The sequence below is a fragment of the Neoarius graeffei genome, chromosome 17 (assembly GCF_027579695.1).
Source record: "Neoarius graeffei isolate fNeoGra1 chromosome 17, fNeoGra1.pri, whole genome shotgun sequence".
Taxonomy (NCBI): domain Eukaryota; kingdom Metazoa; phylum Chordata; class Actinopteri; order Siluriformes; family Ariidae; genus Neoarius; species Neoarius graeffei.
This window is the reverse complement of record NC_083585.1, coordinates 24,371,485-24,515,663: the sequence shown is the minus strand read 5'-3', so window position 1 is coordinate 24,515,663 and position 144,179 is coordinate 24,371,485. Positions and strand designations below refer to the sequence as shown.

Genomic DNA, 144,179 nt, shown 5'->3' with positions numbered 1-144,179 from the left:
ATGCAGGAACATGTCGACCTGGGCGCTCTCATTCCAACCGCACAATGCTGCCAATGTCTGGAACGCGATGACGTAGTCCGAGGTAGACCGGAACCCCTGCCACAGCTCCATGAGTTCCCTAGCTGCCTCCCGGCTGGACAGAAAACGGTCAAAAGTTCGCCCATCTCCTTGGAGAAATCTTTGAAACTGGAGCAACAGGGAGCATCGGTGTCCCAGACCACTGTTCCCCACTCCCTGGCCTTGCCGGTGAGGAGTGTGATGATATACGCCACCTGGGAGCGTTCTGTGGGGAAGGTCAGAGGTTGCAGCTCCATGATCAATAAGCATTGAGACAGGAACGATCTGAAGGTACCTGGCTCTCCATCGTAGGGCTGAAGCACTGGGAGTCTTGGCTCGAGGAGAAAAGCAGTGGCAGGAGCTGAAGTAGGAGATGGCTGGGCAGGGGTAGGCACGGTTTGATAGCGCTGCATCTGTGTGGTGACGAGGTTGAGTGAGTTGGACAAGGTGGCGAGGTTCTGGGTGATCTGCTGGAGGTCTTGTTGATGGGTCCCGAGGAGAGTCCCTTGCTGCTGGATGGCCATTCTCAGACAGGTGAGTTCCGCTGGATCCATGTAGGCCAGAACGTACTGTTAGAGGTGGTGGAGGTGTGGTGAGATAAGGATTCAAAAGCAGAACACAGACAGTAATCCAATAAATAAGGTGATTTAATCCAGGAAAAAAGGGCATGGCAAAAAGGTAAACAAACAGGACAAAAACACAAATGGCAAAAATAGTCCGGGTAAAAAAGCGTCAAAAAACTTGACAAAAACACAAGACAGGTAAGGACAAAAACGTTAGAGCAAAAAACCATGAACAAGAAAAAGCACTAGTGCAAAAAACCATGAACAAGAAAAAACCCTTAGTGCAAAAAACCATGAACTAGAAAAATAAGCTAGAGTGAAAAACCATGAAACGCAATGAGGCACAGAAACAGCTAGAGAAGCAAAACGAGACGTTCTGGCGAAGAACAGAGTCTGAGAATGACATATTTATAAGCGGCGGTAAAAACCAGGGAGTGAATACAGGTGAGATGGAATTCCTGTCCCAGGACCTTCTTGCTGTGAGGCGACAGTGCTAACCACTACACCACCGTGCCACCCAGCTTGTACTGTGTTTAGCATTTTTTGGACCACATGGAAATAAGTGCTTGCACGTTATTGTGTTATCCATTTATTATGTTATTGTATCATTTTTATACAATGTCATTTTAATAATGAATAAATCAATAAAAATTTTGATATAACCCCCCAGCGTCAAATGTTAAGCATGTATTTTTGTACTTGTTCTATTACTGTTTTACATTTGCATGGTAATAGTTAATGCAGGGTGACACGGTGGTGTAGTGGTTAGCACTGTTGCCTCACAGCAAGAAGGTCCTGGGTTCGAGCCCAGCGGCCGGCGAGGGCCTTTCTGTGTGGAGTTTGCATGTTCTCCCTGTGTCTGTGTGGGTTTCCTCCGGGTGCTCCAGTTTCCCCCACAGTCCACAGACATGCAGGTTAGGCTAATTGGTGGGTCTAAATTGAGTGTAGGTGTGAATGTGAGTGTGAATGGTTGTTTGTCTCTGTGTCAGCCCTGTGATGACCTGGCGACTTGTCCAGGGTGAACCCCGCCTCTCACCCATAGTCAGTGGGGATAGGCTCCAGCTTGCCTGAAACCCTGTAGAACAGAATAAGCAGCTACAGATAATGGATGGGCAATTTAATAACACACACAAAGTTACAGTGGTGCTTGAAAGTTTGTGAACCCTTTAGAATTTTCTATATTTTTGCATAACTATGACCTAAAACAACATCAGATTTTCACACAAGTCCTAAAAGTAGATAAAGAGAACCCAGTTAAACAAATGAGACAAAAATATTATACTTGGTCATTTATTTATTGAGGAAAATGATCCAATATTACATATCTGTGAGTGGCAAAAGTATGTGAACCTTTGCTTTCAGTATCTGGTGTGACCCCCTTGTGCAGCAATAACTGCAACTAAATGTTTCCGGTAACTGTTGATCAGTCCTGCACACCGGCTTGGAGGAATTTTAGCCCATTCCTCCGTACAGAACAGCTTCAACTCTGGGATGTCGGTGGGTTTCGTCACATGAACTGCTCACTTCAGGTCCTTCCACAACATTTTGATTGGATTAAGGTCAGGACTTTGACTTGGCCATTCCAAAACATTAACTTTATTCTTCTTTAACCATTCTTTGGTAGAACGACTTGTGTGCTTAGGGTCGTTGTCTTGCTGCATGACCCACCTTCTCTTGAGATTCAGTTCATGGACAGATGTCCTGACATTTTCCTTTAGAATTCGCTGGTATAATTCACAATTCATTGTTCCATCAATGATGCAAGCCGTCCTGGCCCAGATGCAGCAAAACAGGCCCAAACCATGACACTACCACCACCATGTTTCACAGATGGGATAAGGTTCTTATGCTGGAATGCAGTGTTTTCCTGTCTCCAAACATAATGCTTCTCATTTAAACCAAAAAGTTCTATTTTGGTCTCATCCATCCACAAAACATTTTTCCAATAGCCTTCTGGCTTGTCCACGTGATCTTTTGCAAACTGCAGATGAGCAGCAATGTTCTTTTTAGAGAGCAGTGGCTTTCTCCTTGCAACCCTGCCATGCACACCATTGTTGTTCAGTGTTCTCCTGATGGTGGACTCATGAACATTAACATTAGCCAATGTGAGAAAGGCCTTCAGTTGCTTAGAAGTTACCCTGGGGTCCTTTGTGACCTTGCTGACTATTACACGCCTTGCTCTTGGAGTGATCTTTGTTGGTCAACCACTCCTGGGGAGGGTAACAATGGTCTTGAATTTCCTCCATTTGTACACAATCTGTCTGACTGTGGATTGGTGGAGTCCAAACTCTTTAGAGATGGTTTTGTAACCTTTTCCAGCCTGATGAGCATCAACAATGCTTTTTCTGAGGTCCTCAGAAATCTCCTTTGTTCGTGCCATGATACACTTCCACAAACATGTGTTGTGAAGATCAGATTTTGATAGATCCCTGTTCTTTAAATAAAACAGGGTACCCACTCACACCTGATCGTCATCCCATTGATTCAAAACACCTGACTCTAATTTCACCTTCAAATTAACTGCTAATCCTAGAGGTTCACATACTTTTGCCACTCACAGATATGTAATATTGGCTCGTTTTCCTCAATAAATAAATGACCAAGTATAATAACTTTGTCTCATTTGTTTAACTGGGTTCTCTTTATCTACTTTTCGGACTTGTGTGAAAATCTGATGATGTTTTAGGTCATATTTATGCAGAAATATAGAAAATTCTAAAGGGTTCACAAACTTTCAAGCACCACTGTATTTTTTTTAATTGAAACAAAAGGATATATGCAATGACAAACTCTCTACAATACATTTAACAATTCTATCAAAAACCAAAATCCCACCTCCTCTAATGAGTGGATTAAAGGTATGTAAGACAAGGAAAATAAATAAAAGAAAACAAATATAACAAGGGGTTAGCACAACTGATATGACAATATAAGTGAGCATAAGTTCTTAGCCTGGGCATTGTTAATTTTCTTGAGACATTTGTGAAATAAAGATAATTCCTGTTTAAGTACAGACCATGATGGAGAGCATTTTCTAGATTGACATTTGTGTCTGTAATATTTTGTAACTATAATGAAATTATTCACTAGAAATTCAATGTTCTTATTTTTTAGAATCACACCCATCTGAATAGTTTGGAAGGAAAAGAAATCTATACTTATGGATTTGGAAGATATCCAGTTGTGAAAGGATTTCCATAAGTTCTGAACTGCATCACAGGCATAAAACAGGTGTTCTGTCGTTTCTATGTTTGTGGTACAAATATAGCAATTTTCTATGTCTAATTGAAATCTTATATACAGTGCCCTCCACAATTATTGGCACCCATCGTTAAGATATGTTCTTAGGCTTCTAATAAATTAATTTTTTTAAATAATATAGGACAACAATGCAAAAAAAGAGAAAATCCAACCTTTAATTCAGGTGCATTTATTCAGTGGGAAAAAAAATCCCACATTAAGAAATAATTCTTTTACATGAAATCATGTGTGCCACAATTATTGGCACTCCTGATGTTAATACTTTGTATAACCCCCTTTTGCCAACAAGACAGCACTTAATATTCTCCTATAACATTTCACAAGATGGGAGAATACAGAGAGAGGGATCTTCGACCATTCCTCTTTGCACAATCTCTCTAAATCGTACAGAGTCCTGGGTCCTCTCCCATGCACTCTTCTCTTCAGCTCACCCCACAGGTTTTCAATTGGGTTAAGGTCTGGGAACTGAGATGGCCATGGGAGGAGCTTGATTTTGTGTCTGGTGAACCATTTTTGTGTAGATTTGGCCACATGTTTAGGGTCATTATCTTGCTGAAAGACCCAGTGACGGCCCATCTTCAGCTTTCGGGCAGAGGCCACCAGATTTTGATTTAAAATGCCCTGGTATTTCAAAGAGTTCATGATGCCATGCACCCAAACAAGATTCCCGGGGCCTTTGGAAGAGAAACAGGCCCACAGCATCACCGATCCTCCCCCATACTTCACAGTGGGCATGAGGTGCTTTTCCGCATACTCATATTTTGTGTTATGCCAGACCCACTTAGAGTGTTTGTTGCCAAAAAGCTCTGTCTTAGTCTCATCTGACCAAAGCACACGGTCCCAGTTGAAGTCCCAGTACCACTTAGCGAACTCCAGACGTTTACTTGTAAGTGAGAAAAGGCTTTTTCCGTGCATGCCCCCCAAACAGCTTGTTGGCATGTAGATAGCGCCTGATGGTTGTTATGGAGACTTTGTGACCCCAAGATGCTACTCTTTGATGCAATTTTCTAACAGTGAACTTTGGAGAGCTTTTTACTTCTCTCACCATCCTCCTCACTGTGCGTGGTGGCAAGATAAACTTGCATCCTCGTCCAGGCTTGTTTGCCACTGTTCCAGTTGTTTTAAACTTCTTGATGATTCCTCTGGCTGTAGATATGGGCAGGTGTAGGCGAGTGGCTATTTTCTTGTAGCCATCGGCTGACTTATGAAGGTCGACACACATCTGCCTTACTTGAATGGTATGTTCTCTTGTCTTTCCCATGTTGAAGAGTGGATAAGAGAAATAGGCCTCTGTGTCACATCATATTTATACCCCAGGGAAACAGGATGTGATGAATTACTAATTAAAGGTTCCGAGATACTCTGATCAACTTTATAAACAACAGTAGAAATGACAGAAATACTTCAATTACATTAATTTTCTAAGAATTGTTATGGGTGCCAATAATTGTGGAACAGGTGATTTTCATCTCATCTCATTATCTCTAGCCGCTTTATCCTGTTCTACAGGGTCGCAGGCAAGCTGGAGCCTATCCCAGCTGACTATGGGCAAAAGGCGGGGTACACCCTGGACAAGTTGCCAGGTCATCACAGGGCTGACACATAGACACAGACAACCATTCACACTCACACCTACGCTCAATTTAGAGTCACCAGTTAACCTAACCTGCATGTCTTTGGACTGTGGGGGAAACCGGAGCACCCGGAGGAAACCCACGCGGACACGGGGAGAACATGCAAACTCCACACAGAAAGGCCCTCGTCGGCCACGGGGCTCGAACCCGGACCTTCATGCTGTGAGGCGACAGCGCTAACCACTACACCACCGTGCCGCCACAGGTGATTTTATGAAAAATAATTATTTCTTAGTCAGGGATTTTTTTTATCTCATCTCATTATCTCTAGCCTCTTTATCCTGTCCTACAGGGTCGCAGGGAAGCTGGAGCCTATCCCAGCTGACGACAGGGTACACCCTGGACAAGTCGCCAGGTCATCACAGGGCTGACACATAGACAACCATTCACACCTACAGTCAATTTAGAGTCACCAGTTAACCTAACCTGCATGTCTTTGGATTGTGGGGGAAACCGGAGCACCCGGAGGAAACCCACGCGGACAACATGCAAACCCCACACCGAAAGGCCCTCGTCAGCCACGGGGCTCGAACCCGGACCTTCTTGCTGTGAGGTGACCGCGCTAACCACTACACCACCATGCCACCCCACAGGTGATTTTATGAAAAATAATTATTTCTTAGTCAGGGATTTTTTTTTTTTTTTATCTCATCATCTCTAGACGCTTTATCCTGTCCTACAGGGTCACAGGAGCCTATCCCAGCTGACGACAAGTCACCAGGTCATGACAGGGCTGACACATAGACACAGACAACCATTCACACCTAGGTCAATGTAGAGTCACCAGTTAACCTAACCTGCACGTCTTCGGACTGTGGGGGAAACCGGAGCAAACCCACGTGGACAACATGCAAACTCTGCACAGAAAGGCCCTCGTCAGCCACGGGGCTCGAACCCGGATCTTCTTGCTGTGAGGCAACAGCATTAACCACTACACCACCCCACAGGTGATTTTATGAAAAATAATTATTTCTTACTCAGGGATTTTTTTTATTATTTTTTAAATTCACTTGAGTTAAAGGTTACATAATTCTACGATTTTCAGTGTGAGATTATGCTTCTGCAATAAAAATGGAATTTATTTTAAGGCTTTTAACACATCTTAACCAGGGGTGCCTATATATATATATATATATATATATATATATATATATATATATATATATATATATGTGTGTGTGTGTGTGTATATATATATATATATATATAAAATGTGTGTGTTTAAAAAATGTATTTCTTTAGATTTGGGGGGGATTGGAAACACACAAAGTTCATTTTCAGTGACAAACGAGAGCAAGCTCGTGATTGGTGACTGCAGCACGACTGTCGCATCCTGATGACGTTTCACACATTCGTGTTTATTCAGGAAAAGCAGTGCTCTAACAGAGCAAGCAACATAGCATTGTAAGTAACCTAAATCAGGTATGGCTTTTGTTTTGTTTGCTATGTTTATGTTATATTATAAATAGATTATAACTATTTTCGACGCTGTTTTTTTTGGTTAATGCTTCTTTTTGCACCTGAGTGATAAATGTAAGTGTGTTCACTGACGTGCTGCTATGCTAGTTAGCAAGTAAGTCAGTTAGCCGCTAACTGTCCCGATAACTCACTTGACAGCTAACATCTGTTCTGAGTGACACGAACTGTCGGCTTTATCTTTCGCTCCTTTGACGAGGACAAACATAAAAGTCACATAACATGTCGTTTATTGTATCAGTAAACTCTGTGCGACATCATGACACGTCAGTTTTCTGAGCTGCACCACATTAAAGTTCATATGAAGTCAAAACGGATGCTTCAGTGCTTTTATACCCGTCTGGTAGTGTTTTGAACGATGCTGTAAGCTTGTAACTAGAAAAGTTACTTGATCTAGACTACTACACCTGTATAATTTGAGGCATGTGTAAATAAATGTTCCCACTCTTCCTCATGCAGGCTGGTGTTCAGCACATGTTGATGGAGTAGATGCTCCACTGAAATGACAGACCAGGGCAACAATAATCAGAACATCTCTCGAAACCCATTTGCTGCCCTTTTCAGTTCGCTTGCTGATGCGAAGCAGTTTGCATCAGGCCAAAAACTACAGCAGCAGGCTGAACCACCATGTAAGTTTCTGGGTTACAGTTTCACAATACAGTCTGCTCAGGAATTATCGGCGCCCTTGATACAGATAGGTAAAAACATTACGAAAGAATGTCTTTGTGCTTCATTAGCTTATCTCACACTGAAAATCAAGAGAAATCTTTTTTTTTTTTTTGGTGCATTTTGAATCATTGTACTGCTCAAAGACCCAACCATGACACACTTAGCTTTTTGGCAGAGACAGCAAGATGTTCATTTAAACTCTCCCTTGGTTTTCGTAAAGCCCATGATGCCGCATATCCTGACACGATAACCAGGGTCTTTGAAAGAACTTTGAAAGATCGTCCACCATACCTAATAGTGGGACTTGTTTTCTTTTCTGTATAACCGTCTTTCTTTTTATGCCAAACCAACCCTAAATGTCAAAAAGCTTTCTTTTAAATCTCAACTGACTATAAAACAAAAAGAAATTCCAGTCATGTCTTGACGAACTAAGAAAATAAGTACCCTATGGGTAAATAAATAAAATTGTTTTCTGATACCATGTCCATACAAGAAATATAGCATATCCTGTGACCCTGTCCAGGATAAGCGGCTACAGATAATGGATGGACGGGAATAAACAACTTCCCGTCTCGAGGAATCAGGTGGACTGGGGGGAACTCGAGGTCACAGGTGATATTTACTAGTTGTTGAGGACTGAAAGAGAATTTTTGTGATTCTGCAAACTCGGACACCACGTTGCCGCCTTTGGCCTTCACAAAGAAGTGGTTGTACGCCTATCTGTGACGCAGTAGCCACAAAAATGAACAATTTAAAAATCACAGAAGTAAAATATACCAAGTGTCTATAATTTATATTATTCTACTCTTACCGCTTACAGTTTTTGAAACTGAAACCTCCGAACCGAGGCTGACATACACACGCTGTCGCCATGACCCAAATTCTTATTTCCCGGAAAAGGCCCGGCGCTAGAGCTCAGTGGTCTCAATACTCTTTTTGACAACTTCCCGTACCAACTCGGAAGTGCGTCACATCTACATCAGACATGGGACCACTGGCTGAAGAAGGCAAGGAAAGGGGGACGACCTGGAGTATATTTTAAAATAGGAATGCACTTTCCCTCCGTAATAAGCATAAACATGTCTGAACGCGATTTCTTTAGTCTAGTCCATTTATTTTGAATGGTGAACTGAATTGTATACACTCGCCGGCCATTTTAATAGGAACACCTGTATGCACATGCGCAGTGCGCTATTGTTACACTCATTCTTACATTCTTACAACACGATGACATCGTGGCTACTGCCTCTATATGAGGCGGTAGCCACAAAAAAAGATGGTTACTTTTTATAGGAGAGGAAAGATAAGGATTTTTTTCTTGCATATCTTCCAAATAGCTTAATTGCCTTGAGGTGATGTCTGATTGTAGACTTGGTGATTTGGATACATGGTGACTGCAACAATGCCTGCAAATCTTCAACTGTGATCCTTGAAGAAACGTATACAGTACACTTGCTATTCTTGCAGGAAGCTACAGCAACAACTTTGGTTGTTTTAAACTTCTTAATAATTGCCAGTTGATATGAGCATTTACCGCGAGCTGGCCTAGTGGTTAGCGTGTTCGCCTCTTCTTGATCGGGAGATCGCAAGTTCTACTTATGGTTGTGTCATGCCAAAGAGCATCATAAAAATGGTACCTGCTGCCATCTGGCAAGGCACGCTGCAATACTCTCACAGTTACCAAAGGACTAGCCCTCCATTGTAACCCTAGCTGTATAGGAGAGAGGCAGAGGGCTGTAGAAGTGGAGATCGGCACCGGCCATTGCGCCTTAAGGGCCTGGTTAGTACTGGGATGGGAGACTGCCTGGGAAAGGACTTTGACTTTGCTATGAACATTTCAAGTTATTTTGTAGCCGTAGTCAGATTTATGAAAGTGATAAATTTTGTATCTTACTGCAGCATTTGCTTATTCCCTAATCATCCCCATGTTGTTGAATCTGGCCTCTGTGTTACCTCAAATGTCCAGTGGCAGGACAAGTCCTGAAAGACTGCTTAAGAAGTCATAAACATCCAGAGGAACTTAGTAAAATGTGAATTAGAATCAAGTTTATTGCCAAGTGCGTTTCACCTACAAGGAATTTGCTTTGGTGATTTGGTGCTTGAACAGTTAAAATAGAAGAATTTAGCAAACACAAAAGTAACTATGGGCGGCACGGTGGTGTAGTGGTTAGCGCTGTCGCCTCACAGCAAGAAGGTCCGGGTTCGAGCCCCGTGTCTGGCGAGGGCCTTTCTGTGTGGAGTTTGCATGTTCTCCCCGTGTCCGCGTGGGTTTCCTCCGGGTGCTCCGGTTTCCCCCACAGTCCAAAGACATGCAGGTTAGGTTAACTGGTGACTCTAAATTGAGCGTAGGTGTGAATGTGAGTGTGAATGGTTGTCTGTGTCTATGTGTCAGCCCTGTGATGACCTGGCGACTTGTCCAGGGTGTACCCCGCCTTTCGCCCGTAGTCAGCTGGGATAGGCTCCAGCTTGCCTGCGACCCTGTAGAACAGGATAAAGCGGCTAGAGATGGGAATGAGAAAAGTAACTATATACATGTAATAAAAAATAGAAGAATCTGAAATACACAAATTTGAAAAGTGGACATATTTAAGGGATGTGTGCGTGAGTTGTTGAAGTCCAAGCTGTACAGTATGTCCAGAATGTGCAAAAATAGGTCACATGATGAAGATGGAGGAGTCATGACATGAATGTGTGAGAGGAAGAGAATACGTGTAACGAGCCAAGTCAATAACCAAGCTGTACAGTGTGCCGAATGTGCAATAAAAGTTCACAGAATAGAGATGTATGACATGACCTTGAAATGTGCAAAATCGCAAATGAGAGACGAAGTGCATTAATGTCACAGATTGAAAGTGTGAGGTTAGAGTCAGTGGGCGTCTCTGACGTTACTGATGAGGCCAGCTGCAGTGGGGAAAAAGCTGGCCTTATGACGTGAGGTTTTGGTTCTAATGGACCGCAACCTCCTACCAGAGGGAAGTGACCCAAAAATGTTGTGTGCGGGGTCGGCCACAATCCTTTCAGCTCTCTTCAGGGTCCTGGACTTTGTACAGATCCTGAAGAGATGGAAGGTTGCAGCCAATCATCCTCTCAGCAGAGCGGATGATGCGCTGCAATCTGCCCTTGTCCCTGTCAGTGGCAGCAGCGTGATGGAGGAGGTGAGGATGGACTCAGTGATGGTGGTGTAAAAGTGCACAATCATTGTCTTTGGCAAATTGAACTTATTCATCTGCCACAGGAAGTACATCCTCTGCTGTGCTTTCTTGGTGAGAGAGCAGGTATACGTCTCCCGCTTGAGGTCATGGGTGATTGTAGTGCTCAGGAAGCAAAAATCCTCCACAGAAGTTACTGGGGAGTCAAACAGGGTGATGGGGGAGGAAAGGGTGTGGCAGAGCTCCTGCTGAAGTCTACAATCATCTCCACTGTCTTTAGAGCATTAAGCTCCAAGTTGTTCTGCCTGCACCAGATGGTTAATCTCCCACCTGTAGGCAGACTCATCCTCATCAGAGATGAGTCCAATGAGGGTAGTGCCGAGCTTGACAGACTGATGACTAGAGGTGCAGCTGTTGGTGTACAGGGATAAGAGTAGAGGAGAAAGGACGCAGCCTTGGGGGGGGGATCCGGTGCTGATGGTTCGGAACTCAGAGACATGTTTCCGCAGCTTCACATGCTGCTTTACGTGCTGCTTCCTGTTAGACAGAAAGTCAGTGATCCACCTGCAGGTGGAGTCAGGCACGCTCAGCTGGGAGAACTTGTCCTGCAGAAGAGCCGGGATGATAGGCAGAACTGAAATGCACAAACAGGATCCTAGCATAGGTTCCTGGGGAGCGCAAGTGCTGGAGGACGAAACGAAGAGCCGTGTTGACCGCATTGTCTACAGATCTGTAGGCAAACTGCATGGGGTCCAGGAGTGGGTCAGTGATGGCTTTAAAGGAACAGTCCACCGTACTTCCATAATGAAATATGCCCTTATCTGAATTGAGACGAGCTGCTCCGTACCTATCCGAGCTTTGCGCGACCTCCCAGTCAGTCAGACGCAGTCAGACGCGCTGTCACTCCTGTTAGCAATGTAGCTAGGCTCAGCATGGCCAATGGTATTTTTTGGGGCTGTAGTTAGATGCGACCAAACTCTTCCACGTTTTTCCTGTTTACATAGGTTTATATGAGCAGTGATATGAAACAAGTTCAGTTACACAAATTGAAACGTGGCGATTTTCTATGCTATGGAAAGTCCGCACTATAATGACAGGCGTACTAACACCTTCTGCGCGCTTCGGCAGCGCATTGATATCTGAGCTCCGTATCAATGCGCTGCCGAAGCGCGCAGAAGGTGTTAGTACGCCTGTCATTATAGTGCGGACTTTCCATAGCATAGAAAATCGCTACGTTTCAATTTTTTTAACTGAACTTGTTTCATATCACTGGTCATATAAACCTATGTAAACAGGAAAAACGCGGAAGAGTTTGGTCGCATCTAACTACAGCCCCAAAAAATACCGTTGGCCATACTGAGCCTAGCTACATTGCTAACAGGAGTGACACTGCGTCTGACTGACTGGGAGGTCGCGCAAAGCTCGGAGAGGTACGGAGCAGCTCGTCTCAATTCAGATAAGAGCATATTTCATTATGGAAGTACGGTGGACTGTTCCTTTAAGGTGGTAAAGCACAAGGCACTCAAAGGATTTCATGACCATAGAAGTCAGGACGATGGGTCTGTCGTCATTTAATCCTGTGATCCTTGGCTTTTTGGGGACAGGAATAATGGTGGAGGCCTTGAAGCAGGCTGGCACATGGCATGTCTCCGGTGAGGTGTTGAAGATGTCTGTGAACACTGGAGACAGCTGATCTGCACAGTGCTTCAGGGTAAATGGTGAGGGTGAGTCAGGACCTGCTGCTTTGCGGGGGTTCAGCTTCTTAAAATGGGAGCTTACTTCAGTTACATTCCTGATAAAAGGGGTATAATTGTAACATGATTGTGAACATTTTTTTTTTAGTATTCTTTTTTTCTTAGAATACATTTACGTCCAATTAAATTTCCTTCATATTTTCAGTGTAAAATTAAGCTAATTATTTAAATGCAAAGACATCCCCCCCCCAATATCCATTTTTCCAGATCTTTACCAAGGGTGCCAATAATTATGGAGCTGACTATACGCCAATCAGTCATAACATGATGACCACTGACAGGTGAAGTGAAGAATGTTGATTATATCATTACAATGGTTCCTGTCAAGGGGTGGGATATATTAGGCAGCAAGAGAACAGTCAGTTTTTGAAGTTGATGTGCTGGAAGCAGGAAAAATGGGCAAGCGTAAGGATCTGAGTGACTTTGACAAGGGCTAAGTCGTGATGGCGAGAAGACTGGGTCTGAGCATCTCCAAAGTGGTACATCTTGTGGGGTGTTCCTGGTATGCAGTGGTTAGTAGCGACCAAAAGTGGTCCAAGGAAGGATAACCGGTGAACCGGCGACAGGGTTATGGATGTCGAAGGCTCATTGATTCGCATGGGACATGAAGGCTCGCCCATATGGTCCAATCCCACAGAAGAGCGACTGTAGCACAAACTGCTGAAAAAGTTAATGCTGGCTAAAACAGAAAAGTGTCAGCATTAACTTTTTCCAACACGTCAACTTCATAACCCATATGTTATGGCTGATCGGTGTTGATCAGTCAATGGTGAATAACATGTACGCATACAGTGGGGTGCGTTCAAATGTTTGAGCTCAAACTCAATATCTGGGATTATATTTTTCATTAAAACTCAAAATAAACAATGTTTTGAATTTTGGAAAAAATAATACAAAGAAAGGAAATGTTCAATATCATGAATTTTCAGGATTTTGCACTATTTGTAGGTCTGTTTTAAATTTGTATTGACCATATTAACTCCTTTTTACAGAAGTCAGATTTTCCTTGAGTCTAATCCCTTTCAGTGAAGCATGTGTTGACTCTCAGGAATGCAGGCGACAGATGGATGTAAAAACGGCCCAGAGTTTAATGAAGGTATTCAGACAGAAATTTGAAGTATGGCCAAGAGATGTAAAACCGATAAATTATTAATTTTTGAAATATGCTGATTAATTTTTAAAAAATCAGGCAAATCGGTCCAGTGGTTCAGTTGTTATGGACGTTTTTAGGTCTCGGATATTGCTCTTTTCAGAGAAATGGGCCGGTATAAAACAATAGGCAATTAGCAAGGAACAATGGAGGTTTTTGGGTTTTTTGGTTTTTTTTTTTAAGAAAAATAAATGCTAATCCTGGGAATAAAACTGTATTTTGTTACTGAATTACCAAATTTGACAATTTTCTGTGCTATGTTGTTTTCTCCTGCAGAATACAGGCATTCAAATTTTTTAAAATATTATGCATAATTAATTAGGCTAATTAGCATAACATTATCTAATTTATATACGCTTTATGAGGATAAATGGTAATATCAATAGGTTTTCTTTTTATTTTATCGTTTGAATAATATCTGGAAGTTTCTGTTGGCCATGAACATCTTTAAAGTATTTCAAACTGTAAATTTGCATATTTCATAATTTGCATATGGATGCTAATTTGCATACATGCATTAATTAGGCCTAAATAATGTAAAAAAAACAACAACAAACTTTTATTCTGTCAGCAAGTTCAGCTGAAAATGCTTTCAGCAGCCAAATCATGCTTCTGGCAGTCATTTAAAACGTGGTTATAAACACCATGACGGAAATATGCTTATTAGCATATTTTAACCTCATATGCACATAAATGACGATTCTGAAATGAGGGGTGCTGGTGTTCAGAAGCAGCAAAACACTTGTTCCTCAGCTTAAATAATCAAAATGAAGGCACCGTATTAGGCACAAGAGATCAGTCTGTCTCGATACGTATGCTTTTTTTTTTGTGCGGATCGCACAACTTGCCTGGAAAATTTGTGACAAATTTGCAAGACTCGCTCAACTGTATGGTTTGAGTATTGAACAAACTGTAGTATGCATGGTTTGAAATCTGCATGCACGCATCCCACAACACACTAAGGTATCCCCAGTCACATGCCGAAATTTCTTTTTCCTAGCCAGTGAGGAAGCAGTGTTTTGGAGGAAGCCCTTGAGATATCAAAACAAAACGAATGCACGCTCCAGACACAGTGCCATGGGTGCACCTGTCTGGAGCATGTGTAAGCTGAATATATCCATATTTAAACCAGAGATTAAGCATTAAGCTATGTGCGTTAATTTATGTTTGGAGCATGTTTAGACATGGGAAATTAATATTATCAAAACAGATTATGAGCAGCGTCAATAAAGAGTATTCAAAAATCCCACTTAAAAAGGCATGAAATTTGAAAAAACTTGGTGCATTCATTGATTGATTACGCAACCACCATATTGACCGCTGTCTGAACTCACTGAAGGCTGGCAGACAAATCCGAATCATAGATCAAAGACTGTAAATAAACAGGCAGTGGTCAGGCGAGGCACAAAGAGGATCTCACCGGGGAGGACAGAGAGCATAAACCAAACTACAAAACTGTCAGTAACCAAATAAACAGCACGAGTACTAAGGCTTGGTAAAGTCAGGCAAGGGAACACTGAGCTTTTACTTCGCCTTGAGCTTGTGAACTGAGAGTCCTTAAATACACTCCAGTGATGAGGTTGTGATTTGGCACAGGTGTGAGTATTGATTAGTACTCTGGAGACCGGGTGCGGTGCGGTCTGGTTGTTGTCGGCCGCATCGAACTCTGCGCAAGTGCAGACATGACAGTGACACCCAGATGGATTTGCCCTTACATGGATCGTAAGGTTTTACACAAAATTGTGAGCGTATTCTTTTTAAAAAGTTTGTATTTTTCACTCAAATTCTAAAATAATTTGCCATGAGAATGTTCATATTAATCAGAAAAGAATGCAAAATAATTGAAGCATTTTCACTAATGTCCTCAGACTTTTGGACCCCACTCTGTGTTTCTGTATCGGTCTATAAACACGCAATTGTTCTCCTTATGATTTGCGTGATGTTATGTGTTGATGGTTTACAGCGGAAGAGTCTGGGGAGAGCCAGTCGGAGTCTGACAACTCGGTGTCAGACAGTATCGGGGACAATGATGACTCAGTGGCTGAGATCAGCCGCTCCTTCCGCTCGCGACAGGAGCTCTGTGAGCAGCTCAATATCAATCACATGATCCAGAGAATCTTCCTCATCACTTTGGACAACAGTGAGTGCTGTAATGGCTCATCCATGTCCTCTTCTCAGTTAATGATATCACTTCCACATGTTGCCTTTTATTTTAAGGTATTTGCTGACTCTTCAGAAATGAGTCATAGACGGTAAGCAAAATGACTTGACTTCTTTTAACTCCTTTGATGAGGTCAGTCAGAATGTTTCTGAGTAATGCTGCTTTCCAGAAGTAAGAGATATGGCAGCACCACTTTCTGTTAATCATCTCACTCAATGAGATGGACAAGTCACAATGGACTTTCCCAATATTTGGACTTACCTTTTGTCCTAACTTTGAATACCAGTCTCACTCTTTAGTCAAGTCCATTTCAATTCCTGCACAGGCTTGTTCCTCACCACTACAAACCAGCTGGTTGTTACTCACTTCTCATTTTTATGGCCTTCAGGTGACCCTAGTCTTAGAAGCGGTAATGGCATCCCTCTGCGCTGTGTCTACCTTGAAGAGATGGCAGCTGACCTTGATGGCCAAGACTGGCTGGACATGGACACGATAGAGCAGGTGACGAGCACAACGTGAACAGTGTTGGGGAAAAAAAAATTGAGCATTTCCAAATATGGACTTTCTTGCTCGTGTTTTTGGACAAGAGGCTAATATGTGTCCACATGACCTCTCAGGCCATTTTCAGCAGACTTCTTTTACTGGAGCCGGGTAACCACCTGATCTACATGACTTCTTGCAGTGTCGTGAACCTGTCAGCTGACCGTGATGCTGGGGAGAAACTAGCCATACCGTACCTTTACGCCTGCTACCAGAGAGCTAAGGAAGAGGTGGGTTACGTTGAGATATCAGATGCCAATTCTGATCAGTCACAAGTGAAAATGTTCATAAAAGTCTACTTTAAAATGTCTCAAGCCATTATGAGGTCCCATATTATCCAACAGTGATCCTCCACTGCAAAAATCTGCACTTGAGCATGTTTTCAAAGTCCATGTTTGTCACTTTCCTCTGATCATATGTTCAAGTAGTGATCTATGATGCCATGAGCTTTTCCATCTTTTTTTTTTTTTTTTTGACGAACTGCCTGCTCGTGTTTTATTTCTCCCACCACATTTTGAAAGTACAAAAAAGCCATGCTCGATGTGGCGGTGTTCTGACATCATTTACCGTAGGGATTTTATTTGACAGAGATAACACTATACAGAAAACTCGTACCGCAGTCTAGATGTGAACACAGCAAAGTATTTCAGTCAACTGTGGGTGGTAGAAATGGGCAACTGGACTTGCTTGAAAATTCTTGAAAACGTTTCACCTCTCGTCCAAAAGGCTTCCTCAGTTCTGTCTGACTAATAGGGAGTATCAGATATTTATCTTCTCCTGAATCAGAATTCTGATGACCAGCTCATCTAAGGCAGGGGTGTCCAAACTGATCCACAAAGGGCCGCGTGGCTGCAGGCCCCCACGCAGCAGCACACCCCCACCCCACCCCAGCCACGCAGCAGCACGCCCCCACCCCACCCCACCCCAGCCACGCCCCACCCGAGCCACGCAGCAGCACACCCCCACCCCACCCCACCCCAGCCCAGCCACGCAGCAGCACACCCCCACCCCACCCCACCCCACCCCAGCCACGCAGCAGCACACCCCCACCCCACCCCACCCCACCCCACCCCACCCCAGCCACGCAGCAGCACACCCCCACCCCACCCCACCCCACCCCACCCCAGCCACGCAGCAGCACACCCCCACCCCACCCCACCCCACCCCACCCCACCCCAGCCCAGCCACGCAGCAGCACACCCGACTCGGCTCACTCAATCAACTGAACTGTCTTCACACAGTCAAATACTTGCAGCCACACCCACCCTTGACTGACACACCCACCCTTTAATCAAGGGTGGGTGTGGCTGCAAGTATTTGACTGTGTGAAGACAGTTCAGTTGATTGAGTGAGCCGAGTCGGGTGTGCTGCTGCGTGGCTGGGGTGGGGGCCTGCAGCCACGCGGCCCTTTGTGGATCAGTTTGGACACCCCTGCCTTAGATGAGCTGGTCATCAGAATTCTGATTCTGATCCAGGAGAAGATAAATATCTGATACTCCCTATTAGTCAGACAGAACTGAGGAAGCCTTTTGGACGAGAGGTGAAACGTTTTCAAGAATTTTCAAGCAAGTCCAGTTGCCCATTTCTACCACCCACAGTTTACTATGACCTGGATGATTGAGAATCTTCACAGACATTTCAGTCAACTTGAAGCAAGTATATGAAAGGATACTCCAGCAAAGCAGATAAGCACACACTAAGACCAAAAGTATGTGTGGACACCTGACTATTACACACACACATCAGTCTTCCTCAAAGTTGGAAGCGTACAATTGTACAGGATGTCCTTTTATGTTGTAGCATTACAATTTCCCTTCTCTGGAACTAAAGGACCCAAACCTGTTCCAGCATACTGTAACTTCAAGAGTCAAGAAAGCTGTGTCAGTACATTCATATACAAGTATCAAGTGCACTGAAATACTGTTTCCCTCATGGTGCATTTATAGAGAAAATGGATTACAAAACAAGGTCTATAAATAACTATTTACAGCTATCTAAATGACCTTTAAGCTATCTAAACATCTCACTATCTAAGTATGATAACATAAATGACAAGACAAAGACAGGTGCAAAGTAACAGTGCCCCTGTGTACAAAGTAAGCTCCATGGTTTGCCAAGGTTGGAGTAGAAGACCCTGAGTGCTCATCTCAACCTCCCTGAACACTTTTTGGGATAAACTAGAACTTCAAATTTGCACCAGGCGTCCTTGCCCAACATCAGTCCACAACCTCTTTCACTCTTTAGCTGAATTCCCAACAGCCACACTCCAAAATCTAGTGGAACACCTTTCCAGGAGAGTGGCGGTTACTATAATAGAAAAAAGGAAGACTAAATCTCAAATAGGATGTTCATCATATGTGTCAGTCCATCAGATTTTCATACCAGATGCTCAGATTACGGATTTTGAGTTATACCTGCTGCATTAAACTACCAGGTCTCCGTATGCAGGAAATACAAAGTGAAATTGGACCAAGGAAAGTTACTATAAATCTGACATGAAGTCATGTGCACGCAACCCAAAATGGTCCATTTTCCAGGCAATTATGCCAGATGATGAAGAAGAAGAAACCTTTATTTGTCACATGCACACTTCAAATACAGTGAGATTCATCCTCTGCATTTAACCCATCTGAAGCCGTGAACACATGCACCCAGAGCAGTGGGCAGCCACACTACAGCGCCCGGGGAGCAGTCAGGGGTTCGGTACCTTGCTCAAGGGCACTTCAGCCCAAGGCCGCCCCATGTTAACCTAACTGCATGTCTTTGGGGAAAACGGAGCACCTGGAGGAAACCCACGCAGACACGGGGAGAACATGCAAACTCCGCACAGAAAGGCCCTCGCCGGCCACCGGGCTCAAACCCAGAACCTTCTTGCTGTGAGGCGACAGTGCTAACCACTACACCACCATGCCGATGGTACAGAACCTTGTGAATCCATCAGGAGACAATCTCGACTGTAGATTATTGGTGAATTTCCCAGATTTGTTGAGCAGCAGACCATAAAATGCTGCTTGGAAGGTCAAGAAAACACGTGGTGAACTATTAGTGCTGCCAAGCGAATGTTGCTCGAAAACTGTGCCTGCATGATCAATGCATTTTCACTACTAATCAAAATGTCATTCGCCAATTTTTATGGCGGAAGGAAGATCTATACTTGTCTCAGTCATGGATGATGTTAAAAATGGTAAATGTATCCCGTAGGTGCGCTATTAAGGTGATTTATTTGTTGACAGTTACTGAATCAGTCAGCGAAAATGGTGCAAAATATTGCGTGCTTTTCAACACTGTTTCTACACATTCTGTAAACACAGCATCTGGTACAAAAATCCTGTGGCGCGACACGTATATGGTGTCACATATGGACATCTATGGTTGTAGATTAGGGTGCATCAGTTGCCCCCTAAAAATTAAACGTTCCTTTTGGTAAGAAAACATGCTGGGTGAAATATTTTGACAAAGTTCAAAAGTTTAATGGTGGCACCAGGAGCTCAAAGTTATGGAAAAAGCTGCTATTTTATGACAAAATTTCAATCACTTTTCATGAAACATTATGGCACCTTATAGAGTATACCAAATATCTTAGATACACATTTTTAGTCCATATTCTAAATCAAGCACAGTTTGAGTTTTAGCTGTTCATTGAATCATTGTTCAACTACTTTTAAACAATACAAATGTATTATGAATCACATTAATGCTTCTCGATCCCTTACAAAGGTTCTTAACATGATCTCTGGCTCACAAGAAATCAATAAATGGAGTCCGACATTGTGATTTCAAACCTTACGCGAAAACATAAAATAAGCGTTTTTTGGCAAAAAATGAACCTCATGGTGCCACCATTAGACTTTTGAATATGGTCAAAAAATTTTTACAGGATGTCTTTATTGGTGAAAAGGAACACCCAAACAAAAATGCATCAGATTTTATGAAAGTGAGGGCAACTGATGCACCCTGTTGTAGATGTTCACAAACTTTAGACTATGAAAAACTGTCTGTAGTTTAGCGACTGTATGGTAGCAGATCCTCTGTTGCGCAGTATCCAGTCTCATTCTTCTTCTTTTGGCTGCTCTTGGTAGGGGCAACCACAGCGGATCTGTTCCGCATATTTGATTTGGCATAGGTTTTACACCACATTCCCTTCCTGACGCAAGCCTCCCCAGTCTATCTGGGCTTGAGACCAGCACCAAGTATGCACTGGCTTGTGCAACCCCAGTGGCTGGGTATTTTACCTAATCTGCATTTCTTTGAACTGTGGGGGAAACCCACGCAGACACAAGGAGAATATGCAAGCTCCACACAGAAAAGACCCCGTCAGCCGTGAGGTTCGAACACAGAACCTTCTTGCTATGACACGACAGTGCTAACCACTACACCACAGTGCTGCCACATTATCCAATCACATGCATTTACCGTATGTAAATTATTTAACTGAAGGCTAAAGATCACCGGACCAGAGAATAGCTACAGGGCTAGAGACATTAGGCCAGAAAAGGAGATTTCCACAGTTTCCATACATTTTTATTTTATTTACCCTCTCTGGTTTGATGAGCAGACTGATAACATGGCTTATAGAGAATAGAGAAGTTGTTAATTGACCCACGTCAAACTCAAAACAGTGTCTCATGATGCAGTCGAAAGGGTTCGTGTGAATCGCCACAAAGCAAAGCTACTTCAGATTGATGAGTCTTATTTATAGCCATAAACTTATCACTAATGGTTAAGCATTAAAGGAAAAATCCCACCCTGAAACACGTTCAGTATTTTTCAGGGCTTTGAACCAGAATTTTTTTCCTATTGGTTCGTTCCGAACAGAAACGGAATTTTAACGTTTCCGGTTTTGGGTTCCACCATTAAATAGACGTTCCCGAACCGGTTAGAACAAATAAATTTCGTTCCCGGAACGGTTAATTACGTTCCCTGTCAGCTGTTTAACAAATGGCTATAAAATTATGTCTCTGTCTCATCCAGCTTAAGCCAAATGTAGGCTAATTCTATTACAACCTTCATTAAATAAGACAAGAAATAATTCAAAACAATTATTATTTAAAATGTTGGCGATTTGGATTCTCAGTATGCCTTCCCATCTACACAAACAGAAAAAGTGCCAAAAATGAAAGATAATTCGTTTAGTGTGTTACCAAAGGCTAGTCAGGCCCTATGCATTGATAGGCCAACAGAGGTTAACGACATTTAATGTTCGCGAGCCTCTCATTAACGTGGACAAATATATTGATATCGTGTTTGAAATTGACGTTTTTGAATAACGATAGACTGCAATATTTACCTCTTATTTAAGACGTGGAGACGTGATAGTAGTCCACCCTCCCGCTCTCTCCATTCAGTCAGCGAACGTCACACAGGAAGTGAACCCCAGCGGGTCATAGAAACTTGCGCAGGAGAAGAATTACTTTTTTATTTGTAGGCTACGGAAACTTTGAGGAACGAAATAAAAACCGGTATTAACCGGTTACCATTATTTTTAATAAGCGTTTCTGTTCTGGAACATAAAAAATAATAAAGTTTCTGGTTTCGTTTCTGTTCCATGTGAAATAGAAAAAGTTCCCGGTTTTCGTTTTCGTTCCTTGAACCGGTTCAAAGCCCTGGTATTTTTATATTGAAATATCTGTGTTTAAATGTGTGTTTAGCAACTCCAACAATGTTCATTTGTGTAGTACATATCCAGACCTTTTGTAAGCAATACATTTTATGGAACGGGATCTTTTAAAATTTTAGTTGAATATCCCTGAACTAGAGCTTGCATTGATTTCCCAGTGCAATTGTGTTGTTAAAAAAAGAAAAAATCTAATTTGTTTACAAAAAATTGCAACAGGTCACTAAAGTGCCAGAGAAGCTGCTGCCATACGCTGTACGCTGTAAGAACCTGACCGTGTCCAATGCTCGCACAGTATTGCTTACTCCAGAGATCTACATCAGCCAGAATGTGTATGAACAGCTACTGGACCTGCTGCTGGAGGCGGTTAACAGAGCCCGTATGTCATCGCTATTATGTAATCACTTCTGAGACGGGGAATTATATATGTATTTTATTTTCTGCAAAAAAAAAATATATATATCAAATAACTGTTTTTGTCGGCATTCCTGTTTTTGCTTGTGTTTCAACATTTGCAGAAATTGAGGACGTGGTGGAATTTTTAGAAGAAGTTATTGCTGGCCTTTTGGCTGACCAGGAAGTGCGCACTTTTGGGGAGGTTATGGTGCCAGTATTTGATATTTTCCAGGGTCGTGTGAAAGACTTGGACCTCTGCCATGTGCTGCTTTATTCCTACTTGGAAATTCTAGTATACTTTAGCCGGCAAAAAGACATCGCAAAGGTTTGAGCTTTGTTTCACTTAATCTAATTCTGTAATAGAAAAAAAAACCCAAGGATTTGTAATAACGGGCACAGATTTTTTTTTACCATTGTGAAAAATAGTCTAATTTGTCTTTTCTGTAGGTTTTGGTGGAACACATTCAACCCAAAGATCCTAATAATGGACTTCAGTATCAAAAGACACTTCTGGGCACTATCTTAAATATATCGTGTCTGCTGAAAACCCCAGGCGTGGTGGAAAGCCATGGCTTTTTCCTCAATCCCTCTCGCTCCAGCCCACAGGAAATGAAGATTCAGGAATCTAATATCCATCAGGTGACACATTGTTGCTTGTGTGTGTTTGAGTATAGAAATCAGGACCATTTTATACATGCGCTTTGTCTATTTCTCTTGTATTAGTTTATGGGCCAGTTTCATGAAAAATTGCATCAGATCCTGAAGAATCTGCTACAGCAGTCAACAGAGACTCGTCACCTTCTGCTCTCGTGGCTGGGCAACTGCCTGCAGGCCAACATGGGTCGTGCCAAAATCTGGGCTAATCAGATGCCCGAGATATTCTTCCAGATGTACTCTTCGGATGCAGTCTTCCTAAATCTAGGTGCTGCACTCCTTAAACTCTGCCAGCCCTTCTGTCGACCTCACTCTCCGAAACTCCTAACTTTTAACCCTACGTATTGTGCTCTTAAAGACTTGAGTGAGGAAGAGAGACGCAATAGGAATGTGCATGCCAGAGGTAGGATACCTGCCTTCCTTTTTGAACATCACCCATTCATTTTCTTCTCAATTTTTAAATGTTTAAACAAATTGCACGCTTCCCTCTTCAGGGCTCGACAAAGAGACATGCCTGATTCCTGTTCCGCCTCAGCAAACAGTTGACTTTTCCCAATCGTACAGCCTCCTCACAGAGAACCTGATCCTCACTCAGCTCACCCTGCATCTGGGCTTCCACAGGTCATTTCTGCTCTGTTATCTACGCTCTCATCTACAGAAAAAAGTTATTTAGGGATGAATTCAGAGTTAACCTTAGTATAAATGTTCCGTCAGCATTTATGCGAGGAAAGTTCCACGTGTTCAGAGTCAGGTTACTCACATGCGCAAGTTAATTTTCTGGGTGGCTCGTTCAAATTATGCAATTCAGCTGCTGTTAGACGTGACACAGTGCAAGACACAATTTAAAAATGGAAAAATAATATGATGATAGACTATAAAGTCCATACGTGAGAAAGTGGTAAGCACTGGAATAAACATCTAATCGACCCTTATTGCTGCATGAATAGTTGTAATTATTACATTAGTTGCTGGTGTCATTTAACAGTTAAGCAGTAACGCACACGTAAAGGCCAATTTATGCTGACAACGCAGTCCTCGCAGACGGTGTCGCAGATAGCGTCTGCGTAGCCCCCCCACCTTCGCAGACGCTCTGCGCGCACCTCCCAAAAATTGTGACCACCGCAGAAGCCTCGCAGACAGCGTCGCAGACAAGAGGGCTCTGATTGGTCCACTCTACATCCGCTGTACACGCACTTCCGCTTCCCTACTTTCCCGGTTTGTTTTGTTTTCACGACCGCCATTTTTAAAAACACGAGCGAAGATGGAGCAGCACGAAGAGCGGTTGATCGAGGAAGTGAGGAAGTACGGACATCTATACGACTCCAGTTCTAGTCATTATAAGTAACCGGAGGATAAACACTCCACTAACCACACCCACCAACTACTCCTAGCGATTTCGCGACTTCGCGCCCCCTTGCGTTGTGGCGGTGAATAACATCGCGCACGCCTATTACTCCCCGCTCAACGATAAATTACAACTGTCTGCGAAAAGCTATCTGCGAAAGCCTTGTCGCAAGAGCATGCAGAGGCCTTAAGAGTGAGGTCATGCTGAATAACCACACAGTTGCGAGTGAAATATTCCTTTAATACATCAGGCTTGAGTTTCCCAAAAGCATCGCAGCACAAAGATAATTGTTCAGTGGTCGAGCGAGTAGCACAATGAACACTCTCTCTTCTAGTTAAGATGCTCTTAGCGTTAAGAGGCTTTTGGGAAACGCACCCCGGTCCTATAAACAAGAAATTAACATTGAGTAAGTTCTAGGGCTGTAACAATATGCGTATCGAAATCGCGATACGCAGAGCCACAATCCGTGTCGCGATACAAGAAGGCAGAATCGCGGTACACCCTTTCAAACTTCTCAGCCCAAAAACAGAGGCGGTTCCAAACTTCAATTTATGAATACTTTTTATTTAAATTACATTTTAAACTTACTTAAATTACTTTTATTTTTTTATATCTATTAGTAAGTCGTTTTTTCGCTGACCTGCGACAATCTTCTGCGAGTCACGCAACGTCCACACTCGCCACTGGCAGAGCATTCATTTCTTTTAAGCGGTCGCCATTCTGGTTGCGACGCGGGGAGCGAATCTGTAAACAAGCAGCTCATTGGCTGGCTAGGTGTGCCACAAGCCAATCACAATCACTTGACCGGAAAGGCATGCAGTGTTGCCAGATTGGGCGGGTTTAGGTGCTTTTTGGCTGGTTTTGAACATATGTTGGGGTGGAAAACGTTAGCAATATCTGGCAACACTGAAGGCATGTCTGCTTGGGCGGAAGCCTTCTGTGGCAGTTACATTTTGACACGCGAGCAATGTTTCACCATAAAAATTCTGTAATTTCCATCTGTTTTCCGCGATCACAGAAAATCATTGGCCCTATGAGAGTGAGACAGTGAGAGAGCCACCCCCCCAAAAAAAATCTTAATGGATTTACACGATTTGGAAAAATGACTTTTTCAGAACCGAAAAAAACAGAGCTTCCAGCTCAACAGTATTATTTTGAGAAATAAAACAGTCTTTGGATATACATTTGTTCATTTTTGCATACATATTACTCATTCTCTGCAGTGGTCTGAATTATTTGTTATTAAATAGTTAATGTAAGTAAGTAAATGTTAATAAGTCAAATTTACTACTTTAAAAAAACATAAAAAAAAAAATCGTGGGTGTATCGAATCGTGGGTCAAAAATCGCGATACGAATCGAATCATGAGTTGGGTGTATCGTTACAGCCCAAGTAAGTTCTATTTTGGACACCATATGGCCATTTGTTCTGTTTATTTTTGCTCCACTTGAGGAAATGGATCCCGAAGAAGCTACACTCATTTTATAGCATGTCGGCTAGCTGGGTAGCTAGTTCACGTTGATTTGTACATTCCTGTTAAGGCTGGTGAGCTTTCATAGATTAAGTAAAAAAAAAAAAATTGTGAAAAGTATCATTTGCCATACCTGGCGACTTGTCCAGGGTGTACCCCGCCTTTCGCCCGTAGTCAGCTGGGATAGGCTCCAGCTTGCTTGCGACCCTGTAGAACAGGATAAAGCGGCTAGAGATGATGAGATCATTTGCCATGTCTGCTGATGAGACCACTACTGTACTGTACTGTAGTAACCATTTCGAACTAGGAAGCGGAAATTTACATGGCTAACACAAACAGGCGGTTTGATAGACACAGTGAAACATCCCAGTGCCGCTAGAGTAAATACAGGATGGGCCAAAGTATAGAAATCAGGACCATTTTATACATGTATAAAATGTATACATGTAAATAAATACAGTATTTATTTATGATGTCTTTTTTTTGGTATTGAATAGGTATACAGTACTGATCAAGTCATGTTTAGTCTCTTAGGTGCTCGAAATGTCCTCCATCAACGTTGCAACGTTCCTGGAACCTGTCCCCAACACGTAAATTGCGGTTAGCATCACTGTCCATAAGTGTTTGCAAGATGAACTCCTTCAGTTTATCCACTGTGTCGGGCCTCCTCTCAAAAGCCCTCTCCTTTACTACACCCCCCAAAAAAAGGTGTCAGGTTGGGTGAACATGGTGGCCAGTCAATTCTGCCACGTGGCCTAATCCAGTGCCATGGGAAGGTAGCGCCGTACTGTTAAAGCACGGTGGCGGCACGGTATTGTAATTATTAGCACTGTCGCCTCACAGCAAGTACTGTATGTTCCGGGTTTGAGCCTTTCTGTGTGGCGTTTGTACGCACTGCCCGTGTTTGCATGGGTTTTCTCCAGGTGCTCCAGTTTCCCCCTACAGTTCAAAGACATGCAGATTAGGTAAAATACCCAGCCACTGGGGTTGCACAAGCCAGTGCATACAATGACGCCAGTCCCAAGCCCAGAAAGATTAAGGAGGGTTGCGTCAGGAAGGGCATCCGGTGCAGAAAAATTCTATGCCAAAGCAAAGGGGGTTGAAAATCAATTGCCTTGTATTCTTCGCCTGTCACAAACCATGCGATCAAAATCAAAATTTGACAGAGAAATAATGAATAAATACTGTATGCCTACTTTTGGCCAACCCTGTCTAAGCAATCTTGGAATGCTGCTCCATAAATCAAATTAGTGGACCGGAACTAGCTGTTGTATAATATGGCTTACACCCTTATTATTTGTCAGTGTAATTAGCTGGCTAAGCATTTACACTTACAGTGCACTTTAATTTAATTAATTTAAGTTAATTCATAAGGAAAAATTATAATAAAAATCAGTATGCAACATTTCTGATTAAGATACTGTCTCCTCCGATGTGCAAAAAGCTTCAGCCTGAATACTGACTTGTACATGTTGGCTTTAACTTCTCACTAGACACCTGCAGCGCTACTCTAAGTGCGGCCCATAGTCCGTTATTGTAATGCTTCAGAAAGCAGCATAAACATCTTTTTTTTTCTTCTTCATAGCTTTCTTTAGTGATCCAAAAGAAATACTTATGTAAATTTCTCTGTACAGACTGCACGATCAGATGGTAAAAATGAACCAGTCGCTACATCGGCTGCAGGGCACATGGCGGGAGGCGCAGCTCAGCGGAGGCCCAATGGCAGAGCAGCTGAAGGAACAATTTGAGCGCCTCATGACCGTTTACCTGTCCACCAAGGCTGCTGCCACTCAGCCTGCCATGCTTCAGAACTGCCTCAATCTGCAGGCCTCCTGTGCCTCTCTGCTCGTACAACTCAGTCTGGGAAACCAGGGCCCTGAGCATGTTCCCCTGTCCTTCCCTCTGCCTCCACTACAGAACAGCCTGCTCTGCTACGTGCCAGGTGATCCAGCCTTTTACTAACACTACGTTCAGACTGCAACCTGAAACGACCCATATCCGATTTGTTGTGAAATCCGATTTTTTTGTTAGGCCGTTCACATTACCAATTATATGAGACTTGTATGCGATCTCCAATATGAACGGAAAACGACCCAAAAGTGTCCCGCATGCGCAAATTGACACGTAATAAGCACATCTACGTAATACGTAAACAAAAAAAAAAGCGCACTCAAGTTTCCACCAAAGAGGCGGGATTAGCCAACGCAGAATAGTGACGTTTGTCTCTTGTTGATGACGTGTAGGTCGCATGAATGCGACCTGTCCGGTCAGACTGCAGTCGCATGTGAAAATAACGGATATGCATCGGAATTAGGACCACATATCCAAGCGGCCTGGGTCGCATGTGAAAAAAATCGGATCTGTGTCGTTCAGATTGTCAATAACAAATCGGATACAGGTCACATATGGGCAAAAAAATCGGATATGGGTCGTTTCAGGGTGCAGTCTGAACATAGTCTAATAAATCCTCTGTGTGTTCTCAAATATACTAAGTAACTTTAAAAACGCACAATAGAATTCAACACGATATCACTTTAGATCCATGCATATATTTGAAATTTATGATATTGTATGTAATGCACACACATCTTGAAACATCGATAAAGGACATTTATTGTCAAACTCAAGAATTAATTCACAATAAAAAAATTCAAAGTGACAGTTGGTCCATGTTCGGCCTGTCATGCTGGAGATTCTGGGTCTGTGTCGTCCAGGGGTCTCAGCAGCAGTGACTGAGGGTGTCAGGAATCTGTCACGGAGGTGAGCTAGCCTGATGTGCTGATCCTGAACTGGCGTCGTGACTCGAGGCTGACCAGGGCGTGGACGATCCCTGGTGCTCCCTGTCTGTCTGTAACGCTGACTCAAACGGGAAATGGTCGAATGATGAACACCGAAGTGCCGGGCGACCTCTGTCTGTGTACTTCCGGCACGCAACATCCCGATGGCCTGTTCACGTTGATTTTGGCTTAGGCGTGGCATCTTCAATAATGACAATTTTCCCATCATTTCCCCCGGGTATTTATAGGCAAGATTGTGTGTGTACAGTGTATGCAAAATTTGTTTGAAAATTAAAGCCTGTCCATGTCATTGACTACCCGAGTCGTATTGTACGTTATTGAGTACAACTCCCTTAAATTCTGATTTGAGCACAGATTTGGAACTTATTCGGGCGGAACGAAGTTATTTTTCCATTGTGATATATTTCTTTTCTTCTTGAGATAAACTCAGCACGAATTCAGCAAGTTTTATCAATGTGCGTTTTTAAAGTTACTTAGTGTATGTTAGAGGTACACTACCGTTCAAAAGTTTGGGGTCACCCAGACAATGTTGTGTTTTCCATGAAAAGTCACACTTTTATTTCCCACCATAAGATGTAAAATGAATAGAAAATCTAGTCAAGACATTTTTCTGGCCATTTTGAGCATTTAATCGACCCCACAAATGTGATGCTCCAGAAACTCAATCTGCTCAAAGGAAGGTCAGTTTTATAGCTTCTCTAAAGAGCTCAACTGTTTTCAGCTGTGCTAACATGATTGTACAAGGGTTTTCTAATCATCCATTAGCCTTCTGAGGCAATGAGCAAACACATTGTACCATTAGAACACTGGAGTGAGAGTTGCTGGAAATGGGCCTCTATACACCTATGGAGATATTGCACCAAAAACCAGACATTTGCAGCTAGAATAGTCATTTACCACATTAGCAATGTATAGAGTGGATTTCTGATTAGTTTAAAGTGATCTTCATTGAAAAGAACAGTGCTTTTCTTTCAAAAATAAGGATATTTCAAAGTGACCCCAAACTTTTGAACGGTAGTGTAATTCGATTTTTTAAAATATGATTTATTGTATTTCAGCATTCACCAAAGTGTTTTGGGCACATGTGGTTTTGCAGAGTTTTTTGCAGACAACATGGGGGATTTCTTCATATTCCTTCGGCGCTTTGCGGACGACGTGCTGGAGTCGTCTACAGAAAACTTGGAACAAGTCCTCAACTTCATCACCGTGTACATGGGAAATGTCGAGAGGTGGAGAAACCGTTTGCTTTTACATTCTCTGTGTGTGCTCATGTGTTACGTGCCTGTTATAACGTGTAAACTCTTCAAATGTTGCTGTTGACAGAATGAAAAACCCGCATTTGCGGGCAAAGCTGGCAGAGGTTTTGGAGGCTGTGATGCCACATATGGATACCGTGTCACCGGGCGCTCCGCAGAGCATTATGTTCCAGCGGCAGAGGGCATTCTGCAACTACTGCCATGCACCTCGTCTAGCTGAGGCTCTCATCACTGTGTTTGTAGACATTGAATTTACTGGTGAGTTGCAGGTTTTGCGCAATTGTATTGGTCTACATGTGGTTCCTGATCATTGTTACTTGTAATGTGTTCTGTCTCTGCGTATTTTCAGGCGATCCTCACCAGTTTGAACAGAAGTTTAATTACAGACGGCCCATGTACCCCATTCTGAAGTACATGTGGGGAGAGAAGAGCTATAGAGAGAGCGTTAAGGTGAAACATCTAAATAATGGATTCATTTTTGTGCAGGGTAGCAAAATTCAGTACTTTTAATTTCGTGATTAACTGTACGTTGAAAAATCCCATGTTTAAAAAAAAAAAGAAAATCCTGCTTTGTGTTATTTTAGCATTTGGCAGATTTTGCATCTGAAAATCTCGAGGCCATGAATCCGCCCCTCTTCTTGAGGTTTTTGAATCTGCTTATGAACGATGCCATTTTCTTACTCGATGAGGCCATACAGGTATGTGCTTGTAATATATGTATTGCTGCTCAGATGTCAGATATTGATATTAATATAACGATTTGAAACGACTGTGTGATAAATAAATTGGAGATTTATTTGAACCTCTGGGCTTTATCGCTTTAGTACCTCAGTAAGATCAAGCTCCTCCAGATAGAGCGGGACCGTGGTGAATGGGAGGGTCTGACCCCTGATGCCCGTCGAGAGAAAGAGTCAAGTCTGCAGATGTTCGGACAGCTGGCTCGCTTCCACAATATCATGTCAAATGAGACAATTGGCACACTGGCATTTCTGACATCTGGTAAGAGATACGGTGGTGTTTTGAGTCTAAAGACTCTGTGGTGATCTTTTCATAGACCTGAATTTTTTTTTTTCCTCTCTTACTCAGAAATCAAAGGCATCTTTGTTCACCCTTTCCTTGCTGAAAGAATCATCTCCATGCTCAATTACTTTTTGCAACACTTGGTGGGACCCAAGATGGGTGCTCTGAAAGTGAAGGACTTCAGCGAATTTGACTTCAAGCCTCAGCAGCTAGTATCGGACATCTGCACTATTTACTTAAACCTGGGGTAGGCTCATTTACGCCTGTTTAACATGTGCACGTTTCCAGCAACATCATCAAGGGCTTCATCTAAACTAAAGGTTTCTTCGGTACAGAGATGAAGAAAACTTCTGTGCCACGGTCCCAAAGGACGGGAGGTCGTATTCCCCCACCCTTTTCTGTCAAACTGTTCGGGTCCTGAAGAAGATCAACAAACCTGGGGATATTATAGTGGCTTTCAGCCTCCTAGCAGATAAAATAAAGGTTTGAAACATTATTTATTAGTCGCCCAGCTCTATTATTAATAATGTTGTTGTTTTGTTTAATGTTTTTGTATTATAAAGTCTCTGGCAGATCGACATCAGCAGGAAGAGGAGACCTACTCAGATGCTCCAGATGAGTTTTTAGATCCCATCATGTCAACCTTGATGCTTGATCCTGTGCTTCTTCCTTCTTCCAATGTCACAGTCGACCGCTCAACAATAGCACGGCACTTGCTTAGGTGTGTGACACGACATTCTGTTTACAACATACGAACCCACACAGTCATGCACGTTCACGTGTTAGCGTCTCGGTCTGATTTCATTCTTGATCTCGTTTTTGTTCCTGTAGTGATCAGACAGACCCTTTCAACCGCAGTCCACTCACCATGGACCAGATCAGACCCAATGAGGAGCTCAAGCAGAAGATCATGCAGTGGCTAGCTGAACATAAACAGGGGGGCGTACTGATGGGACCCAGTGGTTAACACACATGCGTGCGCACACAAAAATCTCCTGTCCATACACGTCTATGCCACATAACACACACGACACATTCATTACAGGAGCAACACACACACACACACACACACATCTACCGACATGGTGTAATATTCTCTGTTAATGTCGGATTTATTCAAATAACATACATCTGTCTAAAGGTCTACTTTAGATCTGCTCAAAACCATTGTCAGTAGTGATATTAAGCTGCGTAGCAAGCTTTTATATTGCTGCAATAAAAGGTTCGTAATACTTGCTATCTTGCTTTCTGCCTTGTAAAGATTTTATTTCCTGCAAAAAATTTATTAGAATTTGTGTGTACAGACAATATAAAGATCACCGAAAATAAAAACAGACAAACAGTTACACAGATTTGTTCTCTATCTTTAAGGAAAACAAGTTTAATAAATGGACACATTTTGGTTATGATAATTGTATTGAAAAGAATTGCCATGTTATCCTTTTTCCCCACAGAAGTATATACAGTAATTTGCATAAACTGGCTGTTTTCAGTGTTTTGTTTTAATGTTTGTGTAATCCTAATTATACCACACATAGCTTAAGTATCGTTACACTTTTTAAATGTTAAATTTTAGCTTTTTTTGCAAGTCAGAATGAAATTACAATTAAGTCATTGCATCTTTTCTCCCTTGCTGCGTTTGCATTGCTCGTTTAACCTTTTCTTTTTTCTCGTTACAAATTAAGTAGTGTTTTGTTTTGTTTTTCCACCTCATGGTACATCATTGTAATTTTCTGTTACGTTCTAATGACACTGTAGTGATTTGTAAACTATCATCTCTGTGTATACTACAGGAATCCATTATGGTTACAGCATTACTTCTGAGTCAGACTGCACATTTTCAGTTACTGTGGTTCATCATGTTCTGAACACAGAATGACCTCAGTGTGAAACTGAGAAACTGTAGATGTCCCCAATGGTTTGACCTTGTCCTCTAAAGAGATCTTTAAAACTGACGCCAAGTACTGTTCACTTTTCTTTTAATAGATGGAGCTCTTGAGAAAACTGGTTTGGAGTAGATTTGAATGTCGTCTGTGATTATTATTAGGTTTGTTTGTTTTTTATTTTATTTTTTATGCCAGCATAGAAAGTGTGCTTAAAATTCCTTATGTTCATCTGTTTTGCAGAACCTCACAAATTATTTGATCCCCAAAAATTGTGTTAAATAAACCAAAAACAATACACTACCGTTCAAAAGTTTGGGGTCACTTTGAAATGTCCTTATTTTTGAAAGAAAAGCACTGTTCTTTTCAATGAAGATCACTTTAAACTAATCAGAAATCCACTCTATACATTGCTAATGTGGTAAATGACTATTCTAGCTGCAAATGTGTGGTTTTTGGTGCAATATCTCCATAGGTGTATAGAGGCCCATTTCCAGCAACTCTCACTCCAGTGTTCTAATGGTACAATGTGTTTGCTCATTGCCTCAGAAGGCTAATGGATGATTAGAAAACCCTTGTACAATCATGTTAGCACAGCTGAAAACAGTTGAGCTCTTTAGAGAAGCTATAAAACTGACCTTCCTTTGAGCAGATTGAGTTTCTGGAGCATCACATTTGTGGGGTCGATTAAATGCTCAAAATGGCCAGAAAAATGTCTTGACTAGATTTTCTATTCATTTTACAACTTATGGTGGGAAATAAAAGTGTGACTTTTCATGGAAAACACAACATTGTCTGGGTGACCCTAAACTTTTGAACGGTAGTGTATAATAATCACTTGTATTATTATAATAATAATAATGTTTAGCTTTTTAAACAGTTTGGCTGCATTATGGTTATGAAAACTTTTTTCTTTTTGACAGGAATATTCTGAAGTCTGATAACATGATTTCCTTGGGATGAAACCTTATTGCACACAGTGGTTTTTTTCTCCTTTTTGTTTTTCTCACGTTGCTAATATTTTCAGTGAAATCGTAACAGGAACTTGGTGTATTATTAACATGCTATTATTAGTTCGTAATTGGGTTTTAAGTGTTTACTAACCATTTCCAAAACATTTCACTCTGCTGACTGTATCAGTGCTGTCTGTTGCCATGGCAATGTGATGAAGCGTAAGCACTTCTCCGGACTCTAATGCGCATGTGTTAAAGTCGGATTTTAAGTATTTATTTATTTATTTATTTATTTGGAAATTAGATTTTCCAAAAAAAAAAACTATCCAACTTTTTTTTTTTTAATGAAGTATTAAAAAGTGCAAAAAAACCCCGCCTTTATTTTTATGAATAGTCTGTATTAATGTACATTCTTGATTTATTGGATGCGTGTTTTATCAGGACAGAACCTGCGTAAGACATCACTGAGCGTTTTTCTCGTCTGAAGTCGGGGTCCATGTTTACCGGCACCCCGGAACCTGCATACTCAAGTCTCGCCGCTTGACGAAAGTGGCAGTTGGTTGAAATCGCTGGTTTGGGGCCACGCCCACACCGAGCTCCCTGATCCGAGGGCAGGCAGGCAGAGTGTTAAAATGGCGCACAGCTGTCGGTGGCGGTTCCCTGCTCGGCCCGGAGGGAGCAGCAACTCGGGCACTGGGAGAAAAGCGGGCCGGATCCGGGTCACAGCTTCGCTCCGAAATAGCGCCGGGAATCATCCGACCGCGAGCGGGCTCGGGCCCGGGTTCGACGCGGCGCTGCAAGTGTACACCGCGATCGGCACCAACCTGCGTAAATTTCGGGATGTTTTGGGCGAGTCGAGCGGCTCCAGCAGCGCAGAGGTAAGCGGCACCTTCCATCGGCTGGACCAGTCGTTCACGATCCGGATTTCCTTTCTTTCTGGAGCGGGATCTTTCTCGAATAAGTTGAATTTGAGTGAGTGAGTGAGTGAGTGGTGTTCCCCTGCTGCCCCTCAGCCTCCGGAACAGTTATTTTGCTGCGCAGCAGCGGCACATGCCTCCCATCCATGTGCTGTTTTCCTCTAACCGACCTAGCTAGCGCGCTAATCGCGCATCTTACTCACAGATTGACAGCGTCAAATAGTAAACAAAATAAACCCGTGGCTCACGTTCCCCGTTAGCTTCTTTAATGCATTTAATGGCGGTTTGTGCACCTATTAATGCCCACCGAGGGGAATTGGCCCGTCGCGTCCCGCACATCCTCCTTAATGTTTTGACAGAATAGACTTTAAGATATCGCGATAGTTATGTGTTAGCTCAACGCCTGACCTCGTTCCTCACTATCTAACCACACTTTTATCCCAAGCCACGTTCTGAATCCTTAGTCTTGAGCAGCTTTAAAGTGCCGAGCAGACTTTATATAGTGTGCAAGTCTCAATGTGAGCTGCATGACAGAGTGAATGAGTAGCAAGAGGGCAGGAAAACAACAAGAGTTCTAACAGCGCTTTTAAAAGAAAACATGGATGCCAAATCCAGTTTATATATATATATATTTATATATCCTTTTTTTTTTCTCTCGGCTAAGAAATATTTTCCCTCCTCCATACTGTACAAGTAGCTAAGTAGTTAGCTTACTACAGCTCTCAGCTTCATGAACTCAAAGTGGCTGAGCTTTGCGTTTAAAATAAAAACTAACTTATCCAGGTAACATTTATAATATTAAACGATATATTTATTTATTTTCTTCTCGTGAGGTAAAAAAAAAAAACCCACACCGCACTTGTACTCGTCCCTGACAGCTAGTCGTCATCTATTGAAACCTGGCTTTTATTTATTTATTTATTTAATTTTTTTTTTTAAATTAAAAATTTTATTCCGATTTATTTCCTTTCAGTATTGAACTGAAGCTTTCTCCTGAGGATTTCTGAGCAAAACATTTAGCAAAGTAAAGAGACTAGCTCGTTATTGAAGGCTCATCCGGGCCCTGATGCTAACTAGCTACACAGCTGCCATTATTTTGCTACTGGGCTCTCAGTTAGCAGGTTGCACTTAGCAGCAAGTCCAAACACGACTGTTCGGTTGGACTTGTTTATTCATCCGACGTTTATTTAAACACTCTTGTACTGTTTAACAAGATTTGTTTGATTTACTTCACATCACATCTATTTCTGGAAAAAAAAAAAAAAGGTTGCCTGTTTATGCTAACGTTAGCCTGTTAGCTCAGGCTGATGATGCGCAGGAAAATGGGAGGTGGACATTTTTTTTTTTTTTCCCTCGTAGCACATATTGCGTAGTAAGAATATAAATTCGGAGTGATGTGAAATTGTTAATTATATTAGCAGGGATGTCGGAAGTGGCGCTGTGGCGTCTTATAAGGCGCTTAAGATGCGCTATTGAGGTAAACGCAGTTATTTTGCAGAGTGAGCGGACTCCAATAACAGCGTGCCTTTGCTCGGAGCGCGTGCGTGTTGGGGGTGTGTACTGTTACGAAGCGGCTCCCATCTTCCTCCTCAGCGCGCGCGCGCTCTACATCACTCTCACACCGGAAGCGTGCAGCAGCTTCCTCAGCAGAGCCGGTGTTGCCAGATGCACGATAATTGTCGTATTTGTACGATAATTTTGCCCTCTGTACGATATACAATCAATAATGGGGAAAAAAATCTGAAATGTACGATAATTTCAAAGTTTTCAGTTGGTTGTCCAAACACGCATCCCTTTCTCTCTCTCTCTCTCTCTCTCTCTCTCTCTGACCCCCAAGAATCATTTCGCAGGCTTTCCACTCAGGCGCCATCAAAAGACATGCACAGAACGCACCCACGTAGCCATAGAAATGTATGCATAGTTACCACACACAACTTTTGAGCCTAGCAGCTGAGGTGGGGTTTACATTAGACCGCATCAGCGGATCATCAGATTAACGTTTTTAAAACGATTAGTGTGCACACAGCAACACCAATGGAGCACTTGCATGTGACGTCACAGCCGATCCAGATTGTAACAGACGCCATCGTGTCGGTCAAACGCCATATTCCACCTTCTGCTTTTACTTCTACCTTTTCTTCTGGAAAACCCTACTATATACAATTCTACTACAACGGCTGTGGCTACAAGCTCTCCCTACCTGTGCACGTTTTTTATGTGTATTTTTGCGTGTTGTTTGTCTGTACCGGACTTCAATATCCACTACAACCGTATGGACTTACCGGACATTGGTTTCCAGCAGAAAATGACGGTTTGTAGCGATTTCCATCGCATGCACAACATTCCGGATGAGAAAAAAAAAATAATAATAACATTCCGGGCGAGACCAGTGGGGTCTCCGTGGATTGTTATTGGAAGCAAAGCGAAGGAGGCGGCGCCGGGAGCAGAAGCAAAAGCGAGGCTACAGGCAGAGCCGGCCTGTTGACTAAGCTCAGAAAACAGCTACTCAAACCTCCACTGCCAAGCCTCTACCTCTGCAACGCCAGATCCAAGACGGACGATTTGGAATTACCTTATTCTATTCTATAATCGGCTGGTCAGTGCTATACTCAATACTTAAGTGACTTACCCATCCAGTGAGGATTATTTTCTTGTTTACAAGATGCCACATCTGAGTCGCTGACAAATCCTGAATTTCTGTAGAGATAACTGTCCAGAGATTTATAAGCACGCAGTGCTTCACCACTGAACAGCGAGAGAAAGTTGATGAGGTAATCTTACCCGTCAGGGTATTCCGCTGGCAGTTCAAAATCCGGTCGTGAAAACTCCGTCCGGAAAGCCATAAGGGTCACAAATCTGTAGATTGTTTTAGACATATATCTAGTTATCTGTTCATTAGAAAAATGAGCCGTGTAGTCCGTCGGTTGAAATTGATCCATTCTGTACACGAGTGCAGCAGTATTCAGCGGTGTTTTTGACCGACAAGATGGGGGTTGTGTACTTTCCGGTCACGTGACTGCAAGATCTCTATAGACGATTCGCGTGCACACAGCAACACCAATACACGGATACGCTTGGCTCCGCAGGCATCCTGCGCTCCAAATCACTCCGCCCTGAACAGCGAGTGCCCTCTGGAGGGTGCGCACTCTGGCCCTGCGCAGCTCACAGAGCGCGCGAGTATAGCGCACGAGCAGTGATTCGGGACTGAGCCGCTGTGTGTGTGATCCCAGCGCATATCACTTACCACTTGCAAGTGGAAGGATGGCAAGCCTAAAGACAATCATAACTACACAATGGGCAGTATTTGCATCAGTATTTGCAGTATTTTCATACTTTTATACTCTTTAATGAAAGGTGATACAAGGCGGAAGTCCGCGCCGTTTTTCAGCAGTCGCGTCACATGACTAACGCCAGCGAATCAGGAAGGTGGATGTCACAGTGACGTTGTCCAATGACGATGCCAGCTAGAGCTCAGCACAGCATATCCGCGTATTCTCAATGTTTACACAGCACCGGACCAGACATGATCTGGATTGAATACGTGGACCCTGGCGGATTCCCGTTTCCCGGCGTTTCCAGGCGGTTTAATGTAAACGGACAGTGCATCCGCGAAGAAAACGAGACCGATACGGTCTAATGTAAACTTGGCCTGAGAGAAACTGTCGACAAATGCTGTGTTCACACTTATACCGGTACGAAAGTGGTATAACTGTATCGATACAAAGCATAGACCCCTTTCACATGACGTCACCGAGCCGCGAGATTTTGTTAGGCGCCATATTGGAAGACCAAGTACATACACTCACAATATAAAACAAAGTACGAGCAAGAGTAAAGTGACACGATGGATGATAATTCTGGTTATGTGAGTACATTACCAGCTGCAGAAAGGGCACGGTATGTGGAGAAACTGGCTGTGATTGATGGGTTTGACCCATATGATAAGACTCGTGGCAAGGGAGAATGGAAACATAAGGAGGACCGGACACCAATTCTGCCATCTGTTTGCTACCCAGACATTATAAACTATTTGTTGTTTACACCCAGTGCCTACACTCAGTGTTCGAACTATCCCGATATTTTCGGGGGGTCCCTTTTTTTCCCTTGGGGGTGTGTGTGCTTGCGCTTGTCTCGGAGCGCGGATCTCCAAACACATGAGAAGCCTATCTTACGCACATATCACGCGGACTCCACACCTCCACACACGCATCGCGTCTGAAGTCATAACTCATCAGGGGAAATCGTGTCTGCATTGGCATGTTCAAAAAACAACCTCGCGTCAACAATGATACCACACGCAAGAACAAAAAAAAAAACAGTCAGGCTACTCAACAACCAACCTGGCAGCAGCGAGCAAGCCCCAAACCATCCTTTATTATTATTATTATTATTATTATTAATAAATTGTAGAAGTCTGGGAGGCTTGCTCCTCATACAGTTATCAACTTGGGGCCACTTTAGCATGTTTTAAATCTGAATTTCTTGCGTTTGCTTACCTCAAAGTGTCCGCAGATCATGCACAGACTTATCTATTATATCCACTGTTCTTTGCCAAGTCTCACACAGGTTTCTTTAAAGTCTACTGTTGGGCCAATAAATCATAAATAAAACAGCTCAGATTTGTTTAAGTCGTTTGCCACTCCACTTTATTCTCGTGGGTTCACATACCGCTGCTGTTATTATCCCCTTATCACGAGTTTGTTGGTCTTCCAAAATGGCGCAGGGTCTGTTTACTTCCGGTTTCGGGTGACGTCAGTGAAAGGGGTCTATACCGGTACAGTTTAGTGCATCTGTCCACACTAGCGAGAAATGTTTGCGGTTTTCTTTGAAATGCGCGTACGTGAAATGTTTCCGTGGTTACCAAGTAACTTCCTTCCGAGAATATATGGCATCCGTTATTTCGAGATCTTGAGAAAACAAAACAGTTATTCCGTGATCTCGAGAAAATGAAGCAATTATTTCATGATCTCAGCTGGATCACTGTATCTCCGTCGGTAGAGACGAAGCCGGGCCAGTCTTCTGCGGAGGTGCCGCGGACTAATTTTGAAATTATCCCTTATTAAAAGACTTAATGCAATCTCTCCCTGTGTCAACCCCTGATCAAAATATTGCCTTATTAGGTGATCGATTATTCCAGACATTCTAATGACCAAAGTTGTGTCTATACAGAATGAGAAATAGCCCCAAAATCAGCATATCACAAGTCTCTTGGCGCACCTGAATGAACCATTTCTCAGCTGTTTACTCGATCATGAAATAATTTTGTTTTCTCGAGATCTCGAATTAATTATGTCGTTATCTCGGGATAACAAGGTGAATTAAAAAAAAAAAAAAAAAAGGATTATATGAAGGGCCTCTCTCGGCTTCCGTACGGATGAAACAACGTGTGTGCGCTTTATGTTAATGTACAGTCTGTATTTCTGGTGGTCATTTATTCAGTCGAATCGTATAAAACGCGCAAGGCAGTTGAGAGAGAGAAAGAAAGAAAGAAATGAATCTCCGTTCTTCACTATTTTATTCAGCAAAGACATCGATTGAGGTGTGTGACTTTGCGCATGCGCATTATATTTGTATCGATACAGAACCGCTTCATCTGTCCACACTACAGCGAAGTGCTACAGTACCGATACCGTACCGGTGCGAAACCCATACATTTGTGGGTTTCGTACCGATACAGTTATACCGCTACAGTACCGGTATAGTTGCTAATGTGGACAGGTGTTGCGGTACAAAAGTAGTTTCGTATCAGTACAAAATCCCTAGTGTGGACAGGGTAAAAGAGACGTAAAAAGAAAAGTGCCTAAATGAGTTCAGAAAACGAAGGGGAGGATGAAGGCAGCATCCGAAGAGCAATGGAAAATTAAGCACAGGCCACAGACTTACCGGACAGAGTGGGAGGAATACAGCTAAAATAACTATATTGTATGCGTTTTGTTTGTGTACAATAATTTCTCACAAAAAAACGATAATTTTGAGGTTTTGGTACAATACTTGCATATTTCCTATCTGGCAACACTGACCAGAGCTCACCCTTCTGCTTCTCTCACCCTTCCTTTATTTTCAGATTGTTTGATCTGTTTTCCTCCTGCACGAGTTTGCTAAAGCACTGAGCAGACAAGCAAGAAATGAAACCCCTGGGTGCATGCGGTTACAGGAAAATAACACTGGGGAACACACAATTTTTGTTGAGTTAGGTCTGACAGCTGTTTTTAACTCATTTTTGGGTACAGAATCCAAAACTCATCTCAGTTTTTCTCCATCACGTCAAGTTTTTGAACTATAGAATCCCCGTTTTCTTAAAAAAATATGAAAAATACTGTACTTAACAGATATGTGCTTGTTTTATAAAAATTTACAAATATTGACAGGCGGCACGGTGGTGTAGTGGTTAGCGCTGTCCGGCGAGGGCCTTTCTGTGTGGAGTTTGCATGTTCTCCCCGTGTCCGCGTGGGTTTCCTCCGGGTGCTCCGGTTTCCCCCACAGTCCAAAGACATGCAGGTTAGGTTAACTGGTGACTCTAAATTGACCGTAGGTGTGAATGTGAGTGTGAATGGTTGTCTGTGTCTATGTGTCAGCCCTGTGATGACCTGGCGACTTGTCCAGGGTGTACCCCGCCTTTCGCCCGTAGTCAGCTGGGATAGGCTCCAGCTCGCCTGCGACCCTGTAGAACAGGGTAAAGCGGCTAGAGATGATATGAGATGTTTTTACGAAGGATATGGCTACTGTGATTATAATTGTGTGCAAGAAGAAGAAGAAACCTTTATTCGTCACATGCACACTTCAAGCACAGTGAAATTCATCCTGTGCATTTAACCCATCTGAAGCAGTGAACACATGCACACACACTCAGAGCAGTGGGCAGCCACACCAGAGCACCCAGGGAGCAGTCAGGGGTTCGGTACCTTACTCAAGGGCACCTCAGCCCAAGGTTAACCTAACCTGCATGTCTTTGGACTGTGGGGGAAACCGGAGCACCCGGAGGAAACCCACGCAGACACGGGGAGAACATGCAAACTCCGCACAGAAAGGCCCTCGCCGGCCGCTAGGTTCAAACCCAGAACCTTCTTGCTGTGAGGCGACCGTGTTAACCACTACACCACCGTGCCGCCTGTGCAAGTAGTTAAGGTAAAAATTTGATGCTCCAACAATAGTCAGCCATCCTATGTACATCCCATCTACCCTGATAACGTTCTTCCATAACCTTCAAATAGTCTTACTACAGTGGAATTTTGCTTATCTGGAGGGTAAGCTGTGGAGAAAAAACTTGACGTGCTAGAAAAAAACTGACTGCAATTTTGGAATCAGCATGCCAATTTTAGTTTTAATCAGCATAAAAATCTAACTCAACAGAATTTTTTTCAAATTGTTCCCCAGTGTAATCAATGCATGGTGAACTTAAAGTGCATGTCACAGGTCAATTCAGGAGCAAGATCAGTGTCATTCTCCTATTTTATGGGTTGTTTTACAATCAGGGTACGCAAGCTAAAAATCACATTTAGCACTTATTATCTTCAATATCAAAAGGCTTGACTAAATAAACTTGGTTGTTTATTGTAGCCCTGTGATAGCTCTATTTACCATGCAAAAAAAAAAAATTTGGTGATAACGTTATTTTTGGTGAATGTATGGCAATATATGTCATATTTAGCAAAATTACTCGTGTCATTTAGAAAAAGTGCTTTTTTGACCACAGGTAGCTCCAAAAGGGATGCACTTACATCATTCTTTATACCATAAAACACATATTTGGTTCCATATCATTGGAAACATAGTTAAGTTTTAATGTTGAATGCCAGTAAGTTTTCAGACTATTTTGATCAAATTAGTATGGAATTGTGTCAAAAAAATGTCCTCTCCGAGACAGCTAATTTTTCAATATAAAATAACATATCTAAAATTATGATTTTCATCCTAAAATGTGGTCAAGATATTGGGACATAAATATTAGAGACAACTAACACAAAGCTTACAGCCTTATATTTAAAAGCACTATGGAAGTAGTGAATTCTGAATTGTCAAAAAAAAAAAGTCCTCTCCGAGAATCACTTCATTTGTTTCTCCCATCTTATAGCAGATTACACACAACTACCATACACACGTGTCAAAAAATTACCTGAAATCTGTTCTTTAACTTGTCCTTCACTTAAAAACTGGTACAAGAACCAGTTTGAATCAATTTGAATTTTGGACCCCTGTGACACAAACTTTGTACCCTGATTGTAAAACAGCCCTTATATTAAACTTTGCTCAAATGTCTGTCACATTTTGCATTTTGCGCAATTTTTTTTTTTTTTACCTTGCGCAATATCAGAAAATTTCAGTTGAAATCAAGCCATCTGAGTTGAATTGGTCCGCCTCTGAAAAAACTTGGCGTTTGGATTTCCTGGCAAACACTGATTTTTCGTGACGTCGCGTGCGGGACGCCTCCCTCTGAATCCTACGTCAGCGCTGGTTTGTTTATGAGAAAACGACCTGGTGGTTTTCTGCAAATTTCTTCAACGTTATCGCGTAATTATTAAAATGGTTAACAGATGTATCGTAGGAGGGTGTAGCAACACCAATCTTGATGGGATTAGTACTCATCGTTTCCCAAAAGACCGGACAATGAGAGAGAAATGGGAGCGCTTGGTCTACACAGGCTGTGCACTGAAACCGTGCAAAGCTCGCGCAGCCTGCTGGCGCTTCCGCAGGTGACGTCACGAATCTGGGTCCAGACTCCCTTGGGATTTTTCCAGACGCTTTTTGTTGTTTATTTTTTTCTGCTGTAGACAGATGGCCTTGTGCAAAATTGCCCTTCTGGATGAGTGTGTAAAGGGACATACTTTCATATAAAAAAAAATGAATTTGGTCCAGGATATGCACTTTAAAGCAGAGTTACTTTTCTAAGGCCCCCGTTACACTTATTCAGAATTAGCAGGAATCGAGCAGAACCAGACAGAATGAAGAAATTTTTTTTTTTTTTCAAAATTTGTGCCACGTTCAGGTGGGAATTTCAAACTGACCAACATTCTTAAAGCTTTGTAAGACTGCCATTTGAATACTTGGAATGCGCTTCGAACCCACCTTGAATGATTTTTGCACATTCCGCGTGTATTAGCTTTCAAATGTAGTTGGAACACAGTAGGAATATCTAGAATGCAGTAAGGATGCACTTCGGATGCCGTACAAGTGCGGTTCGATTGCTGCCCGAATACCACCAATTCTGGTCAGAAGGTGCCTCGAAGGTTGTACGAATTCACCTCAAATGTAGTCAGAACGCTCCTGGAATAGCCGCCGAATGTATTTCGAACGTCTAAGAAGTCAAAGAGAATGCAGCTCAAATACTTAATGTACTTCTTCGAATATCCCGGAATATACGAAGAATTTTCATTCCGACGCCATTCAGGACATTCTGGCAGGATTTTAAGTGGCTTGCCATTTCGATTTTTCCCTCCAACGCGATCAGAATGTTTCGAATGCTGTTGGAATGCCGTAAGAATATTTAGAATGCAGTGAGAATACGCTTCGAATGCCGTTCGATATTTCTCCTCTTCGAACGCACCTCGAATGTTTTGAGCGTGAGCACAACATTTGGGCCGGCCACAAGAACGGGTCCGAATGTTTGGAATGCAGTCAGAATTTTTAGAATGCACTTCGAATATCCTGGAAAATACGAAGAATTTTCATTCCGACAGCATTCCGCCTCTAGTGCGACTACCCTATAACCCATACTGCTCTTTTCCACCAGGACGGTGCAGAGCCAGGTCTGCCTTGGCGCCTTTTGAGAACCAAAGTTTACTTGGTGGAATCCATCCATTATCTGTAGCCGCTTTATCCTGTTCTACAGGGTCGCAGGCAAGCTGGAGCCTATCCCAGCTGACTACGGGCGAAGGGCGGGGTACACCCTGGACAAGTCGCCAGGTCATCACAGGGCTGACACATAGACACAGACAACCATTCACACTCACATTCACACCTACGGTCAATTTAGAGTCACCAGTTAACCTAACCTGCATGTCTTTGGACTGTGGGGGAAACCGGAGCACCCGGAGGAAACCCACGCGGACACGGGGAGAACATGCAAACTCCACACAGAAAGGCCCTCGCCGGCCCCGGGGCTCGAACCCAGACCTTCTTGCTGTGAGGTAACCGTGCTAACCACTACACCACCTTGCCGCCTACTTAATGGAGGTTGGGGTTACGGGGTAACGTTTGTTCCAAGTAATCCTGGTAGACAGAACACATCTGCTTTGCTTGCTTTTTATAAATTTACTTTCATGGTCATTTCATCTTGCATTTGAAGGTTGTGCAGAGCGATTTCTGATTTTGCTCATGTTATCCAAACAGTGGCGAATTTCTTGCCATAGCCCAGTGTCTGTCTTAGGGGGGGTTTAAATGTAAAAACATGATTTTTTTTTTTTTTTCCAAATGTTAATATTATTATCCATGTATGATGTTATTTATTCTGGTCATAATTGTGTTTTGTTATATTTGAATAATATTAGCTGGCGCTGAGTGGTATATCAGGTATATTCCATGATACTGAAGGAGTTGAAGATGAGTTCGATATCATGCTAGCTGAATGGGATATATTTTGATATTCCATGAAAACAAGCCTAATAATAATAATGCACGTTCCTTTCAGGTGTTCAGCTCATGTTTCTCTTTCAAAATTTTCTCAAAATCTTTCATATTTAACAAAGCAAACCTGGCAACCATGTTTGTTTAGAAATTGTCAGTCGCTCGCTAGCGCAGAAGTTTTGCGTCTCTGACGTGTGACGTCATGTCTTGACAACCATGTAATATTGTAAACCATATTCAGCGCTCATTCTCCATTGGCTAGAGTGCTGTAATACATGTAGGATAAGCGATAGCATGCAATATTGTTAGCATCTCATCTCATTATCTCTAGCCGCTTTATCCTGTTCTACAGGGTCGCAGGCAAGCTGGAGCCTATCCCAGCTGACTACGGGCGAAAGGCGGGGTACACCCTGGACAAGTCGCCAGGTCATCACAGGGCTGACACATAGACACAGACAACCATTCACACTCACATTCACACCTACGGTCAATTTAGAGTCACCAGTTAACCTAACCTGCATGTCTTTGGACTGTGGGGGAAACCGGAGCACCCGGAGGAAACCCACGCGGACACGGGGAGAACATGCAAACTCCACACAGAAAGGCCCTCGCCGGCCACGGGGCTCGAACCCGGACCTTCTTGCTGTGAGGCGACAGCGCTAACCACTACACCACCGTATTGTTAGTATATCAAATCAAAGCAATGAAACCTGCTAGAACGCAATAGAATACATGTTTTTATTCCATTGAAAATGCGTCCTGTATGTATAATATCATATTTTTGCTATGGCATGAGCAGCGTTGAATAGGATTTTCAAAAAGGGAATCTGCTGTTTCATTTGATCGTTGTTTGCTCTGAGTATTTGGGTATCTTTGGGAGATTTGTGGCTATCGGTGTTATGATGGTCTTGGAGTGTTGAATGGTGAAGATTTGTACTTCCCAGAACAAATGATCCATTCCGGTATTTCTGCACCTGTTCTGGAAGTGAAGCTACCCCGACCCGACTGCCCGTGACTCATGCACAGATCGACAAGTGCAGCAGTAAGACTTCTTGGTGTTTGGGTCTTGGATGGCCCAGTCAGACTCTTTCTGCTAGCTGTCCTGGAAGGTTCCTAAAATTGCATGTAAATTATACCGTTTGACCATAATACATAATTTCACTTTTTGAAAATATCAATCATGGTGGTATCGTCAGCACAGCGGACTCTTTTAACTTAGTCATTTAATTTGCTTTGGTGCAGTTGCCATTTAACACTTAATAAACGTTTATATTATATATTGCATACTAAGAAAATGTAAAAAAAAAAAAGTACAACTAACTTTGTTGTTTTTGTTTGTCAGGAGAGCTTGAGTGCTTTTTGGATGCTGATGATAACGTGAATCCAAATCTCTCGAGAAACATCATGCAGAAATTGTCAAAAAAGGTGGCATCGTCAGCATAGCAGAAGACGGAGCAGATGATTTCCTGCCAAATCAGACTGACGGTGACGTGCGAAATCGGTTCATAGGTTGAAAATAATAAGGCTCTATGATTAAGTACCTGCCTCGGCGAAAAAAAAAAAAATCAATGCGTGGGATGACAATAATAAGGCGACGCGATCGGGGATTCATCCAGTAATGGCGGCGAATCAAAACAAGACCATGATTTGATATGAAGACAACTTTTGCTCCATTTCTGTTCAGTTTATTCATTATTTGAAACAGGGACACAACCCGACTGATCGGATCTTTTTTCCCGGTCCGTGCTTGTTTTTATTCGATCGTGGACCGAGTGTCCAGCGCTAAAATCGTTCACTGCCGTAGCCCCTTCCATAGCCACTCGCGTCAGTGGATCCAACTTTGGGATCAGCAATTTTCAGTCGAAATGCGTGGAACTGGTTCTAGATTAGGCACCGACTCTGTCGGTGGAAAAGGGCTAAGAGCATGAAGGTTTATTCCTCTTGTACCACAGCAGTTGGCTAATGTTTTTACTATACTATTTTTATTTATTAATGAGCTACATGTCGTGGGTTGTTTTTTTTTTTTTTTTAAACATTGGCAGCTAGTCGAATCCTCACCAGCCTCTCTCTGATGGAAAAAACGCATCTTGTTCTATTCCAGAGAAACCAAAAGTCTTCTATCCTGAAGACTCTCGCTCGTCAGAAAACTGATGCAACTTTGACTGTTACAAAGCGCTGACACAGGAGACTCCCTTACATAAAACGTCTCCTTCGGAATGATTCAGATTAACTCGATTTTATTTGTATAGCGCTTTTTTTTTTTTAACAGTTGACATCGTCACACAACTGCTTTACAGAAATGCATCAATTCCAGATAGAAAACATGCAGATAATATAATTATTGACCACAAACCCTTAGAAATAGTTGTTACTATAGAAACGATAACGTATTAGAATGAATCCACTAACATAAGCCTTTGCTTTGTGGGTAGCACTACTGTCTATTGTAGAAAATATTAATCAACGCCTTCTGACCAGTCAGATTGAAGAATTCAACAGTGCTGTGGTACAAGTATGAATGAATGAATTAAAAAATTTTTTTCCGATGTTAAAGAAGCTGCTCAAATGTCTAACGTCAACACGGTCGATTTTCAAACCGTTCAGAATTAGATCGGTTTATAACATGATGTTGATGTTTCTCAGTATGCTGCCAGACAGAACAGGTGTGTTTGTGCGCCATGCTAAGTGTAATTGCAGTGCAGTTGTAATGAGTCTTATGCTGTGTTCACACTTATACCGGTATGAAAGTGGTATAACTGTATCGATACAAAGTATACCGGTACAGTTTAGTGCATCTGTCCACACTAGCGAGAAATGTTTGCGGTTTTCTTTCACGGAAGTTGAAATGCGCGTGCGCGAAATGTTTCCGTGGTTACCGAGTAACTTTCTTCCGAAAATATGGCGGATGAAACAGCGTGTGTGTGCTTTTTGTTGTCCGTGTACAGTCTGTATTTCTGGTGGTCATTTATTCAGTCGAATCGTATAAAACGCGCGAGGCAGTTGCAGTTGAGAAAGAAACAAAGAAAACGAATCTCCCTTTCTCCCCCCTCACTTTCTCCCTCTACCCCTCCCTTTTCCCCTCTTCCTCCTTTCTTCCTCCCTCTTTTCCCCTCCCTCCTTTCTTTGCTCCATGTAGCTCCACAGTCGTTTTGAGCCATTTTGACGTTTTATTTACAGCTGGAAAGCACGTGCGTATTGCCGGAAGAAGTAGGAATGGTTCATTGTGCATGCGCATTATATTTGTATCGATACAGAGCCGCTTCATCTGTCCACACTACAGCGAAGCGCTACAGTACCGATACTGTACCGGTACGAAACCCATACATTTGTGGGTTTCGTACCGATACAGTTATACCGCAACAGTACCGGTATAGTTGCTAGTGTGGACAGGTGTTGCGGTACGAAAGTAGTTTCGTATCGGTACAAAATCCGTAGTGTGGACAGGGTATTAGTCGTTTACCAACGTATCTGTTGGTATTCTTGACGTTTTTTTGTTTCCAGTTTCATTCTTTACATTGCTCATATTAAAGTTGTGCTAGCTGGTTGCATTGTTCGTCTGTCGTTACGATTAGTTGGCATATGCTCAATGTCCATATTACCCAGTTGCCAAGCAACAACGTTTTTCAACCAAGTGAATAGCAAACCTGACATGTTTGAAAAAAGTCGCACTTGCACGCACTACAGTTCTCCTGAAATTATTATTATTAAACAGAAATACTGAACAAATCCTTGTTCTAAACAGAAAAAAAATCTTCATTTTGCACTTAAACAACTCTCTGGAGATTCTTCAGTTTTTCTGCCACTTTGTCAATTTGAACCGAGGATCTCCGAGCATCTGCTCGAGTCAGACCCTGAAACTCCATACGAGTTGAATAAGAATAGGAGATCCCAGTGGAACTCGCAGCTTATGGAAGTTGTGTCCACAGTGTTGTAGTTTCATTCAGAGGGGGATGTTGCGCCCGGACAGGATTGTTCAGGATCATCACGGCCTGCTGAGCGCACACAGCGGCTTGAGGCCAGCATAAACAGACGGACACAGAGTCCCAGATTCACATTCTGTTTCTTGCGTCTGCCGAGTTTTAATAGGAAAACACGTGAACGCTTCTTAAACAGAAGACTGACGGTACCTCCCAACCCAACCATAATGTGATTTTTGTTCTTCTTGGATGGCTGTTTCTGCTTAAAATTATGCAAAAGTCACCAATTTCTGATCTGGGTTATCTGCCAGATAGAAAAGAGAACTTGATGTGTCGTTTCTTGGTCTTTAAAGCTTTTTAGTCATCCAGATGAGTTAAAATGCCGTGACTAACTCCACAAGTATGTAAGGTTGTCACCTACTCGGCTACAAGGCAGTATTTTCTTGTGAGCACAAAAACAAAACCCGCTTTCAAATTTGTCTTTTGGGGAGTCATTAAGGAAATTTTTATTTTTTAAATAAATGTAAATGGAAAGAGTCCACGTTTGGCTTCCGTCTGAGGATCCAGACGAAGTATTGCTTCCCAAAGTAGAATGTAGATCACTATCGAGGCCTTGTACAAAAGTCGACTTGAATAGATACAACAAATGAACGCTTTGCTCCACTGGTTTCAAACGAACGACGTAGCTTTATGCAGAGGGGGAAAGGGAAAAGGTCCAGCAGGTGTTTGGCCTATTTATGTGGAGAGGGTCTGTCTCCCCCAGACAGCGTGTGGATCATAGCAGGAAGCTTTGTGTCTGCTTTCATTCCAGCCTTTAAGAAGCGCAGGCGGCTGAAAGAGCACAGGCGTGGATATCAAAGGGTGAAGAGCAAGCCCTCCTCCTTCCCTAGGGACAGCACTGGGACACATGCACTCCTCCCCATCTTTTTTTTTTTTTTTGTAGGCAGGCAGTCGGAGGAGTTTAACTCCACCGTTTGTAGAGCGGGTGGGGGTCAGCCGGTTGATTGTCTAGAGCGCTTGTCTTTATTTTTTATGTCCCATGTTACACCTAGCATGTGGTACGGCTTTGTTGTTGTGTATTTTTGTTAGCTGCGCCTCTCTCTTAAAGCCGCGCTGTTTCAGTAGTGTGGGTGTTAGGTGCTGGAACATGCTGCCTGTGCAGACTTTATGCTATGTGGTAAATGGGCAGTGAGAAGCAGAATGCATGCATTTTCAGTTGCATAATGCAAAGGGAAATTTCTCCAGGTGCTTTTGAAGTCGTATGAAAGTGTAAGATGATGGCAAATTAAAGTTGTCAGGAATTCCCCTTCTTTGGGGGTGGTGGAAGTTTTCTTCTGCGAGTAACTCGACCCTTTTACCCTTCCTCCATTTACAGTTTTATCTTCCTAGTAATAATTTGTCTCGTTATAAACTATTTTATTAGTGCTTGTGCTTCCTGATTATGCGTATCGACAGGGATGTATAAATTATTTTTTTTTTTTAAAAAGTGCTTTTCTTTAAGGTGTATATTAAGAGAATCTGATCCAAATGCATTTGCTGAAACTCCGAATCTTTTTGAAAATAGTTGCCGTTTATTTGTAGGTTTTATTATATTCTGTCAGCTCTCCAGGCGTTTAAAGTTAAGTCAGTTCGGCTGTTTGCTGTCGGCTCGTGCGGTGATTATAGGGGTTTTTATACGTTTAGTATCATTGCTCACACACGGTAGTATAATTATGCCCTATTTCCAGGAGTATAGCTTCCGTGCGCTTCCCAGTTTATGCCTTGTTCTTGAGTTAACTGCCATGTTGAACTTTCCTGGGTTTGTGACCATCTGCTCACGATGGGATACGTCACGACCCTGCGTAAACAAATAGCCTGCTTGTTAACCTTTTGTTAACTAAAGCTGACAGATGGCCCAAAAGTTACATGTATGAATGAAGAGCGTCTTGCTCAGTTTAAGCATAATGAGTAGAATAAAGAGCAGAACGGTCCGGTTTCTTTAAAAATGCTTTCGGATTTTAATTCTTTAAAAGTTTAAATTGAGAATGGGGACCGATTTTTAGTATAATCTCAATTCTAGTGTGAACGGTGTTGCGTGAATTTATTTTTTTTTTGGTGCAGTCTGGTGATTTTCTAGAGCTGCAATTGGGCCTTAAAAAGAAAGGAAAGAAAGCGTTCATTTTAAGTGTGAAATTATTATTTTATTAAGCATTTAACGCACATTTTATTTATTAACTTAATAAAATGTTATAACAAAGTTTAAATTTAATTTCTTATTCATTAACCAGAACTTTTACAAATCGCCGTGATTATCAGTAAACTCTTCTACAAATAACTGCAATAAAAGCAGAAACCTTAAAGTGCATATTCTGGACCAGTTTTTTTTGTTTGTTTGTTTTATATGAAAGTATATCCCTTTACACACTCATCCAGACGGGTAATTTTGCACAAGGCCATCTGTCTACAGCAGAAAAAAATAAAAACACGTCTGGAAAAATCCCAAGGGCGTCTGGAGCCAGAATTGTGACGTCACCTGCGGAAGCGCCAGCAGGCTGCACGAGCTTTGCACGGTTTCAGTGCACAGCCTGTGTAGACCAAGCGCTCCCATTTCTCTCTCATTGTCCGGTCTTTTGAAAACGATGAGTACTAATCCCATCATGATTGGTGTTGCTACACCCTCCTACGATACATCTGTTAACCGTTTTAATAATTACGCGATAACGTTGAAGAAATTTGCAGAAAACCACCAGGTCGTTTTCTCATAAACAAACCAGCGCTGACGTAGGATTCAGAGGGAGGCGTCCCGCACGCGACGTCACGAAAATCAATCAGTGCGTTTACGTGCACATCCAAATCGAGCTAAGGGTCCCAGCAGGGGTGCCAGAGAAATCCAATCCTACATGCACACAAGGAAATCGAGCTATTGTGTGAGGTACATTGTGCACCCGAGCCACAGGTGGCGCTACACGCCCCATCGTGTTGGTACACGTCCAGTTGTCGTCATGAAGAAGAGCTATTCAAGAGTATAAACAAAGTTATCAGTTCCGTGTTCACAAGAAGAACAACGACGAGGACAGCAACATCAAGATATATTCAACTCCTTAAGCTAAATAAGCATGAACTCTATCTCCTCATTGCTCCGGAAGTGCACGTTTCTACTACTGTTGTCATGCCGACCGAGGCTGTTGTGTTTCCCGCTTGTGGTCTCGTCACTTCCGGAAGGGGCAGTGCTGAAGTAAGTAGCTCGACTACGTAGCTCGATAGGGTTTACATGCACTAAGTAGCTCGGCTACAATCGCATAATCTAGGTCGTGTAGCTCGATTACGAGAAATCCAGTTCGGTTCGATTTCAGCCGAGCTAAGGTGTTTCCATGGCATTTAGAACTTCGATTTCAGTCGAGCAACGGCAGAAATTCGATTTTCTCTATGTGCATGTAAACGCACTGAATGTTTACCGGGAAATCCAAATGGCAAGTTTTTTCAGAGGCGGACCAGTTCGCCTCAAATGGCTTGATTTCAACTGAATTTTTTTGGTATTGCGCAAGGTAAAAAAAAATTGCAGAGAATGCAGAATGTTACAGATATTTGATCAAAGTTTAATATAAAATAGGAGAATTACATTGATCTTGCTCCTGAATTTACCCGTGATATGCACTTGAAATTCTAGTGCGCTTAAGACAAAAAATACAAATTGCTGCAATCGAGTCCTTTTACACAGAAACCATCTTTATACGACAAAGATAACGAATGCGATTCAGCCGACTCTGAAGATTAATATTATGAAATGTATACAACTGAAAATAATAGATACCTTTAACAAGTTTTGATTTTACAAAATGTACCTAATGTAAACGTTACATCACAGAAAACATTGTGATGTAACGTTTACATTAGGTACATTTTGTAAAATCAAAACTTGTTAAAGGTATCTATTATTCATTTTGATTTTGAGTGCAATAAACAGGAGTTAAAAATAAGTGAAATTAAGTTACAAGTGAAAGGAAATTTTCCTGTAGTTACTTGAAATGTAAATACTGTAAACAATACAAAAAATTCAATAATAATGGTAGTTTATGAAAGTACTATTTAAGGTAATGTAAATCTTGGCAAAAGAGAAACCGAAAGAGTGAAAGTGATGATCATGCCGTTACCATGGGAACAGTCTCTTTTATGAATGTGGAAGTGGGCTCTCAGCGCGGTGGGACTGAGGAAGGGGACGTTTTATGTTTCATCTAATTTAGGTAATTTTAGAAACGATATATTATTTGGCGGGCAGCACGGTGGTGTAGTGGTTAGCACTGTCGCCTCACAGCAAGAAGGTCCGGGTTCGAGCCCCGTGGCCGGCGAGGGCCTTTTTGTGCAGAGTTTGCATGTCCTCCCCGTGTCCGCGTGGGTTTCCTCCGGGTGCTCCGGTTTCCCCCACAGTCCAAAGACATGCAGGTTAGGTTAACTGGTGACTCTAAATTGAGCGTAGGTGTGAATGTGAGTGTGAATGGTTGTCTGTGTCTATGTGTCAGCCCTGTGATGACCTGGCGACTTGTCCAGGGTGTACCCCGCCTTTCGCCCGTAGTCAGCTGGGATAGGCTCCAGCTTGCCTGCAACCCTGTAGAACAGGATAAAGCAGCTAGAGATAATGAGATGAGATATTATTTGGCAGTGGGCACATAGGAAAGTGTAAAGTTTGTCAGTATGTTTATCATGCTTGCGTGATAAACTCGCAAATGTATTTATCTAAATCCATGGCTTACACATTCTAAACCTGCCAAGCTTCGCCGGCGAAGCTCTCAAAACTCGTAGTATTTTCAAGCCTCGTTTCGAAGTCTGACCAATAAGAGCGCTACGTTTTTGGCGGTAGATTTTGATTTTCTCGATTTAACTTTCATATATGGAAAGCACACGCGCCAGGCACGCCCCAGGAAACCGCTGACCATCGACAGAAATGTCCACAGAAATGCACAATTACTTGACAAAACAACAAAATTAGTATAGTTAGTATAGTTAATATCGTTAGTATAAAGTTTATAGGCCGTGTTTGGGGATTTATGGCCGTGTTTTTTGAGAATTGGCTGCACATGCTCGCTAGCTAAGCCCATGTCAATGCGTCTTTCTCTTTCCTGGTGAACAAAGAAATGTCTCTGCGCATGTGCAGCAGAAAACTTTCTCGTTGAATATTTGCATCAGCTCCGACGTGTGACGCCATGTTGTCTTGACAACCACGCAATATCGTAAACCATATTCAACGCTCATTCTCCATTGGGTAGAGTGCCATAATACACATAGGACAAGCGATATGCTAACAATATTGCATGCTATCAAATCAAATGAATGAAACCCGCTAGAAGGGAATAGAACACGTTTTTATTCCATTGAAAAAGTGGCCTGTATGTATCTCATCTCATTATCTCTAGCCGCTTTATCCTTCTACAAGGCCGCAGGCAAGCTGGAGCCTATCCCAGCTGACTACGGGTGAAAGGCGGGGTACACCCTGGACAAGTCGCCAGGTCATCACAGGGCTGACACATAGACACAGACAACCATTCACACTCACATTCACACCTACGCTCAATTTAGAGTCACCAGTTAACCTAACCTGCATGTCTTTGGACTGTGGGGGAAACCGGAGCACCCGGAGGAAACCCACGCAGACACGGGGAGAACATGCAAACTCCACACAGAAAGGCCCTCGCCGGCCCCGGGGCTCGAACCCGGACCTTCTTGCTGTGAGGCAACAGCGCTAACCACTACACCACCGTGCCGGCCTGTATGTATAATAATATAAAATAGTTGGCAGTGATTTTTCATTATCGTTTCTTGGACTGCGCGAAGCACACTGTGGCATTTGATGGAAGTTTGTTTGGAAATGGCAGTGCGAGTTTTAGAGGAGATAATCCGGTCACTTCGAAAACACGGAAATTCTTTGCGATCTGTTACACGGTTTGCCTCATGACATATAACTTTGAGTGGGAAGCCTTGCTGCCTCATTCACACAGCTGAAAGCCAAGCACACGTCACATCATGCACTCTAATGAACAGTTTAGATGTTGAAAAGAGATTTCCATGGTGGTATATCGATTAAATTACGCTGCAAGAGTAATGGTACATCAACAAACGCAAACAAAAGCCAGACACTGCGAACCGGGACCAGGATCCCCTGGGAAATGACGGTGGTAAGAAATGAAAATTATGCAGCAAATGGAAACAAACACACAGCCAGTGTGACCGCTGTTGAGTGAGTAACCGAATTTCCTCTTTTTTTTTTTTTTTTTTTAAAGTTATTTATTCCACAAAACAGAGAATATGGCTCAAACTCCTTTCAAAGGTTCAGCTGAAGTTCAACTGAGCTTGGCGCAAAGCACTTTTTTTCCTTCTTCCATGTTTGGTCCCTTTTTTTTTTTTGGGCCCTTTTCCACTACCCTTTTTCAGCTCGCTTCAGCTCACTTCAGCCCGACACGGCTCGCGTTTCGACTATCTAAGAACAGCACGACTCGTCTCGCTTCAGCCCTGCTTAGCACCCAAAACTCACACGGTTTTGGAGTGGGGCTGAAGCGAGCCAAACCGAGCCGAGTGGGGCTAGGGGCGTGAGCAGACACTCCCCTGTGCACTGATTGGTGAGGAGGAGTGTCCTCACACGCCCACACACACCCCGCGAGCGCGCTGGGATCTGTAAACACCGTAAACCCGGAAGAATTACGAGAATTCTGAAGCCTTATGCGCCTCGCCTCATCTATACGCTCTTGCCAGTATCTGTTGGCGTTGTCGGTGACAACAAGCCACAGCACCAAGACCAGCAACACTAACGACTCCATGTCCTCCATGTTTATTGTTTACTATTCTGGTCGTGAGACTACCGCTTAAAAGGTCACTGATGTCACTGTTTGCGCCGCCTAACGACATCACGTGACGTCCCCCCACTTTCGCTAACTCCACCCAATGTGTCCACCCACTTCCAGCCAGCACGGTTCAGCGCGGTTGTAGTCGAAATGCAACTCCAACAGCCCCACTCAGCTCGACTCAGCACGGCACGGCTCGGCACGGCTCAGCCACGTTGGTAGTGGAAAAGCGGCATAAGAGGGTTATTTTTATGTTCTTTTTTTAACTGTCTTAGGAGTTTTTAAATGACTTGTCTGTTCACAGTTGGACTCGGCGTTCACACCGTCCTGCAAACACCCATCCCTCTGTAATCACTTCCTCAGGTACCTTTAGTTAAACTGCGTAATAAGGTAAATAATTAGGTCGGATCATGCTCGGTTGATTTCCATGCACTTGCACTACGTTCACACTGCAGGCTGAAGTGACTCAAATCCGATTTTTTTCGCCCATATGTGACCTGTATCCGATCTTTTATTGACAATATGAACGACACAGATCCGATTTTTTTTTTTTCAAATCCGACCCAGGCCGTTTGGATATGTGGTCCTAATTCCGATTCCTATCCGATCTTTTCATATGCGACTTCAGTCTGAACCGCCAGGTCGCATTCATCCGACTTACACGTCATCAACAAGCCACAAACGTCACTATTCTGCGCTGAAGTAGGCGGTGGGTCTCTCAAAAAAAGTTACAACAACATGGCTTTGATGTTCCTTTGAACGGAGGTTGCAGTCACTACCCCGCAGAACGCCTGAGCCAAAACCCTTGCCCTCTTCCTTCTCAACCTCCTCCTTAACATCAGGCTATTGTGCATGTTCTGGCTCCGTCGCAACAACAACTGCATCATCGCCAGGTACTCCATGCTGGCTACTGTCATACACAGGAAACTTTAGGTTACTTCCATAAACACTGGCCATGCTCACTGCGTGTGACGTCGTCGTATCCTGCAATGCGCATGCGGAACGCTTTTAGGTCGCTTTTCGTTCATACTGAGGATCACATACAAGTCGCATATATTTGTTAATGTGAACGACCTCACAAAAAAATCGGATTTCACAAAAAAATCGGAATTGAGCATTAAGCCTTGCAGTGTGAACGTAGTGTTAGTGAGGAATTATTCCTGAAGTTGCACACATCAGTATTCAGATTTCAGACATGGCTCCAGACGTATGATACTCATATTTTCATAGACCGAGTCGAAAGTGGAACTTTTTGGAAAACGGGTCCCGTTAGATCTGGCCTAAAGGTAAAACAGCATTCCGCAATAAGAATATCATGCCGTGGTGTGATGGTGTGGGGATGCTTTGCTTAACCAGGGCCTGGATGACTTGATTGGCCATGAATTCTGTCCTGTATTAGAAAATCCTGAAGGAAAATATCTGTAGATCAGCCTGCAATGTCAAACCCAAGCACAGTTGGATTATGCAGCAAGACAACGATCTGTAGCAAGTCCGCCTCTGATTGGCTCAAAAGAAACAAGAAAAGACAACTTTATCCATCACACGCACAGACGTGAGCACAGTGAGATTCCTCTTCTGCATTTAACCCACCTGAAGCAGTGAAAACACACATTCACACCTACGGTCAATTTAGAGTCACCAGTTAACCTAACCTGCATGTCTTTGGACTGTGGGGGAAACCGGAGCACCCGGAGGAAACCCACGCGGACACGGGGACAACATGCAAACTCCACACAGAAAGGCCCTCGCCGGCTACTGGGCTTGAACCCAGACCTTCTTGCTGTGAGGCGACAGCGCTAACCACTACATCACCACGCCGCCCACTTCAAACATCAGAATGGGAAATTGTGATCTCAAAGTGTGACTTGTTTTCACTGTAGCATGGGTGTTGGTCTGAGCCGGATGGACTGGTTTGAGTGTTTCGGAAACTGCTGATCTCCTGGGGGTTTCACACACGACGTTCTCTCGAGTTTATACAGAATAGTGTGAAAAACAAAAAATGTTGAGCAGGGGGCGTCGTGGCTCAGGTGGATAAGGCGCCATACCATAAATCTGGGGACCCGGGTTCGATTCTGACCCGAGGTCATTTCCCGATCCCTCCCTGTCTCTCTCTCTCCTGCTCATTTCCTGTCTCTACACTGTCCTATCCAATAAAGGTGAAAAAAGCCCCAAAAAAAAATTATAAAAAAACAAAAAACGTTGAGCAAGCAAAAGTCAGTTCTGTGGATGGAAACAAACACCTTGTTGATAAGAGAGGTCGGAGGAAAATTTCCAGATTGGTTCGAGCTGCCAGGAAGGATATAGCAACTCTTTACAACCGTGGTGAGCAGAAAAGCGCATTGGGTTCCGAAAGTAGCATTGTACAAAAACGCACGTTTGTTGTCATTGGTTTGGTTTATTTGTGGATTTTTATTTAACTTTTGTGAAATAGCCTACTCTGTGTGTATCTCTTATTTTCAGTATTTGCAAGTTATGCAATAAAAATCCCCCTGTACTCAAGTGTTGCAAGGATTTTTTCTCGATGCATGCTGGTAGGTGGGTTGGCGCACCAGGAAAGATGAAGGAAATGATGGCAAAATCATTGTTTGTTTTTTTTCCTCTGACCCATTTGCTACAGTGTCCTTTCCTTTACACTTGGAGCAGGTGTCTGCATGCTAGCCATGCTGTGTGGCGATTTATTGTGTCCAGTATTTCCGAGCTCGTTTGTTCCAGCCCCTGGGCACTGATTCAGCAGCTCAGCCTGCGGTGAAGAGTTGGGAAGTTGGAGCGTGTGGGCAGTATTGTTTAGATTAGCGTTTCATGCGCGCGCTAAGCTTCTTTATCTTGGCAGCTGCGGACGTGCACGTCGTCCTTCCTCCTCCTTTTGCTGGGTGGTGTTTACATCTTGCATTGTGTGACACATACTGGGTGTCCTGAGAGTGTGCACTCGCAAGGCGACGTTACACTGTCGTTTAGTGCTGCTCATGCTGTCATAGTGGCTCAGAGCTGCAGTAAAACACTGCAGTCCTTCTTCAAACACGATTCTACACACGCATTTCAGTTCAGAGGAGGTTACTAGGATAATTGTTTATGAATGCTAACCCATTTGTAATTAATTATGGAATAAATATATACTAATAAAACATTTTTCAGGCAGATTATTGTGGCAGAAGTTATTCATTATGTCTGCTCGTTAATATTCAGGTTCAACGTTGTTTCTGAGGTGTTTGACATTTAATACCACCTACTGGGCTAATATGCTCCTAGGGGGGTGTTTTTTTTTCTTTTTTTTTTTTTCCCCTGTGGGTGGAGGTATTTTTGAAAATCATCACAGCAGATCTGTTCTGCATATTTGATTTGGCATAGGTTTTTACACCAGATGCCCTTCCTGACGCAGCCCTCAGGGACGGATCCAGACTGATGCATGTGCATCGGTCAGAAATATGTGCGTCACGGGGCGTTTGTTTACTTTACGGCTAACCGGCTACATGGGGTATAGCCACGCTCGACCAGTGGTTTGGGATCCGACCACCTGTGGTAAGTGGTGATGCTTACCTGACCTAATTACCTATAATCTGACGATGCTTTTTATCCCCCGCTGTCCGAAAGGCCTGAAGGGGGATTGTCGTCGTGGTGTCGATCTGTCCATCCCAGGAAGCGTACTCGCTTTCTGAAATCAACCCCTCTTACAATTTTTGGAGGAATTTCATGAAACTTGATTTGATTCTTTGTTGTATATCGGTAATATGCATATTGCAATTTTATTCAATTCAGTCATGTTTTGCCAGAATGATGGCCTTGTAGCATGGATGCAGTTGCCAGCGAGGAATATTGTGCTCTCTGAGCACTCTTGTTATAGCATGACCTGAGATGATAAATCGAGGTCAAACCAATAAAATGCTCTTGAAAGAGGTCGAAATTCATCACGAATAACAGGCTGAGCCACAGTCATAGTGGGCCATGCACGGGCTGTTTCAAAAGGTCTCGGGGAGAGGGAAGTGCCTGTAAGGTTTGGCAGGACTAGGACTTTCGATGGTGGGGTTATGAAAGTGATTTTTTTTTTTTTTTCCTTAATTCTCCGCATGAGCGGCTGGAGCCAGGACTCGTATTATTAAAGTTTTCGGCAAGCTGCTTCAGGGGCAAATGGCGGGCCGATCCGTGGTCGTAGCAGGCTGTGGTTGCCATCTTCGGAAATGGAGCAGCGTGCTCTACGCCCTTGTGAAAATCCATAGCAATCTGGTAAAATCAGCGAAAATATATTTCTGCAAATATACACCTGTCAGATTCTTGGGCTGGATCCGTCCCTGACCCTCTCCAATCTATTCAGGCTTGGGACCAGCACGAAGTATGCACTGGCTTGTACAACCCTGGTATTTTACCTAATGTGCAAGCTGTGGGGGAACCTGGAGGAAACCCACGCTGACAACATGCAAACTCTACACAGAAAGGTGGAGGCGATGTCAGCCGTGAGGTTCGAACCCGGAACATTCTTGTTGTGAGGTGACCGGGCTAACCACTATGCCACCTGAGAAATATTTGAGAACACGAGGGTAAATACATGCAGATGGTGCCTCGGGTACATTTGTTAATACTACAGCAGTCATATTTCATGTGCTCCAGTTGCATCACAAGCATCGACTAGTATTATAAATGACCGAGTTTTACAGAGCCACGCCTATCCGAGATACTCGGATTAAAAGAGAAAATGGCCATCGTTTTACTTAATGTTCCTGTGCCCTGGTGCATTTATATATGCAGTGTTTAGTTAATTTGCACCTAGTGCTGGTCTGTTTGCCTCTCCCGGTGTGGTTCATTTAGGCAGGTGAGAAAACTGCAGTCTCACTCGGGCGCTGGCTAGTTTCTGGGTATCGGTTCAAAATGTTCAATACTGATACCAAAAAAGACCTTTTATTACAGGTATATTTGCTATAATTGTGACAATCAATAAGGCACATATTATTGTCACTACTACTTCTGATCATGTCTCAGAGCTTTGAGTTTAAAAGCACTGTAATCCTTGAACAATAAGTCTGTTTACTGTTCTGTGACCGTCATCTGAACTGACATCCTTGACCTTTCCTGCTGTAGCGAAAGGTGCGGTTTCCCAATGGATGACCACATTAGCTGTGTAAGGCACTGAAAACGTTTTGTTTTTCAGCATCTCTGGCCACGACACAGCAGTGGTGTTCTTCATGCAGTCAAAAACTCTGCAACTTATCGACCTGATCCTATGTTTACTCGGCTTTGGTGTACTACTTGATTCATTTATTGTACTAGGAAGTGTCCTCATCAACAAGTGCTACCAGACGGTATCCTCTGTGACGTACATTATATGGCCAGACGTACGTGAACACCACCTTAGGAACATTCCATTCTGAAACCTTGGGTATTAATAACTGCTAATTAACTGAGTGTGAGGTCTTTTATGGGAAAATATCAGACCGAGGTCTTGACAGCACGGACCAAGCCGTAAGGCCATCCTTAAAACAAAATCCGTTTCCTGTCCACCGGGTGAGCAAAAAAAAAATTTTCAGTCGGGAGGGAGGGATTTTTTTTTTTTTAATGGATGGATAAATCGCAATGCTGTGTTTGCTTTTTCTTTCAGTACTTTTTTTATTACAAAAGCAGACACATTTAATAAAATGACAGTTTAATCAACTGAAACTTGTACAAAAACTTTAAGTTAGCATTTTAAATGCTGACTGCAACATTTGCAAAACTTTTACAAAGGTACTTAAAATGTCCGACACACGGACTTTCTGTAGTTCTAAATCGAGCGTTAGGCCGAGTTCGGATGAAATTACACTATTAAAATGATCACTGAATGATTTGTTTTTCTGAATCTTGACTATTTTGTTGTTCGCTAGAATACCATTTTGCGATTTCACACTTAAGCAAATGTTTGAAAACTCCGGATCTCCTTCCTTCATGGTGGCTGCCATTTTTTTGTGCCGCACGGCGCATGCGCAGAGCTGATTCAGTTCAGAGTGCGCGCGCACTCGGCGGAGGCAGTAGTGTGTCGGAGGGAACAGAAGCAGAGATAACACTTATTTTGTCTCCGGTAAACCAGTCTTCTCTCGTTCAATTCCGTGCTGGCATCAAAAGACACCGTTGGTTGTAAATGAACCCAAACTGAGTGGTTGGAGTGTATTTTCATACACAAATGGAGAAATGTTCGCTGAGTGTGTAATTGTGTAGCCCCACTGCAGACCGCGGTCATTGTTAATTCATAGCATGCTCAGCTGCGTGAATGTGTCATGCACCGAAAATAAGAGCCAGGAACAAGCCAGGAACGCCTCATGATGCAATACGCAAGAAAAGAAAGATGATTTACTGCCATTTTACTTTGTATTTGAGTAAAGTGAATAAATAAATGGTCTGTGGAAAATACATTTAATCCTGGGAACTGCGTGCACAGGAGTTTATTTTGTTCCCCCCCCGGCTGGCTACTTATTTGTCATGGCTGGCTAGTATGAGCCTTAGTGGAAAGCCCAGGGAATACGTAAATGTCAAGTTCGATTTTAGATTTACGAACCCGAAAAAAAAATGTCGAAAAACCAGCGTTAAAAAAAAAAAAATTTTCAAACGCACAAACAGCACTCACCCGGCCAGTGGACCGGAAACAGAATATTTTTTAATAATGGCCTAGGTGAGGTGCGTACAAAAGGACCAAGGTCTGACTGAAGACCAAGCAATCGAGGTTAATGAGTTGTTTATTATATGCCTTTTTTTTTTTTTTTTTTTTAATTTCTAAGATTAAAATAGACGGTCATTATAACGAGGCGTGACAGTGCTTTCCGTCGCGTCTTATTTGTAACATAGTTGAGTCATGCATGCAGAATAAACGACTAGTGGTTTCTGTGAACGCGCTTCGTTGCGTATCTCTCGAATAATTCTGTGACTCTGTCTTTTTGTGTTTCGGCTGTTTTGATTTCAATTCATCTTGTTTTTTGCAACGTTGAAAGCTGGCGCCTTGAAAGTCCATGATCATCCACGGGCATTACATGAAAATACTACCCGCCAAGGAACCAATCAGAGCGTGCCATTTTACCATAAGTAGCTTGGACATATTAATACTGACTTGTGCCATCTTTGCTGCTGCTATAACCTCCACTCTTCTGGGAAGGTTGTCTCCTAGATTTTGGAGTGTGGCTGTAGGGACTTCAGCTACAAGACCACAAGAGGTTGTGCACAGACATTGTGTGTGAAGGTGTTCCATTTCATCCCAAAAGGCGTTCAGTGGGGTTGATCAGGGCTCTGTGCAGGCCACTTGGTGTCTTCCACTCCAACCTTGGCAAACTTTGTCATGGAGCTTGTTTTGTGTATGGAGCGCTGTCATGGTGAAACAGGTTTGGGCCCTTTAGTTCCAGCGAAAGGAAATTGTAATACTACAGCAGCGATGTCCATAAGCACCGGCGACTGGCGGTTTTCTCTGCCTACGCAGACGGTCTGTGCCGGCTATTCAATCCCAGAAGAAATAAAAACTTGCCTTTCAATGCTCAAGCGGGTTTTTGTGTGTCTCCACTGCCCATAATTTTGCTGCAAATCCAATTATTCCACCACAAAATTGTCTTTGGGTCTAGCATGACAGGAAGCAGCACCATATTTGATCAATTCTCACACTTTGAGCTGGACCACGTGACCATGCTGTAGGGTATGTAGTTATGTTACAGAGCCAGGCAGCGTACTACAGAGGGTAACTGAGAAAGCCAAGCACACATCTGTATGAGCTTTCCTTCCAGGTTTTGCAAGTATTTTACAGGGAAATGGTTACTAATTTGTTAGCTGAGAATGCACCAGATGCCAACGGACTAGGGCTGTAACGATACACCCAACTCACGATTCTATTCGTATCGCGATTTTTGACCCACGATTCGATACACCCACGATTTTTTTTAAATGCATTTTTAAAGTAGTAAATTTGACTTATTAACATTTACTTACTTACATTAACTATTTAATAACAAATAATTCAGACCACTGCAGAGAATGAGTAATATGTATGCAAAAATGAACAAATGTATATCCAAAGACTGTTTTATTTCTCAAAATAATACTGTTGAGCCGGAAGCTCTGTTTTTTTCGGTTCTGAAAGTCATTTTTCTAAATCGTGTAAATCCGTTAAGATTTTTTTTGGGGGGGTGGCTCTCTCACTGTCTCACTCTCATAGGGCCAATGATTTTCTGTGATCGCGGAAAACAGATGGAAATTACGGAATTTTTATGGTGAAACATTGCTCGCGTGTCAAAATGTAACTGCCGCAGAAGGCTTCCGCCCAAGCAGACATGCCTTCAGTGTTGCCAGATATTGCTAACGTTTTCCACCCCAAAATATGTTCAAAACCAGCCAAAAAGCACCTAAACCCGCCCAATCTGGCAACACTGCATGCCTTTCCGGTCAAGTGATTGTGATTGGCTTGTGGCACACCTAGCCAGCCAATGAGCTGCTTGTTTACAGATTCGCTCCCCGCGTCGCAACCAGAATGGCGACCGCTTAAAAGAAATGAATGCTCTGCCAGTGGCGAGTGTGGACGTTGCGTGACTCGCAGAAGATTGTCGCAGGTCGGCGAAAAAAACGGCTTACTAATAGATATAAAAAATAAAAGTAATTTAAGTAAGTTTAAAATGTAATTTAAATAAAAAGTAAAGTATTCATAAATTGAAGTTTGGAACCACCTCTGTTTTTGGGCTGAGGAGAAGTTTGAAAGGGTGTACCGCGATTCTGCCTTCTTGTATCGCGACACGGATCGTGGCTCTGCGTATCGCGATTTCGATACGCATATTGTTACAGCCCTACAACGGACAGCATGTAAATTTAAAAACTTTCTTGGGGGGGCATGCCCCCAGACTCCCCTAACATTCACACACCTTTGGCACGCTGCAGCAGATTCCAGAGCCGCCGCCTACTTTTTTTTTTTTTTAATCCCCCGCTGGCCAAAAGGCCCGAAGGGGGATTATGTTGTGGCGAGGTCTGTCTGTCCATCCATCTATCTGTCTGTCCCAGGAAAGGATTCTCACCTTCTGAATAGGGATGGTGAAAACAAAAAAAAATCTTACCGACCACCGAGCCTCATTAGCCGGTTAAAGTCGGTTAACCTATGAGTTTAACAGGGATGCAAACGGCGCGCCTTTTGGCGGATGCCGCCTTTTTCATGGCTGAATCGTGCAGATCCGTTTTTTTTGGGGGGGGGGGGGGCGTTTGGAGTGTCTGAATAATTTCAACGGCATTTGCTTATTTAGTAATTTTAATGCAGAATTTACTCTGATGAAATTATTCAGACACTCCAATGCCCCCCCCCCCCAAAAAAATCGGATCTGCACGATTCAGCCATGAAAAAGTCGGCATCTGCGCCTTTAGTTTGTGTGGAGAGATATGATCTGCAATAACATGCATTGTTGGCTACAGACCGAAACATACTTTCAGAATGCACTGGCCAAGGCAGGACTAAACTCCATGTGCCTTCTAATAATAATTAAAAAAAAAAAACAGAATAGTAATTTGTAAGCTAAAAAGCCTGTGTCTACACTTTTTTCTCTCACCGAGTGGCAGCTGTTTTCAACTGGGGCGGGAGGGCGGGACATGACTGAATGGGTGTTTCTGATTTGTCAGCTGTCTTCAACTGGGGCGGGAGGGCGGGACATGACTGAATGGGTGTTTCTGATTTGTCAGCTGTCTTCAACTGGGGCGGGAGGGCAGGACATGACTGAATGGGTGTTTCTGATTTGTCAGCTGTCGTCCTTACACCACATGGCATGCCCCAAGCGTTTACAACACAGAATTCCAGATCTCCGCTCCAAAATCAGCAGCTTCAAAACGATTGATTTTTTTTTTTTTAACCGACAACCAAAAAAAAAAAAAGTTAACCGGTTGACGTTGATTCGGTCAACCACCGGTTAAACGGTCATCGGTTAACATCCCTACTTCTGAAATCAACTCCTCTCACAATTTTTGGAGGAATTTCACGATACTTGGCAGAAGGCTTTGTTATAGGACAGTAATGCACATATTGCAATTTCGTTTGCAGTATATTGTAGCGGGGGGTATTGTGCTCTCGGAGCACTCGGGCAGGTTTGGTTTAGCCGGCTACTTCAGATTTTGTGAGATCCTGTACAAATCTTTGCTTCTAACTTTGTGGCGACAGTTTGGGGAAGAACCGCCTGTGGGGGCAATGATCAGGTATCTCCCATACTTCTGCTCATATTTACATTTACACACTCTGCTTTCCTTGCCTCAAGGAGTCAGCCGGACTCGGAAGTCAGTTGCCTTATTTTGTCGTCTTTTGCTTTTTGTTTTTTAAGTGTAAATAATCTTTAATGATTTAAAAGGTATTGGAAACGGGCACCTGTTTTCTCGAGACCTTTCGCTACTGTATAGTACCAGAATGATCCCATTACTGCTTTTACAAGTACGAGCAATTTGTGTCTGCCTGAAAGATGTGCCTAGTTCAGCCTAGACTGGTTTGAATACATTGAGAGCATGACTTGTCAACCCTGGTTGACCAGTATTTTGTAAGATGCGAGTTGCCAGTTGAGCCAAAGAACATAACATGATGATATTGAGAGTGTTGAATCGAGAGAACATTTCTGATGCTTGCCTAAGGTTTGTTTACATTTTCCATTGCATTATTTCTGACCGAAGAAGAGCTGAAGTCTCAGCCGTTCCTACCTACTATACCTCTTAGCTTTACTGTGTTCTGTTTATGTGTAGTAAACCTCCAGCCCTGTCTACACCTGGTATTAACACGCAGCTCAAATGATTGGATTAGACATGGTGAGCCAACCATTGATCTCTTGTGAATTGCATTTCTTGTCAAGAGACTTTTTAGCAGATTTGGCGTCGCTTCAGAAAAGGCTTCAGCACTACTAGCGTTAAGCTGCGGGATGGCATTTCTTGATTAAGTCGTTAGGCAGTCCGTGACTGCTTTACATGCAGGTTACTGTCAATGATGGACTGTGCAGCATTTCTGCAGATTGTGCTCAGATAATTACATTTCATGTGCTTTTATTTATCGAAGTTGATGCCACCCTGTTTGCCATTTTGGTTTGATTAAAAACACAGTAATGATGGAATGGAATTTGATTTAATAATTGTTTTCTCTCTCTCTCTTTTCCCTCATTATTTGCCCCCGACAGAGAACTGTACATACATGTGGACTTTAGTGGAACAGGCACAGTGAGTTCAAGAATAAAATGAATTATGACCTACCTATAAACTGTTGTGACGGAATTAGATCAGAAGAACTATATATGGCTTTTGTAATATGTGTTCCTCCTGGGCTCCCTTGAGGTGTGAGGGACGTAGGCTGCAAAATAGTATATAGGCCTGGAGCACTGTAGGATACTCTCACCTTGTTTGTACAGCTGACCCTGTAGAATAAATGTGGACCTACTGTAGATAGGCATATCAGACGCTTGCTGGTTATGCCAGGGCTCGACATTAACGTTTAAACGGGGTTAAGTTCCACTTTCCCCCTATTTTGCGAGGACTTTTTTTTTTTCTTCCCCTTTTAGGAAAACCATAGAATAGTTGTGAATTGCAGCATAAAATGAAGATCACACATTGAGTTGAAGTTTGGTTATTGGTTACTTTTTACTTGTAACAGACACTAACAATTTTATCCAAAATAATTTTTCTTGCCTTAGTTGACTTATTTCCATTTCACATGCATGCAGCTGTTGTAAAGTTCAGTGTGCTTGTGTAGAACTCTCTCAGACTGTAGGTTCATTACTCAATAATGTAGAAATCATAAAATAGAAATCTATAACAAAGTTTGTATGAAGAAAACAATAGGGTGCCAAGACTTTTGAACAGTACTGTTTGAGAATATTTATATATCGGTTTTTATCATCCATCTCTAGGTAAAAAAATAAAACAACCTGCACTGCATCATGACAGACAGGATAATGTTTGCGTTTACAATTTAGTGTGTAGGTTATCAGTGTTTTTATACAGACTTGGCAACCTGTAACTGAATCAGTGCAGCTGGTTTGTCGTGAGGCAGCAGGGTTTTTTTTTTTTTAAATAAACCTAGAGGTGGATGAGAACCAAAAAAAAACCTGATATATTTTGCACAGGACTGCGTTCCTCTGATAACAGAAACAAAGCTCCAGCTCTCTGCTCTTAATCTGTTCCGTTCTTTCAGGATTTATTGTGCATGTCGCTCCTTGTTGAGGTTTTTTTTTTTTTTTTTTTTTTAATGCCCGAGTTGTTTGAAACCAATCTGGGTTTTCTTTGTCGAATAAGGACTGCCCGATTGCCCGGGGCAAGTGAAGCATGCATTCAGGCAAGTGGGATATGTCCCCGACATGCCCGACCGGGCAAGTTGGAACGAGCATAGATTACGACCTAGCTGCCTCACCTTTAAGAAAATCAAACACTTTCGTGAAGGTGCTAACTTGAATGCAAGCAGAAAAGAGATTCTTAAGCAAACTCTTCCATCCTCACTTCCAACTTTTGTTTTTGTAAAATACATTTTGAATACAATCGTGAATTTGTCTGGAATTTTCAGGCTGAGCTCCTCGTCGTATTCTTTACCCACTCATTTCCTCGTTGTTCTTGAAGCATTTGCTTCTATTTGTTAAAATTTTTCTTGATCATGGCAAGACGGTAATGCCTTATCCATTTCTCTGCTTGAACAAGCAAAAACAGCGCAAAACTTAACCATATTGAAGACCGATTAAGCCTTGCTTGACCATATTGAAGACCGATTAAGCCTTGCTTGACCATATTGAAGACCGATTAAGCCTTGCTTGCATGAAAGATGGTGTCTGACCCCAGCTGTAATTATCACGTGATGCATGACGTCATACCTCACGTGATAATTACAGCTGGGGTCAGACACCATCTTTCATGCAAGCAAGGCTTAATCGGTCTTCAATATGGTTACGTGCCTGAATGCATGTTTCACTTGCCCCGGGCAATCGGGCAGTCCTTAATGTCAAGCCCTGTATGCTGTTAAAATTGTGCATGCAGACACTCATCTAAATTTCCAAATCTGTCATTGCTTAACTCTTGAATATTTTTCTATGGTGAAATACTGTCATTTAAAAAGCTCATCTCTGCTTTCCAAAGAAATGTATCTGGTTAAGATCTGTTCAGTACTTTGGAAGTAATGGCAGGTTGAAGCTGGTACAACAGAGTACACTCTGCTCGCGGGACGTTGGGAAACCGCCGGTGCTTTTTGAGTCACGGGAAAGCGGTCAGGCTCGCTCGCTCGCGCTCTCTCTCTCTCTCTCTCTCTCCCTCTCTCCTGATCAGTTTCCGACTGGATTACTCGTGAATATCAATCAGATAACTCTTATAGGGATGTTCTCTCGCTCTCACTGTTTCTCATGAAGGATTCAGCAAAATTTTCCATCAGCTAGTTTTGATGTTATGATTCACGGTAGAGGTGTGAACCTTCACTGGTCTCACGATTGGATTCGATTACGATTATCATGTCTTCGATTCGATATTGCGATGCGGCACATCAATTTTCTATATTACTTCGCATGGTTTTGTTTTCATCAACAAATACAAACAGTATGATATAAGCTCCCTTTTTTTATTTAACAGAGCTTGAGTATGAACGCAGCAGACAAGTATTTATGATGCAGTGCAACAAATTTGTCAACAGATCAGAGCATTTCCTGAGTATGGCAACATCTGGAGCAATCTGGAATGCAGTAGACACCAGGTAGCACTGAATTAGTGAATTTTATATGGTGTTTACTTATTAACGTATTAAACAAATATTGTTAAATGTGAAAAAAATGTAAAGCAAATTTTGACCATTTGGCCTACATTAAATAAACAGAAATGAATAGTAGACATGGTCTACCTATTGTGTTTCATAATATCAAATATAAACAGAAATTAAGACCATTACAACAAAAATAATAAATAAATAAACTTATTGTTTGAATATGGTCAAGTATCAAAAACAAACCATTCTGCAGTGCTACACTAAATAAAAGCTATAATATAAAATAAGAGCACAGGGCACTTCCTGAAAGTGCAAAACATTACAAACGTTTTCAGCATTTGGGATGTTGTAGGTTTTTATGCAAGAACACCCATTGATCTACATGCTCTGGTTTGAGGGCGGATCTTTTTGCAGTGACCACATCTCTTGCAGTAGAGAGAACACGCTCTGCAGATACACTTGTGCCAGGGATACACAAGTATCGTTTTGACAGCTGAGAGAGGAGGGGAAATGTGACCTCTTGTACCCGCCACCAGTTCAAGGGATCCTCAGTCAGAGGCAGGGATGAGGCATTCGTTCATTTCCTCTTCGGCTATGGCATGGGGGTCTTAGGTTCTACTGTACCTTCAGTATCACAGAAAGACTCATCTCATTATCTCGAGCCGCTTTATCCTGTTCTACAGGGTCGCAGGCAAGCTGGAGCCTATCCCAGCTGACTACGGGCGAAAGGCGGGGTACACCCTGGACAAGTCACCAGGTCATCACAGGGCTGACACATAGACACAGACAACCATTCACATTCACACCTGCGGTCAATTTAAGGCCAATTTATGCTGACAACCCAGTCCTCGCAGATGGTGTCTGCGTAGCCCCCCACCTTCGCAGACCTCCCAAAAATTGTGACCACCGCAGAAGCCTCGTAGACAGCGTCGCAGACAAGAGGGCTCTGATTGGTCCACTCTACAGTATATCCGCTGTACACGCACTTCCGCTTCCCTACTTTCCCGGTTTGGTTTGTTTTCACGACCGCCGTTTTTAAAAACACGAGCGAAGATGGAGCAGCACGAAGAGTGGTTGATCGAGGAAGTACGTACATCTATACGACTCCAGTTCTAGTCATTATAAGTAACCGGAGGATAAACACTCCACTAACCACACCCACCAACTACTCCTAGCGATTTCGCAACTTCGCACCCCCTTGCGTTGTGGCGGTGAATAACATCGCGCACGCCTATTACTCCCCGCTCAGTGATAAATTACAACTGTCTGCAAAAAGCTATCTGCAAAAGCCTTGTCGCAAGAGCATGCAGAGGCCCTTAGAGCCACCAGTTAACCTAACCTGCATGTCTTTGGACTGTGGGGGAAACCGGAGCACCCGGAGGAAACCCACGGGGAGAACATGCAAACTCCGCACAGAAAGGCCCTCGCCGGCCACAGGGCTCGAACCCGGACCTTCTTGCTGTGAGGCGACAGCGCTAACCACTACACCACCGTGCCGCCCTCGCAGAAAGACTGTCCCAGCAAACTCACTAGCAGCAACGAGGCCTTTCTTTTGGGAGCACGTGGGCTGCCTTCCATTGGTGTTTCTTCTTGCACAGTTCCTGTTCCCTCAGGGGCTTCAACCACTTTTGTCCTCCTGGTCAGAATACGCTCATTCTGTGTTGGACCAAAAAAAACTAGAAAAAAGCATTAATTTAGCAGATAGTGTACTCAGTCAATGCAACAACTCACACATATTGTGTTTATTCAGTCTTAAACCTTTTATATATTTAACAATAAACATGATAAAATTGCCTGGAACTCCTTTGTATACATCCAGTCTTTCCTCCTCTGTCAGAAAGGGCAATCCCTTAAGGTGAGGATCCAGGGCAGAGGCTGTTAAAAGCATCTTTTTCTCTGCCTCAGTGCTGGATCTGTTCTGACAGCATTTTTGATCTCGTGAATCATGGGTGAGTCTCTGATGGGGTCTGTCATGTTTTGGAGAAGTTGTGCAATGAGAGGAGAGATGGTTGGATTACACTCTTCAGACATCAGCGTAGTCGCATCCTTCAGTGGTTTTAGGGCGCTCAGAGTGTCCTCTGCGTTTGAAATGTCTGTCTCATTGAGTGTGCAGAGGTCTGCCTCTCCCCTTCGAACTTCTGGTGACAGCAAGGTGGCACAAATTGCAGGCTGCTGTTCCAAGAACTGCTGGATCATGTCGTAGGAACTGTTCCACCTTGTTGAAACATCAGTCAGCAGTTTGATTTTTCAAGCCCAGGCATTTCTGGTTCACTTTCAAATGGTGGCTTGCTGTAGTGCTGTGGTGAAAGAATGTGGATATATGTCGGATTCTTCCCAGAAGCCTGGCGAGCGTGGTCACTTTAAGCGCCCGCTGGGACCCGAGGTTCAGGGTATGGGCGAAGCATCTTGCATGCTGGAAGTTTCCGACTTGAGCTGCTACGACCAATTTTGAAGCATTGTCCATCACAAGCACTACATATTTGTCTGATAGCTGCCATTCCTCCACAACACGTGAGAGTAGCTCCGCCAGGTGCGCACCCGTGTGAAACAGCTCTTGTCTGCAGCACATGGGACATAATTTGCCAGTCCTCGCTAATATAATATGCCGTCACAGTAACACAAGATTCTGTTGCCACCGACGTCCATGAATCATCAGTTATTGCTACCCGACGAGCTTTGCTCATTGACGCCATTATGTTAGCTTTGGTTTCACAGTAGAGAGCAGGCATTTTACCTTCTGTGTAAAGTGGCTGCGCGACGGGATCTTGTATCACGGCTCCAGTGTCCTTAATAGGTGTTGAAACCCAGCGTTGTCCACGACGGAATACAGCTGTAAATCCTTCGCTATAAAGGTTCCCACAGCATGGGTTATTTTCTTCCCTTTATCCGAGTTGGGCGGTATTGTTGACAGGGTCACATCAATTCTTGGTTGCGCTGGGTCTGACTTTTCCCGGGCCGGTGGTGGTGGTGGTGTTAGCAACTCCGGATGGAAACTGCTAACGTGATTTTCTTAAGTTGGTGGCGTTCCCGACACGTTTAATTTTTGTGTGACAGGCTTTACACACTGCATGTGACTTGTCCAGTTCGCGCTTCCCAGTCAGCTCGTAGAATCCAAAATGTGTCCGCATATCTGCTTTTAAAATATTTGGTGCGTTTTTAATCTCGACCTCGCGACACCTCTCCGCCATTTTTTGCTATCATGTATGCAATGAATGATACCATCACGTTATAATCGATGCTGAATTGTCCACGTCCGCATCTCGATGCATCGATTTATATGATTAATTTCAACACCCCTAATTCACTGGAGACTTTGAAGTGAGTTTTCATAGCTTTACCTACTTATTTTTTTCAAGTCAAACTGTTCGTGTAATTAAATAACTATTTTAGAATATAACTGTGGTTGTTTTGATGAAAAATATTGAGATCTTGGTGGTCAGAATGAGATTTGTTTTGAAAACCAGAAGTCAGAAATGCGAGTGTTGATCTCAGTTCAGTTAATGTGAATTGTTTATTGGATGTGGATCGCACAATTTAAGTTTAGCTTTGAAAGCTATGAATATTAATTATCGAAATGTTTATTCTTTCATATAAACACTAATAGGCCTTACTTTTCAGAAATACAAAGGCCTAAAGAGCACAGAGAGGGTATTAGAAATATTTTATTGCTTGTTTATTTTGATAGAGAACGGTAGATGTGAAGTCATTCAGTGCTTATTTATGCAGATTTTCTAATTAACATTGGCTTCTCCTTCTTTGTGATGTATAGATCAGCTTTATATTGCACAAATAGTCATTTGATGAAACTTTGAAGAGTGTACCAATTTTAACGTTTTTCCTAATTAGCACAATTGATACTAATTTTAATGCTAATTTGCATAATTAGTTTTTACTAATTTGTTTAAACTTCGTATGAAGTATACAACCATCTACAGTTAGGTCCATATACTGGTATATTTGGACACTGACACAAATTTTCTTTTTTTATTTTTACCTGTTTACTGAAACATTTTCAAGTTATAGTTATATAATGGACATGGACATAAAGTCCAGACTTTCAGCTTTCATCTGAGGGTATCCACATTAAAATTGGATGAAGGGTTTAGGAATTTCAGCTCCTTAACATATATGCCACCCTGTTTTTAAAGGGACCAAAAGTAATTGGACAATTGACTCAAAGGCTATTTCATGGGCAGGTGTGGGCAATTCCTTCGTTATGTCATTCTCAATTAAGCAGATAAAAGGCCTGGAGTTGATTTGAAGTGTGGTGCTTGCATTTGGAAGATTTTGCTGTGAAGAAAACATGTGGTCAAAGGAGCTCTCCATGCAGGTGAAACAAGCCATCCTTAAGCTGCGAAAACAGAAAAAACCCATCTGAGAAATTGCTACAATATTAGGAGTGGCAAAATCTACAGTTTGGTACATCCTGACAAAGAAAGCACTGGTGAACTCATCAATGCAAAAAGACCTGGACACTCACAGAAGACAACAGTGGTGGATGATCACAGAATAAAGAGAAACCCCTGCACAACAGCCAACCAAGTGAACAACACTCTCCAGGAGGTAGGCGTATCAATATCCAAATCTACCATAAAGAGAAGACTGCATGAAAGTAAATACAGAGGGTTCACTGCATGGTGCAAGCCACTCATAAGCCTCAAGAATAAAAAGGCTAGATTGGACTTTGCTAAAAAACATCTAAAAAAGCCAGCACAGTTCTGGAAGAACATTCTTTGGACAGGTGAAACCAAGATCAACCTAGACCAGAATGATGGCAAGAAAAAAGTATGGCGAAGGCATGGTACAGCTCATGATCCAAAGCAAACCACATCATCTGTAAAACACGGCGGAGGCAGTGTGATGTTTGGGCATGCATGGCTACCAGTGGCACTGGGTCACTAGTGTTCATTGATGATGTGACACAGGACAGAGCTAAACTGATTGGTCGGCGTTTCATAATACAGATGGACAGAACATAAAGCCAAAGCAACCCAGGAGTTTATTAAAGCAAAGAAGTAGAATATTCTTGAATGGCCAAGTCAGTCACCTGATCTCAACCCAATAGAGCATGCATTTCACTTGTTAAAGACTAAACTTCAGACAAAAAAGCCCACAAACAAACAGCAATTGAAAACCGCTGCAGTAAAGGCCTGGCAGAGCATTAAAAAGGAGGAAACACAGCGTCTGGTGATGTCCATGAGTTCAAGACTTCAGGCAGTCTTTGCCAACAAAGGGTTTTCAACCAAGTATTAGAAATAAACATTTTATTTACAATTATTTAATTTGTCCAATTACTTTTGAGCCCCTGAAATGGATTGTGTTTAAAAAATGCTTTAGTTCCTCACATTTTTATGCAATCATTTTGTTCAACCCACTGAATTAAAGCTGAAAGTCTGAACTTCAACTGCATCTGAATTGTTTTGTTCAAAATTCATTGTGGTAATGTACAGAACCAAAATTAGAAAAAAATGTCTGTCCAAATATTTATGGACCTAACTGTATGTGCCTGCCAATTTCCATGTAAATATCTTGAAAAATAAAGTTATGAAGAAAAAAACATTTGATCTCTTTGGTTAATGAGGCTCATTTTGGACCATGTGATCCTCATACATAATATTACAGTGGTTTTCTTAAAATTAAGCCGTTTTTTCAACCTTTGATTTGTAATATATCAAGCGCGAATAAACAGTTCTGTAAAAAGTATGTTCTGCATTCAATTCTGAATTCAACGAGAGCAGTTTCAAGCAATTTGGACTGAATTTGAATTTTCACCTGATGCGCCTACTGTAAAAAAAAAAAAAACCTGGTCTCTTGTAACAGGCATCAGGAATACTACTACGTTTGTGTATGTCCTGTTTTAATAGTGTAACAAATCCTATTTTTTTTAAATTGGCGCTTGATGCATTAGTTCTAGTACAGTGGTGCTTGAAAGTTCGTGAACCCTAGAATTTTCTATATTTCTGCATAAATATGACCTAAAACATCATCTGATTTTCACACAAGTCCTAAAAGTATTTAAAAAGAACCCAGTTAAATAAATGAAACAAAAATATTATACTTGGTCATTTATTTATTGAGGAAAATGATCCAATATTACATATCTGCGAGTGGCAAAAGTATGTGAACCTCTAGGATTAGCAGTTAATTTGAAGGCGAAATTCGAGTCAGGTGTTTTCAATCAATGGGATGATAATCAGGTGTGAGTGGGCACCCTGTTTTATTTAAAGAACAGGGATCTGTCAAAGTCTGAGCTTCACAACACGTTTGTGGAAGTGTATCATGGCACGAACAAAGGAGATTTCTGAGGACCTCAGAAAAAACGTTGTTGATGCTCATCAGGCTGGAAAAGGTTACAAAACCATCTCTAAAGAGTTTGGACTCCACCAATCCACAGTCAGACAGATTGTGTACAAATGGAGGAAATTCAAGACCATTGTTACCCTCCCCAGGAGTGGTCAACCAACAAAGATCACTCCAAGAGCAAGGCGCGTAATAGTCGGCGAGGTCACAAAGGACCCCAGGGTAACTTCTAAGCAACTGAAGGCCTCTCTCACATTGGCTAATGTTCATGAGTTCACCATCAGGAGAACACTGAACAACAATGGTGTGCATGGCAGGGTTGCAAGAAGAAAGCCATTGTTCTCCAAAAAGAACTTTGCTGCTCATCTGCAGTTTGCTAAAGATCACGTGGACAAGCCAGAAGGCTATTGGAAAAATGTTCTGTGGACGGATGAGACCAAAATAGAACTTTTTGGTTTAAATGAGAAGCGTTATGTTTGGAGAAAGAAAAACACTGCATTCCAGCATAAGAACCTTATCCCATCTGTGAAACATGGTGGTGGTAGTATCATGATTTGGGCCTGTTTTGCTGCATCTGGGCCAGGACGGCTTGCCATCATTGGAATAATGAATTCTGAATTATACCAGCAAGTTCTAAAGGAAAATGTCAGGACATCTGTCCATGAACTGAATCTCAAGAGAAGGTGGGTCATGCAGCAAGACAACAACCCTAAGCACACAAGTCGTTCTACGACTGGTCGAATGGTTAAAGAAGAATAAAGTGAATGTTTTGGAATGGCCAAGTCAAAGTTAATCCAATTACCTTAACCTTAATCCAGTCGAAATGTTGTGAAAGGACCTGAAGCGAGCAGTTCATGTGAGGAAACCCACCAACATCCCAGAGTTGAAGCTGTTCTGTACGGAGGAATGGGCTAAAATTCCTCCAAGCCGGTGTGCAGGACTGATCAACAGTTACCGCAAACGTTTAGTTGCAGTTATTGCTGCACAAGGGGGTCACACCAGATACTGAAAGCAAAGGTTCACATACTTTTGCCACTCACAGATATGTAATATTGGATCATTTTCCTCAATAAATAAATGACCAAGTATAATATTTTTGTCTCATTTGTTTAACTGGGTTCTCTTTATCTACTTTTAGGACTTGTGTGAAAATCTGATGACGTTTTGGGCCATATTTATGCAGAAATATAGAACATTCTCAAGGATTCACAAACTTTCCAGCACCACTGTATATATTTAAAATAAACAGACTGGTGAATAAAATTCCTGACTTTTTTTCTTATAAAATCACCCATACATGGTTAAAATACATAACGGATAAAACTAGAATTAGAATGACTAAGTAAGTGTATGCTCTGCATTTCTATAAAAGGATGGACAAATGAAAAGTCCCGTGTGCTGCCCTGTCACATGTTTTTGTTTGAGCTTCATTCCTATGAACGGTACCAGCTAAAATTTTGGACAGACCTACTCGTTTATAGTTTAATGTGTATTTTGACCATTTTTCTACATTGTAGAACACTACTGAAGACATCAAAACTATGAAATAACATATGGAACTTTGTGTCCTCCGCAATTATTGGTACCCCTTGTAAAGGTTGGTAAAAAGGGTTTGAAAAAAATCTACCTTTTGCTGAAGTTGATTCATCTTGCATTGAAAAAATTAGAAAAATCCAACCTTTTAATTGAAAAATTTAGTCACAGAAAAACAAATCAAATTTTTTTTTAATTTTATTTAAAAATACACATGCCACTATTATTGGCACCCCTGGAAATGATGGTGATCACAATGTAACTGAAACGTGTTTCCCATTTAAGTTGTGCATTTGTGAGTTGATTGGAGTGTGTAGGAACTTTCAAGCTGTAATCCATGACTTCCTGATTAACTGGGGAACAAATATGAGGTGACACAGAGGCCAAATTCATGTCCTGGATCATGTAGCCATGTATCAGCATGGGAAAGATAAGAGAACACAAACCAAATGAGGGAGAAGTGTGTTGACCTTCATAAGTCAGGGCATGATTGTTTAAAAAATAAATAAATAATAAATTGGCTACTTGCCTGAAAATGTCCATTCCTACTGCGAGGGCAAAAATGAAAAAAGTGGACACCAACTGGAACTGTTACAAAATTGCCTGGAAGAGGACCCAAGTTTATTTTGCCCCCATGTACGATGAGGAGGAGGGTAACGGAGTCCAAAAAAAAAAATCCCCAAGGATCATTGTTGGTGAATTACAAGAAAAAGTCAAATCGTGGGGTTTCCAAGTCTCCAAAACCACCATCAGACTCCACCTCCATGCCAACAGATTATTTGGAAGGTTTGCCAGGAAAAAAGGGTTTTCCGTCAGTTAACCACAAACCTAAGCGCCTGAAGTTTGTGAAACACTACAACAACTTTGACTGGAACTGTGTTCTCTGGTCTGATGTAACAAAAATGGAGCTTTCTGACAATAAGGCAACTCATTTTAGATTTTTCAGATCACGGATCCGCCGACGGCAGTTAAATACTACCGCTAGAAAAATTAAAAGTCTCTGCGTATTTTTATTTTAACCGCTGAAACGTACAAAAAGAAATGTAAAAAAAAAAAGTCACATTTTTCTTGTAACAGCACTGTATCCCTGGTACTAGGTCATATTTCTTTAAGTAAAAAGTATTAGAATCGCAAATACAAACGACAATGTATATATCTACTTCAGCCGAGTCCGAAAACGAAACTATTTACGACATTGAGTATTCACTTGAATGTTTTTATGGTATTTACGACCACTTTACAACAGTGTCGACCTCGTGCTGACCATGGCTGATGCTGACAGCATGGATTCCGAGCTATTGCCTTAACTGTACGTCAGCATAAAGTGTGGTAAAGAAAAGTCTTTTCACTGTCTCACTAATCAAAACGTGGGCGATTTCGTCTCTCAAGTGTTGAAAGTAAATAATGAAAAGATCAAAACGATCTTTGGTTCTCAGAAAGAAGGTGGTGATGTAACGAGCGCGATGCCGAATATGCCTGCCATAACGTTAGTTTGCAATTTTGGCTGCAAGTATCTGACTGTGGAATTAGAAGAGGATGGTGCCACAGAGAGTCCTATTGAATCAAGTAGCACGAACGTATCAGCCTTCGATGTGCTCATGAGAGCTCAACGGTCATGACCACATACCTTCAGAGAAGTAAGTACTGGAATGCTAGTCTGTGTTATAAACTTGTACACAAGAACACTTTTTATATATATCTCATCTTAATCCGATATTGAAATTTTGCCATGCAAAAAAAAAAAAATTGGCCAAGGACACTATTTTTATTTCGACCGACATCATCAAAAATATGTTGAAAAATCTGTGAACCTAAAGATAAAAAATGGGTGGCCTAAACACTCAAGGTGGGTTTGGTGTAAAAAGAAGGATGGCTGAAATGGGGGAAAAAAAAAAACTGATCCCAACTGTAAAACATGGTGGAAATTCTGTGATGTTTCGGGGCTGATTTTCCTCTAAAGCCCTGGAAACCTTGTTAGGGTACATGGCATCATGGACTCCATGAAATACCAGGACATTTTAAATCAAAATCCGGCTCCTCTGTCAGGAAACTAAAACTGGGCCGTCACTGGATCTTCCAGCAGGACAATGATCTGAAGCGGATGTCCAAATCAACGCAAAAATGGTTCACTGAGCACAAAATCAAGCTTCTGCCCTGGCCGTCTCAGTCCCCTGACCTGAACCCCACTGATAAGCTGTGGGCTGAGCTGAAGAGAGGGCCTGGGACTCTGGATGATGTGGTGAGATTGTGTGGTCTCAGATGCCCTGCTCTGTATCTCCAGCCTTATAAACTCTCTTATAGGAGAGACTCGGTGCTTTTATTGGCAAAGGGATGTTGTACAAAGTATTAAATGCAGGAGTGCTAATAATAATGGCACATGTTTTTGTTGCAAATAATAATTGTTTCTTGATATGCCCCCCCCCCCCCCCCCCCCCCCCGAATAAACTTTATTTGAATTAAATGTTGGATTTTTCTTAAAAAAAAAAATTTCAGTGTGAGATGAAGCGACTTCACCAAAAGGTGTTTTTTTTTTTCCCCTAACTCTTTTTATTAATCTTTATAAGAGGTGCCAATAAAGTTAATTAGTGCAATTTCCTGCCACCTTAATGCATTTGAGATCAAATAGCCCTATTCTACAACTGGAGTAATCCATATTAGGTCAAGAATTGCTCAATTCAGTAAGGAGAAACGACATCCATCATTACTTTGAGACGTGAAGTGCCTTTTAATTAATAAAAATAAAGAAAAAACACTGAATTAGGTGTGTACAAATATTTGACTGGTACTGTACATTGCTCAGATTTCCACATCCCTGCCTATTTGTAATTTTGAAAATATTGCTGGTCATCTGGCCAAGCTAATTAGTCTGACTTGTACAAATAGTTCCTACTGATGACTTGATCTTGTCTTCAGTTGGTGTGTGTGCTGTCGTGCTGGGTGATACGGCCAAAAACTTGTGCATCGGTATCTTTTTTTTCAGATGCTGATGGTTTCATATTTTATTTATTTTTTTCATGGCTGGGTCTTTTATATGGGTTTGTGGCTTATTCTACTGTTGGGAGTATATAGAGTAGAAGACCTTAATTTCATCAGATGTACAGTGTCTTGCAAAAGTATTCATCCCCTTTGGTGTTTTGTCCTGTTTTGTTGCATTACAAGCTGGAATTAAAATGGATTTTTGGAGGGTGAGCACCATTTGATTTCCACAACATGCCGACCACTTTAAAGGTGCAATATTTATGTATTTATTTTTATTGTGATACCAAACAATTAAGATGGGGGGGGGGGAACAGAAATCTGGAGTGTGCAATAAGTTTTCACCCCCTCTCCTATGAAACCCCTAAATCAGAACTGGTCCAACCAATTCACTTCATAAGTCACATAATTGGTTGTTTTAAGAGCCACCTGTGTGCGATCAGTGTCACATGACCTGTCACATGATGTCTGTATAAATCAGCCTGTTCTGGAAGGACCCTGACTCTGCAAAACTACACTACTAAGCAAACAACATGAAAACCAAGGAGTTGTGGAGAAGTATAGATCAGGGTTGTCATAAATATCCCAAACTTTGAATATCCCAGGGAGCACCATTAAATCCATTATAGCAAAACTGAAAGAATATGGTACCATTACAAACCTGACAAGAGAAGGCTGCCCACCGAAACTCACAGACCGGGCAAGGAGGGCGTTAATCAGAGATGCAACAAAGACATCAAAGATAACACTGAAGGAGCTGCAAAGATCCACAGCGGAGATGGGAGTATCTGTCCATAGGACCACTTTAAGCTGTACACTCCACAGAGTGGGGCTTTATGGAAGAGTGGCCAGAGAAGGTCATTGCTTAAGAAAAGACGTTTGGAGTTTGCCCAACAGCATGTGGCAGACTCCCCAAACACATGGAAGAAGGTTCTCTGGTCAAATGAGACAAAAATTTTACTTTTTGGCCATCATGGGAAACGCCATGTGTGGTGCAAACCCATCACCCTGAGAACACCATCCCAACAATGAAGCATGGTGGTGGCAGCATCATGCTGTGGGGATGTTTTTCATCTGCAGGGACAGGAAAGCTGGTCAGGACTGAAGGAAAGATGGATGGCACTAAATACAGGGCAATTCTGGAGGAAAACCTGTTTGAGTCGGCCAGAGGTTTGAGACTGGGATGAAGGTTTACATTCCAGCAGGACAATGACCCTAAACATACTGCTAAAGCTACACTGGAGTGGTTTAAAGGGAAACATTTAAATGTCTTGGAATGGCCTAATCAAAGCCCAGACCTCAATCCAATTGAGAATCTGTGGCATAACTTGAAGATTGTTGTACACCAATGCAACCCATCTAACTTGAAGGAGTTGGAGCAGTTTTGCCTTGAGGAATGGGCAAAAAGCCCAGTGGCTAGATGTGCTAAGCTAATAGAGACATACCCCAAGACACTTGCAGCTGTAATTGTAGCAAAAGGTGTCTCTACAAAGTATTGACTTTGGGGGGGAATACTTATGCACACACCAGATGTCTGTTTTTTCATCTTATTGTTTGTGTCGCAATAAAAAAAATAAATAAATTGTACCTTTTTAAAGTGGTAGGCTTGTGTAAATCAAATGGTGCTAACCCCCCAAAAATCCATTTTAATTCCAGCTTGTAATGCAACAAAACAGGACAAACACCAAGGGGGATGAATACTTTTGCAAGGCACTGTATATAATGAAGGTTTTAATTACTGTAGGGAATACTTGGCTCCATAAAATGATAATATATGAAGGAATCGGTGTGTGTGTGAAACTTTTTCAGAATGCAAACAATTTTTGTGCAACCCGCACCAAAATTTTAATTGTAAAAACAGAAATTAAAAAATAGATATGCAAATAACTGTCATGTTGCTTCCTTTTCAAAACAAAATGGAGAGTAATTTGTGAGTAATTGTTGTATTATAAAGTTATGACCTTTTTTTTTTTTTTAATTAAGAAAGGTACATTCAGTTAATAGGGGTCTCCCCTCCGTACACTCTGCACAGTGCGCCATAGCGCTTCTAACGGCTGTAGCGAGTGCCCATATGGTGGGGTTTTGTTTGCATAAACATTTATGAGGCAAAATAAAAAAATATTGTTTCTGGTAACCCGACCGATCGAGAATTTCCGCATCGAAATTGCCGACCGTAAAGTTTTTATTACAAATTTCCCTTGATATTTTAGTGTAAGCGGCGTTAGTTTGTCATAATTCTTTGTTTCAACGCATTCCAGTTGTGAAAGAAACGATAAAAAGTCAAATGTTTCGCCACTTCTATCAGCCCCCCTGCATAAACATGGGCGCAGCCATCTTGCGCAGAACATCATAACTCGAACTCTCGCGATATTCACGTCGATCGCGTGAGTCGTCTGATAAACTAACATCATGGCGGCCACTGACGGTGGATATCTGTAGCAACTGTGGAAATGGAGACGCAGAAACTGATCCTGACCTTACCAAACGTTACAAAACTGTACTACCATTATGTCGGGACTGTAAGGAAATGCGAATCGTGCCTGTTTGCCAGCGACCATTTGGCAAGGTGGCAAAGCGAAACTAATTCTACTTCTATGTTACCAGTTGTGTGTCATGTTGTGCCAAAGCGTGAACACGTTTAAAGATTTAAACCGGTGATTTTTTTTTTTTTCTTAGTCACAGTCAGAATATTTTGATGACATCTCGTATAGTATATGACATGATGTGTACTATTGAAAAAATTTTGTGCCAAAATGTTCTGTAAGATATTTAATATGTTTTTATAGTTAAAAAAGACTTTGAATTAAAAGACTAATTTTTACTATAGTAAAAATACATTGATTTTAAAATGCTGAATGTCTCAGTATATTTTAATTAGTGACTAGTCACAATTTCGTTTAAAGATTTAAAACACTTTATTTTATGATGATGTGTGGTATAAAGGATTCTGTACCAAAATACTATTTTGTAAGATGTTTACTTGTGTTTAATTTTTTCGAACAAAATAAAAAAATTTAAGAAAAAAAAAAAACCTTTTTCCAACCTACCGACCCTATTTTAGTATTTCGTGTTACCTGAAACACACTTTTTTTTTTTTTTTTTTTTGGCCTTAGTTCGTTGCTACTTATTTCCATGCATGTTGGTGCATGGAGCGCCCAGTGCGTGTGACTCAGACTAATGCCGCTTTTCCACTACAAACGCGGCTGTGCCGTGCCGAGTCGAGCTGAGTCGAGCTGAGCGGGGCTGTTGGAGTTGCATTTCGACTACAACCGCGCTGAACCGTGCTGGCTGGAAGTGGGTGGACACATTGGGTGGAGTTAGCGAAAGTGGGTGGACGTCACGTGATGTCGTTAAGCAGCGCAAACAGTGACATCAGTGACAGTGGCGGAACAAGTCAGAGCCGGGCCGGGGGCGGGGCAAATGACCGGGCCCTTTATTAAAGCTTATCATAACATCATTTTAGGCTACAAAATGTCCGCAACTGCGGTGTTTACCAATTTCAACACTACCGGGTGCAACTATGTTATTTAGTACATCAAGTCCTTCAAACGAACATGTAACTCAGAAACAAAAAACATTAGGATACTGTACATGGCTCATAATAAAACAGCAATAGCCTATACTGCGCACATTATTTGAAGGGCATACGAATGAGCGCTCAGAGGTTGCAACGGTGACAGGAAGAGTCAGAAATAAAAGGAGGGCGGTGCAAACCTCACTGAATGCACTGTGTTTACCAATTTCAACACTACGGGGTGCAACTATGTTATTTTGTACATTAAGTCCTTCAAACGAACATGTAACTCAGAAACAAAAAAACATTAGGCGACATACTGTACATGGCTCATAATAAAACATCAATAGCCTACTGCGCGCATTATTTGAAGGGCATACGACGAGCCTTGCGCTCCGCGAACTCGTCCACGATGCTCTGTATGTCACTGATTCAGTGAGCTTTTAAGCGGTAGTCTCACGACCCGGATAGTAAACAATAAACATGGAGGACATGGAGTCGTTAGTGTTGCTGGTCTTGGTGCTGTGGCTTGTTGTCACCGACAACGCCAACAGATACTGGCAAGAGCGTATAGATGAGGCGAGGCGCATAAGGCTTCAGAAATTCTCGTAATTCATAATTCTTCTCCTTCCGGGTTTGCGGTGTTTACAGATCCCAGCGCGCTCGCGGGGCGTGTGTGGGCATGTGAGGACACGCCTCCTCACCAATCAGTGCACAGGGGAGTGTCTGCTCACGCCCCCAACCTCAGTCAGCACGGTTTGGCTCGCTTCAGCCCCACTCCAAAACGGTGCGAGTTTTAGGGGCTAAGCAGGGCTGAAACGAGCTGAGTCGTGCTGGTTTTTGGTAGTCGAAACGCGAGCCGTGTCGGGCTGAAGTGAGCTGAAGCGAGCTGAAGTGAGCTGAAAAAGGGTAGTGGAAAAGGGCCATAAATGACATGCACCTGTTCCAGATTAGAGCGCAATCACAGTGCATGCCTATATGGCCTCTATCTACACAAAGACTTTGCAAAGTATACACTCTGTGTCTGATATTACCAAGCCGTGTATTTTCTATCACTTTTTTTGGTTTTGGACTTTGAGTATTGTCTCTGTCTTGGATATCCTGTCTGTGTCTTGCTTGACCACTGCCTGTTCTGCCTTTGTCTAACAATTTGGATCTGTTTACCAGTTTGTTTTGTTAATAAAACTGTCTGCAATTGTATCTGTCTATCGTCCGACAATCCATGACACCACGAACAACTATTTTCTATTGATGTACTCCAACTATTTTATGGTTTAGTCAGTTAATGTAAAAGATTTTTCTTTCCAAAAATCAAATTGACAGTTTCATTCAAGTTCATTTTATTTTTTTAACTGAGCGCAAGAGTGAAAGAGAAGACAAATGCATCGTAATAATGAAGGCATTTTCTATATGTTCCTTTTAACTTTTCATTAATATTGAGAATAATTATTCAAATGTTATTTATGGCATTCCTTACACAAATGTGCTTAAAGGAACAGTCCACCGTACTTCCATAATGAAATATGCTCTTATCTGAATTGAGACGAGCTGCTCCGTACATCTCCGAGCATTGCACGACCTCCCAGTCAGTCAGACGCAGTCAGACGCGCTGTCACTCCTGTTAGCAATGTAGCTAGGCTCAGCATGGCCAATGGTATTTTTTGGGGGCTGTAGTTAGATGCGACCAAACTCTTCCACGTTTTTCCTGTTTACATAGGTTTATATGACCAGTGATGTGAAACAAGTTCAGTTACACAAATTGAAACGTAGCGATTTTCTATGCTATGGAAAGTCCGCACTATAATGACAGGCGTACTAACACCTTCTGCGCGCTTCGGCAGCGCATTGATACGGAGCTCAGATATCAATGCGCTGCCGAAGCGCGCAGAAGGTGTTAGTACGCCTGTCATTATAGTGCGGACTTTCCATAGCATAGAAAATCGCTACGTTTCAATTTGTGTAACTGAACTTGTTTCATATCACTGGTCATATAAACCTATGTAAACAGGAAAAACGCGGAAGAGTTTGGTCGCATCTAACTACAGCCCCAAAAAATACCGTTGGCCATACTGAGCCTAGCTACATTGCTAACAGGAGTGACAGCGCGTCTGACTGCGTCTGACTGACTGGGCGGTCGCGCAAAGCTTGGAGAGGTACGGAGCAGCTCGTCTCAATTCAGATAAGAGCATATTTCATTATGGAAGTACGGTGGACTGTTCCTTTAAACTAATAGCAGAAGTAAAATGATTAGTTAAGGTACATGTCCCAATATGGCCTGAACATTTTCTCAAACACTGAAGTAGAAATTCGGATGACTTTACGGCTTTAATAACGAGTGTGTTTCGCAGCTATTTAAAAGCTCTCCCTACAAGTGGTAACTTAAAAAACCTGAATAGACAACACGGGTGGTGGTTTGGCCTTTTCTGGCAGGTTCGTGCGTAGCACTCGTGCTGCTATAATTTGAAGAACTCTCATGCCCCTTTTCCACCAAAGCAGTTCCAGGGCTGGTTCGGGGTCAGTTCTTAGTTTGGAACCGGGTTTTCTGTTTCCACTGACAAAGAACTGGCTCTGGGGCCAGAAAAACCAGTTCCAGGCTAGCACCAACTCTCTGCTGGGCCAGAGGAAAGAACCGCTTACGTCAGCAGGGGGGCGGAGTTGTTAAGACCAACAACAATAACAAGACCGTGAAAGATCGCCATTTTTAAGCGACGAGAAGCAGCAGCTGTACAAACGCGAAGTCATTTATTATTATTGTTGTTGCTGCTGCTTCTTCCGTGTTGTTGTTGCTTCGATGTTTACGCCAAGGTTTATGCAAACGTAGCAACGTGACTGACGTATACAGCGACGTAATGACGTGGCTTCTCTTAGCATCGTGAGCTATGGAAAAGCAAACTGGTTCTCAGCTGGCTCGCAAGTTGAACGAGTTGTGAACCAGCACTGGCCCCGAACCAGCCCTGGAACTGATTTGGTGGAAAAGGGGTATCATTCTTTTGAAGCCTCTGGTCTTTTGAAAACCTTTACACTGAGCCTCTTTCGCAGCCAAGCCAGACTCCGGACGCTATGATTTTTAAATATGGCAAAGCTAAAAAATACGGGATTAAAAACCCGTGCACATGTGTTTGCGTGATATGAGCGCACAGAATAGGTGTGATTATGGTTTTCCATTCGTGGATCACGAGGATGGGATTGCGGGTTTGGAGAATGAAGACTAAACACCATACAAAAACGACATCTTACACAGAGTGTTGACTTTGCGATATTGGGAAACTGTTGCTAACTTTGGTTGATGGTGGACAGTATTTATTAATGTGAGCTTTTCAAACCATAGTAATCAACAGCAATTTTAATGATTAAAATGTAAAACTGTAATACTCCATGTTGGGAATCATACCGTGGTTTACCTTGAAACCAGTAAACTATTTCCTACCTTATAGTGATATTAAGATATTGTTGTCATAGAAACAAAACTGATGCGCAGCATGGGAGCCCTTTTTTTTTTTTTTTTTTTTTAAACGACGTGCTGGGATAAAATGATCCCCAGTGCCCTGCTCGCTCTTTTCTGGCCCAATTCCCCCTTTACTCTGAGCGCCGCATGGACGCATGTGACTCGCGGACTTTGCACAACAGCACATACTTCTGTGTTGTGCTTTCTTTGCTAAAATGTCCATGTGTACTTGTGTTTGCTTATGTCTTGTGTCATCATTGGTTTGTTCCCTGCAGAGCCATATAGAGACCGGGTCGCCTCAATGGGGGTCCAAAATGCTTGATTGTCACGTGGTGCATGTAGACTTGAGATAATTCTAGGAAGTTCTTGGCAGAACTGCAATTTTTGGTAGCTAGTCATCAATCAATGCATTGATTTACAATGTTGATATAGTACACTGACATCTGTACATAGATACATTTTTTTTTTGTTTGTTTTTTAAAGTAAGATTTGGAGTTGCATTACAGGCATTTAGCAGACCCTCTTATCCAGAGCGCTGTACAACATACCCAGAGCAGCCCGGGGAGCAGTTAGGTGCCTTGCTCACAGGCATTTTAGCCATTCCTGCTGGTTCAGGGACTCGAACCGGCAACCTTTTGGTCCCAAAGCTGCTTCTCTAACCATTAGACCATAGAGCAAACAGCTTGAGTTTACCTGCTTTGACAATATTTTAGGCTAACGTTATCTGAACTATTGCTATCAAGTATATTTGTTAGAATTATGTACCATTTACATAGATTACATTACCTTTTTAAATAATAATAATTATTATTACAATAGCACACATTTATTAACACAAATGAATAATTCTGACAGAATTTAAAGCTAAACAAAGGGTTTAACAGCTCCACCTTCCTGTATACTGTATAAATGTTTGTGTATATGAAGAGTAAAATATTAACCCAATATCTTTACTCATCCTTCATGGAATCATTCAAACAACTTTTAGATACCATATACTCCACTCTCTTTAGGAGTAAATGAAAATTGAGGTTTTTTTGGGGGAAAGCGAAGTTTCAAAGTGCACTGACACATGTATATAATTATTATTATTTTTTATTCAAAATATTAAAGATATTTTTACATCAACTTTTGATCGTAACCAGCCTCAGGTCTTAAACAGTAATTATTATTATTATCTCATTATCTGTAGCCGCTTTATCCTGTTCTACAGGGTCGCAGGCAAGCTGGAGCCTATCCCAGCTGACTACGGGTGAAAGGCGGGGTACACCCTGGACAAGTCGCCAGGTCATCACAGGGCTGACACATAGACACAGACAACCATTCACACTCACATTCACACCTACGGTCAATTTAGAGCCACCAGTTAACCTAACCTGCATGTCTTTGGACTGTGGGGGAAACCGGAGCACCCGGAGGAAACCCACGCGGACACGGGGAGAACATGCAAACTCCACGCAGAAAGGCCCTCGCCGGCCACGGGGCTCGAACCCGGACCTTCTTGCTGTGAGGCGACAGCGCTAACCACTACACCACAGTGCCGCCATATTATTTATTTATTTATTTACTTAAACAAATTCTTATATATGCCGCCCATGAAGTGGTGGTAATTTATTTTAATTTGTGTTTTTATTTGAATTATATCCTTTTTAAATGTTTCAAAAATTATAACAAAAACTGAACCATGAAATGGGTATCAAAGAAATGTTTATTCTTACATGAACTGAAAAATGGGGCAGTAAATCTAGTAATGTAATCTAATGTCTGATTAGATTAAATTAAAACTTTTATGTAAGATTGTCATTGGATCTTCTTAAGCTTAAGATCGTCACTGAATCTTCCAGCAAGACAGTGATCTGAAGCATATGTCCAATCAACACAATGTTTTTTGCTGACCACAGAATCAAGCTTCTGTCATGGCCATCTTTGACCATATTTGATGGTCATCCTTTGACCTGAACCCCACTGAAAACCTGTGGGCTGAGCTGAAGAGGAGAGAGCACAAGAGAGGGCCGAGGACCCTGGATGATCTTGAGAGATTGTGTAAAGAGGAACGGTCTCCGATGTCCTGCTCTGTATCTCCAACCTTATAAACTGTTATAGGAGAGACTCCGTGCTGGTTTACTGGCAAAGGGAGGCTGTACAAAGTATTAAATGCAAGAGTGCCAATAATAGTGGCACATGCATTTTTGATGAAGAAAATTTACTTTTTGCTTTTCTCTGAGTAAATTTTTCAATTAAAGATTTTTTTCCTCATTATTTTGGTGTCAGATGAAGTGACTTCACCAAAACGTGGATTTTTTTTTTCTTTTTTCTTCTAACCCATTTTACTAATCTTTACAAGGGGTGCCAATAATTGTGGAGGTGTGTGTGTGTATACACATCATAATGAGGATTTTGCATTGCTGTTAAAGTTTCAGATTGAATAATTCATCTTAATTCATATTGGTTATATTATGTAATGAATGCAGCTGATTGCATCTCCATGTTTATTTTTGTAGGAAGATGCATTTGAAGGTTTTGATCCAGTCATTGAAAATGGAAGAGTACATAGTCCTGGGTGGACCTCAACAGGTGAAGTGTCTTTAAACATATATTTTTACCCATCATTTTACTACAGCCATATTTAACACGTACAAAATCTCTCTTCCTCTTCTTTTAAAAATATTTTTCTTGATGAAAACATCCTTTGAAAAATAATTGAATTCATTTAAGAAAAGGAAAAAAGCACAAGTTAACCTATGTTTGTTTATTTTGTAATCTTTTTCATAGTTGGTAATAATTGTATAATCTGCCACAAAGGCTTTATCATTTCTTACTGGAGTAAGAAATGTATTTCCGTTTCTAAATGTTATGCTTTGTTTGTTAGCTAAATTGTCACGTGAGAAGAAGCCAAGAGGCCGTCCCCCAAGATGTTCAACTGTGCAGAAATTGGCTACGCCTGTTGAACCTCGTCCTCTGTCTGTCATCACAACTCCACCCACAGAGAAGGTAAAGCGGCCACCAGGTAGACCTCCTGGCTCTGGGGAAAAAAGAAGAGGCCGTCCTCGTGCATCTGGTAATCCGAGAAACTGGCTGCAAGGTGGCCAAGTGTTACCTAGTGACGGCAGGGATGCTGGACTGGAGCACAACTGTAGTCCAGCACTTCGCAAGGACGTTGTGGAAGATGACAAAGAGAGAAAGGCTGCAAAGAGAACTCCCCTTGGATCTGTACAGCAGAAGGAATCTGAGGACAAGTTGGCAAAAGTGGGCCGTGTTTCAAAGGTGACCAAACTGAAGCGGATGCGGGATGTCAAAGTGAAGCCCCTTAAGTCTGGACTTTTAAAGGGTGTCCCAGTCCCCCTTGTGCCAAGACGGCGTGGCAGACCTTCCTCTGCTGAGCGCCTCAAAGCTGGGATTGCTGCTGCTTCATTGGCCCTGGAGTTGTCCCCCTCTGAGTCTGGCACTGCCAAACATAAGACCTTCAATGTTGGTCGAGAAGAAGATCTGGATCCCCGCTCTACACAGCATCTCAAGCTCAGGGCCTCTCATTCTGCTGATGAACGCACTACCCCAGATTCCCCAGGTTCTGAATCGGTCATCAATCCAACCACACCTCCAAAACTTGGAAGTCGTTTGGGTTTACGGCAAAGTCCTCGGCATATCAAGCCTGTGCGCGCTGTCCCACCTTCCAAACGCACTGATGCCACTATTGCAAAGCAGTTACTGCAGCGGGCTAAAAAAGGGGCACGCAAAAAGAAACTGGAGGCGGTGAGTACTCAGGGAGCGGCAGCTATTGAATCTGGTATTAGGAGGAGAACAAGAACACAGCTGAAAAACATTCGGCAGTTCATAATGCCTGTGGTGAGCACAGTGTCCCTGCGGATTATTAAGACCCCTAAGCGCTTCATTGAAGATGAGTTTGGTGCCCCTCCCCCACACATGAAAATTGCACGCTTGGACTCTACTGTGCCAGCTCCAGTCACCCATCCCACAACAACATCCTCCACACTTGTTTCCACTGCTCCAAGTACAACAGGAACTGTGGCCATCTCTGGGGCAGGACCACCTGCTGATACTTTCCCTCCCCCTCCACCACCTGCCCCTCCTGCCAGTGCCACTGTTGCAACAGGAAGTCTCCTCAGTAACAATAGCTGCAACAGTAATGGGCGTTTCAGTAGCAGTGCAGCATCTTGTGGCTCCAGTGCAGTATCGCAACATTCCTTTCAGCTCTCTTCTGGAGAGTCTTCACGCTCCAGCAGTCCCAGTCTGGATGACTCCTCTTGTGACTCGCAGATTTCAGATGGCACTCAGGTGCTCTCAGAGGAGCCTGACCATTCCCCTTCCTCTCAGGGAGAGAGGGAGGCCAGTCTGCACCATTCCCCACGTCCACTGTCCCCACCTTCTGAGCCTGAGACCGAGCACATGGAGTTAATGGAGCCAACCAGGCGAGGACGCAGAGGTCAAGGCCTTAGGAGAGGCAACTTTGTGTCACGTGGTCGGAGCAATGTGATCAGCAATAGGAAAAGAGCTATCCTCAGCCCTGCCACAGGTGTAATGATGTCCTCTTCTCAGGCAGGGTCCCAGCAGGCCTCTTCTACTGCTTCTTCATCGTCTTCTCCACCACCACCTCCGCTTCTTACTCCACCTCAGCCTCCTCAGTCAGCCTCATCCAGTGTATCTGCCATTAACGAACATCACTCCCACTCCCCATGGATTATGCCTCATCCCATTGCCCCTTTTCTGCCTACTCCTCCAATAATCCCTGGTTCTCATGACAAACGCCGTGCCATACTTCGGGAGCCCACATTTCGCTGGACATCTTTGTCACGCATAGAGCAGCAATACTTCTCTTCTGCCAAGTATGCAAAAGAGGGCCTTATTCGCAAGCCTATATTTGATAACTTCCGCCCTCCACCACTCACAGCTGAAGATGTGGGACTGATGCCTCCTGGACCTGGAGGAGGGGGAGTCGCACCAGGAGGGTTCCCTGCACCAGCTGGTACATCTGGGACTGGTTCTAGGCTGTTTTCTCCTCTACATCATCATCACCACCAGCATACCTCCTCTCGTTTTGAGCCTCCACTCCATAAACGCAGCCCACTGCTCCGTGCCCCTCGCTTTACTCCCAGTGCTGCCCACTCCCGCATTTTTGAGTCAGTCACTCTGCCATCTTCCTCTGGTAGCAGCCCTAGCTCTCAATCTCCTCTCCAGGTCACACCACCATCGAATAGGCTGCCACGACGCAGGAAGAGGAGAACATTCGTGCATTCCCGCATACAATCCAGATCACCCTCGCACTCCATGACCACCAGGAGCAGTCAATCAGGAGCCCAGTCTGGAAAGAGCTCTGCTGAACTCTCTGCACTAACTAGCTCTGTTCCTACAAGTGTGACTGGCAATTCCAGCCCTTTACCTGGGATTGCAGTCAGTCCAGTTGCTCCAAGTGCCTTACCTCAAGCCCATTTCAATACGTTCTCATCAAGTTCTCTTGGTTCCATTAGTCATAGAGCCTCTGATGTTCGAAGAGTGGATGGGGGTCTTGGTGGTGGTGGGAGTTCTGCCTCTTCCTCGTCACAGCTCTTCCCTCGTTTTGCTTCCAGCCCCCAAGGTTCAAGTGGGGGCATTGGAAAAATAGGGAGAGAGAGGAGTGTCTCAACTTCCAGAGATGCCCTTCCCAAAGAGAAAGAAAGAGAGGCAGAGAGAAGTAGAGACCGTGGAAAGGAAAATAAAAAAGAAGCAAAAAAAGATTGGGAAAGAAGAGGGAAGAGCCTTGCTTCGGATGGCCCTACTAATTCTACTTCAAGCCTTTTTGCTATGGATGGCAAGGATGTTGAGGAAACTTGCAGCCAGAAAAAGACTCCTGGGCAAAGGAAATCTGTTTCTGTTGACTCTGGTGCAGAGACTCCACCAGCTGATACAAATGTAATCCAGCCAACAAGAGCATTGTTGTCTAAAGGACGCATGTCCAAAAAAGGCAGATTGCCAGAAAAAGGTATGGAAGCTGATGAAATTGAGAAGAACAAAGAGAGAGCTAGTGCACCTGTCCCACCCATTCATTCCAGAAAACTCCCCTCTACACCATCCCTTGGTTCCATGCTCGCCCTTGCTGAAAAACAGCCAGCCACAGACAGGCGTGTGGCAGGCCTCCTGAAAAAGGCTAAAGCCCAGCTCTTTAATATAGAAAAGAGCAAGTCCTTGAAGCCAGTGGATCAGCCTAAAGTGCAGGTTGGTGTTTTATGAATGGTGTTCATTTTATTTTTAAATGTGCTTGCCTGTCTTATTTTGAAACATATTAGCTATGCCTAACCACTGATACTTCCTCGCAAAAAAATACTAACCTAAAATATTTGGCATTAGCTATCTATTGACAGAAAATGTCAGTCATGTGGTGTTTTTTTTTTTCTTTTTTTAATTTCTTTTCTTAATGAATACAGATTCATTAAGACAATTTTTTTTTCTTAACCAAGAACCTTAGTGTTTTTAACCTTCTCACTCGTAAAATTTTATTCTGTGATTTTTTTTTTTTCCCAGTTAATAATGTTGTTGTAGTCTTAAAAAAAAAACTAGTAGGCAGATACTCTCACTATCCACTTTAATAGAAAGACCTGTGCACTTGCTCATTCATGCAGTTATTCTATCAACCACTCATGTGGCAGCAGCACAATGACACAGATACAGGTCAAGAGCTTCAGTTAGTCTAATGCTTAGACATCAGAATCGGGGAAGCACAAATGCAGGGCAAGCGCATCCGTTAAGTTTCAGATCAAACATCAGAATGGGGAGAGGGAGGGAGTGTGACCTCAGTGACTCTGAACATGGCATGGTTGTCGGTGCCAGAGTGTCTGGTTTGAGCGTTTCAGAAACTGCTGATCCCCTGAGATTTTAACACAAAACAGTGTCTAGAGTTTACACTGAAAAACAGAAAACATCCAGTGAGTGGCAGTTCTGCAGGCAGAAATGCCTTCTTGATGAAAGAGGTCAGAAGAGAATGGCAAGACTCATTCATGCTGACAGGACCACCAAGTAACTCAGATAACCACTCTTGTAACCATGGTGAGCAGAAAAGCACCTCAGAACGTACAAGACTCTGACATTTTGGAAGTTTTCACAAGACCATATCATCTTCCATTCCTGTCGGCCTAAAACCAGGATCTGAAGCAGTGGACCTCAGTGAGCACAGGCTTACCAAAACTGGGCAGTTGAAGATTGACTCTATTAAAAAAAAATATATTCAGCACCTAGGGCGGCACTGTCGCCTCACAGCAAGAAGGTCCGGGTTTGAGCCCCGTGGCCAACGAGGGCCTTTCTGTGCGGAGTTTGCATGTTCTCCCCGTGTCCACGTGGGTTTCCTCCGGGTGCTCCGGTTTCCCCCACAGTCCAAAGACATGCAGGTTAGGTTAACTGGTGACTCTAAATTGACCGTAGGTGTGAATGTGAGTGTGAATGGTTGTCTGTGTCTATGTGTCAGCCCTGTAATGACCTGGCGACTTGTCCAGGGTGTACCCCGCCTTTCGCCCGTAGTCAGCTGGGATAGGCTCCAGCTTGCCTGCGACCCTGTAGAACAGGATAAAGCGGCTACAGATAATGAGATGAGATGTTCAGTGCCAGTGAGCAGGTGTTCCTAGTAATAAAGTGGCTGGTGAGAGTATATAACAGCTTTTCCCAGAGGTCTGAAATAAACCTCGGGGAAGAACCAGGGTAGGGTTAGGGGGACAGTTTAGTTGCAGTTTGGATGTTGCTGGTGATCTACACTTTCCCTCTAGCTAACCTTTCCCACAACCCAGGACCCTAAACTTTGTAACCAAAAAAAAAAAAAAGTCAGACCAAAAATTCACCTGGAATTAAAAAAAAAAAGTCTTAGAAATAATTTTGACTGCAGTACTTTTCACTTAGTCTGTTTGACTGAACAGAACAAAATGCTTCTAGTGTTTTTATTACCCTGCATGGTTAATTGGTGTTTTTGAAATATAGCAACTCTGTAATTGATTTGGCCATTTCTCAAATATTTATTTCTCAAATAATGGCAGTTAAATTAGCTTCCCTTTCCTTCAAAGCAAATCATTGTTTGTGTAGTGTCTTTAATTAAATAAATCATTTTGCCTATAATAGAGGCTTTACCAAATTCCAGAATGATGTGTTTATAAAGGCAGGTTTAACACCATGCATAATTTCATCCTGGCAGCCCTAAAAAAAAAAGTGCTTTATTCAGTTAGTGCTAAATTAACTTGGCAAAAATGTTTGCCTACACAGGGTCAAGAAAGTGATTCTTCTGAAGCATCAGTTCGTGGTCCACGGATCAAGCATGTGTGCCGTCGTGCCGCAGTAGCATTGGGTCGCAATCGTGCTGTGTTCCCAGATGATATGCCCACCCTTAGTGCCTTGCCATGGGAGGAGAGAGAAAAGATCCTGTCTTCCATGGGGAATGATGGTGAGCTTTTGCTAGTAGTATCACTGTCTTAGTTTTAAGACATTTGTGTTTTAAAACTGCTTTAACATTTAAGTCATTCTGATTCCCTTGCAGATAAATCTTCAGTGGCAGGTTCAGAAGAGGCAGAGCCTTCTTCCCCTCCTCTAAAACCAGTAACAAGACACAAAGCTGTCCAAGAAGCGACACCCAGAAAGGGTCGGCGCTCGCGGCGTTGTGGGCAGTGTCCTGGTTGTCAAGTCCCAGAGGACTGCGGGCATTGCGCTAACTGTCTGGACAAGCCTAAGTTTGGGGGACGCAACATTAAAAAACAATGCTGCAAGTAAGTATGGACTTGAAATCTGAAGAAAAATGTGCATCATGTTTTTGGGCAGTTTTGCATCCCATCTATGCTTACCTCCCTAAATTTTAGACTGGAATCAAAAGGTATTTACTGTGCCGTATAAACAGCAGTATCACAAATATTTATTTTATGACCTTTTTCACTTTATTTCATGTGCTTTGTAAGTGCAACACTACAGTTTTGCTGGCAGTTTGTTCATAAGTGTATATATACACCATGATACCCTGTCGTTCATCCCTATTACTTAATGTCATCGCACATTTATTGGTTTGATGTGGACTAAACACTTAATTGCTGTTGCAGTATTACAGGGTTTTGTTTTGTTTTTAAACCATAACCTTTTTATTTCACCTTGCATGGCTTGAGTGTTTCAGATCTGTTTAAAACGGAAGTAAAATCTGTCCATTGTAACAGGGAAAGGAAGTGTCAGAACTTGCAGTGGATGCCATCAAAACTCTTTCTTCAGAAGCAAGCGAAAGGTCAGTGTACCACTCCTCCTTCAAGAACGCAGAGTTGAAGGGGGACAGCCATTTTTACACGTTTTGTTTCTTATTTTTTAGGTAAAAAAGATAAGAAGAAAAGCAAAGTGCCAGAAAAAAAGGAAGCTCATCACTCTGTCAAATCTCAGTGTCCTGAGGTAAGCCTCAAAGCAGCTCCAGCTCCCTCAAAAGATGACCCTCCCGTGAAGAAAAGTGACACTCCACCCCCAGTACAGGAAGAGGATAAACAAAAACAGCAGCCACCATCCCCACCACCACCCAGCTCTTCCCCAAACGGTGATCTCCCTTTACTTCCCAGCCCAGAGGACCCAAGACCACCTTTAGTTTTTCCGAGTTCTGCTTATAAAAAGGACCGAAAGCTGTCTAGCCCTTTATCTAGGTCCCCACACACCACTGCGTCTAGCCAACCACCAGAACCGTCTCAAGAGATCGTGCAGCAGCAAACCCAGACTCCAGCAAAAAAGGAAGGACCCACAAAGTCACCATCAAATGAACCCAAAAGGAAGCCCCAGCAGCATACTCAGCCTTCATCTGTTGCATCTTCTGGTAGGAACTGTTATCCTCATTATCCTCATGCGTTTTGTGTGCCTTGGATGATGTATTTGAATACATATAGATCATCTTTTATTTTCAGCTTCAGAAGCAAAGCAAATAAAAAAGCAACCTGTTCATTGTGGTACTCCACCAAAGCCAAAACCAAAGGAGAAGGTGAGAGGTTCTTGCTAAGTATTATCTTTTTTTCTTTTTATACACTATTTGGCTCAGACGTTGACCACCCACCTGAATTGTTTACAGGAGAAACAGATGGTCACCAAACCTGACCACAGTACTTTAAACTTCCTGAGCACTCCCTCGACTGGGGGCACTGCCAAGCAGAAAGCACCCTCCGACGGAGTGCATCGAATTAGAGTGGATTTTAAGGAGGACTTTGACATTGAGAAGGTGTGGGAAATGGGTGGGCTCAGCATCCTCACCTCCGTGCCAGTCACCTCACAAGTAGTCTGCTTTCTCTGTGCTAGCAGTGGCAACGTGGAGGTAAGGTAGTCAGTCACTATGTAGCACTGTATTTGCTTTGGTTTAGATGGTGATGGGGGGAGAGAAACAACACCTCCCCCTTTTGAAAGATTAGGTTACAGGCTAGGTCTGTGAACTCTGTCCTGTCTTTTTCGTCACTGAATTATACAACAATGTTCTTTTACTATGTGTGGCCTTTCCACAGTTTGTGTTCTGCCAGGTGTGCTGTGAGCCTTTCCATATCTTTTGCTTGAGAGAGACCGAACGCCCCCTAAATGAGGAGTGGGAAAACTGGTGCTGCCGCCGGTGCCGCTTCTGCCATGTCTGTGGCCGCCAGCACCAGAAGACTAAAGTAAGGGCTGTGTGGTGTGGGGTTTTATTTTATTTTATTTATTTATTTTTGCATTGTGGTGTTAGAATCAATGCATTACACCAGTGTGGGAAATGGGGCCAGACCGGCAGACGTTTACCGGTAATTTTCGCATTTGCCCGTCTGTATTTCAAAAGCATCAGGCCAGATGGCCCATGAAAAATTGTAAAGATATGGATCTAATCTACTTCTAATTTTCTTCCAAATGCTACACTGGGCGAATACATCATGTCGTAACACAGCCTGTGAAATGGGGGCCTCCGCGGGCCCGAATTTAAAAATTCATAACTCAGCCAGTGATGGTCCTAGCCCCGCTAAAATTTACAGCCACGTCCCTCTCCCTGAGCCGTTTCGAACCAGCCCAGGCACGGCCTAGTACGACCGCGGCTCAGCCCACTATTCATCCTGGAGCCCCCAAAAAACTTTAGCACGAGCCTTGGCTTGAGCCGCTCGCACGTGTGGGGATTTAAAAATTCATTAACTCAGCCGCCAAAGGTCGTAGCCCCGCCAAAATTTACAGACCCCTCCCTCTCCCCGATTGGCACGCTAAATAAGATGATGATGATAATACAGTCAGTATTCACTGTTTTTATTGCACAATAAAACAAGTTGAACTAGTGTTGTAGGGTTGACCTGTATCTGATTGATCCAGTCAGGTGATTTAAGAGTTCAGTTTACATGAAACTTTGCAGTACAGTATTATGTTAGTGCCAAGCTGCCAATTAATGGTTGAGTTATGTGCATTTTTTTTTTTCGTTCTTAATAAGAATGATAGTCATATGCTTTTAGTCATGAAAGTGTTCCAGGTTTTCCCGGAATTCTGGATTTCTAGATTTTCATGAAAGTTCCTCCGGATTTTTTCCGCTAATGACGAAATACCCGGAAATCCGGATATTTGACAAAACTCTTGAAAATCTCCGGTTTTCCGAATGGAGAAATTGATTTTTCGGATTTTTCGCGTTCCTAGACGCGGCGTAATACTTCGCATCGTCCTTGCATGGGCGCAGTCCTTAAATAGCCCAAACATAGTTCATTGATTAAAGACAGGTGTTCTTTGTTAACGGCGCGTGTGCCGGAGCTCGTTAGGCGCGCGCGCCTTCAGGTGCACGTGCTAAGGTGTGCAGGACTGGCACCGTTCTGCGCAACACGATCTCACTAGAAAGCATGTTCAAGCTGCCAGTGTAGCTGCAGTCTTTTTAGTTGCGAATTACAAGTATTTTCTCTTGTGTTAATAATTGGCCATGTCAAAACGAGCAAAACTTTCCTCCTCCTTTCGACGTGAAGAGAGGTAAGCAAGCAATTTATTATATATTTTTCCCATCAAAGTTGCATTTTGTGGTTTCGAAGCTAAGTTTTAGGCATCTAAAGCCCTCCAGCTTCCAGGACCCCCAGGCTGCATTGTTCCAGGCCTTTGGTCCGTTGTTTGGACAGGCTGAATTTGGACGGACAGACAACATTTCAGACTTGTCTGTCCTGTGACAGTCTGCTTAAAATTCCTTATTTCCCACACTGCATTACACTGATATTAAGCTCCGTTATTAAAGGAATTTTGCTGCATCTCAAATTCTGCCCAGGCTACATCAGTATTTCTGTGAGCTGCTGAAGGACCATAAATTAATGTTGCAATTTTTTTTTTTTGTTTTTGTTAACATATGATCTATTCCAGTGGTTCTCAACCGGGGGGGCGCGCCCCCCTGGTGGGGCGCGGAGGTACTCCAGGGGGGTCGCGAGTAGGCTTCATGTATGGAGGAAAAAAAAAATCTGGGGCTAACAGGCTATAGTAGCTAAGCAGATGCAACACATTTACCCATGTCAAAATGCAGGACATTGGACAATTACATACAAATCAATACTATTATAAAATCTATCATCAATCTATCATAAAATCTTGTGTGTAGGTTATTTTAAGCCCGTGACGCGAACATGACGCAACGTCACGTGAGTGAGTCTGCATACCGTGGCCACCGTGTGAGTGCTTGCCACACACACACTAGTCTGGTTTCTTGCCGAGTTAACTCGTGCCGACTCTCGCTAGTCTACTATCATCAATCCATCGATACAGCGCAAAACCCAAACAGTCTTTTTAAAGACTACTACCCCACACTGTATTTTTGCTTTCCCCATTTCAGCTCTACCCAAATAATTTGTTGTTTTTGTTGTTTTCTTACTGCTAGTCTACTATGGATAATGCTACTACTGCTGCTACTACTACTACTACTAATAATAATAATAATAATAATAATAATCTAGCCCAGGGCTATCTATCTATCTATCTATCTATCTATCTATCTATCTATCGGTCGATATAAGGTGCTGTAGGTCGGGTGGCGTCACTGCGGGTGAGTGTGTTTGGGGGGGCGGGGCGAGAAGAGGGGCCCCCAACTGCAATGAACCAGCTTTGGTGGGGCCCAGGTTGCAAAAGGTTGAGAACCCCTGATCTATTCTATCAGTCAACATCAATAACCTATGGTCAGAAAGTAGAATAAGATGATTCTAGGGGGAAAAACAAGGCTATGGCTAACAGAAACTCATTATGACGTTTTGTTATAGTAATTTTAGATTCTTTTAAATATGTATTGGGGTTGTTGATTAGACTAATGCATTCACTAAACAGTGCTGTGTTGACTATTCAGGGAAGTGGGGGGAGGGGAGAGGAAACGGAGGCAGATGCAGTGGCGTGTCCGACATTCATCAATATTTGCTTCAATTCTGGAAAGGACAGCTTGTCAACAAGTCTTATACGTCATTGAATTGGGTCTCTCTGAGACACATACTCGGACCCTTACACATTTGCAGTCGGTGCTGACCACCTGTGTTCTGATCACTCGAGGCGCGTTTTAAGACCATTTGTTAAACTAAAGGCTTACATGCTTTGCAGGGTCAAAAGTACCTTCCATTTGGAATGCACTCCAGTTTTTTTAAAGCTGTTTTATTCTTACACAGTCATACTCATGCAGACAAAAACACAAGTATCTGCGTTTTTATTTAGGGAGTTGATATGCACTACTTCTTCTAAATTGTAAATATGTGGCCTACATGCAAATATGAATACTCAAGTGAGCAATCGAACTTGAAACCTAAATCAAAGTACTTTACTGTATTACAGCACTACTTTCAACTGTTTTATACAGTATAACCCTGAATTAGCTCTGAAACTGATCCCTTGGTTTGGTTTGGTTTGGTTTGGTTTGGTTTCCTTTCACGCAGGAGCTGCTGGAGTGTGACAAGTGCCGAAACAGCTTTCACCCAGAGTGCCTGGGACCCAACCATCCTACAAGACCCACCAAGAAAAGAATCTGGGTATTACACACACACCTTATTTATTTATTTCCCTAGCTGTTTATTCTAATATGCTGTTAGATTGCAGTTATTTACTGACATTAACATCCGTCACAGATTTGTACCAAGTGCGTTCGCTGTAAAAGTTGTGGGGCTACCAAACCAGGAAAGACTTGGGATGCCCAGTGGTCACATGACTTCTCCTTGTGTCATGACTGTGCCAAACATTTTGCTAAAGGTGGGTGTTAATCACACTGACCGACATTTTTGTTTATGTGCAAACACACGGTAGTCACGTCTAATATGTAACGTTTGTCTGTAGGAAACTTCTGCCCTCTCTGTAATAAGTGCTATGATGATGATGATTATGAAAATAAGACAATGCAGTGTGGAAAGTGTGATCTCTGGGTTCATGCCAAATGTGAGAATCTTACAGGTGAGTGAACTGTTTGTTCTCCGCAGCCTGTCTAGTGTTTTGAAATAATAATAATAAAGTCATTCTTTTGTGTTCTGTGATTACCATAGTATTTTTGTGCTGACGCTTTATCTTGACTTTTTCTTTAAAGGGAAAAAAAAAAACATATTTACTATTTTCATTTTAGATGAGATGTACGAGTTGTTGTCCAGACTGCCTAAAAACGTGGCCTACACCTGTGTTAAATGTACTGAGCACCACCCACCTAAGTGGCGCACTGCCTTAGAGAAGGACGTTCAGAACAGTATGCGCCAAGTTCTCACTGCACTCCTCAACTCTCGCACTTCCACTCACCTGCTCCATTACAGACAAGTAACTATTCCCAACTAATTAGATCAACTTGTATGTACTACTTTTTTTTTTTTTTTTTGGCTCTGTGGTTCTTTGCTGAATTGTGTCCCGTGGCGTCCTAGGCGGTAATGAAACCACCGGAGTTGAATCCAGAAACCGAAGAGAGCCTCCCCTCACGACGTTCGCCTGAAGGGCCTGACCCTCCACTTCTTACCGAGGTTTCCCTGCCCAGTGATTCACCCCTTGACTTGGAGTCTGTGGAAAAGAAAATGAATTCGGGGTACTACAGATCTGTGGTAAGGGATTTGAAATGTTTTCGGTCGTTGAGCCATTGAAATATTTCTGAGATTTCTGCCAGGATTTGCACGAGCGTGTTAATATGTGCGGAGATTGGATGCTGTTCGTTTCCCCCATGTACTAAATATTGCTGTTTTGTCGCTGTTGTTTTTAAGCTGGACTTTAGCGATGATATTGTGAGAATTGTCCAGACGGCCATTAATTTAGAGGGAGGTCAGCCAGAAAGTAGAAAGGCTAACAGCATGGTGAAGTCCTTCTTCATTCGGGTAAGGCCTGAGCAAGAGCTGGCACGACGTTCACAGTGGATTGTGCTTCAGGCCTGGAGCACTGCTATTTCTAACACTGTGATGTTCCTTACAGCAAATGGAACGGGTTTTTCCTTGGTTCAAGGTGAAGGAATCAAAATTCTGGGAGGCACACAAAGTCTCTTACAAGTGAGTCTCTCTCTCTCTCTCTCTCCCCCATCAGTATATAAGTTTTTCTGTCAAAGCATCATGTTTTTGCCTTCCTTTATCCAAAACGATTTGTGTTTGTGGTGTATTATTTGTAGTTTTGTTTCAAGTGCATTTTATTAACTATTACAAGGCTGTTTCTCATTAGGCCCAAAAAAAAAAGTGTGTTTCCGGTAACATGAAATACTAAAATAAGGTTGGTAGGTAGGAAAAAGTTTTTTTTTTTTTTTTTTCCTTAATTTTTTTTTAATTTTGTTCGAAAAAAATTAACACAAGTAAACATCTTACAAAATAGTATTTTGGCACAGAATCCTTTATACCACACATCATAATAAAATAAAAGTGTTTTAAATCTTTAAACGAATAAAAAAAAATATCGCGAGAGTTCGAGTTATGATCTACGGAAGCGTATTGCTGCCACACTCAAAAAAATTGGCTTAGAATCAAGTAATTACGTGAAAAGATATTGTTAACAAAGTTATCATGTTTTTACAATATATTTATCATGTAATAACACAACATCACGTAATTTCATGATACGAAATTATCACGTTATTTCATGATATTTTCATGTAATAACATGAAAACACCTTATCAAGAAATAACGTGAAAATAACGTCCTAGGCTAGGCTACTTCCATTAAAAGCAGACGGCCTAGCCTAGCCTACTGTAGAACTCGGGTCGAGCAAAAACACCGAGCAAAAACATGGCTGAATCCTGAATGACTCCTATTTGTATAAATAGGGGACTACATAGGCGGCAAAATGTAGTGTTTTTCCCTGCTATGGAAGTACACTTGTATACTGAAGAGGAAGCAATTTGCATTACAGCCTTGAATGAGGATTCAAAATGGCGGCTTGGCTCAGTTTTCCCTTCCTCCTTCAGTATACAAGTGCGCTTCCATGTTTATGCAGGAGGGCTGATAGAAGTGGCGAAACATTTTACTTTTTATCGTTTCTTTCACAACCTGAATGCGTTGAAACAAAAAATTATGACAAACTAACGCCGCTTGCACTAAAATATCGAGGGAAATTTGTAATAAAAACTTTACGGTCGGCAATTTCGACGCGGAAATTCTCGATCGGTCGGGTTACCGGAAACACTTTTTTTTTTTTGGCCTTATGAAGGTGTCCTTTTTTATATTTATGTATCTATTTATTTTTTATAGCAACACAAAGGCTGTACAATATAACAAAACAGACAAACAAAGGGAAGAAGTAGATTTTTAAAGTGCAAATGAAATCCTTAGTGATTTCTAATATATACGCCGTACCAGTCAAAAGTTTATACACCCCTACTCTTTCATAAGTTTTTCTATGTTATCATTTTCTACACTGCAGAATACTACTGAAAACACTTTTGCATTACCATCATTGTATTAGTATTACTAGTTTTTTTTTTAACCTGTTTGATTTGGTTTATCTTTCCTGCTTTTTGCCTTTTTTTTGTCATTACTCTCTACCTCACCCGGGACGGAGTCTACCAGGGAGTGAGGTATTGTTTTTGGTGGGTTTTTTTGGTTAATGGTATTATGGGAAAACGGCTGGACCAATCTTCATGAAACTCTCAGGATAGATGAGCATTGGTCTCAAATAGAACCTCCAACATTTTGAGGGTCATGCGGTCAAGGTCCCCAAGAAGATCAAAATGTTTTTTTCATGATATCTTCCTTCAGATTCATTCAGTTGTGTTCTGATTGGCTGAGAACAGTATGGCATGCAAAAGAGAATCAAGACCATGTTTATTGGCCAAGTATGCTCACACACAAGGTCAAGGTCACTAAAAGGTCAAAATCGTTTTTTCGCGATATCTTCCTCCATATTCATCGTAAATGCTACCGGGTGAGGTTTGTTTTGCCTGGCAACACTTGTTTATTTCTGTTATTGCTGTTCTAATTTTATTTTATTTTTTTTAAATAGCCCCTTATTTCTTATATGGCCTGTCATTCCTGTAGCCTGGGGGGATAAACGGTGGCTACTTTTGAAGAATCAAATTGTATTTATTTATTAATTACACTTTTTGTATGTCACGTAGCTTCGTGTGTGTGTGTTCCATATGTTATTTCAGAGTTTTGGTGTTTTGCCAAGGTGTCTTTTAGTGTCTGAACATTTAATGTAGGGGATGGGACCAGACGTTTCAGTGGTACAATGGCAGTGATCTAATGTGAAGCTGTAACAGCTTGTTAGTGAGTTATCTGTCTCTTTGCTCTCCTTCAGAGCACAAATATCACCTGTCCATGGGGAATGCATGGTTTAGTTCCATTGTTGGAGACCAACCTCAAGTATCGTGTTTCACATGGGTGCTTTGACAAGTCTTGTGGTTGCCCTGTGGTTAGACTGTGGTAGACTTTGTCTGTTACCATGAATTATTCATGGGTATTTGAAGCATTGTGCTGTAAGTTTTAAAATCCCCTTTCTGTAATGTATACGTACATTGGCTGACTCCTTATTATGATGTAGCTGTTTGCTTCTTTAACAGTCCTTAGCACAAGAGAAGCATTTACTGTCCCATTAGAGTTATCAGCCGTTGAGTGGTGAAACCATCAGTGAATATATTTTAAGTCGATTCATATATTTGCACTTTGTGTCTGCATGTTTACTGAATATAGTGATGCTAAGTGACCGGTTTTTTTTTTTTCTTTCTTCTTTCTACTGCAGTAGTGGTTTACTTCCTAATGCTGTACTACCTCCTTCTCTGGATCACAACTATGCCCAGTGGCAGGAGAGGGAAGAAATGGCATGTTCTGAGCACCATCTCTCTATGAAGATTATTCCTGCTCCTTCTTCTAAAGCTCCTGGAGAACCCGACTTCCCAATTGTCCCTCCACCACCACCTCCACAGTTTACACATGGTAAGGGGGGGGAGAAAGTCTACTTTTTTCAGGCTGAAATATGTAATTTGAGATTTTTTTTTCCTCATCCTTCTCTCCCCCCCCCCCCCCTTTTTTTTTTCTTTTCTCTCCACCACCAAATTATTTAGACCTGAGTCAGGAGGACATCCCCGAACCTCCCCCTCCTGCTGGTATTGATGACAATAGACAATGTGTACTTTGTCTGAACTATGGTGATGAGAAGACAAATGTAAGTCAATACAGTATTTGTCCATCTATTATCTATACCACTTATCCATCAGGGTTGTGGGGGTAGAGCCAATCCCAGCTGACTTCGTGCGAGAGGCAGGGTACACCCTGGGCAGGTTGCCAGTCTATCGCAGGGCTAATGCCAAGACGAATAATCATTCACGCTCACATCTGTGGGCAATTTTAGAGTACTTGGTTGACCTAATCCACGTCTTTGGACTGTGGAAGGAAACCACAGCACCCAGAGGAAACCCACACAGGCATAAGGAAACTATGCAAACTCGTGCACAGAAAGGTCCCAAATCGGCTGTGAGGTTTAAACCGAAAACCTTCTTGCTGCAAGTCGACAGTGCTAAACACTTCTCTAGTATTCTTCTTTAGTATTTCTTTCCCCAGGATGATGTACAGTGAGCCATTCATTATCACGAATTATTATACAGACAAGACACTTTTTCGATGGAATAAAAACATGTTCTGTTCCCTTCTAGCGGGTTTCATTCATTTGGTTTGATACCATGCAATATTGTTCGCATATCGCTTATCCTACGTGTATTACGGTACATCACTCTACCCAGTGGAGAATGAGCGTTGAATATGGTTTACGATATTGCATGATTGTCAGGACATGATGACCTCACATGTCGGAGACATAAAACTTCCATGCTAGTGAGCAACTGTGACAATTTGTAAACAAACATGGCTGCCAGGTTTGCTACATTAAATACGGAAAATTTTGAAAGAGAAGGATGCGTTGAACGCCCAAAAGGAATGTGTATGTATAATAACGACAGCCAGTATTATTTAAATACACCCCAACAGACTGATGCAGGACTCCAACACAAAGTGGAAGGCTCTTGAATCACTCTGAAGGGGTTTATTTCGCGATAATGACTGGCTTACTGTACCTTATCCCACCTATCACATAGCTACTTGCTAAAGAAATCAATGATCTGACACAAAATGATGATTTTTAAAAATGATTTTATTGCTTCCGCTAATGACCTGGTCCATAGCAGTGGTCTGTTGTATAGAAATAACAGACCACAGAATGCTGCAATTGAGTATTCATCAGAGTCGTGTAATAATAACCTTATTTAAACAATATTAACATGAATGAATTGGACTAAACCTGCCAAAGAAGGTGAAGAAATGTTACAACGCCTTGTCAAACCATTTCCATGTACGCAATCGGACACGCCTCCACGCTCAATGCTGTCCCAGTGCGTAGCACAGAACATGCAAAACACGTAGTTAGCTTGTGGGTGGACCGCGTGCTAGCACATCTGTGTGCCACTTTTTCCTGTGAGCCCCCTCTGTGTGCCGTGATGCAACAACACAGAAGTATAAATGGGCCTTTAAACATTTCGACCTTTTACAGAACCTTCTAATAGATCACTACTCCAATTTGAATGGTTGCTCTCAAGTATTTAAAAAAAAATAATAATATTTTATACAATTATTTCAGAAAACGTGTCCATTTGTGTTCAGTGCTTCATTGAATTTTCATTTCTGATAGGAATGTGGAAGGCTGCTTTACATTGGCCAAAATGAGTGGACTCATGTGAACTGTGCATTGTGGTCAGCAGAGGTATATGAGGAGGAGGATGGCTCTCTCAAAAATGTCCACATGGCAGTAAGCCGTGGCAGACAGCTGGTAAGGCAGCGTTAACCCTGTGCTTTGTATAGCGTCTGTTCAGTAGATTTAAAAGTTGTTTAAGTGCTTTAAAACCATTTACCTTGAAGTATTTCATGGTTTCTCTCCTGTTCTCCTCCCCCCCCAGCACTGTGAGAACTGTCAAAAACCAGGAGCCACTGTAGGCTGCTGTCTTACCTCTTGCTCAAGTAACTACCACTTCATGTGTGCTCGTCAGTGCCACTGTGTCTTTCTGGAAGACAAAAAGATGTATTGCCAGCGACATAGAGACTTGATCAAAGGCGAGGTAGGAAAATCACTCCCTCCCACCCACCCCCCTCCGTCATATCTCTGCAGCTTACATCATGTGTATCAACAATGTTGGAATTGTTGTTCAGGTACTGTCAGATACAGGATTTGAAGTGACCCGGAGGGTTCTGGTGGACTTTGAAGGGATCAGTTTGAGAAGAAAATTTCTCCATGGCCTTGAACCAGATAATGTCCACATGATGATCGGTATTTCCAGAATCTGATTATTTTTGTAACGTTTTCCCAAATTGTATAAAATAAATGAGTATATAAATTATGGCATGGTGAACTTTTGCATTCTTTATTTTCAATGTAGGTTCCATGACCATTGATTGTCTTGGTATGTTAACGGAGCTCTCAGATTGTGAGCGAAAACTCTTTCCCATTGGATATCAGTAAGTAGCTCATTAGGTCACAGATCATCATGTTGATTAATCATACAAAGTGTGTAAAATGTAAGTCACATCCTCTATTTTAAGATGCTCAAGGGTCTACTGGAGTACACTGGATGCCCGCAAGAAATGTGTCTACAGATGTAGAATTCTGGCATGCCGCCCTCTAGTGGCAGACAGCATCAGTAACAGCATAGTCACACAAGAGAACAATTGTACTATTGCCCACAGCCCACCTCCAGTCTCGGGTAAGACCAGAAAGTTTTATTGAAGTGTGAAATTAGTTGCGATTTGATAATTTTAATTTTTTTTTTTGGTAATTGAGTTTTTCTACAAAATGCTTTCAGAAGAGGCGGACACGCCACCATTGCCTGATTCAGTCTCTGTTGACCATAGCATCTTGCCCATGATGCCAAAACCAAGGGTTTACTTTAGAAACAGACACCCCAGTTACCCACCCTGCCATCGTTTTTCTTCCTCTAGACACCTGCCCTCTCCAGGTATCCATGTTAAGCATATGTTATGTTCTGTTGTTCATCCTTTGGACTATGACTTTTTTATTATATTGTTTTGTTTTTGTCCGTTTTCATCCCAGGGGCTGTCAGTACAGCTCATGAAATTGTAACTGTTGGTGACCCTCTGCTGAGCTCCAGGCTACGTAGTATTGGGTCTCGTCGCCATAGCACTTCCTCCCTCTCACATCAGCAGCCAAGACAGAGAATGTCCTCTGGTCCACAAGGAAGTATCTTATCCAACCAGTTCCAACCAGTGTCTCCATCACTTGCCTCGACCTCCCAGGACCTTGGAGGTGGAGATTCTGTAAAAGGGAAATTGTCTAGTGGTGAGAAACCTCCATGTCGAGAGACAACCACTGTAAAAACCATAGCCCAGTATAGACCTGTTTATGGTGTTACAGAGAGAGTGAGTAGTGGTAGAGATGCTAGCAAAAAGCCACATGAAGGAGAGCATCTTAAATCTGCTCCATCAGCAGTCCTGGCATCACCTCCACTTGGAACTGCAGTTTTGACTGGGCATCAAAGGGGCAGTGACAGCATGAGGATAGAAAAGGGGAAACCGGTAACAAAAGACACTGATCTACCAGCAGGAGCCACTCTTTTGGCTAGCAATCCACTTGCTACTGATTCAAAAGATAATGCTGTTCCAGGGAAAGAAGCAGTCATTACAGCAGTGCCAGAATCTAAAGATATTCGAAAGACTTGCTCTCCCCAGGCACTGCACCACAAAACTGGCAGTAGGAAATCCCATGACTGTGTCTCAGGACCATCTCTAGCTGCAGCTCCTAAGCCTCTCTGGTCACATGGAGTGATTACTGGAGGGGAGGACATAAAACGAGGAACTCAGGCAAGCCCCTCAGTGGTAGCTAGTCATGTGACCTCTAACACCAAAGAGAAGCCCTCGAAAGTTAAATTAACCGAGGGCAAGGATGTTTCAAAAGAAAGGAAGGAGGTGCCTCAAAACAGTAAGGCGCAGATTCTTAATAGTAACTCTAGCAGCTCCAAAACCAGTAATATTAAAACCCAGGCCCAAGTGTCATCCTCGCAAAATAATACAAATAAAGGCACGGCTGTCATCAGTAACAAAACCTCAGGCTCTGTGGACATTACAAAATCTCATAGTCAGAGAGGTGAAAGGCAGATAAAGTCTCGGGAGAGATTTGGCACGGAGAAAAAACACAGTTCTGCAGTGGAAGCAGTTCAGTCAATGCCAGGTTCAGAGCGGAATGTAGGCCCCCCACACGTTCACCTTAAATCAAGAGAAGAACCTATGCCAGTTGAGAAGGATTGCACAGAGAGACTGTCTCTAGCATCTCAAAAAATGGATCCTAATGGGACCAAAGCTGTTAGCACATGCGCAAATACAAACACATCCACTTCCAGATCCCTTGGTAGCCATGCTTCACAGAGGAAGTCTTCCCATGCAATGCTATTTTCTCCTTTTGCCAGCTCTGAAAGCTCAGAGTCTGATAGCCACACACCTCCAGAAGAGCAGAATGTGGACCACCACTGTGCTGAGGATGATGGCGATGGGGTGGATCATAATTTAGAAGATGAAAGTTCTCCAGAGAAGCACCAGGAGGAGGACAGTGATGGTTCCACAAAACGACGATACCCTAGGCGAAGCGCTAGGGCTCGCTCCAACATGTTCTTTGGACTTACCCCCTTCTATGGTGTCCGTTCCTATGGTGAGGAAGATCTTCCTTTCTACAGTGGCGATATCCCTATAAGAAAGCGCTCAGGTGGCAGCAAGCGATCAGCTGAAGGACAAGTCGATGGGGCTGATGATATGAGCACATCATCATCTGCAGACAGTGGAGAGGAGGAGGAAGGGTTTGGTCCAAACAAGGATTCATACTATTATAACTTCACGCGAACCATTATAAACCCTAGCTCCAGTTTTCCTTCTATTGAGGGTATAGGTCAGTGTTTAGGAAGAAGATCACAGATCCACAGGTTCATGAAGGATGGAGCAAAGGAAACTGATGATGACAGTGATGAAATAACCGCAGCGACCAAAAGTTTAGAATGCCAACAGATTGGTCAACTGGATGGAGTCGATGATGATTCTGAAAGTGATGCCAGTGTCAACACCAGCAGCACAACCACTGCTACAACATCCTCGACACATAAAAACTCAACCAAAAAGAGGGGTCGAGAGAGCCGAGCTGAGAAACTGAATGCTGACTCTGGGAAAGAAGCTGAAAACACTGCTGGTGATGGAAGCACCCATAGCCGCGATGTTCGTAAAAATCAGAAGGATAACTGTCTGCAGTTAGGAAGTGTGAAATCGCAGGGACAGGATCCTCTTGAAAACCAGCTATCGCTTAGTGCAGACCTTCTTAAGTCTGATTCGGACAACAACAACAGCGATGACTGTAACATCCTACCTTCTGATATTATGGAGTTTGTGTTAAACACGCCATCAATGCAAAGCTTGGGACAACAGCCAGAGGCTAATTCCACTGAACCATTTTCTTTGGATGAGGGCTATGGAGTTGATGTAAACCGAAGGAAGAATATACTTTTTGAAGACTTTACCCAGCCACTGCCCAGCACAGAACCTGTAGAGAGTGGAGTGAGCACCTCAATTCCAGTAGAAGAACCCTATGGCCTCCCACTGGAGCTGCCGTCTGACCTTTCTGTGCTCACAACTCGTAGTCCATCTGTAAATAACCAAAGTCATGGTTCACTCATTTCTGAGAGCTCTGAGCGCAGTATGCTGGCCTTGGCTACAGAGGAATCAGGAGTTGATAAGGCTGGGGACAAGCAGAGAGCAGGAAGTGCTGTATCTAGCGAGAGCCCACGAGATGATGGTGGAGATTCGCAAACAACTGAAGGTGACATGACACCTGATCATTTCATTTCTACTCGCATTGATGGAGATCACATTTCAAGTCATGGAATAAACCAAGTAACAGAAGCAGGGAATCCAGATCTAACCAGAACATCGAGCACACCAGGCTTGCCAAGTTCACCTACTGTGGCTTCGCAGGGTCAGAAGTTTATTCCTTCTGCCACAGTCAGTACAGGTCACTCTCAGATTGTGAGCCCTGCTGTTCAGTCCACTCATTCTCCTTTGAAAGCTGGTCCAGAGAAATTGATAGTTCTGAATCAGCATTTGCGACCTCTTTATGTACTGCAAACTCTCCCCAATGGTGTAACTCAAAAGATACAGATTGCACCATCTGTCAGTGCAACCGGTGTCATGAATAGCAGTGCACCTGTATTGACAGGCCTCAGTGCTGGAATTTCTCCCTCTCAGTCCATTTTCCCTGCCGTGACCAAAGGTTTAGTTCCTGTGCCTCATCATCCTCAGCTTCATGCTTTTACTAGCACCACTCAGACAGGTTTCCAGTCAATTATTCCCAGCACTACATCTGGCCTTTTTATTGGCGTTCCTTCTCATGATCCCCAAATTATTGCATCAGAAGCTGGACATAGACATGATCTGGCCCCCAGTGTTGCTATGGTATCCAGTGCATCGTCCATTTCCCCAACTCCTACTGTGCTTGCCACTGGGCATGGCAAAAAGCGGCCAATTTCGCGTCTACAACCTCGTAAGAACAAGAAGCTGGCCCGATCCAGGAGCCAACCCACACTTGCACCATCAGAGGTTGGGCCTAACATGACCCTTATTAACCTGTCCTCTCCACAAATTGCTACTGGAATCCCTGCTCAACCAGGACTAGTCGAACTTGGCACAATAACAGCTGCAGCGGCCACATCTCACCGCAAAATGCCAAACATCATAAAACGCTCAAAATCTGGAGTAGTGTACTTTGAGCCTACTCTCCTTCCACAACCAATGCCAATCTCGACTGCTGCTCAGGCTGGTATCATTGGGCATGATCCCTCAACCCACTTATTGCCTTGTACGGTGGCAGGACTTAACCCTAATCAGTCATTGCTGAACGTTGTATCAATGCCTCCGACAGGACCTGGAAATCTTTTGGGAGCAAATTCCGTGTCTTTAAGTACTCCGGGGCTCATTAGCTCGGAGATCACAGGCCCCATAAGTAACCTTGTCTTTAAAGCCGGTCCACATAACCTGGGCCTTCCAGAGCAGCAAATGGTTCTTCAGTCTGGAACCCCTATGGTGTCCCAAATTGCCAGTCCTGCCCAGACTTCCATTGCAAGTAGCATCTGTGTTCTTCCACCAAATCAAATCAGCATGTCACCCAGCCAGCACCAAGACAAAGAAGCCAATGTTTGCAAAGAAGGCAGTCTTCAGAATCCTGTTACTAAAATTGTAGCAGATAAGACTGTTGATCCCAGTACCAGTCACATCACGCATGACCAAAATAAGGGTCATGCAGTTGGAGTTCCTTCCCAGAGCTCACAAACCTCACCTGTCTCACAAGCCACAAGCCAACAGCAAGCACTGAAGTCACCTGCTGCCAAAACTTCCACAGGCATTGGAAAGGTAAAGCAAAAAGCAAAGAGGACTCTACCAAGTGTAGCCAATAGTGGTGGAAAGAAGCACAAGGGTGGGCCATCGGAGGCACCGACAGAATCACAGGGTGTTCCTGACTCTACAAATCCGTCTTTACAGAGGTAATCACAAGTAATTTTGCAGTCTTATCTTGCCAAGTATGCCTTCTCACAAGTTCTCGCAGTAAAATGTGATATTTTGTTTATCACTAGGGGTAAAGAGCATATGGCTCTCGAGCTGACAAGTATGGCAAAATCTAATGAAAAAGGTTCAAGAAAGAGGTACACAAAATCAAGATGATGAATTTGAAATAAACCTGTCATTTCAGATGTATTACTGCTTGACTAAACACATTTCTCTTGCTTGCAGTAATTCTAGAAAGTGTGAACCAACCTCTCTTAATCAGAAGGCCATAGAATCCCATGGTGAAAAACTCAGGACTGCTAGTGGGTATATCTTTAATTATAGAAGACATACCTGTGCTAAAGTGTTTGTTTGTTTTTTGTAGATGGTTTGTTTAAATGACTTCAATAAATAGTTTTCTCTAAGCTTTCTCTCTTTAATATGTGTGATGTATCAAATTCTGTGCACATTTTAGGTCTTTCTGGTCAGAATGCTGACCAAGCACCTAATGCTCTGCAAGTTGCCACTCCTGATCAGAAGGACGGTGGACAAAATCCCACCTCAGACTGCAAGCCCAAAAAAGGCCTTCTGTTTGAAATCTGTAGCGACGATGGCTTTCAGGTCTGCTGTGAAAGTATTGAAGGTAAGTTTGATTTGTGCACTCATTGCAGTTGTGTTTGTGTGAGGGTCTCATCCCGTTCTCAAATCTCATGCTTATATTTACAAAGGGCATGTTTAATAGCTTAGGACAAACTTGCTATGGGTATAATTTAAAAACTTATATATACACACACACACAAAACCCGATTCCAAAAAAGTTGGGACAAAGTACAAATTGTAAATAAAAACAGAATGCAATAATTTACAAATCTCAAAAACTGATATTGTATTCACAATAGAACATAGACAACATATCAAATGTCGAAAGTGAGACATTTTGAAATTTCATGCCGAATATTGGCTCATTTGAAATTTCATCACAGCAACATCTCAAAAAAGTTGGGACAGGGGCAATAAGAGGCTGGAAAAGTTAAAGGTACAAAAAAGAGCTGGAGGACCAAATTGCAACTCATTAGGTCAATTGGCAATAGGTCATTAACATGACTGGGTATAAAAAGAGCATCTTGGAGTGGCAGCAGCTCTCAGAAGTAAAGATGGGAAGAGGATCACCAATCCCCCTAATTCTGCGCCGACAAATAGTGGAGCAATATCAGAAAGGAGTTCGACAGTGTAAAATTGCAAAGAGTTTGAACATATCATCATCTACAGTGCATAATATCATCAAAAGATTCAGAGAATCTGGAAGAATCTCTGTGCGTAAGGGTCAAGGCCGGAAAACCATACTGGGTGCCCGTGATCTTCGGGCCCTTAGACGGCACTGCATCACATACAGGCATGCTTCTGTATTGGAAATCACAAAATGGGCTCAGGAATATTTCCAGAAAACATTATCTGTGAACACAATTCACCGTGCTATCCGCCGTTGCCAGCTAAAACTCTATAGTTCAAAGAAGAAGCCGTATCTAAACATGATCCAGAAGCGCAGACGTCTTCTCTGGGCCAAGGCTCATTTAAAATGGACTGTGGCAAAGTGGAAAACTGTTCTGTGGTCAGACAAATCAAAATTTGAAGTTCTTTATGGAAATCAGGGACGCCGTGTCATTCGGACTAAAGAGGAGAAGGACGACCCAAGTTGTTATCAGCGCTCAGTTCAGAAGCCTGCATCTCTGATGGTATGGGCTTGCATTAGTGCGTGTGGCATGGGCAGCTTACACATCTGGAAAGACACCATCAATGCTGAAAGGTATATCCAGGTTCTAGAGCAACATATGCTCCCATCCAGACGACGTCTCTTTCAGGGAAGACCTTGCATTTTCCAACACGACAATGCCAAACCACATACTGCATCAATTACAGCATCATGGCTGCGTAGAAGAAGGGTCCGGGTACTGAACTGGCCAACCTGCAGTCCAGATCTTTCACCCATAGAAAACATTTGGCGCATCATAAAACGGAAGATACGACAAAAAAGACCTAAGACAGTTGAGCAACTAGAATCCTACATTAGACAAGAATGGGTTAACATTCCTATCCCTAAACTTGAGCAACTTGTCTCCTCAGTCCCCAGACGTTTACAGACTGTTGTAAAGAGAAAAGGGGATGTCTCACAGTGGTAAACATGGCCTTGTCCCAACTTTTTTGAGATGTTGTCATGAAATTTAAAATCACCTAATTTTTCTCTTTTTAAATGATACATTTTCTCAGTTTAAACATTTGATATGTCATCTATGTTCTATTCTGAATAAAATATGGAATTTGGAAACTTCCACATCATTGCATTCCGTTTTTATTTACAATTTGTACTTTGTCCCAACTTGTTTGGAATCGGGGTTGTGTGTGTGTATGTGTGTGTGTGTGTGTGTGTATATATATATATATATATATATATATATATATATATATATATATATTATTTGCACAATAAAGGATTTATAGCAGGAATTTAAATTATTTTAAAATGTCGCAGTAAACAAAGTACTTAATTACCCAGAACCGATACCCTAAAGAAAAGACAGGAAAGCAAACATTTCCCAAATTTCAGGCTTAGGTGGGCATGATATTACAAGCTGTGCAGCCAGGAACTGCAACTAGATGGTGCATTTTAAGGCAATTCTGCAGTAGTTCACAGTAAAAAATACACAGAAGACTCATGTCTCATACACATGGCTGACGTTTCCAGTCAAAAAAAAATGTCAGTCATTTTCGAATTATCACCATGAACATTATTTGTAATATGTTAGGTTTGACACTTCTTTATAGGCCTATTTAATCTTTTTGGCCCAAAATCTTCCTCTCTTTTTTTTCCTCTTTCAGCCAAAAACCAAAAGTTCAGTTTTTGTCAGTGATATCCCTAATACACACCGTACTGTGCAAAAGTCTTGGGCACATGTAAAGAAATGCCATAGGCCAAATATGGCTTAAAAAATATGAAATGTTTCAATGTTAAAAAAAAAAAAAATTATAAACAGCAGTAAGCCATAATAAATGAAACAGTCAGCATTTTGTGTGAGGTGACCCTTTGCTTAAAAAAAAAAAAAGTAGTTTCAGGTCCACTGAGTGCAGTTTTATGCAGAAATGAGCTGTAGGTTTTACTGAGCATCTTCCAGAACCAGCCACAGTTCTTCTGGACACTTTGACTGTCACACTCGCTTCTTCATTTTGCACTAAAACCCAGCAGCCTTCATTATGGTTTTTTTTTTTTTCCCTCCAATCTGAAAAGTCCTCTCTTATATGCTGCTCAGATACAAACTTTTTTTTTTTTTTTCAGTAACATTCATTTTCCAGCACAAAATTAAATGTCTGGAACTCCTAAAATGTTTTTGTACTGATTTGATAATGTAGAAGTCATAAAATGGAAATCTATATCAAAGTTTGTATGGAAAAAAAAAAAAGAATAGGGTGTCCAGACTTTTGCACAGTACTGTATAGTTAAGTGATGTTAAAAAACATAAGTCTAATGTTAGCGAAGTCAAACATACAGCGATGGATGTGAAATATCATATTAATGAACTCAAAACATTCTCCATTTACTGTAACAGTAAATGGAGAATGCTACACTATTTGACAGCGTGTAAGAAGGGGTGGAGCTTCCAGGAATTGTCGGTTAATATTTCAAGAGCTCAAAACGCCTGTGCAGGTCATTCCATATTTATATGTGGCTCATTTCCCATTTTATTGGGGAGAAAAAGACTTCCTTTTGGCAGGTTTCTGAGAGATTGTTAAATTGTGGCGCGCCTACAAAAAAAGTCAAGTTTTGCAGGTCTGGTAATATACAGTGGTGCTTGAAAGTTTGTGAACCCTTTAGAATTTTCTATATTTCTGCATAAATATGACCTAAAACATCATCAGATTTTCACACAAGTCCTAAAAGTAGATAAAGAGAACCCAGTTAAACAAATGAGACAAAAATATTATTCTTGGTCATTTATTTATTGAGGAAAATGAGCCAATATTGCATATCTGTGAGTGGCAAAAGTATGTGAACCTTTGCTTTCAGTATCTGGTGTGACCCCCTTGTGCAGCAATAACTGCAACTAAATGTTTCCGGTAACTGTTGATCAGTCCTGCACACCGGCTTGGAGGAATTTTAGCCCATTCCTCCGTACAGAACAGCTTCAACTCTGGGATGTTGTTGGGTTTCCTCACATGAACTGCTCGCTTCAGGTCCTTCCACAACATTTCCATTGGATTAAGGTCAGGACTTTGACTTGGCCATTCCAAAACATTCACTTTATTCTTCTTTAACCATTCTTGGGTAGAACGACTTGTGTGCTTAGGGTCGTTGTCTTGCTGCATGACCCACCTTCTCTTGAGATTCAGTTCATGGACAGATGTCCTGACATTTTCCTTTAGAATTCACTGGTATAATTCAGAATTCATTGTTCCATCAATGATGGCAAGCCGTCCTGGCCCAGATGCAGCAAAACAGGCCCAAACCATGATACTACCACCACCATGTTTCACAGATGGGATAAGGTTCTTAGGCTGGAATGCAGTGTTTTTCCTTTCTCCAAACATAACGCTTCTCATTTAAACCAAAAAGTTATATTTTGGTCTCATCCGTCCACAAAACAGTTTTCCAGTCGCCTTCTGGCTTGTCCACGCGATCTTTAGTAAACTACAGACGAGCAGCGATGTTCTTTTTGGAGAGCAGTGGCTTTCTCCTTGTAACCCTGCCATGCACACCATTGTTGTTCAGTGTTCTCCTGATGGTGGACTCATGAACATTAGCCAATGTGAGAGAGGCCTTCAGTTGCTTAGAAGTTACCCTGGGGTCCTTTGCGACCTCGCTGACTATTACACGCCTTGCTCTTGGAGTGATCTTTGTTGGTCAACCACTCCTGGGGAGGGTAACAATGGTCTTGAATTTCCTCCATTTGTACACAATCTGTCTGACTGTGGATTGGTGGAGTCCAAACTCTTTAGAGATGGTTTTGTAACCTTTTCCAGCCTGATGAACATCAACAACGCTTTTTCTGAGGTCCTCAGAAATCTCCTTTGTTCGTGCCATGATACACTTCCACAAACGTGTTGTGAAGATCAGACTTTGACAGATCCCTGTTCTTTAAATAAAACAGGGTGCCCACTCACACCTGATTGTCATCCCATTGATTGAAAACACCTGACTCTAATTTCACCTTCAAATTAACTGCTAATCCTAGAGGTTCACATACTTTTGCCACTCACAGATATGTAATATTGAATCATTTTCCTCAATAAATAAATGACCAAGTATAATATTTTTGTCTCATTTGTTTAACTGGGTTCTCTTTATCTACTTTTAGAACTTGTGTGAAAATCTGATGATGTTTCAGGTCATATTTATGCAGAAATATAGAAAATTCTAAAGGGTTCACAAACTTTCAAGCACCACTGTAAGTGAAATAAACATAATTGAATATTGTGGCAGCGTAATCTTGTAAGATATCCTATCACACAAGCCATGAGTAATGTTAATAATGTTAATGTTAGTAATGTTAATAAAATAGCATGGTGAAAAGAAATTGTGTTCATCAGTGGTAGTTGAATAAAATTTTAAATATAGGAAGTGTTCTTATTTAACTTTGCTTTATTGCTATCTTTGCTTTCTTGCTTGCAGAGGCCTGGAAATCTCTCACAGATAAAGTTCAGGAGGCACGCTCAAACGCCAAACTCAAAGAGCTCTCTTTTGATGGTAGACACATACATGTCATATGATCTGCATAATATTCAAATTAGTGTTATGTATCTACGAATTGCCTATATAAATACTTTTATACCTTTCTGCTTTGCTTCATGGTTTTGTCAGGAGTGAACGGGCTGCGGATGCTGGGTGTTGTCCACGATGCTGTAGTTTTTCTTTTGGAGCAGCTATACGGTGCCAGATACTGCAGAAACTATAGGTTCCGCTTCCACAAACCAGAGGAAGTGGATGAACCTCCTCTTAACCCTCATGGATCTGCTCGTGCTGAGGTCCACCACAGGTATGTCGCACTGCCTTTACGGCTTGGCCTTCTGTTGTGCTTGCACAATGAGTCATGTTTGGAGTTGAGACCACTGAATTATGAGGCACTGCTCACATCATTTTTCACCCCTAAGCTTCACACTTTCTTCATGGTGTATAATTAGTTAACATGTGAATCGAGTGCAAACTCTACATGCTTACTACAATTCTAATGGTAAAAAATTACCTGTTTTTTTTTTTCCATTGAGTACACCACTGTGCAATTGTGGTACCAAAAACGCCATTTTATAGGTTAGTATCCAAGTTATGCTGAAGTCCAGAAACAAATGTGCAAAGATGGATCATGTTATAATCTAGGATTACTCAGTGACAATAAATTTGTCGTCTGATACTTCAGCATATTCACAATAAATTAAGAAACTAATTAATAGATGGTTAGTTTTAGACAGTCTCATAAAAGTAATAGAAAGCTTTTTTGTCGTGTTGGCTTTCTTCTCTGAATATTATCTTGTTAGTCTAAACCTGTTCTTGTGCTACATTCTGTTGTAGTTAGCAGCATATTAATGTAATTGGTTTGATCACTGTGAAAGTCCCTCGATAAAGGACTTTCACTGACGTCATAGATTTTTGTTTATCGCACAGCGTCGGCCATATTGCCGGGTGAACAAAGAAACAGCCACGACAGTTGATAATGAAAATCGAGACAACTGCAGTCAGTACAATCACGCTGAAACAATTTAAAAATGTAGATTATACCAGCAGATCGCATTACATCCAAAAGCTGAAACATGCAGGCATCACAGATCCATATAACTTGCCTACAAATGTATTTATTTATTATTTACCCGTATTTATTTATTTATTCTGCGCATACTACTCTGTGTGCGTTCACCACTTCAGAGGAGTAATTTTGCTGTGCTTGAGTTTACATGTGACAAAAATAAAGGCTACTTCTTAATTTACCCACACGTATTTATTCCACTTGAAAAGTGTTCGGCAAACCAGCTACCGGATTTAGGACACTATGACATCCTGAACTATTTAGTGTTTGGGACTTCTAAATACACCAGCGATGCTAAAGTACAGATGACTACCAGTATTTCAAGGCAGGTTTTGTGCCGGAATGTTACGGGAAATTCCCGATAAAGAAAAACACCTTATTATTACAAAGGTAAACTCAAACGTGGACTTCTAATAGTAATAAACAAGCCAGGGCCAAGATATAGCATATTTTATGGCGTTTAGCTGAGTCTACATCATCAGTACATAACAAAAATGCTGCTAGTCAAGCCAAGCATTAGGTCTAATAAAATATATCCTGTCCAAAGCCCACATCCAGAGATGCATTTTAAACAGGCAGAGAGCCTTCACACTAACCTGATATAAAATGTTCTCCACACACACGGGAATGTTTTCCTCATCTAGTCTTCTGTTTAACTGCAGCTCGCCATTTTTCTTGTATTTCTGGGTTCACTGGGAAGCGGCGAAAAGTTAAACCAGGCTTATCTCCACGTCTGTTATTACATCCAAAAGCATTACAGGTCTCTGGGATTGTTCTTTTAGATGGAACTTCTGCAAGTTTATCTGTAGATGTTTAATGAATTGGACTTGCAATCACTCGCGTACACTCATGTCGGTCACTGTCGAATACAAAGCTCACCAGGCAACATGGCTGCATAAACAAATCCACAGTTGCGATGACCTGACCTCATGTGAAAGTCCTCCGTTTGTTTGCTTTGGGGGTGGGGAGTGGTTATACACCTGTTGTTGGAGGTTAGTAATTATGCTGATTTTGTGTTGCTCTTGATTTCTTTCTGGCTGTTCCTGAAGGAGGTCTGTTTTGGACATGTTCAACTTCCTGGCTTCCAAATATCGGCAACCACCTGAGTACAACCCTCAAGAGGAGGAGGAAGAAGAGCAGTTCAAATCTGCTCGGTCTGTCTTTACGTCCACCTTACCTTAATTTCCTCAGTTTTTGTCTATTCTGTGGTCAATAATATCGTCCTTTTGTTGGTCTTGCAGACGGGGCACCAGCACAGACGTGCCTCTGGCTGCCAGGTTCAGACACTTGAAGAAAACATCCAGAGACTCTGTAGGCGTATACAGGTACAGACTTCTGTTTGCTTCAAACTTTTATTGGCTCTTCAACCAAAATAAAGAGCAAAGTATTCTCACGCAAATCATGTTACTGTCGGCAGGTCAGCCATACACGGCCGTGGTCTGTTCTGCAAGAGAAACATTGATGCTGGTGAGATGGTGATTGAGTATTCGGGCAATGTCATTCGCTCTGTCCTTACTGACAAACGAGAAAAGTACTATGATGCCAAGGTAAACACTTGTACTCTAACATACTAACTTGTGCATGGTACAGTGTTGCGTATGGTGTGTGTGTGTGTGTGCGCGCGCACGCTCTGCTTGCTATCAGGGTTGCTGGTTTTGGCAAAATTGTTCAGCCCAACTGTATCCAAAAAACACACCAAAAGACTTGAAACTAGCCCAAAAATTTGGCTATTGGGAGATGTATACATTTTTGACCTTTTGACTCCAAGCTTTGCATGGTCACTTATTTCTTTATCCCCCAATTTGGTCACCAGCCAATTCCTACCGCTCAGCCAGCTCTCCCCTTTCACATGACAACCATCAACTGCTCTGAGACACATGAAGCTACCTAACTACATCTTTGTGTACTGCTCATGCTGTGTCACAGGCAGAGTAACGCTCACAAGAAAATGCTATCTACCCTCTTTTGCATACACGAGCTCATTGCCACTTGCTAATCACAAGTGTCTGGGGAGAGCTAGCATACCATTCCGCCCACTCTGAGATTGTAAGGATATGCGTATCATATCAAGACACTACCATATCATATCGATACACCCGTGATAACAGCATGGAACTGAAATGGATCTAACGAGGATATGTTGTGAATCTACACAAAAATAATCTATATTATTCTATCCACATTCCCTGGATATGAGCAATTGTGCGTTCTGATTGGCTACTCTACTATGAGGCTATCGGCTCATATACTGTGAGTAGAGAAAAACATAAAGGCGCTAGGAAAAGCATCAAGTCAGACAGATCACTTTCTCAAGTATTTAAAAGAAACTGAAATGGCTAAAAGAAAAATTGTCGCCCCCTCCCCCCCCCCCCCCAAAAAAATCTAAGTTGGTTTGCCAACCACCAAAAAATCCTAAAGAAGAAGAACAAAATGGTAGAGCATGTTGCTGAACCAACTGAGGACGAAATAAAAACTCCACTCAAAAACAAAACCCCAAACAATACAAAAAAAAAAAGTGTCAAAATATGGAATAAAAGTATTTGATGTGTGGTGGTAGTGGTGTTTGTTTGTTTGTTTGTTTGTTTGTTTGTTTGTTTGTTTGTTTGTTTGTTTGTTTGTTTTTTCATAAATTACTATAGAATTTTCACAAATTGCTATTATTTTGCTGGTTTGTTTACAATCTAAAGGCCCGGTCACACAGCACTCCGCGTCTATATCACGTACAAAAAGATACAAAAATCTGGTGGACGTGGTCGTAAGTGGTAATTTTTGGTCAATTTTGGCTTTGCCGTGCTTTGTACGGGGTATGGCCGTCGGCGGCTGTTTCACTGCTGCAGCACTGCCAAATCACGGGTAACCGCGGCTCAGCGTCGTTGGAAGAGCGGCTTGCTGCGCATATAAAAGCGGTAGGATATGTTGAGCCTGTATCAGTTGGTTCTGTTGGTGCTGGAGCATTAAGATGAGGACATCACAGCGTTGAGGGTTCATGTTCACCCCTTGACATCTAGACTGCAAGTGCCGAGGTCTCAGAAAATTACGGTATTTATACATGCCGCAAAGCAGAAGTGATTAGACAGTGATCAATCGAATTTAGAACTTGTTTGAGACGTCGTTTAACGGGCTTAGACAGTGCTATGTACGCGGAAAAATCCATTTCTCAGTGATAAGCCGCTAAACACACGGTATATCCCGTGATACCAACGCGTAACACCCGTCCGATGACCGTGCTCTGCCCGTGATAGACCGCCAAACTTTCGCGTCTTACCACGTCTCCCCAAGTTTTAATAACGGCCGGGACACTGATTATCACGTGTTTTTCACATGTGTTGCACGTCTTTACCACGTGTGCCGGCCGTGGTTGTCCGCGGTCTAAAGTTTTGAGCAGTCCAAAACTTTTTGCCGCGTCCGACGCCGTTCCGATTTTCCCCTGCGTCCTGTCACGTCTGTATATCGACTGTAACACGTCTTAACTTCGACATCAACACGAACAATATCGTCTGCTTCACGGGAGAGCACTTTTTGACGGGTTTTGGCCGTGATAAAGCCGTAAAGCGCTGTGTGACCGGGCCTTAAGCAGAAATGGTTTTGTATAAAGGTGTTTGGTTTTTTTTGTTTTGTTTTTTTAATTGAATTTGTTAAAGTAAAAATGCTCCATTTCTCAAAATCCAGTGAATGTGGATAGAATAAGACAGTTTCAACCTCGGTGCTATGCGTCTCGCCGGCTATCAACTTATGTACGACTCGATTTCGTGGAACAACTGTTAAATATCCTGGATTTCAGTTTCAGGTTGTAAGAGTACAACATATCGAAACGTTCACAGTGCAGATACTTATGCAAAGCACTGTACTAACAGTATAATCTTGGCGTGAATGACGATGTGATTTTTAATCTTTCTTTTCTTTACCAGGGAATTGGCTGCTACATGTTTCGCATCGATGACTATGAGGTGGTAGATGCCACCATGCATGGCAACTCTGCTCGTTTCATCAACCACTCCTGTGAGCCCAACTGCTACTCCCGTGTGGTCAATATCGATGGGCAAAAGCACATAGTCATTTTTGCATTGCGGAAAATCTACAGGGGCGAAGAGCTCACATACGACTACAAGTTCCCCATCGAGGAACCAGGCAATAAGCTGCCTTGCAACTGTGGGGCCAAAAAGTGTCGCAAGTTCCTTAATTAACACCTCTCCCTTTTCTTACTTTTAACTGAACCCTGTCCTTCCAAACGAAACAGTGTTTTTGTCAATGTGTGTATTTTGAATAATATGGTTATTTATTGACACAGGCTCAGGTTTTCAGAGGGATTATGGCACTGTGCCTCAAGTTGATTCAGGAAAGGTTTCAAGAGCAATGTCACAATGAATAAAAGGACTTCTTCAGTGGAGCTCTCCCCACGCCTACCAAAACAGGCCAGTCGAAGATGAGCGGTCTGCTTCTTATCAAATCGTGTACCCTATTTAGCCCAAATCTTCATTACGAATTCCAAATGTGTAATGTTGAGTCTCATCTGCCCATGCCTATGGAATGTGGGGGGGGGATATGATGGAATTGCCACATTGTTTTATTTGACACCAAAGTGCAATTTTTCTAAGAGAACGGTACACTTTTTTTTTTTTTGTTAGAAGAATTGTGAAGGGTCCATTGTGTTTTGTTTGGCTTGGCTTTTTTTAAAATCAACCATCAAATCTCCCTTTCTGAATGTACATCAACGCCTTCTCCTTCTGGTGATGTGGTCTATGTGTATATGCTAACCCGAACCCTTGGACTGATGGATTGAGAAAGCTAGAGGGAGCTCTTTGTTCCCGGTGATGGACATGTGTAAGTTTTTATCAAAGCAGGGGTAGGGGGGAGAAATGTGTGCATCTAAACTGTTTAAGAAGTAATAACCCCTGGAGGTATCATTGGAGGCTGGATGTGCTGAGATTCTGGTGGACTGACAGCCAAGGGACTAAAGAAATTTAATGGGCGGGTGGGATTGCTTAATTTTACTTCATCAATTTTTCTAGTAACTTGGACTGATATTTGTAATAAGGAAATTTAGTATGTGCATGTTTTAAGGCCTGTAGCTGATAGTATTTACTCAAAAAACCCAATGGCATCCAAATGTTTTCTCAAGAGGGATGAGTCATTTTTAAATGTTGCTTTTCCTGTTTGTTTTTTTGTAGATAAGTAAATGTCATTATTTCCTTTCATATGTAAATAATATGTATATTTTTCTATATAAAAAGATCTGAAAAGCACTCACTAGTGAATAGCACTTATTGATATTTATATTTTTAATAAAATATTGTATTTATTTTACCAACATTTTGTAGTAGATAGTGATTTACAACACTAATGCTTGTCATTATTTTTTTATAGTGTACTTTTTTTTTTTTAAACAGTTTGGCTTTTTTCTTTATTCTCTTTTTTTTTTCTATTCCAAAGACCGAAAGCCGTAGTTGTTCCCATAGTGTGCAGTCCACCAGTTGCTCTCATTGCCAATCCAAGTTAGTCACAAACATTTCAGATGATGGCATATAATTAGCGTAGGCTGAAAAGCATTTAGGTACAAGTGCTCGTCTGTTGAAACGGCATGTCTCCTCCAATGGCAGCCTTAATATCACGTATACAAATACCAACCTTCCCTTAAAGTCCCCTCTGTGCTGTTTCTCATGCAAAGGGCAGCAGTTTTATGGGGAGAAACGATGAATAGTAAAAATGCTTGAAATCATTTTACATTTAAGCAACTGCAAAGTTTACTCCATCTATTTTTATTATTGTAAAAAAAAATATTTTCATAGATACGAGTATACCCGAAAGAATCTGCCGCGGAGGCTAGCCCATGAAAACTTTTTTCGAAAGCACTATATTTGGAGGAAAACTCATTCTCCCTGTTTTGTGCACTGAACATCAGTCTTCTTCCCAGCTTGACACATGTTGCCTTGGCACTGCATGGAGGCTCTTGCTAGCCATTAAAAGCACACAAATGTGCTCTTTTTGTATGTTTCGTTCCTTTTTCTCAATAGTTTTAGCCCTCCCCTTATTTCTTTCACAATAAATTGATTTGGTGATGTAGTTTAGACTTCCCATGTATGTCTGTCCTGTACATTTTAATAGCAACGGTGTGGTGCCTTCTTTTACAATTGTTTTGTCCATCTGTTAATTCCTGGATGAATCCAATCATTTGTCATGGCTGATAAGAGACAGACATGTATTGAGGAGCGCTCTCTCTTTAGGGTGGAGACACATCTTGAGAGAATACTGCAAGACTTGTAATGCATGCCCTTCTAAAGGTCTTAATAATTGTGGAAGTATTACACTTTGTTGAGCAAACCAATTTCTTGTGGATGCAAACTGATTTACGCTTATACTTTTGTCTTCTTGACAGTCAAAACTGAGTTGTATAAAAGGGATAATGTGAGAGAGCTTACTGATGTTGCAGAAAGCCTAGGGGATGTGTACATACCTCCAGACAAAACTCACTCAATTGCTGTGGTGTGCACCTCTGGCTCTTGTTTTCGAGAACGAGCCATTAAAAGGCCAGTTTCTGTGTAGCATTGTCTTATTGCCTCATGTGAACTCTAATATATGTTTTTAAGGCAGTTGCAGATTCCTCAAGCCTTATTTCCAGATTCATGACAACACAATGAGAGATTAATTATGCTTTATATAGCTGTTAATTGGCTGCTTTTTCAGATTACACTTTCTGGATTTGTGGGTTTGATGGTGTTGCCGCAGATTCTTGCTGGGAGCTTCTTGCCATGCTCCTTGCGATGTGGGTCTCGTCATCGATTCAGGTATTTGAGTTCCTCTAAGTCCGGCTCTCTGGATGCGGCACAGGGCCGGGCCGAACTCTGCAGCTAGGCCTTCGTTGAATGTATTATTTGAATTTTACGATTGATCTTTTATCATAGTAACTTTTTTTAATGATTGTTCCAATGTGAAAGGCAGGGACGTTACAGAAGAGCTTTATGTTTCATTTTAGTCGGTGAAGATTGTACAGCAACGGTGATCTTTGTACAGAACTTGCATCTGTCGATCTGATTATGATTTTACGAATCCTAAGGGCTTTGTTAATGACTATTTTCCATAAAACTAGTTTCATCGCAACTTCAGATGCTCCACAAACCAGTGAAATATGGTGTTCAGTCAGTGTTTGAGAAGCTACCAGGTTCCTAGACTTTATTCTTCCACACCACACCAGTGGTACCACACCTTCTCCCGTACTTGCTCTTTAGTATATATGTATACATATTCTGACACACATAATGAATATATTCTACCTAAACATATGTATGGATAGTAAATTGTACTTCAATATTCACAATATCTACACAGTATATGGAATGGACAGACAAATGTAGTTACAGTAGCAAACAACAGTTTCATAATGGTTAATAGCAATGTTCAGTGTAATCTATAATGACTTTGTGTTACAGATACAGTTTAGATTAATGTGCAGCGTTTTAAATATTGACATTATGTATTGTTTTTCTGTGCCTGTGTATGCTCTTTGACTGGAGCATTGCAGTTATGATCTTAGGATTTGTTTCCTCCTTTTTTTTTTTTTTTTTTGGGAGTGGGGGGGTAGGTTGAGAGATATTTATACAATGAAACAAAGTAAATGTAAGATGTGGTTGTAAAGTTTGAGGTTAGCCATTTGTTTCAATGCTGTAGTTTTGATTTTACTCTTTGTACTTTTTCAGATATTTGTGGTTGTCAAGAAAATAACAAACAAAAACCCGATCTTTCACCTGACCGTTTTCCCCAGACCTCTTTTCTCCAGTCTGAAATTCAGTAAAATATTTTGTCGTGTTCTGTAATGAGTAACAGTAATGAGTATTTTATTTATTTGTGCACCTTTGAAACATCTGTATATGCAGGTAAAGGGTCCTGTAATGTCCCCAAGGTACATCATATATGGTCCTAAGTGCACATCATATGGTAGGACCTTACAGTGCTGTATTATCATTTTACAAAACACTGGCTTTGCTTTGTGTTCAAAAATTGACCTTCAAAAAAGACCCTGTGCTTGTCCACCTTTTCAGGCATTGATGTTCGGTGGTTTTTTTTTGGTTGTTGTTGTTGTGTTTTTTTGTTTTTTTTTTAATGAACACTTCCTTAGTCGCTTTAGCTCTGATTGTTCCGTGTTTGTTAATGCGTAATATTATTTTACTTTGTTCTCCAGTTGCCCAAACAGTGTTCACAGAAATGAAGGAAAGCCCATTGACAAACCACAAATTACTTAAGAACGAATGTATGAGGAAAAAATGTACATAACTGTAAAAAGCAAAATTTCTAATCATGTTTATTTTCTATGCACTTTTTTTATTTAAGTGATAGTTTAAATAATAAACATGTCTTGTTTACTCAACATGGTTTCTTTATTTGATGTACCTTTAATACAGGTTTTTGTGGTACTGTTATTGTGTCTAGATGTTCAGGAAGCGTTTTTTTGTTTTACCTCCGCCAAGGAGGTTATGTTTTTGGTAGCATTGGTTTGTTGGTTTGTCTGTTAGCAACATTACGGAAAAAGTTATGAACGGATTGCTCTGAAATTTTTTCCAGAGGTGTGACTGGGCACAAGTAACAATCCATTAAATTTTGGCGGTGATCCAGATCACCTTCTGGATCCCGGAATTTTTTAAAGGATTCTTGGCGGAGGTCTGCGCTCTCAGAGTGCTTTTTCTAGTGTTTGTTTGTTTGTTTGTTTGTTTGTTTGTTTGTTTTAACGTAAGAGCAAGAAATCCAGAGTTAAAGTATCTGATCGTTATGCACAGGGGTGGAAAATACTTGACAGGGTGTTTCAAAAAATTTGATCTCATTTCACAATCCAATAACTTGGCCAATTCTCATTCAATTGACCTCAAATTTTAACAGCGTGTGTGGAAACTGGTCAAAAATTTTATGTTTAATGTTTTTTGTTTTTATCTTGTTTAGGTATAGAAATGCCATGCACTGGAAAAGAAAAGGCGTTTTGTGTGTTTGAGTACACTCGAACAAGTTGAAAATTTGTGAAATTGTTCATGGAATCCACATACCTTTTTGAATTTCTCATTCAAATTTTGAGGAATAAATCTTATATTGCTCAACATTTAAGCCTTTTCAGTTTCATTTGCCTGGATTATGTAGTTTCTGGGATATTTACATCTCAATATCAAATTTTTTTTGAAACACCCTGTATATGGCCTAAAGTATGTGGACAACTGACCATCACATCCATATGTGGTTCTTCTCCAAACTGTTGCCATAAATTTGGAAGCGCACAGTTGTCTAGAATGTCTGTCTTTTTGTGCTGTAGGATTATGATTTACTTCACTGGAACGACGGGGCCCAAACCTGTTCCAGCATGACCATATCCCTGTGCACAAAATGAGCTCAGGGTGTGTTGGAGTAGAAGAACTCCAGTGTTCTGCACAGAGCCCTGACCTCAACTCTACAAAATGTCTTTAGGATGTGTTGGAACGCCGACTGCATCCCAGATCTCTTCACCCAGCATCAATGCCTGACCTATTAGCTCTTGTGGCTGAATAAACACATCCCCACAGCTACACTCCAAAATCTAATGAAAAGTCTTCCCAGAAGATTAAAGGCTGTTAAAGAGGAGTCCAGCTTGATATAAATGCCCATGGTTTTGGAAGGGGATATTCAACAAGCATGGATGTTTATGGTCAGGTGTTCACGTATGTGGCAGCAGGGGTGTGGCCAAGCATCGGTTTGTGAATGGAGAGCAGGGAAGGTGAGTGACAGTCAGTACACCTGTTAGTGGGTGTGTAAAAATGCAAATAGTAAGCTGAAAATCAAGCACGATATACAGAAATAAATTTTCTGTTAACATGAGTCCTCGCCTTCCACACTTCAGTATTCCACCCACATCAGGAACATATTGCAACATACTTTTGGCCATATAGTGCATTTTTAGATGATGTATAGTTTACTTAAGTATTATTGAAATTCAATAATTGTATTTCCAAGAGGAAAAAAATGCACATTTTTACTCCTTATAATTTTTTAACCAAGTCTCAATTGAGTTAAAGGAGCATTCCTGCATAAAACTAGAATTTAATATTATTTGACATGGTATGTAGTATTCTGTTACACGGTATTGTATTGCTTGGTGGCAGTGTTTTTAACAGAATTCATAATTTTTGTATTATTTTCTTTGGGCTTGCTGAAATGGCTCAAGCAGGAGTGCATTAGACTAACGATCTGAAGGTCCCTGGTTCAGTCCTGGGTTTCGGCATTGAGGAGTGTGGTTTGTGTACGTCTGTGACCAAGGGGATGTGTACTTTGCCATGCATACTTGGATCAAAAGGTGCAGGCTATCTGCTGGTATTTCATATAGTGAAGGCTACATCAGGGGGCAGAGCCTTTTCTTATAAAGCCGCACAGTTATGGAACAGCCTTCCAAGTTGTGTTTGGGACTCAGACAGTCTCAGTGTTTAAGTCTAGGCTGAAAACATATGTTTAGTCAAGCCTTTTGTTGATAGTTTTTATTAGGTAAAGGAGTAGATCTGGAGGGTCCTCAGGCATAGTGTTTTGGTAAACTGGGTTGTATGGATGCTGTTGCCCCCTCACTCAGGTTTGTTGACTGTGTAGTGGCTGGCTGCTTTATGTCCCAGGGCTTCCTCATGTCTGTGTTACCTTCTGGCTGTCCCCTTTTAGTTAGTTTTGCTGGAGTCCCTGCTTGCACTTAGTGCAAAATATATACTGTTCTTACTCATCTCATCTCATTATCTCTAGCCGCTTTATCCTTCTACAGGGTCGCAGGCAAGCTGGAGCCTATCCCAGCTGACTATGGGCGAAAGGCGGGGTACACCCTGGACAAGTCGCCAGGTCATCACAGGGCTGACACATAGACACAGACAACCATTCACACCTACGGTCAATTTAGAGTCACCAGTTAACCTAACCTGCATGTCTTTGGACTGTGGGGGAAACCGGAGCACCCGGAGGAAACCCACGCGGACACGGGGAGAACATGCAAACTCCACACCGAAAGGCCCTCGCCGGCCCCGGGGCTCGAACCCAGGACCTTCTTGCTGTGAGGCGACAGCGCTAACCACTACACCACCGTGCCGCCCTGTTCTTACTCTTTAGGTGATATTGGGCATACCCAACAACCTGTGTTCCTCTCCCCTCCCCCATCTGTCTCTCTGAGTTGCATGTTGATCCTGAGACACCAGTAAGATGCTGACCTCTCCTGCTTCTCAGACCTGCTTGATCCATCCTGATGCCCTACGTCTGGTTGGAGTCTCATCACATTGCTCTTGTGGAGGACGGCCCCATATGGACAGTCGAAAGTCGCACTTGGGAAACGGCTTTGGACACTTACAGTAACACATTTACTGTATGCCCGAGGACTACAGTTGACTTGCTAACTGCAGTTGGTTGTCATGAACAGTTTTGCACTCAAGTTTCCATCAATGAACAGTTTATAACTTCAACAAAACAGACTTCATGTTAAAACTACAGTGATTTTTTTTTCCTGGTACTTTGTGACTATAGGGAACAGTTATAGAAACAAGTTATTTCTAATCACGCTATCTGTTATCACCCAAATGAGGATGGGTTCCATTTTGAGTCTGGTTCCTCTCGAGAGTTCTTCCTCATGTCGTCTGAGGGAATTTTTCCTTGCCACCGTTGCCACAGGCTTGCTCACTGGGAATAAATTGGGGGTAAAATTTGCTCATGTTTAAAGTCTTTAATTTTCTGTAAAGCTGCTTTGCAACACTGTCTGTTGTTAAAAGCGCTATACAAATGAACTGGACTGTTTTCATGTATCCATGTAATGTAACTTGTACCCAGCATGCAATAAGCAAATATCTAATTCAACCATTGGGAATCCCTTCTGCCAATCTTGCCCCTTAATTGAGATCATGATTCATGTGTCTCAGCCATGCCTTCTGGTTGCAGCTGGATGCCAGAGTCCATGCCCATGCTTATGCCCATGTTTGAGTCTACATCTAAACTCCTACCAGAGCCTCTGCTTATGTCCTTACCCCCATTCAAAGCCCAACCAGAACCCAAACCTCTGCCCAAGCCCATATTCCAGTGCCACGTCCTTCTCGAGTGCCCAGGAGGAGTGGCTGGCCATTTTATATCCAAAGGCTCCCTCATGTCTGTGTTACCTTCTGGCTCTCCCTTTTTGTTATGCTGTCATAGTTGGTCTTGCTGGAGTCCCTGCTTGCACTCTGCACACAATGTATACTGTTCTTAACCATTAGGTGACAATGGGCATACCCAATAACCTGTTTTTCTCTTTTTATTGAGTTGCGTGTCAGTCCTGTGATGCTGGCCTCTCCTACTCTTTGGATGTATCCTGATGCCCTATTTCCGGCTGGAGTCTCATCACATCACTCTTATGGAGGATGGCCCCATATGGACAGTTGAAAGATATGCTTAGAAGATGGCTCAGGGCACTTGCTGTTTTGCTACAATTGTTTAGGGCTATAATTGCCACCATAACTTTGGGACTGCAGTTGTCATGAAATCTTGCTATTCATCAATGAATAGTTTATAACTTCAACAAAATAGACTTCATGTTAAAACTATAATGAATTTCCTGGTTACACAGTTATACTTTGTGACTATATAGGACACAGTTATAGAAGTTACTTATTTATAATCACGCTATCTATCATCACCCCAATGAAGATGGATTCCCTTGTGAGTCTGGTTCCTCTCAAGGTTTCCTCCTTGTGTTGTCTGAGGGAGTTTTTCCTCACCACCTCCTCCTGAGGCTTGCTCAGGAGGGATAAATACATTTATGAGGGATAAATTTATGAGTTCATTTATTTAAAGTCTGTATTTTTCTGGAAAGCTGCTTTTCAACATTGTCCATTATTAAAAGAGCTATATAAAATCAGTGACTTGACTAATGTTTTATCAATAGTGTTGTAGGCAAGACCACCTAAGCTGAGAGCAAGTCAAAGCAAAGACCACGTTTTTCTGGAACATTTTTTTCATGCCAACTCAGTTATGCACATGTCCTAAAATAAACATTTACAACAGGATGTTATTTAAAAAATACTTGTGCACAGTAATGTGTAGACAGTGAGTAGCAGATATCTAAAACACACAACACCTGGGCTTAAAGAAATTATAAAATGTACAGTAACCCTATTAAAACAGAGGAATACATACATTCACCAAAATAATGGAAAGGGCAATTAACCAAGAGATGTATATTTAATAGATAAACATTTGGTTTATGAGCAATTCCAGCGTTATGGACGTGACACTTGAACTCAAAATGGCAACAAATGGCCCAGTGCATGTTTTATTGTCTCCCAGTATTTAAACAGGTGTTGCATATTTTAAGGCTGTACCATACTGGAGAAGTGATAGAACAAGAACAATTCCCATAGTACATCTAGGGCATGCCAGAAAACGCCAATAAAAGATGCGTTATGGACGTGACAGAAAAAGTATCACTTTTCTTGGGTGACTGTATATTTTTATCAAACTCTGTGAAATTGTAAACCTAATGTCGAAATGGAGATATCCGTTTGATAGAGGGGTCCAAGGTGAATATTAAAAAATCTTTGTTTAAAATATTTTGTATTTCATGCAGAGTTTCAGAAGGAAAAGTCAGCGTTATGGATGTGACGCGTCTGAAATAGACATGGCATATGTTTAGAAAATCAGCAATTTAACCAGCATAACCCTTTGAAAAACTCTCTAAATATCAGCTAAAACTATCAAAGTTCTTAAATAATATTTAGGATGGCTATTGTTTTGCTGTTTTGTGGATTTTAGCATACATTTCTGTGGCTTGTGGCAATAATATAGAATTGTACATGATCATAGTTGATTTTAGCTTGGGTTTTACATTATAAGAAAGAAAGACTGACAGTGACATATTAGGTTGGTTACAAATTGGTTCAGCTTATTCACATCTGTAAAATACAGGCCTAGGTGATATCTCTGGGAGTGGTTTTGATGTATTACATGTTGCTTTATTTTTGCATGGTGAGGTTGACATTTACATGGAATTGCCCTTATCTTCCCTAAATAGTCTCTGGGTAATGGAAAGAAATTAAAAAAAGTGTTGCAACCTTCCCAAGCCTTCCCTACAATATACAGCAAGGGGGAATGAAACAGAATTTATGTAGGCACATTAGACAACAAAATCTATTCAATGTTTGTCTAACGCTGTTTTGATTTGACACTATATGCAATTTAAGTGTTCACCAAAGTTAATTCTGCACTGTAAATAATTAAGCATGACTTCATTTCCATCCATCCATCCATTATCTGTAGCCGCTTTATCCTGTCCTACAGGGTCACAGGCAAACTGGAGCCTATCCCAGCTGACTATGGGTGAGAGGTGGGGTACAAGTCACCAGGTCATCCCAGGGCTAACACATAGACAATCATTCATACTCTCACGGTCAATTTAGAGCCACCAATTAGCCTAACCTGCATGCCTTTGGGGAAAACCGGAGCACCCAGAGGAAACCCATGGGGAGAACATGCAAACTCCACACAGAAAGGCCCTCGCCGGCCGCTGGGATCGAACCCAGGCCCTTCTTGCTGTGAGGCGACAGTGCTAACCACTACACCACCGCGCCACCCCATGACTTAATTTGATGGTATGAATTTTATTTGCTCACTAGGTTAATTAGCAATGTAAAATAAGTGCAATAACAGGTGTAATAAGTGGTGTAATAAGAATGTAATAACATGGTATAATGTAATGTGCTGTGTAATAACACTGTGTGTAATAACAGTGTAATAACGCATGTAATAACACTAATAACGTTTGAACCAACAAAGGGCTGTGTATGTAGTAACAATGTAATAACGTAATGACACATGTAATTACATTGTAATAACATGCATAGTAACAATTTAACAACTGTAATAAGCAGTCTAACAATGTAATAACATGTAATAACATAATAACCATGTCTTCCTTTAGCATCCATTCATCTCTGGAGACAATGGTGTTAGCACATTAGGTGTTATAGTCAAGTCAAGTTTATTTGTATAGCACTTTTAACAATAAACATTGCCATAAAGCAGCTTTACAGAATTTGAATGACTTAAAACATGAGCTAATTCTATCCCCAGTGAGCAAGCCTGTGGCGATGGTGGCAAGGAAAAACTCCCTCAGCCGTCATGAGGAAGAAACCTCGAGAGGAACCAGACTCAAAAGGGAACCCATCCTCATGTGGGCAACAACAGACAACATGACTATAACATTAATATGAAGTCAGCTTTGTTGAAGTTATAAACTCTTCATTGATGGAAACTTGAGTGCAAAACTGTTCATGACGACTGCAGTCCTAAAGTTAGCAAGTCAACTGTAGTCCTCAGCCATAAAAGCATTACTGTAAGAGTCCAGAGCGTCTTCCAAGTGTGATTTTCAACTGTCCATATGGGGCTTTCCTCCACAGGAGCGATGCGATGAGACTCCAACCAGACACAGGACACCAGGATGGATCAGGATCTCGATCCCAGGACCAACATGTAACTCAGAGGGACAGACTGGGGGGAGGAGAGAAAACACAGGTTGCTAAGTATGCCCAATGTCACCTGAATAAGTAGGAACAGTATACATATTGCACTGAGTACAAGCAGGGACTCCGGCAAAACTAACTATGACAGCATAACTAAAAGGGGAGAGCCAGAAGGTAACACAGGCATGAGGGAGCCCCAGGACATAAAGCAGCCAGCCACTACACCATCAACAAACTCAAGTGAGCAAGTGAGTTGGGGACTGACAGCACCCATACATCCCAGTTTACCAAAACACTCTATGTCTGAGGACCCTCCAGATCTACTCCTTTACCTCAAACACCATTAACAAAAGGCTTGACTAAACAGATGTTTTCAGCCTCGACTTAAACGCTGAGACTGTGTCTGATTCCCGAACACTACTTGGAAGGCTGTTCCATAACTGTGGGGCTTTGGAAGAAAAGGCTCCGCCCCCAATGTAGCCTTCACTATACGAGGTACCAGCAGATAGCCTGCACCTTTTGATCTAAGTAGCACACCTGGTCATAGAGGACCAGAAGTTCACTCAGGTACTGTGGTGCGAGACCATTCAGTGCTTTAAAAGTCAACAGTAGTATTTTATAATCAATACGAAATTTGATTGGGAGCCAGTGCAGTGTGGATAAGATAGGGGTGATGTGGTCATATTTTATAGCTCTAGTAAGGATTCTTGCTGCTGCATTTTGAACTAACTGGAGCTTGTTTATGCACTTATTGGAACATCCAGACAGTAAGTAAGTAACCTGGACGTAACAAAAGCATGAACTAGTTTTTCCGCGTCATGTAGTGACATTAAATTTCTTATCTTAGCAATATTTCTGAGATGAAAGAAAGCTATCTGGGTAATTTTATCAATGTGAGTTTCAAATGAAAGACTGGGGCCAATAATCCCTCCAAGGTCTTTTACTGCTGCATGTGAAGAAACAGAAAGGCCATCCAGAGTCACTGTGTAATCAGAAAACTTACTTCTAGCTGCATGTGGTCCTAGTACAAGTACTTCAGTCATGTCAGAGTTAAGCAGAAGGAAGTTAATAAGCATCCAGTGTCTAATGTCCTTCACACATTACTCAATTCGATTAAGCTGGTGTCTCTCATCAGGTTTTGCAGAAACATTCAACTGTGTGTCATCAGCATAACAGTGGAAACTAATACAATGTTTACGAATAACATCACCCAGAGGTAACATATATAAAGAAAAATGCAGTGGGCCCAAGACAGAACCTTGTGGAACACCAAACTTTACCTCAGTATGTCTAGAAAAATCACCATTTACATCAACATACTGATAGTGAGCCCTGTGATGACCTGGCGACTTGTCCAGGGTGTACCCCGCCTTTCGCCCGTAGTCAGCTGGGATAGGCTCCAGCTTGCCTGCAACCCTGTAGAACAGGATAAAGCGGCTAGAGATAATGAGATGAGATACTGATAGTGATCAGTTAAATAAGACCTGAGCCAGGAGAGGGCCGTTCCCTTAACTCCCACAACATTTTCTAGTCTATCCAGAAGAATGGAATGATCAATGGCATCAAATGCTGCACTAAGGTCAAGCAACACAAGCAGTGAGACACAGCCCTGATCAGACGCCAACAGTAGGTCATTTACTACTTTAACCAGAGCTGTCTCTGTGCTATGATGAGGTCTAAATCCTGACTGATACATTTCATGAATGTTATTCCTATGTAAATATGAGCATAACTGCTGTGCCACAGCTTTTTCAAGGATCTTGGAGATAAAGGGGAGGTTTGATATTGGCTGATAATTGGACAGCTGACAGGGATCAAGGTCAGGTTTTTTAATCAGGGGTTTGATGACTGCTAGTTTAAAGGATTTGGGTACATAGCCGATCCTAAGAGAAGAATTTATTATTTTTAGAAGCGGTTCAATTACTTCAGGTATTATCTGTTTGAATAGACGTGTAGGTAAGGGATCTAGTACACAAGTTGAGGCTTTTGATGCAGAGATTAAAGAAAGTAATTCAATTTCTCTAAGGGGAGTAAAAAAACATTCTAATTGCTGATCTGATACAGTTAAATTGTTAACTACAGGGGCCACTTACATTGTCTAACCTTAAATTAGTAGTTTGAATTTTTTGTCGGATATTCTCAATTTTGTCATTAAAAAAATTCATGAAGTCGTTGCTACTACATACTACAAGTGTGCATGTGTCTATAGTGGACTTATTCCTGGTTAATTTTGCTACAGTATTAAATAGGAATCTAGGATTATTTTTGTTATCTTCTATTAGGGAGGAGAGATATGTTGATCTAGCAGCACTAAGAGCTTTTCTATACTTCAAGAAGCTCTCCTTCCATGCTAATTTGAATGCTGCCAATTTTGTTTGACGCCATTTATGTTCCAATTTTTGAGTGGTCTGTTTGAAAGTGCGAGTGTCATCATTATACCAGGGTGCTAATTTTTTGTCTCTAACCATTTTCCTTTTAAGAGGAGTTACATTATCTAAAGTATGGCGGAACATTGAATCTAAGCATTCAGTTGCCTGATCAAGTTCTGCGGGGGCTGACAGTGACCCAATCAAAGTTGATAACTCTGGGAGATCATTTATAAAGCTCTGTGCAGTAGTTGACATGAATGTATGTTTAATACAGTAGTGTGGTGAGGTGCATATATTATTACTCAGACATATTTTGAATGAGATGAGATAATGATCTGAGATAACTTCAGACTGTGGTTGATGTGTATGACTATATTTTCTATGTTTAACCTGAATATTAATATTAGATCGAGGGTGTGACCACCATTATGGGTCGGTCCTATGACATTCTGATTAATCCCTACTGAATCTAAAATGGACACAAACGTGGTTTTCAAAGGGTCTTCTGGGTTATCAAAGTGAATATAGCATTTCCAAGAGTGGCTGAAGAGGCCTACTGTGGAATGACAGTCTCTTGCACAATGGCTGCAGCTAAATGATGATGGATTTCTTGAAGATGTTACCTTCACTTTCCTCTTAGCTCTTTTCACTGTGAGCTGGTCATTTCTGTCTTGTTTGATCTTCTGCATACTGTTCTGACTGTGACCCTTCAAGTTTCTCATGAGTCTGCTGTGTTTTCCCAATTGCTCGGACTGATACCCACCAGCTTTAAGTCTGTCTTGCATACATCTTTCAAATAGAAATGCAGCCCTCCAACTGGATATGACCCTTCGCACAGTGCGCCAAACAGCATATCCTTTGGAATGTGCCCTGAGTCCATGCAACACAGTTGGCTGACATGTCTGTGGCTGAGAAGGGTGTACAAACTTGGGATGCCAGCATGTTGAAGGACATGTTAGGTAGTCTGTCCTGCCACGGGATGTTCTGCATACACCTAAGGCAGTGAAGGTGGAAACTGTTAAGCCTTTTTTCCTACCTCACATACGTTGTCCAGGACTCAGTGCTGTAAAAGAGAGTGATGAGTACACAGGCTTGGTACATGTGCAGTTTAGTATTTGCAGTCAATGGATGTGTGGCAGGACGGCATGGTGGTGTAGCACTGTCGCCTCACAGCAAGAAGGTCCTGGGTTCGAGTTCAGTGGCCAGCGAGGGCCTTTCAGTGTGGAGTTTGCATGTTCTCCCCCTGGGTGTCCTCCGGGGGCTCCGGTTTTCCCCACAGCCCAAAGACATGCTGGTTAGGTTAATTGGTAGCTCTAAATTGATCGTAGGTGTGACTGTGAGTGTGAATGGTTGTTTGTCTCTGTGTGTCAGCCCTGCGATGACCTGGCAATTTGTCCAGAGTGTACCCCGCCCCTCACCCACAGTCAGCTGGGATAGACTCCAGCTTGCCTGCGACCCTGTACAACAAGATAAGAGGCTACAAATAATGGATGGATGTGTGGCACCCTCTAGCCAGTGTCTTCATTCTTCTTGATGGCATCTGTGTGTCTCAGGAGACAATGGACTTTTGTGCCTTGGGTCAGTCAATGATAGAGGTGCAGCGCCTGCCATGGCTGAACAGTCCAATTCTGGAGTGGCAGGTCTTGCTGCAGTTGTTGCATGTGAAGGTCTCAGAGGGCAGCAAGTCGGCTCTTTATTGCTTCTGTTATCGTCTCTGGGTCCACTGCTCCTCTCTCCTGTGTTCGCTCTGTTGGACGCTGAGCTTGACTGTCATCCTCTAGCCATTGCGGTCAGCTGCCAGCTTCCCCCAGGTCAATGGGTTGATGTTGCAGGCTTTCCTGTCCTGCTTGCAGACATCTTTATAGCACAGAGTTGGCCTGCCCATGGGTCTCGTATCACTGGCCAGCTCACTGTACAGCAGGTCCTTGGGGATGCGGCCATCCTCCATATGGCTCACATGGCCCAGCCAGCGCAGGTGGCGCTGGGTGAGCAAAGTGAACATGCCTGGTATGTCATGGAAGGTGTTGAGCCATCTTTCCTGGCAGGCATAGAGTGTCCAGGACTCACTGCTGTAGAGCAATGTGCTGAGCACGCAAGCCTGGTATACCTTCATCTTGGTGTTGGTGATCAGCCTGGTGTTCTCTCACACTCTCTTGGAGAAGCCATTGCTGTGGCTGCCTTGCCAATGCACTTGTTGAGCTCTGGATCGAGGGAGAGGTTGCTGGAGAAGGTGGAGCCCAAGTAAGTGAATTCTTTGGCCACCTCCAATGTGTAGTTACCTATGCAGATGTTTGGGGTAGTGCTGATGTCTTGGCCCATGATGTTGGTCTTTTTCAGACTGATAGTCAGACCAAAGGCGTTGCAGGCAGCTGCAAAAGCAGTTGATGAGTCTCTGGAGGGCTGCTTCAATGTGTACAGTCAGAGCAGCAGCAGCAGCAAACAACATCCCCCTGATCAGGGCTTGGCGTGTCTTGGTCTTTGAGCATAGTCGGGCCAGGTTGTACATGCTGCCATCGTTCCGTGTGTGGATGAAGACGCCGTCCTCAGACATGGCAAAGGCGTGGGACAGAAGCAGGGAGATGATGATGCCGAAGAGGGTGGGTGCTAGGACACAGCCCTGCTTGACTCTGCTGCTGATTGGGAAGGGGTCAGATGTGGACCCGTTGAAGATGACCATGCTAGTCATATCTTCGTGGAAGGATGTAATTATCTGGAGGAGCTTGCGTGGGCAGCCAACCTTTTGGAGAAGAGCAAACAGTCCTTTTCTGTTGACCAGGTCAAATGCATTTGTCAGGTCTATGAAGGCAACGTAGGGGGACTGTTGCTGCTCTCTGCACTTCTCCTGCAGCTGACGCAGTGAGAAGATCATGTCGACAGTAGATCTTCCAGCCTGGAATCCGCACTGAGCTTCAGGGTAGACTCCATCAGTGAGGGTCTGAAGTCTGTTGAGCACCACCCGGGCGAAGGCTTTCCAGACAATGCTGAGGAGAGAGATGCTGCTGTAGTTGTTGCAGTCACTGTGGCTGCCTTTATTCTTGTACAGGGTGATGATGTTTGCGTCCCGCATCCCCTGAGGTACTGATCCCTCCTCCCAGCACTGGCAGAGAAGTTAATGCAGGTGTTGAAGCATGGCAGTCTACTTTGCCAGCCTTGATGACTTCAGGTAGGATGCCATCTTTTCCTGGTGCTTTGCCACAGGCAAATCGATGGCCTTGATGAGTTCAGCCTCAGTAGGAGGGGTGCCAAGTTCCACCAGCACAGGAAGGTCCTCGATGCTGTTCAAGGCAGCCACGGTGACGATGTTTTCCCTGGCATAGAGTTTCTGGTAGTGCTCTGCCCAGCTTTCCATCTGCTTGCTGTGGTCTATGATGTCTCCTGTGGAAGTTTTCAGTGGAGCTGTCTTGGAAATGGCAGGCCCGAGCACCTTCTTCATGCAGTCGTACATGCCTCGCATGTTGCTGATATCAGCTGAGAGTTGGATGCTCTGACACAGGTTCAGCCAGTACAGTACAGTTTTAAAGTGTACTTCTGTTATTGTGTGCTTGTGCAGAGGTTTTTAAATGCTCCCACACTGTACTCCTGATAGGAGCATAGTGTGTGTGTGGGGTGGGGGGGTGGGGGGGTGGGGGGGTGTTCTTTTTTTCCTCATCTTTCCTCATGTTACTACTGTGTTTCTTTTTCTTTTATCCCTGTCTTCCTGTCCTGTTCCCCCTCTGTAAGGACAGGTTGATGGTCAATTTCACTGGTAACAGTGATAATAAAGGGTTCATTCATACTCATTGGCGCAGCGTCGAGCAATCTCGTGGGCATCGTTTCTGGCTTTACGGAGGGCAGCTAGGGTCTTTTCCGATGGGTCCCTCTTATGGTTGATGAGAGTTGTTCTTTTGGCCTGAATCACGGGTTCCAGTTGGGTCAAGCTGGCTTCAAACCAGTCAGGGTTCTTCCGTTCTTTCTTGCCAAAAGTGTCCATTGCTGAGGTGTAGATGGCTTCATGGATATGTTCCCATCTCTCTGCAGCATTTCCTGTAGGGCAGTCCTGGAGAGCCTGGCTGATGGAGTCGGCGAAGCGGCCAAGCAGGTCAAGGTCCGAGATTCTGGTGGTGTTGATGCGTGGGTGGCCTTTCTGCTTGGAGCAATGGATCCTCTTGGGCTGGATATGCACTTTTCTCATGACCAAGGAGTGGTCAGTATCGCAGTCTGCACTGTGATAGTTGTGGGTGACAAGCACGTTGTTCAGCGCAAGCCATCTGGTGATGGCAAGGTCCAGCTGGTGCCAGTGCCTAGATCTTGGGTGACACCAGGAGACTCTGTGTTGGGGCTTGGTGGTGAAGAATGTGTTGATGATGCAGAGATTGTGGTAGGAGCAAAGTCCCAAAAGTCTCTGCCCATTCTTGTTGAGTTTGCCAATGCCTGAGTGCCCCAAGCAGATCGGCCAGGACTCATGGTCAGTTCCTACTTTTGCATTGAAGTCGCCTAGGAGGAATAGGTGTTCAGCTGTGGGAGTACCTCTTATGGCTACGTCAAGGACTTCATAAAACTGATCCTTGGTCTCAGTACTGGAGCAGAGAGTTGGGGCATATACATTCAGTATGTTGACGGTCCCCGAGTTGGTTGATAGCCTGAGGGAGAGGATTCGCTCTGATCCACCAGATGGAGGTTCTGTGGCAGAGAGCAAGTTGTTGTGCACTACAAACTTGATGCCATGTTGTTGAGGTTCCTCGGGCTCCTTTCCTTGCCAAAAGAAGGTGTAATTCTGCTCCCTGAGGCTACCCTGTGATGACAGCCTGGTCTCTTGTAGTGCAGCTATGTTGACATTCAGCTTGTTCAGCTCATGGTCAATGATTGCCATCTTCCTGGTGTCATAGACCTGGAGCAGATCGTCAGAAAGGCCAGGGCACATGGGCCTGCCATTCCATGTTGCTAGCTGTAGGTCTTGGGAGTGTGGCCTCCCCCTGTAGCTTTCCTTTGTTGTTTGCCTGGTACAGTGTTTTACAGTCTGCTTGTCAAGTTGCCTCTTAGCTCCATGCACCCAGTGAAGTAGGCAGACTGTGGCGGGTCAGCACCTTACTAGCTGGGGGCTGCCCAGCTTGAGATCAGCGGTAGCTGACCAGTGGGACGCGATGATCCATCAGCCCGTAGCGCCCCTTCCTACACCAGTCAGTGTGGGGCTTATCACTTGTAACTGCTGGCTCCCGTGTTGTTCTGCCGCTGTGGTCAGCGGCACTGGAGTGACCTCTCCAGGGTACAAGCCTGGGTGGGATGTATGGAGAACCTGGCCTGCCCAAATGTCAGGATCCCCCTCTCGGCCTCACTGGTGAGGTCCAAAGGAAAGCAGAGCAATATGTTTGGCACCAGGTTGGCTGCAGGAGCTGCTGGAGGGAAGTCAGTGTTGACCACCAGCTGCCATAGGGGCTCTGCTCCAGATTTTCTGTCTGGGTTTACACCCGTAGCCTTTTCTCCTCCCGGAGATGTCGCTCAAGGCAGAGGGCCATGACCTGTGGTGGGTCGTGGATGCAGGAAGCTCAAGGCACATCCTTGGACCCAGGGTCTTCACATGCCAAAACTGTCCTGCATGCCTAGGCACTTTGAGGGTTTGGAGTCAGAGTTTTCCTTCTCCTAGACTGGCTGCCATCCAAGGCTGACGAGCCTAGTCTGCCTAACCCAGTTATACTGCTGGGCACTCGGTCGCACCAGAACATAGCAAACTTTACGGGAACAGGGACACCATGAGTAGGTGTTGCTATGGGCACAGAAAGAGAGAGGCCATGTACAAGTAACCAGCTGTGCAGAAGTTGGATGCCAGAGTAGGGGGAAGGGCTGGAGGTGACTGTAACAAGGGCTGGTTTCTCAGAAGGTGGTCTAGCCGGATGGCCAGGTCAATGAGGGAGTTGAGAGTGAGTTGTTCATCGCAGCATGCCAGTTCAGTGAGCACTTTGGGGCACAGGTCCTGGCAAAAGGTGGCCTCAAGAGTGGGCTCATTCTAGCCACTTCTGGCTGCTAGCATGCGAAATTCTAGTGCATAGTCAGCCACTCTCCTATCTCCTTGTCTGATGGTTAGCAGGTTCTTGCCAACTTCAACATCCTCCAGCTGATGATCGAAAACTTGCTTGAACAGTTTGATAAACTGATCATAGAAGGTGGTGTGTTCACCCTCATGCTCCCAAACAGCACTAGCCCACTGCAAAGTCTTGCCGTGAGGAGAATGAGGAATTGGGTGATCT

At 42.5% G+C, this 144,179-nt stretch overlaps 2 protein-coding genes across 5 annotated transcripts; both read left to right on the top strand.

The window, feature by feature from the left end:
• Positions 1 to 6,841: 6,841 nt before the first annotated feature.
• Positions 6,842 to 32,314, top strand: ube4a (ubiquitination factor E4A (UFD2 homolog, yeast)). 3 transcript variants are annotated; one of them, XM_060943864.1, is made up of 20 exons: positions 6,842 to 6,919; positions 7,451 to 7,620; positions 15,677 to 15,853; positions 16,263 to 16,375; positions 16,492 to 16,644; positions 22,248 to 22,407; positions 22,547 to 22,749; positions 22,872 to 23,063; positions 23,148 to 23,481; positions 23,573 to 23,699; positions 27,529 to 27,836; positions 29,789 to 29,921; positions 30,016 to 30,206; positions 30,298 to 30,398; positions 30,533 to 30,646; positions 30,773 to 30,947; positions 31,035 to 31,215; positions 31,304 to 31,451; positions 31,532 to 31,689; positions 31,800 to 32,314. In XM_060943864.1, exons 2-20 carry the CDS (start codon positions 7,494 to 7,496, stop codon positions 31,933 to 31,935), a joined length of 3,231 nt encoding a protein of 1,076 aa, XP_060799847.1. In that variant the 5' UTR covers positions 6,842 to 6,919; positions 7,451 to 7,493; the 3' UTR covers positions 31,936 to 32,314. The 3 variants fall into 3 exon arrangements, with proteins under 3 accessions (XP_060799847.1, XP_060799848.1, XP_060799849.1); XM_060943865.1 differs by having other exon boundaries at positions 6,856 to 6,937; XM_060943866.1 differs by lacking the exon at positions 6,842 to 6,919 and adding an exon at positions 13,556 to 13,659 and having other exon boundaries at positions 7,538 to 7,620.
• Positions 32,315 to 34,397: 2,083 nt separating this feature from the next.
• Positions 34,398 to 128,496, top strand: kmt2a (lysine (K)-specific methyltransferase 2A). 2 transcript variants are annotated; one of them, XM_060943863.1, is made up of 35 exons: positions 34,398 to 34,682; positions 89,940 to 90,012; positions 90,308 to 93,645; positions 95,671 to 95,848; positions 95,942 to 96,167; positions 96,603 to 96,667; positions 96,749 to 97,234; positions 97,323 to 97,396; positions 97,484 to 97,723; positions 97,908 to 98,054; positions 101,280 to 101,372; positions 101,469 to 101,589; positions 101,674 to 101,787; positions 101,954 to 102,138; positions 102,240 to 102,413; positions 102,570 to 102,680; positions 102,775 to 102,848; positions 105,524 to 105,717; positions 105,846 to 105,946; positions 107,462 to 107,599; positions 107,727 to 107,885; positions 107,977 to 108,094; positions 108,204 to 108,282; positions 108,367 to 108,527; positions 108,630 to 108,779; positions 108,875 to 113,351; positions 113,442 to 113,510; positions 113,599 to 113,675; positions 113,828 to 113,995; positions 119,012 to 119,086; positions 119,201 to 119,375; positions 121,187 to 121,291; positions 121,379 to 121,462; positions 121,555 to 121,684; positions 124,046 to 128,496. In XM_060943863.1, exons 1-35 carry the CDS (start codon positions 34,437 to 34,439, stop codon positions 124,319 to 124,321), a joined length of 12,681 nt encoding a protein of 4,226 aa, XP_060799846.1. In that variant the 5' UTR covers positions 34,398 to 34,436; the 3' UTR covers positions 124,322 to 128,496. The 2 variants fall into 2 exon arrangements, with proteins under 2 accessions (XP_060799846.1, XP_060799845.1); XM_060943862.1 differs by having other exon boundaries at positions 108,627 to 108,779.
• The last annotated feature ends 15,683 nt before the right edge of the window (positions 128,497 to 144,179 follow it).

What these genes read in the sequence shown, in the direction of transcription:
- ube4a (XM_060943864.1), top strand. Translation starts at nt 7,494, where the DNA reads ATGACAGACCAGGGCAACAATAATCAGAACATCTCTCGAAACCCATTT. An exon ending in GGCAAAAAGACATCGCAAAG is followed by an intron (nt 22,750 to 22,871) that starts GTTTGAGCTTTG and finishes TCTTTTCTGTAG; the next exon opens with GTTTTGGTGGAACACATTCA. An exon ending in TGTAGACATTGAATTTACTG is followed by an intron (nt 30,207 to 30,297) that starts GTGAGTTGCAGG and finishes GCGTATTTTCAG; the next exon opens with GCGATCCTCACCAGTTTGAA.
- kmt2a (XM_060943862.1), top strand. Translation starts at nt 34,437, where the DNA reads ATGGCGCACAGCTGTCGGTGGCGGTTCCCTGCTCGGCCCGGAGGGAGC. An exon ending in GCGGCTCCAGCAGCGCAGAG is followed by an intron (nt 34,683 to 89,939) that starts GTAAGCGGCACC and finishes TTATTTTTGTAG; the next exon opens with GAAGATGCATTTGAAGGTTT. An exon ending in CAAATGTGAGAATCTTACAG is followed by an intron (nt 101,788 to 101,953) that starts GTGAGTGAACTG and finishes TTTTCATTTTAG; the next exon opens with ATGAGATGTACGAGTTGTTG.